This window comes from Neolamprologus brichardi, chromosome 23 (genome assembly GCF_056152115.1).
Source record: "Neolamprologus brichardi isolate AB-2024 chromosome 23, ASM5615211v1, whole genome shotgun sequence".
Lineage (NCBI taxonomy): Eukaryota > Metazoa > Chordata > Actinopteri > Cichliformes > Cichlidae > Neolamprologus > Neolamprologus brichardi.
In genome coordinates, this window is record NC_142125.1 from 36,339,482 (window position 1) to 36,467,044 (window position 127,563).

A 127,563-nucleotide genomic window follows, 5' to 3' on the forward strand; every position below is an offset into this window, starting at 1 on the left:
TGCGTCCTCTCCTTCGCCTGGCGAAGAGACGCACAGCCCCTATGAACGGGGGAGCAAAACCAGAACCAGAGAGGCTCCATCATCCATTTGCTCTCTCCCTCCCTCTCATCTCCCTCTCCTGTTGTCTCGTCTCCCTCCCTTGCCGCGTTTACGATCACTGCACTTCTGCGTGCGCTGAGATGGGAAGCACACACAGAGGGCTCATTGCAGCCCAACCGATCCAGGTGGAAAGCTGCAGAACGGACTGACTCGTCCTAAAGAGAGCAGGAGAGAGGTGCAGGGTGACCCTTGCTGTCTCTGCAGTCACTTAAGACTCTCTACCCCGGATGGGGCATTCAGCAAGGGTGATACTTGCTGCCGCTTGTTTCCTGTAACTGCGAGGTATTCAACAGACTTTTCCGACTCCAGACATGGATCCAGGTTGACGCTGGATTGTCCTGGTTTTAACTGTGAGGGGAATTGGGTGTGGATTAGAATACTGATGTGGAGCACCTGAGCTTTGGGACGTAAACCTTCTGGGACATGTTTGGTTTCTCCAAGATGCCAAAGCTGTCTGGGTGAGTGCGTGTTTGGAGTTTTACACCTGGAATTTACACGTTTGCTTTCACATGGTTGCAGGTTATCATACAAATAGCCTTTTTTCAAATTTTGTGAAAGATGGACTTCTTCAAAAAAGCATGTCTCCGTTCTTATTCAAGTTTGCACCTAAAAAAAATCAGCCTTGCATTCAATTTTTTGTTTGTTTTAAAAAAAACTTTCTGGACCTTTACAGTGAAGTACAGCTTGGTATCAAAGCTAAAAACAAGAGGGGATAACTAATGGAGGTTGCTGTGTATTTGAGAGAGGTCTTTTTTTTCTCCTTCTTCTGTTCTTCTATAATTTGAGTTTGAGTGACTAAGCAATCCTTATTTGGGACTCTCCTAGGTAGCCTCTGACTCGTTTTAATATTCAGTGATAAAATAAAAAAAGGTTTGGGGAAATGTGGAAAATGAGAGCAGGAATAGGATCCCAGACTACAGTACAAGGAGTCACCGGATGTTTGAAAGGATTAGGGAAGAGATATGCAAGAGAGGACAGACACTTACTAAAAAGGAAGGGTGATGAGCCAGGTGTGTGAGGCAAAGAAAGAGCTGAAACAAGACTGGCAAGTACTTAAAAAAGAAGCACGGGTTTTGAATCCCCTTAAATGTGCATACTTGCTGCAGGTATTTGGGAGTTCACAGGTAGAAGAGTCAGACCTCATATGGGAAATCTGTTTGGAAAAAGGTCTCATGCAGCCTCACATTTTGAACTTACAAACAGGAGGATGAATTTGCAGTGTCTGCAAATGCAATGACTTTTATCTATAAAAAAAAAAAAAGAAAGAAAAAGAAAAAAAGCATTAAGTTTTAAAAGTTCCACCTTAAGGCAAATATGTCTTTGGTCTTTGATGTCAGTGATATTTGAACTGAGTATCTGCAGGTATCAAGCTGTTTGAATTGAGCTAGTGTATGAGGAAACATTAGAAAGCCAACTCCTTGCTTAATGTGACTCACTGTGTGTCCGTTGCTCACACTCACTGATACACATGATCCTTGATTCATGTGTCGTCACATCACTAAGTCCACCAAATGTGGCTTATGACCAGTCTTTTCAACTAATATGCAAAGACACGCTAAGTTTTCTGTGTTTAGCATCAGAAGTGCATGAATGATGGAAAAGATCTTACATCTAGAGAAGCTGGAGTATAAATTTAAGGTTAAGTTGTTTTTTTTTAAAAAATAAATATGCTGCTAAGTTATTTGGTAAACAAACACTTGTTAAGATACTTGCTAAGTCTACTTTAGCAAGTGTCTGAAAGGAAATACTACACACTGTTAGCAACGGTTCTAAAGCATTGCAAGGTAACATTAAATCTTTGACACTTTGTACAAGAAATATACCAAAGGTTTAAAATCTAAGGCTTCAGTCACACAGGTGTAGAGACTGGTCAGCAACCCTGTGGCAACCTCTGGTCACAATTGCTTCAGTAGATGTGGTTGCCTGTAGTGTTTTGACATCTTGTACAAATGTTTTAACATATTTTAAAACGTACAGCTTTTCCTTTTGACACTGAACGGCTGCCGTTCCCTGTTTACATCGGTAACTGGTGTTTTAATTGCATGATTCATAAAATGCTGTAGAAAAATGTTTAATACGTTTACCGTTACCTCGTCCCTTCTGCAGCTGGTCCATCATGTTATTGTTTCTCCAAAAACACTTCCGTCATCTTTTACGTCTTTTTTTCATGAGCTACTGCGGCATTTTAAAAAACATTTCCACTGCTGTGTTTTGTGTGCTTTTGCAGCCTTTTTCTTAAGTTGCAGTGCGTTTGACCTCTCAGGGCCACTGCAACTCACTTGTTACACTATATAGTTGGCAAGTGTTTGCAGACAAATCTGTGTCTTCCATACAAACTATGGGAGACAGCGGCAATTTACTAGCAACCAATTCAATCTTTGGGACCCCAAAAGGTTGATTCTGTTCATCTGGACGTAGCGTTTTCGGTGGGATAAATGTTTCATCACTCATCCAAGTGACTCCTTCAGTCTCAGCTGACTGCAGGTTTCCCCAATCTTATAGACAGTACATTTGCACAATAACTGAAACTAGCACACTTAATGAGCAATGGGCTGTGAGGTCAGTTCCCTGATCCTTTATATGCAAATTGAACACTGATCAATGGCCATGAGTACCATTCACAGAGAGTTGGGGAATGGCTGCAATCACAGCATTGTAAGATGATGTACCCTTTAAGTGAAGGCTCCGTGCTCCTGCAGACTTTTCCAAAACACAGTGTTAAACTATCCTTATAAATCCTGAGAGCTCAACACATTCAAAATGTGCTTTTTATAAATAAAATGAAAAACATATATTTGGCGCATTTATATGGATGGATGCAATGCAGAAGCAACTGTCTACAGAGTGCATGTTTTGCACGCGATTGCATTTTCATCCTAATATGGTGTCTAATTTAAATAAATAGCTTCAATTTCCCCTCCCTGTGTTTTGTCAGCCAGTTGCAATGCACGGCACGCCTATTTTTACACATTGGGCTCATATATTGTAGACAGAAGGTAAAATAGCAAGAAATTAATAAAAGCATAACACTAACAGGCATCAAGAGAGTGCTGCACTTTGCGTATACCCAGATGGCTGGTGTGTATCCATGAGCTGCCACAATACAGTGTCAGAGCGTTCTGTTTGCAGATGGCGCACAAGCTAAATTTGCTCCATAAACTTTAATGAGTCGTGGATCTTTCATCACCTTTGAATGCTTGTTATAAATCATTCATTGTAAGACAGGCAGTAAAACAGCTGCAGCAGGTGAGGGGATCGGAGATCTTTCTGTTTCTGTTTGTTGTCTTTATTCTAATTGGGAACTAATGAGAGTTTTGTCGTCACACATCTGGCTCTATCTCAGGAACATTAACCCAGTCTGTCTTATCTAATCCAATGCATGCATTGTGAAGACAAACACAGGACCTTTATCAGTGTTTATAGGGTGGGAAAATCTTGGCTTTAGTGTGTTGGAATTTGGCAGTGAAACTAGCCAGCAGTGCTTGTTTGTGCTCTGAATATCAGATTACAGTTATCGGTGCCAAATTGCCGTCTGCTTTATGCCAGTACATGCTGCTTCTTCAGAGGGCATAGTTCCATTGTACAGAGAGCCATCTGACAAGTCATGGCACCCTAATAGTTTATTCATTTTTCAGTAATTCAAGGGCTTCATTACATAAAATGACCCATAATCCTTTAACTATTAACAATCTCGATTGCATCTTTGGAATTTCTGTTCATAATTCCACTCATTCACCCACACATAGTTGTCTGCATATGAAATATTGTCTTATTTAGTATCAGCCTTATCCCTTTCGTATGCTACTGAGCCATGCCTCATCTCTTTATGTTTAGCTTCCAAGAGGCCAGACTTTTTCTTGCTGAAAAGTACAATTCGATTTTGATCCACTATGTAATAACAAATGGAAAGTGTCTGGCTTGGGCGGAGATCGATGGTTTTCAGTATGACAACAATTCCAAAACACTGCCTATGAGGTAAAAGTATAACTGGATAGAAAAACACACAGTGGGGCACTATTAGTCATGGATTGGCCTCCCCAGAGCCTGACTGTCAGCATTACTGAAGCAGTGTGTTTCAGACTCCAAGCACATATAAATTGGAAAAAAAATTGAAATGTTTATTATATGTATAACATATATGTAACATTTCTTTTCTGAGAGATATTGTGGCAAAAAATAAACTAAAATCATGAAAATATAGCTTAGTTTAGCATAAAGACTAGAAACTGGTAGCACGACTTAGTTCATGACGGTGTGGGCTGACATATTTTCAAACATCCACTATATTGCCAAAATTATTTGCTTGTCTACCTAAGCTCACATATGAACTTAACCACTTCAACTCTTCTGGTAAAGCTTGTTTTGTGGACTGGAGAGCAGTCATGCTGGAGCTATAAAAAGCCGATGCACACCAGCCCTGAACTGTTTTTGTTGACCAGAAGGTCAGCTTGGTTGCAAAAAGACTTATGGCTATATATTAATCATAAAATAATGATAATAATAAAGTTTATTTGTGCAGCACTTAAAAAGCTAATCCATAGAGAGAAAAAAGATCAAATATCATGGAGTAAGAGATTATTGATTTGGATTTTATGTCATTGTCCTTAAAAAGAAGTATAGAAAGTGAAGGCATTTCCCACTTGCTGCCATAATCTGATTTTAACATACAGGATTTAGAAGAAAATCCACTGTGAGCTTGTGGCTGTGCTTATCAGAATGAATTCAAGTTGAGAAAATTAGTTGGTCCTTTCCTCTTTAACCTGTTCATTGAAAGCATTACCGCTTTCAGTTTTGAATCATTTGTTTTCTTCCACCTCCTTCCTGCCCTCCAGCATTGTCTTATTAATTCGAGGTAACGGCTGAGTACCATGTCTAGTCCTTGGCTTAAAAGGTGCAGATGAATCTAAAGTGGATTTACAAAGCAGGTTAAAATACTCATCAGTTTTTCTGTGTCTGAGTTCCAGCCGAAGATTGTTATGCCGTCTTAATCGCAGAATGCAAAAAACTGCGGTCACTGAGCAATGACAGATTTCTCCTAGTCACGAGGAGGCTGTTGTCTTATTTTTACTTCTGTGTGATTGAGGCACAAAGCTTACAGTGTTTGCTTCCTAAAATTCAGAGGTGTTTGTTGGATGGCACAGAGCACATGCTGTACAGTACCTCACACTAAAAAATCAAATACAGGAGAAGGAAAAATAACATCAAACTACAGGGCAACCACCCCCACTCAATTTCTCCCTTTCTCACTCTCCGCCTATAACCCTTAAAGTTGCACGTTTTTCTTGATTTGAGTCTGGATAATCCTCCTAAGGGATTTGGTCGGTGATCACTGCGTGGGGTGGGGGTGGGGTGGTGAGGGGCTGTGCCACATATCTCTCTCTTTCTCTTACCTCTCTGTCTGCTTCATATCGCAGCCCATCCATCCACTTATCCGTGTACTTTACCAGCTTGTAATTTAAACCAGGCACAGGTCCGCTTCGCAGGTGAGCTGCACCTTTCAAATTGAAAGTGAGGTTGTTTCTGAGTTTATCAGCGTGTTGACATCTACTTTAAGATGTCTTTTGTTTATCTTAACATGTGATGTTGTGTTTTTCTTTTTTTTCCCCTATTTCAGACGTTTAATTTCATCCCGGTCTATTACACATTAGTTATCTGTCGGTGCTTATTTGATAAAAGATACAAGCTCTGAAATGAAATGCTTTAATCAGTCCTGCATTCCGAACAGTGTCTTCTGCAGGGATTCATTTCCTGGTGAACACTAATGTTCTCTTATGCCGTGATTACCACATTTTCTCTCCCATAATTCCATTCATTTCTCACAGCAGATAATACTGAATGGCTGTAGTGATGCGCGTCAGCTTCCGCCCCTCTTTGACGTGAGCCCCCAAATTCGATCTGTTATGCAAATGAAGTATAACTCTCTCTTTTTTTTTCAGATTGTAATTTCCCCCGTCTCTGCCTCACAAAAACAAATGGTTTTCAGAGCAAGCAGTTACACTTTTATTTTCAAGTCACATTGACACTGAAAAATAACATGCAGCGCGCATCAGTGACGCAAAAAGTTTCATTGAGTTTTGCCCAGAGATGTGCGTCATGCATTTTGCAGATGTGATGCAGAAGCATCTGTTTCTCTTTTAGCTCTTTCATGTGTTATGTGTTCTGCATGGAAGCCTTGATAAGGATGCTTGGTGTGTTATTTAATGACACATGGGCACATACGTCTCTGCTGTATCAGTGGATAACGGCCTTTTTGCCAGCCTATTTGCTGAGACCACCTTCTCATTTCCCTAACGCCAGTTTGCAATACTCAGGTGATAGGTGAGGTGTGTTAGGTGAATAATAAACTCTTAACTATAGTTAAACATTAGTTAGAAATATGCAAAGATTGGTCATCACAGTTGAAACAGAAATGTGCCCAATGATTACACATCTTGGCATTATTTTAAGTGTAGCTATGAAAAAAATTAGCATAAAACCACTCCACATTATCTTAAAATCAGCCTATATGCCAATGATACCTTGTTATATATAGCAAGTGAACCATTTGTATACTTCATTACCTAATCATAACAATAACCATACAACCCAATCCATTTATTTATCTCAGAATCTATATTTTAACGTGACCAAAAGTAAAAATTTTAACTCAGTTTAACTCCGTTTACTTTACCGTCACTCCCTTTAAACTGACTCCACCTTTTGTTAATCCACCAGAACATAAACTGCATTGAAAAGACAAACAATCTACGATTAAAATAACTACACTCTAAAACAGTATGGCACTGAATTTTTACTACTTTCCTGTCCACCAACTTAACTACATTTCCCACTGGACAAACATCTCTATTACTCCTTGGATTGACATTGAACACACCGTCTGCAAGTGTCTCCCCATTCAGCATAATGCATTTCTGTATTAATCAATTAACTCCCACAGCTGTTTCAGATTTACACGATGAACACACCCTTCACTGCCTGCTGGAAGGAAATTGCATACTTAACCTGAAAGTATGGCCTTCTACTTATACTCTGTGTTTAAAATCAATAAAGAGCTCATTAACGTCACTGCATGGAAATGGAGGGTGACCATGATAGGCCCCCTTTCCAGTGCTAGCTCTGTCGTGACCTTGACCTTACTTAAGCATGCATACAGCATAGCCCAATATTGTCACTTTTAGATCTACTATTTTAAGAAGAAAATGTGTCTTTTAAATACACTTCTCAGCAAGTCATTTTAACCCTTATAATAAATGTGTGAATAGTTCTCAATCTTCAAGCTGATTGGTTTTACTCAGTGGCCATACTGGTTCTTTGTTTCTTCTTCTTCTTCTTTTTTTCTCAGCAGCTTCCTTTCATGGTCACCTGAATCATCTGCCTCCATCTCACCCCATCTCTTGAATCCCTCAGCCATGTGCACCTTCACTACATCCATGAATCTTCTCTGTGGTCTTGCTCTTTTCCTTCTTCCTGGGAGCTCCTTTGTCCAATGTAGCCTTCGTTTGCACATCTGTAAACCACTGGAAACTAAACCATCCTCTTTAGCTTTGTCTCCAAAACAACTCAACCCGAGCTGTCTCTCTGATGTACTGGTTTCTAATCTTGTCCATCCTGCTCACTCCCAATGAAAATCTTAGCGTCTTCAACTCTGCCACCTCCAGCTCAGCTTCCTGTCTTTTTGTCAGTGTAAATCCAACCTGTCCACCATAGTGGGTCTCACTACGATCTTTTAAACATCCCTGCTGCTATCCTTCTGTCACAAATTACTCCCAAAACTCATCCACCCGACTTCCTTATACAGCACCGCAGTTCATCTCCTGGCACCCCATCATATGCGTTCTCTAGATCCACAAAGACACAGAGCAGCTCCTTCTGACCTTTACCAAACACAAATGAACTCACTTGTACACCTCAGAATTGCTTCTGAGCTTCTGAGCATTTACTCTATTGTTAAGCCTGTGGCCTTTGAGCCTACACACACAAAAAAACAGTGTATGCACATCGTGTGTGTGTCCTTGCATGTCCATGAGAGCAACAGGAATGACTGCTTGCATCACGTAAATACAGATATTATTCCTCTATAAAAATCTATTTTAAGCTATATAAAACAAAACTTTGACTAGTATATTTTTGCTTCACTCCTCTCTGACAACCAGAAACTAAAGCAGTCATGAGTCATGTTGTGAGTTGTAAGCTTCTGAGCATCATAGACCACAGCACTTGTACAGAATGTTCCACTGCGGTGGACTACTGCTCCTACTGCTTCCATGCATTCTGGCTCTGCACATGCTTAGTATTCCCCTCTCACCTTCAGTCTTCCTTTCAGTCAATATTTCCTCATTTACAATCCCACAGCATCTACAAATCTTCAACTTCAGCTTCAGCAGTGGCCGAGGGAAAAAAAACAAACAAACCCCAAAACATATTACTCAACTGGAAAGACAGAACAAAGTTATCTATAAGCTACCGCCCTGATATGTTTACAGGCCGTACACATAGCTCTCGTCAGCTCTAAAGGACAATCTCCCACCTGATCTCCGTCCTGGCAGCTGATTTCTCTCCACGCCGCTTCGCTCAGGCAGATACGTCAACTCAAAACAACAAATAATCCCACCTCAGACACACAGATATACACCAGCACACCACACAGTTTTCACAATCTTAATAACTTATCTTTCTGTTCTTTTTCCATAAATTCTCTTTTTGCAAATACATTTTTAAAAAGTAGAACAACACATCCTTTTTTTCCGAGCGGACGGTTAATAATTCATCACTTTGGCTTGGTTTTACTCCGTGCACTGAGCGATTCTGAGGCCCTAGCAGGAAAAGGAAAGTGCAAAACATCTTGTATGTTGCATGTTTTCAAATTCCTGTCTCAGTCAAGCACCGGGAAACAAATAAATCAAACATGACAGCAAAATGTGCACTTGACGAGCGCTTGTCGTTTATCTTTAACGTCAAATGTACAAGTGAGGAAATGTTTTTATGAAGTTACATAAACTTGTTATGCACTTGCATTGAGCGTGTCGTTTCCTATTATGATGAGGGGTTTCCTACGTCAGTGTCACATACTGTAATTTGACTCAATCTGTTCATCTGCTAATTCATTTAGCCAAAGAATCCGATTTAGTGAAAGTTAAATGGAATTTTAAAAAAATCCCGTTACAGTCAGTGAGTAAAACAGAAGCTAAAGATAAACCAAACCCTGAGTTCAGCCAGTTGTTTGTTTGCTAATACGTGTGTTTTCAAAAAAGAGGCTAGTGGAAGAATTAGTTCTGCTCCAAATACTGACACATAATACATAAGTGCCAATGTGTACTCTCAGAGCAGCATGGTCACACACACACACACACACACACACACACACACACACACACACACACACACACACACACACACACACACACACTAAATGTACTGTAAGCCTGCCATACAGTTCCCTCACATCACACAGCCTCGTGTGATGGTATAAACACACAGTCCTTTCCCTACTGACTGAGCACCGCTATTATTTCCCCTAATTAGCTTTAAATGAATTGACTAATTGAATTTCAGGTAAATTGAAAAACCGAACCAAACATTTTAATCGTGTCAGTGCGAGGCTGGTTGAAAATGTATCAAAGTTACTGTGGAATTTAATTTTTTCACATGTCCCTGCAACAAACTGGAAGACGAGGAAAACTCCATAATGTTGGGTTCAGAACAGCTGACACGTGAAACCCGAAACCAACCGCAAAGCAAACTCCTAGCAAGGCACTCAATCAAAATCTGTGGTGTTATAAGGTATTACAGACCCTCTTTTACCCCTTTTTATGGGTCAACTACCACAAATGGCAACTGTTATGAAAAATGATTCCACATAAGACCAGACTGGTGCTTCAATTCAGTTTTATTTATATAGAAACCAAATCACAACAACAGTTGCCTCGAGGCGCAAACTGATATTACTGAGATTATTGTATTTTTTGTTGCTTACACTTCTATGACTTCTGCATATACATTATAAAATACGCACACAGTTTCTGTAGTCATCAGAAATAGTTGTCCAGGCTTCTTGAAGGACATTTAAAGCTCTTTTTTAGATGTTGGCTGGCATTCTCTCTCAAGATGATTCCACACCACTTCAACAATGTTGACGCCCAAGCTCATGGGGGCCCAATCCATGACTGATAGTGTTTTTTTTCTATCCAGGTATGCTTTAATACATTTTAAGATTATTTTCAGACAGAAAAATTGCTGGATGCTGGATCAATATCTGATGGTACTTTTCTGTGTTCATTATTCCATCCATTTTCATAAGATCCCAAGCACCACTGGCTGAAATGCAGCCCCAAAATGTGTTTCCTTCCTTAAGAATGGCTTCATGACAGCCACCCTTCCACTGAGACATTACTGATGAAGTATAAACAGTAGATGAATCAACTGAAAGGTCACATGTGACACAGATCCTGTGTCAAATCTTTGCTGGATTATTTCCCATTTCTTAAGGACAGGACTTTCAGGTACTGCTCATCTGCTGTAGATAGCTTTTAGGCCTGTCACTTCTTCTTTTGTCTCTCATTTGTTCAGTGCCCTCAAATTTATTTAAGGGCACACTGCACACAGTGCCGAGATATGCCAAGTTTTCAGCTAGTAGCTCTCTGGGACTCACCTGTCAAACTAGGCTGTCTTTGGCATCAACTAGAAATGGGGAAACATCTGTTCTGTGACAGGCTGATAGTAACAAAGTGCCTAAAGATACAATTTAAGTCACCTGCTGTGTGTAACCACAACACTGGTTCATCCCTTTAGTTGGGTGGCTTTTTATGCTTGAGTGATTTGTAGGTCAGACATAACTAAGAAAAAACAGTCCTCTGAAAATAGGCAGGTACACGCAGGAGACTGGAAATGAGTTAAACAGAGATTGAGTAGCTTTATCGTCATTTGTGACTTGACATGTCGTCATGTGTGAAATATATAAGTTGCCGTTTCATCGGACAGTCATGTTCTCCAGGTCCTTTTTTCCACAGATTTACCTGGCACAATAATAAGCGCATGGTTTTCTGGGCATTGTGTTCCCAGTTGACAAGAAAAGCATGTAACACTCCAACAGCATCTGGATTGAACAGAAGAATGAAAGCTCACAGCACCTCATTACACAGCAGATTCTCAATATGTGGAGTTAGAATTCTTTCAACATAGTTTATAGTATATAGGGGAGCAACTCTTTTGTCTGTATAAACTTTTTGAATTTTTGCCATTTTTGTTAAGAAAAGATTTTTGATGGGACCACTTGTGGCTTCATCACTGTGATGGGATTCATCCGTTACGTTATTATCAATGGGATAACCTACTTGATTGCAGTTTTTATTCTCTGTCTCTGTCGGTTTTTTGTGCCTTTTTTTTTTTGTGTAAACACAATCCGAGAGTGGAGAGAGATTTTCTTTCGGAAATTATGATTCAAGAAGCGAGACATGAACATAAGTGTTCCTCATTCATCCTAATGATCCCCATTCTCCCGAGTAATCTTATTTAGGGAGCGTTCGAGGGTATTTTTAGCCTGTGGAATTATGCTTCATTGTTGGGTGCAGATGTTCTAGTCAGATATAATGTTTTGCAGCCCGCGTGTGTTTTGACGTGGACTGAATGCACCCGGTGACGAACGGCTTTGCTCGATCGTATTTAGCGCCGTACATTCGCACATTCTGCAGCTATGGATTCTTTTCACACACGCTCCCTCGCTCGCTCTCCCTCTAACCTTTCCAATTGACTGTAACCAAACAGACGGAGAGTAGTGGAGGCTTTGCATCACGCGAGTGCCGCCAACCAACCAGAGACATAGTGATAGTGAAACTCCCCACAGGCATGGCCTCAGTTAAGAGCTCTGACACAGGGCGGAATGGATTTTAAGAAGATCTAGAACAAATACAAATGATTAAAACCAATTTTAGGAAATGCATACTTACAGAAATAATGCAGTTATTACAATTACAGAAACGTACATAATTATTTCATACCTGTGGTTTTCTCAGAATCTAAGAGCAAACCAGCTTCACTTGACTTTTAATTTCCAGAATATTCAATTGTTTTAAATGTGGAGTATTTCTTGAACCTTCTGACATAGTAAAAAGAAACATTAAACATTTATTTATATATATGAGTTTTAAATTGTACCATATTTACTCATTTTTTGCTTAAAAATGTATTGACCAATCTGGGAGGAATCAGACTGGCGATCTAGAAGTCTCAAAAACCGAATAACTAATAATGATATACTAAGGCTTATAAAACATTTCAAGGGCTTTGGTCGTCACAAAGTGTGAAAATAAGCTGCCTGGTAAGTATAATTACCTCTGGGGCACTCAGTGTTTAAGCATCTTCTTACTCTTGGTTCGGTTAATGGACAGCCATAAGGGTGCAAACTGCCATCAAAATGCTGAATCTCATTACAGGTTTTGGTTTTCTCTTCTAGCTCAACACATACAGTAAAGTTAAAGCAATTAAAGTTAAATTAAGGCTTTGGCAATTATTCTAACTTCAGACAACACCGGCGCTTTGTGATGTGGAATAAAATCTCTGTAATCATCCTAGTTTTGCCCTCGGTGAGTTCAAGTGATACTCCAGAGGATGTTTTTGGCCAAATGCAGAAATCATCGATCCACCAACGGCAGAAATATCATGTTAAAAACTATCATTTCTAACTTGCTCTGCTACCCTTTTGTATTTTCTGCCCCTTGATTCCACTGAGCTCTACGTGACATTTACAGAGAATCAATGAGGTGTTGTGTTGTGGACTCTGTTGTCCAACAGAGACGCACCGCTGTGCCGCAAAGGTTGAAAAGCGACGCTGTAAAGTGTTTTGGGTCTGCTGCTGATACAGAGGAAGCTATCTACGTGCCACGCTTTGGCACAGTGTAGACACAAGAACAAGCATCACTGTTATCTTGTCCTGATACAACTTAAGGCATTATTCTTATTCTCTGTTGTCCTTGTAGTTGCTCTGTTTTTGTTCTTCAGACTTATTACTGAAGAACAGTAACAAGTCTTTGCTAATCACAGTTTTACTTATTGACTACTGACTTTATTTGGTCCAGAATGAGTGGTTAATGAATAAAGGGGAACCATCTATATCGGAACGTTTGAGGTATCATCTAAAGCTATACTTGTTGCTAAACAGGCATGACCTCCTGTTGAGCTGTAGGAGTCATGCCGCCTATTGATCTTTGTTTTAGCTCCCATTTTCAACACACTAAGATGACCCTGTTAGCTAATCAAGCTTTGGCTTACACAGAGCCCATAGTGCAGCTGCCCTTTTAAATTTAAATTACATCGCAAGAATTCAAAATGTATATTTACACAGGTATGGGGTTGGCATGTTAAAACCAAGCAAAGTTCATGTTTTATTTACAGCACTTCCTGTGTAAGTGTTGTACATGGAGTAGAAGCATTAAAGTCCAATAAAAGAATCATTAACACAACGCAAAAATATATAAATTCTCATGGGACCCTGAGGGGGAACATTATAGGGCATGTTTTGTTAAAACGTAAAGAAAAGCCCAGGTGAGCTTTCAGCCCCTTTTTAGAAACTTTACATGGATTCTAAAGCTTCACGTCCTGTCTTATCTTACTTCTGTTTAATAAGACAGCAACTGATTTGTGATTCTCAAGTATTCATTATAGCTCATTGCTGTATTATCACAGATTGCCAACTGACAGCAGACTGATGGCTCTGAGTTGTTCTCATTTTATCACTACAGTTGGCACACCGACTGCCATCTTCAACCAACAGTTGAAGATGGCAACTGATTGTGAGTGGTTGCAGACTTGGTCCCCATTTTTCAAAGCAATCATCTCACTGGCAACAATGTTTCAATTTCAATAATTACTGTGATCATGCTGTGGTCTTCAACCACTGTTGTCCTGAGTGTGACTCTGTCATCAGAGAACTGTTAGGGCAGGATGACAAACCCATTTTACAGCATGGGCCACATACAGCTCACTTTGATCTTAAGTGGGCTGAACGACCAGCAGAACTCCGCCTTCCTTGTTTATTCATCATCAACTACTTTGGTATAGTATTAATGACAATGAGAGAGGTCTTTATCAGCAGGAAAAGCTGCAAAACTTGTGAAAATATAGTTAAAAGTCTAAAAAATCTATGCCCTCCTTCACATTTTCGAAAACTGTCCAGTGGGCCAGACTTTGCCAGGTCGTTTAAAGACCTTGGGGCTCATGTTTGATACTCATATCTAGGAGGACGCTAGTAAGGCGTCCTCCTAGATATGGGTAACTAAAAAGTGCACATGGGTGTTCACCCACCATATGCTTTCCATCTTAACTCCCTCACTGGGATCTTGAGCTTTCATCAGTGATCTCCTCGTGTCTTATAACTGGACACTCCCTTGTAGAAATGTGACATTTCCACAAACTGACGCTTGCCAAATGCTGTAAAATGACATTTGGTAGTGCAGTTAAAAGCAGTCCCCGAGCAGAGATCTGTGTATAAATGCGTGTTTTTTATTGCAGTTAATCTTTACACAGGGAGAGGACGGGGCGTCCTCGCTTTGACTAAAGCTGCAAAGACACAGAAAACATAAAGAATGAGCAAACAAATAACCGTGAAGCCCTTATAAAGAGTTTACCCAATGTGGCATTTGTTGAGGCTGCTGTCACGCTGTCTGAGGTGATACCCGTGGCCTGCTTTCCAGCACAAGCTTCATTGTTAAATGAGGCTGCAGTGCCCTGAGGTTTCACCGGGCCGGACAGCTGTGATTGATGCAGCTGACTGTGTACATATTGACATAACCCTGACATCTCTGTCTGCTTATACAACGCGTATGTGCATCGACTTGAACGGCGAGCATTCACATTCTGTAGGCGCCGCGGAATAAGACAGGAGCTGTCCCTGGTCCTGAAGTTGTCTGAGTGGCAAGCCTGAATAGGAGCAGCTCCCCCGCCTGCCTGATTTGATGTCTTTGTAAGGAGTAGCATTTTTATGGCGAGCTATTAATTGATTCCATCATCACAGGCTGTTGGCATGTTTACACATCAGTGAGACTAATGAGGGTTTGTAACGAGCCCGGTTTCATCTCCGAAGGACAGAACGATGCGAATCAAACTGATAACTGCAAGTAAAGTTCAGCATTTATTATGATCGGCGGGGACAATTCCTTTGCAGAGGGATGGCTTTATTGTGCACCACTGCGGCACGGCATGACGCCCGAAATGCAATGGTCACCCGCAACCATAAAACAGCAGAAGAGCAGTGACTCACTGCTTCGGCAGTTAGTGCCGCTAGGCTACAGACCGAGCTGCTTGGTTGGCTGACGGGGAAATACAAATGATTGTATCTGGTCGTTTAGAGTCATGGCAGCCTGAGAGGACATGGTCAAAACGAAATAAATCACCTTATTGTTAGAGAAAAAAAAAACATTTTGATAAATGGCTTCAACACCAGCCTCTTCCAGTCCACTGAAAATTGCTGCAGATTATTTTTCGGTGATTTATGTAGCTCTGGTGTTGTTGCTCACAAACAGCGAAACAGTCATATTATAGCTTATTTGTTTGTGTAACTGCAAATTGTGACAGCAGCTTCCTGTTCCAGACACTGGTATGAAAGGTAGTAGCAACCAACATATAAAGGTGACAGGTCTAGGCCAGGTTGGGCTGTTTTAAGCGGGATGCACAAAAACATGGTCAGGCTACAGTTTATCTGGGGATAGATGATAGGCCTGATTGGGAGGTTGTGATGTTGGATGGTTGTAAAGTTGCTGGTTGTTGGTTGGAAGGTAAGCAGGGATCTTCTGGATGTATTAATTCATTAACCGTGGAGTTGATGTGTCAATAAAATACTTCTTCCTGCATTCACTGAATTTGCATATGTGTAACTTCTATGAGTTTCCAAAGCCTTTGCTGCAAATTAGCAACTTTGTGAAACTCTTGCAGTGTTTTGTGTGTCTGTGTGCTTTGTATATATATTTTTTTTTAAATTCTGTTATGCTTGTTTAAGCAAATTCTGAAAGATACTGGGGGAGCTTTCTGAATGGAGATTTAATATTCAACGGCTCACACAAAAAGAAGGCGTTTGTGTGCGCACGTGTGTGGAAAATGCGCTGAGAGCCGAAGCATGTCGTGTTCAGATAGTAAAGCTGTATAAAGTAAGAGCACTTCTAGGGCAACTTTTAACAGCGTTCATCAATGTTTCATTTATGAACAGCGGGAAGACCGAATAAGTAGGAGAGATGGTGGGGGGGGGAGGCAGCAAATGGAATGAGAGAGGAGAGGGGGGTGAGGACGGCGCGGGAGGACATTCAGGAGCTGGAGTTATCTGGTTAGGACCCGAGACTGTGCAAACTCAGAGTTTTAATGAGTACAATCAGGAAGAGGGAGAAGCCATATTAGCAAGCCAATTAAGAAATTTCAAGTGACAGATCGATGCCAGATCAATGGACGCTCCTGTTTTACTGACAGTAGTGCAAATCCAGTTAATTTAGATGAAATGTTAACTTGACTGCAGTGTGCAAAGCATGACTGCAGCTAATGATTATTTTGATAGTCGTCTAATCTGCTTAATTTTTCTTCGATTAGTCGATTGGTCAACTATTATTTCAATAACTCTCAACCTCGCTTCCTGTGGATAAGCTTCCTGTTCTAGGCTCCAGCCTGCCCACCTGTGAATATCACCCTGTTATCTCATCCCACAGCAAATGAAAATAATAACCCAAGAATTTGAAAATAATCAAATGCATTTTTAACTTTATTCAATGGGACTGTCAGGATAAAAATGAAACAAGTCAAAATATTAGGTAATACGGTTCAGTTCATGAATCCAAGAATCCAGTGGACATGCTCTGGAGTGAGGCTTGCTCTTATTTTTTGGATGATGTTCCCAGCAGCTGGTAGCCATGGTAAATATGCTCTCTGTCATGACTTCAGCCATTTGAGAGGTTTATGAGCAGGTCAAACTCATCTATACGCCCATTGTTAACACTAGTAAAACAGAACAAAACAAAATTAGAAAAGACTGTTACTAATCAACTACCTAATGTTAAGTGGCAGAGGATTACTATTCAGATTAAACACTAATATTAATGTGAAGAAAAAAACACCTAGGAAGCAGTGTAGCTACTCCTCTTTAATGTTTGTAATGAACATCACAGCTCCAGGGTGCCGGCATTTAAATACTCATGCACTGCAGTAGTGCTGTCGTGGACGGAAGGCTTCGCCTTACAGTCTGCTTTTAACTTTGTTTGTTTTGTGAGAAATGCTTTTAACAGTTTTTCAAATCTTCATTTCCATATTTTTCCATTCTGTTTTTGCCCCCATAACTCCCTGTAGTGTATTGCAGTTACAAAAGCACATTTACGTGACGTGCCGACAATAAAATTCCACATCGACAAATGCGGAATTTTATGAGATGATGTGTTTGCAGCCCTCGTGCAAACACATCATCTTTGATGAGACTGGCAGCTCTCACCAGACTTACACTGTATATTGTGCAATAGCATCTTAGATCAGAAGTCAATTTTTCTGCTTTGCACTAAAGGTAGATATGACCTAATGCAACGGACGAGGGTACAGCTATCGGGGATAAAATGTTACCTGTGGTTCCTCAAATGACCACTTGAGGCTGCCTTCAAAAGCCACTCAATCCTCATATGCTCCTATGTTGAAATACACACTTTCTAAATTCAAGTTACATGGTTACTGCCTGATTGCCATCTCTGTAGCTATTTCATCTGTTTAGAACAAAAGTATGGGGGGTGAATTTCATGAGAACTACCTCATTTAAATGGTTTAAGGCTTAAAAGTAGGTCTAACTAATGGAACAACAAGTGGGAGCAGAAACAGGGAGTTACTCACAGCTAATTCAAATCACTGACCTAGTGATACAAACAGATCATCCAAGAAGTGAGAGAAATTCTACCATTTTATTGGTATAGTATGTTGCTTAGTACTAATTAGCAGGTATCTATGTCTCTGAGATGTAATCATACACTCTATTGATTCACCGTACTAACCTAGCTTGCTAACATTAACTGATAACTTGGCACGCCACCGTCTTATCCAAATATGGTCACTTCTGGCTGTGTGCTCTTCTGCTGCTGTAAGCCCATCTGCTTCAATGCTTGACATGTTATACATTTAGAGATGCTCTTCTGCATACACTGGTTGTGATGAGTGTTTGTTTGAGTTGCTGTTCATTAACAGTTGAACAGTTTGATTAATGCTGATTGACATTAAAAACAGACAGATCAACCAAAATGAGCACCGATACACAGCTTATACAGTGGCTTGCAAAACTATTCGTCCCCCTTGAACTTTCCACATTTTGTCACATTACAGCCACAAACATGAATCAGTTTTATTGGAATTCCACATGAGGGACCAATACAAAGTGGTGTACACGTGAGAAGTGGAACGAAAATCATACATGATTCCAAACATTTTTTACAAATAACTGCAAAGTGGGGTGTGCGTAATTATTCAGCCCCATGAGTCAATACTTTGTAGAACCACCTTTTGCTGCAATTACAGCTGCCAGTCTTTAAGGTTATGTCTCTACCAGCTTTGCACATCTACAGACTGAAATTCTTGCCCATTCTTCTTTTGCAAAACAGCTCCAGCTCAGTCAGATTAGATGGACAGCGTTTGTGAACAGCAGTTTTCAGATCTTACCACAGATTCTCGATTGGATTTAGATCTGGACTTTGTCTGGGCCGTTCTAACACATGGATATGTTTTGTTTTAAACCATTCCATTGTTGCCCTGGCTTTATGTTTAGGGTCGTTGTCCTGCTGGAAGGTGAACCTCCGCCCCAGTCTCAAGTCTTTTGCAAACTCCAAGAGGTTTTCTTCCAAGATTGCCCTGTATTTGGCTCCATCCATCTTCCCATCAACTCTGACCAGCTTCCCTGTCCCTGCTGAAGAGAAGCACCCCCAGAGCATGATGCTGCCACCACCATATTTGACAGTGGGGATGGTGTGTTCAGAGTGATGTGCAGTGTTAGTTTTCCGCCACACATAGTGTTTGCATTTTGGTCTCATCTGACCAGAGCACCTTCTTCCACATGTTTGCTGTGTCCCCCACATGGCTTGTGGCAAACTACAAACGGGACTTCTTATGGTTTTCTGTTAACAATGGCTTTCTTCTTGCCACTCTTCCATAAAGGCCAACTTTGTGCAGTGCACGACTAATAGTTGTCCTATGGACAGATTCCCCCACCTGAGCTGTAGATCACTGCAGCTCGTCCAGAGTCACCATGGGCCTCTTGGCTGCATTTCTGATCAGCGCTATCCTTGATCGGCCTGTGAGTTTAGGTGGACGGCCTTGTCTTGGTAGGTTTACAGTTGTGCCATACTCCTTCCATTTCTGAATGATCGCTTGAACAGTGCTCCGTGGGATGTTCAAGGCTTGGGAAATCTTTTTGTAGCCTAAGCCTGCTTTAAATTTCTCAATAACTTTATCCCTGACCTGTCTGGTGTGTTCTTTGGCCACAACCATCTCCCAGGAGATGGGAGATGGTTGTTGCTCCCAATATTCTCTTAGACAACCTCTGAGGCCGTCACAGAGCAGCTGTATTTGTACTGACATTAGATTACACACATGTGTACTCTATTTTGTCATTAGCACTCATCAGGCAATGTCTATGGGCAACTGACTGCACTCAGACCAAAGTGGGTTGAATAATTACGCACACCCCACTTTGCAGTTATTTATTTGTAAAAAAATGTTTGGAATCATGTATGATTTTCGTTCCACTTCTCACGTGTATACTTTTGCAAGCCACTGTATGTGAATACATATAGTAATGTAGCTGCGATGGTTAAAAGTTGCCTTTTGATAGACTTTACTGAGCCAAAGGATGATTTAAGATGATGATATTATGATATGTCTCTGTTTGCAATTTTTCTAAGTGATGCTGTCAAGCTCCGATTTCCCAGGCATCCATCACACAATCTGACACGCTCCAAAATTTATAGCACAACACGGCACAGATTGTGACCAAGATTTTATTACACGGTGCTCGCTTGCACAGTGTAAAATGCAACGAACCCACAAGCTGTTATCACAGCCTGTATGGGATTTAAGTCTGCTTCCCGCACTCCTCTTTATTTCTGAAACTTTAAACCAGAAGAAAGACAGCCAGCCTTCATCCCGTGCTTTTCTGCGGGACCTCTAAACCAGAGCCAGGGTGTTGTTAATGGAGCCTCCTGCTGAGTTAAAAGAAGGTGTTCTCGAAACATGCACACCGTTACTTCAGGCTAATTGTGAAGTTTTTGCAAAGGAGCCTTTGCGTGTTTGGTAGTGCGAAATCACAGCAAGTAAAAATACATTCTCTTTGCATACCATCTCAAGTCCATTCAGGTGAAATACCTACGATCAGATTTTTTTCTAAATCACTTTAATAACTCTCTGTCTATGAAAGATAGATTGTGATGAACAATTTTTATTGAAGACTTGACTGGCATGTTATAACGTGAGGGAACTGAAGATGAAGGGAACTCACAAAGCTCCTCCCAACCACTTCACCTACACATCCTTGTATTCTGAGATGCATCCTGCTCAGCTTGTAAAAGAAAGAAAATAAGTCTCCCACAGAAGTGTGCTTGATCTGAAATTACCCTAGTTGTTCTGTAGAGTGTAAAGTGGTGGGAATTGGCAAGGCCACTCAAGATGGGGGAGGTGGATTTTACCCTACTGACTGCAGTAAGTATTGTTATAATGTAGGCTAAAGCATCTTGGGAGAGCTTTGCCTTTGTGCAGTTTCATTCAGTCTGCCTAAAGATCTTGAGGGGATTTGAAAATGTAATATCTCCCCTTGTGGTTGTGCGTATTGTGTATCTATAGTCTATTCAAAAAAGGGAGGTCAAACAAAATTATTTTCACTCCATGCAGTAATAAGTAGACAGGCCACTGGCAGAGACGGTCCTTCAAATAGCCTCATTCTTTAGGCTGGATCATTGAAATGTTACAGCATCTTGTTTGAATCATAATTCTGCTGATTCGAAGTCAGTAAAGGCCAATGCAGTCCAGCATTCTTTAGGCTGGATCATTGAAATGTTACAGCATCTTGTTTGAATCATAATTCTGCTGATTCGAATTCTGCTGATTCGAAGTCAGTAAAGGCCAATGCAGAAATGGCTCAGTGACTCACACCCTTCTTTGTACTCCATTTTCCTTCAAAGAGTGTCACATAGAGACCGATAATGTCAGGCTTTAGTGGTCCAAAGCAGACATAAAAGGTAAGCGCTCACATATAAGGTAAGAGCGAATAGCAGAGAACCCGCTTAGACACGGCACATAAGCGTAACGTAATTGAGAATCAAAGAGAACAAAAAAGAAAAGAAAATCACAGTATGGCTGATCTCTGATCTTAAAGTAATGCCTTTAAATGTCTTACGATTCTGTGGATTTAGCTGGTCTTAGCTGTTTCTCTTCATATAATCCCAGACTGCCTTCAGGATGTTAAGATCAGAGCTGTGTGGGGGCCATACCATCTGTTGTGGAATTTCTTGTTCTTTTTGTCGCTGAAATGTTTTTTTATGACTGATTGTTTGGGGTTGCTGTCATGATGCTGGATGAATTTGATGCTAACCAGAGAGCTCTGTCATAGCATTGCTCGATGGATAAGAATCAAAACCTTTGAAGTGCCTAAAACTTTGACACAATATTGAATGTCATAAATTTCTTAGACTAGCCCAACTCTAACCCCAAGCCTAAGCCTTCAGTTTTAGGTTACCACTATCACAGATTTCAATAATCAATAATCATTCAAGCTATTTTCTAGTGATTTTTGATTTGCACGATATTATACGAACTCTTCAACAATCGTACTGGAGAAAAAAAAGAAGCATTTTAATCCAATCTGATAGACTACTGTATATAAGGCATACGTGCTGCCTGACCCTTAAGGATTATTTTACTGGACAGTAACAGCCCAAATCATCGTGGCAGGACATAAGAAATGAAACATTTGTTGAGCACAGTGTTTGGGGCTGTGCGTTATTGCTGACTGGAGCATGTGGCTGAGGAGCAAAGTCCGTGCCAGCTGGCTCGACCGTTTTCCGTGGGGGTTTGACATATGATACAGCAAAAAGCAATCTGACCAACCGCAGTCTTTGTTACTTTGCAAGCACAGACATTTATTCACCATGTGTGCAAATATATACAGGTGTAATAAGGTCCCACAAACTGATACTGCGACTTTGTATATGTACGAGGATATAGACTGAGTCTAATAAACCACTGTTTGTTCTTAGTGTTTAAAACAGGCTAATGTAAAGACTGAGAGGATCGATATCTTTAATGAGAGTCAATGAAAGACCGGCCATAACAAATCACTGGCAGCAGAGATTAACTACAGGAAGAAAGCAAGGGGATTCTAATGCACTCAAAAATACCACCATAATCATGTGTCGATTACTTAATGCCAAATTACAAACAACTAATTAAGAAATATTCTATGTAAAGTCCTTTTAAGTACAGAAGAGTGGGGGCACTTTTAATATTTTTTTTATTTTTTTGTAGCTCACAGATGACTTGAACTATATTAGTCATCTTTTGATAAAAGTAACATATATATTTACTAACAGCATAAGTTATTAGAACAAAAATACAATGTTCATTTTAGCAAGGGTGTTAAAATTGAAACTGAATGATATATTAATATATATCAATATGTAGGCTGATGTTTTTAATACATAAAAAACAGTTTTATTTTCATTTTCAGTGTTATTTTAAATGTAAATGTATTCTCTTTTTTTTCTAATAGTAAAATATGTTATCAGTAGAGTAAAAGGTAGCTGCAAATCTATACAGTAGAACTCCTGCTAAATATGGCATTCATGTTATCTAGCTAGCAACATTTCATGTGTTATCATGGGTTGTTCATGTTAGTTTTTTAACAGATTACCTTGAGATAAAACTGATGTAAGTTAAAACTCACAGTCATCTAAACGTTAGGCAGCAGATGAAAAATATTGTTTGCCTCTGTTAAAATCTGTAGGTTTTGTCTTTCTAGTGTGATTTTGTTTAACAGGCAACTAACTTTATAATTTGCCTTAAACTTTACTGATGTTATAAAATTCAGGAGCTTAATATGTAAAAAAAAAGAATAAAAGTTGTTATTTTTAGCATCAAAAGTGGGTTAACCTTTTTGGTAAAATATTTATTTAAGATAAATTGGTTAAATTTGTCACCAAATGTGATATTCATAATCTCCCACATGATGGATTTCAAAAACCTTTGTAGGTAACATTTTTCATTGGGTGTTGAAAAAGTCAAAACTTAAAAAATAAATACATAAAAAAAGCCCATGGTTATCAGAAAAGCTAAATGCATTCAGACAGCTAATATTTTTTTCCATTTTGATGTAAATACAAAATTAAGAAAGTGATACATTTCTGAAGAGATTCTCAAATGGAATATCTAGAAAACATGCTAATTGTAGCATTTAGCTCTAGTCTAGCATAAAGGTGGTCCATTTATAAACATTTTACTCAACCTAAAATGATTTAATCAATAAAATATTGTTACAGTTTAATACAATTTTAATCCATGCTTAATGGTCTTATCATGATAAAGTCTGAAAGTTATCTTTTCACTCAGTTGTGGCTAACGCTCTTTCACTAAATACAGTTTTTGCCTGTACACATTTTTGAAAGACTGAGAAAGACTTTGATGGAGTTTGTAAAATGACTTTGAGGAGTGGTGTGAATGACTGAGAGAAATCAATCCCTTGGATAAAGTTTTGGAGAGAAACACGAGTTGATCAATTTAAAAAAAAAAAAGGCACCTTTTTGAAGTCAATACACTGTCCTTTTCAGCAAAGGCAAACCTATGAACAAAGGACCCTGCTGTCTCTTTTGAATGCATATTGGATTGACCGCAGGTTGACGTAAAACTCTTCAAAGGAGGAAACAGGGATGAGGGGGGGCTTGTGTACACAAACTAAGCTTTACCACTTCAGTTAGACAGAGGTACGTTGTGGTTTCAGGGTTCATTTTTATGTAAGTTTGTAAGTTTCTCCACAGACGTTATTTAGTAAGAAATACCTTCCATTTTGGAAATATTAGGAATTATTGAGAGAAGCAATAAAGAAGCCTGAATCATCTGTAGGGATAGAAAACATTTCAGTGTGGCTAGAGGTTAATAATAAAAATGTTATCTTAAACATGCTGCTGTAAAACTTGTGATGCCGAACAAAGTTACGAATGGTAATTTATTGATTGAACATAGAATTAAAGGGTTATAATTTTCCATTTTGAAAAATTATTTTGACAGATTTTGATACAGAGCAGTAATGGTCCAGGTGTTTACCCAGGCTGGACTGAATAAGATTGCTGGCTTTATTTTCCATGTTAGAGTTTGGTTATAAACCTAAATGTCTACAAAACTGTCTGATATACAGTAACTATGAAGTTTTTTATATTATACAGATATATGGTCCTTAATTTCAGTAACTCTGGCTTTACCTTTCCCAGCAAGTTGACATTTTTCATCTTTGAAGGATCTGAAAGACTCATTTAGCAGCAGTTGACAGTACGTATAATCCCACTCGGTCACCTCCTTAGTGATTGTTCTATTTTAATTTTTACCCCAGGTTAATTGTAGGTGCTAAGAACTGCTTGGTTAGCTATACAACGGTTCATTTGGGTTAGAGTTTCCCTTTCATGGCATTAAGAATACGTGTTAAAAAATACCCAAGGGTCATTTATAACTGTCCATGTTGTCCATACGTACAAAGTTAGTTGTAAAGTAACAGTGTAAAATGTAAGTTACTGTAACAGTGACTGAAAAGGTGTCACTAGTGTTGACAAAATTTCAATATTAGAAGGAGTAGAAGGGACAAACGCTGTCCAAACCCACCTAACCCTGTATGATAAAGCAATTGTCCCCTTTGTGATTAATCAATTTTTTTGGGAAGCAAAGTTCAATTTCACCAGCTACACTCAGGCCCTGTTGAATGAAAGAGAAATAAGCTAAAGGATCTCAAAAAGCAACACATCAAGCGACTATCTAAAGAAACAGCTGAGAAACAAAGTCACTGACATCGATCAGTCTGGAAAGGTTTATGAAAAGTAAACAAACAATAAAATAAAGGTTTTGGAGTGGACTATCAAATTACAGACTTAAATCTGAATGAGACGCTTTAGCATGACTTCAAACATGCTGTTCGTGATTTAAAAAAAAAAAAAAAAGCTCCAGTGTGGCTGAATTAAAACAATACTTCAAAGAAAAGGGAGCCAAAATTCCTCTATGGTGATGTAAAAGACTCATTGCCAGTTATAGCAAACACCTGATTGCAGTTCCTCCTGCCAAGTGCAGCAGAACCAGTTATTACGTTTAGAGAGCAATTACTTTTTCACACAGGCCCAGGTAGGCTTGGATTAAATGAATGAAATCAGCATTAAGAAACTGCATACTCAGGTTATCTTTGACAAATATTAAAAATACGTTTGATATGACATATCAAAACTACAAGGAATAAGAAATGGGGCAAGTACTCATTCACAGTATGTATGTTTGACATGTTTAATACAACAGGACAGATAATACAGAAATGATAGTAGTGTTTTTTTTGTTTTGTTTTTACACATTTCACTTTTAGTAAAGCTAATGCTGCTTTCGAGCCATTAAAACTCCTCATGCACCCCCTTAAGCCTTGGCTTTACTTTGGCCACTGTGTATTACCAGAGGTTTGACACTAAGTAATCAAATTACAATTGCTAAATCATTATCTTTTGAGGGGTTGCATGCTAGCATTGTCATTGTAAGCACATTTAACTTCTTATGCTAACACTAGCATTTATTTTATAACTCGCTCATCTTTTTAGACATTCCTGTCTACTTAGGGTAAGATCTTGTTTTTTTTCCCCTTTTCTGCAAAAAGACCAAAAGTGACAAGTAAAGCAGCAATGGCGTCCAGGTGAACTTTCAGTTTCCTCTTCCTGCTTCCTGCCGTGTGACTCCAGCTCTCAGCTGGAGCGGCGTTTCCATACACGCGGTGCTGGTCTCCCAAAATCCTCTTACTCCCCCCCTCCACACACACACACACATCCTCACATAGTTATACACAGCTGAACACGCTCACACACAGAAACACTCATGCTCACACTCACAGACACACACAGCGTGGATTTGTTTTCTCTGTGATGAGAGGGATTATGGGATAAAGGAGACGAGGCCACAGCAGTTTAGTTCAGGTTGGACCAAAGCTGCTCTCAGCAGCAGCAGCACCAGCAGCAGCACAATGACAAATAGATGAATGTCTGGCTGCACACTGGAGATCTGCACAGCCGTTAACGCCACGGCCAGTGTGTCTTCTGGGTGCAAGAGCTTCTGATTGGGATTCTAAAGTGGAGAGTGGATATGTTTTTCTTCCAGATGACTGAAGATCAGCAGAAACAGAAGCATCTAAGCGTAATCCATGGAAGGAAACTGAATAGAGAGGAGTGGAACTCAAAAGCCGGAAAATGTTGAAATGGATCTGTTGCTTCTAAGGATAACTCCAAAATCAGCTGTTCATCTTTTTAAGCTCTGCAAAATGCAAAATATTTGTCTGGAGACAGCTGAAACATCCCTTTTAGACTTTATTTAAGGCCATCATACACTTTGAGTCAAAGGACAGTTTTCTGTTTCGTATACAGCACGCTATGATATGACTGACTGATGTATTCAACATATCAAGAGCACAATATGGGAATGGATTGGCTGGATTCGTACGGCGATGACGTCCTCATCTAGTATGCAATTTCACCTGCTTTAAAAATGTGTGTCAGATGGTGACTGAACAGCTTGCCTCAGTCACTTTTGAGAAAAGCAAGAACGGGAATATTAAATGTGCAGAAAGCACTGGAGAATCAGCTGTTCGATCAAATACGACTGTGCATTTTGCCACTGAAATGCCGCTAAGACTCTAATTCTTACCGTAGCTATGCATTGACTTGCTCCGGCAGGCATAAACTTCTACTGGTTTGTGGCAGAGGGAGTAGTCTAAACAAAATAAATCAAACAGTAAAGATGAGCACATGCAGATGCTGCACATTATTTCCGTGGAGAGTTAGGGGATGGGTGCTTAATGATCTGTACGCGATTAGTCACTGTAGCATGTGAGACTTACTGTAAATTTTTATGAGTCACTAGGATGATACATCCAGTTCTCATCATTTTCTTTTCTGGTATAATTCCCACTGAGGTGCCACAGTGGCTCTTCTCCCATCTCTTCCCCTTTGACTCCGAGGACTCCCACCCTCCTGAAATCCATAATGACATTGTTAGCTTAATCTGCAATAAGAGAATCAGCTGTCACATCGGTGTGTTCCCTCACCGCGTGCGTACCGTTCTGCTGAGCGACCACCGCGGAGCCGCTCGTGCGTGCAGTCATCGATTGCCTATCTGCGGAGTCGATGAGCTGTTATTTGACTGCGGTCGATTGCACTAAGCAGTGCGATCTCACACCGGGAGACAAGAAGTCTTACTAATTGGAATGAGCAAAAATCAAACTAGAGGTGCACAAAGTGTCTCTGAGAGTTTATTTTGAATATACTAGTTTTATTTAAATGCTGTATGATGATTGCATTTTCCAAATGGAGTAAAATCTGGGTAAAACTGTTACACTGTAGTCTTGAAATCCAGTAATGCTATCGATCTTACCAGGTTTTCACTGTCTCGATTAAAGATGACGGTCGCTGTTTGTCTTTATTACCCAAAACAATCGATACTTAATCGAACAGTTGTTTTTAGTCTGGAATACATTATTTGCTTTAATTGTCTCTTAAAATGTGCTTGCTTTTCCTTTGCTCCATTTCTTTAGCCATAAGAACAAAACATCAGGCTGGCCGCCTCCTGGCCCAGGCTCCTGGGGAGGACTGCAGGGGCCCCCATACAGTTGGGACAGCATGAACAGCGCCAGGGAGGGACGGGAATGCCTCACCAAGTATGTATGATGATAAGCACTGGCATGCATGTGTTTAAATGTGTGGTGTCATTCTGTTTATGCACAGTTATGCACTCATGCAATAATTGTGCATAAATTATTGCATGAGTGCATCACATGTGGATGCATCATGGAAAAACTACAGTATATGAACCATAAGTGTGAAAAAAGTCATGTTTTAGAGTAGTTTGCCAAGAGTTGTGAACAGAATCATTAATATAAAAAAACATCCCAATTGCGAGAAAAAAAGACTAGTATGTGGAATTTATACAGGGTGGGCCATTTATATGGATACACCGTTATAAAATGGGAATGGTTGGTGATATTAAAGTCCTGTTTGTGGTACATTAGTATATGTGAGGGGGCAAACTCCTCAAGATGGGTGGTGACCATGATGGCCATTTAGAAGTCGGCCATCTTGGATACAACTTTTGTTTTTTCAATAGGAAGAGGGCCATGTGACACATCAAACTTATTGGTAATGTCACAAGAAAAACAATGATGTGCTTGGTTTCAACGTAACTTTATTCTTTTATGAGTTATTTACAAGTTACTGACCACTTATAAAATGTGTTCAATGTGCTGCCCATTGTGTTGGAATATCAATGCAATCCTCTTCTCCCACTCTTCACACATTAATAGCAACATCGCAGGAGAAATGCCAGCACAGGCATCCAGTGTCCGTAGTTTCAGGTGCTGCACATCTCGTATCTTCTCACCATAGACAATTGCCTTCCGATGACCCCAATGATAAAAGTCTAAGGGGGTCAGATCGGGAGACCTTGGGGGCCATTCAACTGGCCCATGACGACCAATCCACTTTCCAGGAAACTGTTCATCTAGGAATGCTCGGACCTGGCACCCATAATGTGGTGGTGCACCATCTTGCTGGAAAAACTCAGGGAACGTGTCAGCTTCAGTGCATAAAGAGGGAAACACATCATCATATAGCAATTTCAAATATCCAGTGGCCTTGAGGTTTCCATTTATGAAGAATGGACCCACTATCGTTGTACCCCATATACCACACCAAACCATCACTTTTGTTGTTCCAACAGTCTTGGAGGGATCCATCCAATGTGGGTTAGTGTCAGACCAATAGCAGTGGTTTTGTTTGTTAACTTCACCATTCACATAAAAGTTTGCCTCATCACTGAACAAAATCTTCTGCGTGAACTGAGGGTCCTGTTCCAATTTTTGTTTTGCCCATTCTGCAAATTCTCTGTGCCCATCTGGGTCATCCTCGTTGAGATGCTGCAGTAGCTGGAGTTTGTAAGGGTGCCATTTGTGAGTAGCTAATATCCGCCAAAGGGATGTTCGATTAATGCCACTCTCCAGTGACATGCGGCGGGTGCTATGCTGTGGGCTCTTGCTGAATGAAGCTTGGACAGCCACTGATGTTTCTTCATTAGTGACAGTTTTCTTGCGTCCACATTTTGGCAAATCCAACACTGAACCAGTTTCACAAAACTTAGCAAGCAGTTTGCTAACTGTAGCATGGGAGATGGGTGGTCTCGTAGGGTGTCTTGCATTGAAATCTGCTGCAATGACCCGGTTACTGCGTTCACCAAATATCAACACAATTTCGATCCACTCCTCACATGTTAACCTCTTCGACATGTCAATGGCTGTGAACAAAGAGAAACTTGCAAATACCTCATGAAAGAATAAAGTTACGTTGAAACCAAGCACACCATTGTTTTTCTTGTGACATTACCAATAAGTTTGATGTGTCACATGACCCTCTTCATATTGAAAAAACAAAAGTTGTATCCAAGATGGCCGACAAACAGGACTTTAATATCACCAACCATTCCCATTTTATTATGGTGTATCCATATAAATGGCCCATCCTGTATATATAAACCATTAGCGTTAACTCGTTAATGGAAATTTGCCGCGTTAATGCGGTTATGGCGTTAACGTCATTTTAACGAGATTAACACAGTGAACAGTTATATATTTAAATAGCTGTCAAAAAGGAATATAAACAACAGTGGAAATGCAGTATGCATGAAGCAGTGTAACAGTCCCAAAGCAGTGGGGTGGGCATTGTTTCAGCGGCCTACAAAAGTAGCCATTGTTTGAGGTAATTTGCATTCCATCAGTGCATATGCAGGCTGTTGTCTCTGCAAATTTGTCATGCAGGAAGACACCTCCTGCCATAAGGACATGCTCAACTCACTGGCAGCGAGGTGCTGGCATAAAGAACACTATGCACATGCTCAGCTGCGTGTAGAGTCTGTGGGATTCTGTGAAGATTTCTGATTTCTCTATTAACATGAGACGAGTCCCTTAGGTCTCACAGACCTAGAGACCGGTCTCTGTAACCATCTTTTAACATCCATTCACTAGGGAAGAATGTATATTTTCCCAACTGGCTAGGGACTGGTTACTGGAGGTTGGTGCCTGTCGCTGGCTGAAATCGGTGGTGAAAAGGTGCTTGTGTAGAAGATGTTGTCTGCAAATATTTGTCAACTATTCAGTGAATGATAGTTAAAAAAAATTAAAAGTGTGAAGCAAAGCAGAAACAGAAAACACAAGTCTTTCTTCACAGTGAAACTGTGCCTTATTACTGCTGCCAACACATTTCAAAAGGCCCAGCTTTTACTTTGAAGGTGAACAGTCTCTGTTTGTCGTTTGCATCATACCCTTCACAAATTTACCACCGGTAAGCTAGCAGTTGGCAAGTGTTTGCAGATAACTTGACGACTTCACAGGCAACCGTGGCAATACATTTTTCCCTAGCAACCTGTAGTTCTAGTTTAATAATCAATTTAATCATTGGTTATTATGAATCTTTGGCTCTCTTCTGCAGTGTGTCTTATATACTGTCATCTTCCCATCACCCCAGACAGCAGACCTGAGCCTGGTTCTCTCTGAAGTTCCTTCCTGTTAAAAGGGAGTTCTTCCTTCCCACTGTCACCAAGTTATTGATCAAAGGGGGGTTGTTTGATTTTTGGGGTTTTCTCTTTATTATTTTTGGGTCTTTACTTTCCAGCATAAAGTGCCTCGAGATGACTGCTGTTGACTGCTGTGATTTGACACTATATAAATAAAAATGAATTGATTTGAATTGATAGTTGCCGTGGGATCACTGACTGGTCTCCAGGCCTGTGTTACGAGGGCTTTAGTTTTCAGGATTTTGAAAACTTAGATTATTACAGTTGTTGCCCAAGAACCATTAAATACTATAATATATAAATAGCAAGCTAAACTATTTCTTAATTACATTTCAGTTATTATACTGTTTTTAATCAAATCTTGCCCATCACACTGGCCTTTTGCCCTTTCCTTGATTCATTTATAGTATGAGGCATTGGAAGTAAATTGGAAGTAAGTCAAAAGCTCGCCACAAACTTTGCTTTCATGAAGCACAGCCTGTCAAGAGAAGAGCCATGGCTTGCTCTGAGATGAGCTGCCAAGTTGCAGATATACCCATCACTCACCCATCCCTGCTGTCGTTTCCTTTGCGCTTCCCCAAAACAATTATAAATAATGTCAAAAATCCAAATAACAAATGAGTTTGTCTCTATTAGCCAGTATATACTTGCCATATTTTTTGAAGTGGTTTTGCGATAGTGTGTATTTTACAAACCATAGCATTTTCTATTAACTTCCACTATTAATCTGCTTTCTTTGGACAAGAGGTTTCTTGTTTTTTAGTAATCAATAAGTCATATGTCCAATGACTCGAGCCCAATCATTTAAACAGAACAGAAAAACTGAATCAATAATTTCACGTCTTTATAGCAGCATACACCTTTAAACTGTGTGGTACCTGATAGTCAATACTAGGTTAGCTGGGTCTGTTAAGCCTGTTATATAACTCTAATATGCTCTTCTTTGTTCTTGACTGTATTACATTTTTTTGCCCAGTTGTTGGGTATCTATTGAAATTATCTGATGAAAGATGACTCTATTGTTTAAATGCACTCACTTAAATCTGCGCTTGAAAGGAAGAGAGCCAGCCATTACTTCCAGGAATCGTGTTTTGTTTTTTAATAAACTTCGTAATTTTTTATTTTTTTTTTTTGCTCAGTCGTTCAGTTATTTCTCTTGCATCTATTACCATGTGTCACACTCGGCTGAGGCCTAGTGGTAGAAACCTCAGTAATGGCTACCGCTCCAGTAAGGCAAGAACCTGGAATTTCAGAAACATTACCAGGATCTGACCTTTTGTTTCCAGCTTTCCCTTGACTCCGTGATGACCTCGTCTTTCCTTCTGCGGGATTAAATCCCACCGATCCTGACGGGGAATATGAACCGGCATTGCAGATTGGAACATGCTCTGTCACGGACAGATTTACTCTGAGATTTCTGTGCCGAATGTACAATAAAGATCAATGTGATAATGGGCTAGGGAATGAGAATGTGGAATAAATGGCATAAAAGAAGTGGGGCAGAGATTCAGATTGATTGGTCAGAGATGAAGGTATACTGTGGATGCTTGGAACGTGTTTCATCATCTGAGCAGATTTAGGCAAAGCTGTAGATATACTATAATAAATAGATATATTTCACTGGTTCCTAAATAAAAGTCTCAAACCACCTGAGACAGTAAAAGAAATTATTTTTGTGAGTATTCATATAGTTGCACATAAATGTCAGTATGCACGAGGCAGAAATTTCATATGATCTACTGTATGGATTGTAGGCACTGAACAATGGGATGGATGCTGGCCAGGCAACAATAGACACCCTGTACTGGACTTTATGTGCAGACAGGAAGCAGCAGCTGCCAAGGGAGCTTTTTAAGCTGCAAAATAGAAAGGGAGCTAGGATAGAGACAGAAAGAATGAGTTAACCCCACTGAAAGTGTATATCAGCTCTTAATTAACAGGCAGTCTGCATTCTCAGTGTCTCAGCTGAGACAGACGTCTGAGGTTCTGCGGGCAAGAAGTAATTTATTACAGTACATTTACATTTTAGTGGTGCTTTCACCCCGAGTGCAATGACTTGCAATAAGACAAAGAAAATGGCGATGTGAAAAATTTAATATTAACCTATATTTAATAGAGGTGACCGCATATAGCCGCCAACAGCAGAGAACTATTGATTCACAGCAAGAAGATCTGGCTGATGCAGGGTGTTTCTATTTGCATGTTCTCGTGCTTCCACTGGATTCCTCTCCAAGCGCCAAAACATGCACTAAAGCCCTCCTTAGAAGTAGTGTTGGTCCTGGGGGGCACATGGCTGCTGACTGCTGCTCCTAATTAACTCATTGAACTGGACCGCTCCATTGAGATTGTATTGTTGGCATGTTTTAAGAGCATTTTTAATAGAATTATCCAATAAAAAAATATGCTTTATATGTGGAGCAGACAGTCTAAAAACTTTGTATGCTAGTTTTGGTGAGTAAAAGCTAGTATTTTATTATCTTCCTAGCAAATGTTTTGATGTTAAATACCCATTGGCCCGCTGCCTTTACTAGATGTCTTGGCACGGTTGAAAGATCCCAAAATAAAAGCTGAACTGACATCGGTTCAAGTTGCTCCTTTAATATCTCCTGGATGTCATTGTTAGCAATAGAAAGCTAACATGCACTGTGTTAAAGAACTGTTTTATGCTATCTCATTACTGATTGGAATAAAGTCAAATAAAACATTTCCTGATTAAAAAGAATGAGAAGAAATGAAAATCTGAGTCAAAACTTCAAACTTTTGGGTCCACCACTTATCTTCCTGAGCTAATGACTTTTATCTTTAAACAAAAGCATTTTGAGTTTGTGATGCTAGCATCGCTTACAGATGCTATAATTATAAAAGTTACGCACAGATGAAATTTACATTTACAAAAAATATAAATAGCTTAAAAGTGTGTTTTTGTAATGCTAGTCTGTGTATGTGTGGTCACAACCATCTACTAACCACATTAGTAATTGTTGCTTCAAAATAAAACAAAGAAATATACATTTGATCCCTTCTTTGCAACACTTATATTTCCTTACTTTGTCCATGTTCCAAACAGTTTGCCACCTCAGTTATCTCTTGAGCTGTATCCGTGTGTCTCTGTTGCTTATGTTAGTTTGGAACTGGTGTTTCCCGCTCCTCAGAAGGATTCAGGAAGGCTTAGGTCATCTATGAAAGAGATCTGCCAACTGTTCTTATCCTGAACAGCCTGCAGACTTTTATGCAGCTTCAAAAGACAAATTGCTTCCAGACTGCAAATCTGAGCGATTAAGTGAACAGAAGACCTGTACTCTCTTCTATAAGTGGCTTTTAAGCATAAAATGTTTGAAACCTGAGCCAGAGCACTGATTTATGACCAGCTGACTGCACAGCTCATATCATTCAAGTTTAAGGATCTCTGTCTCAGCTAAAATGATTTCTTCTGTACAACTGAAATTTAGTGATTGAATTCTAATGTGCATTCAGTCATGTTCTCCAAGAAAACCTTCTTTATCCTGCGGGACAGATTTGATCCCTGTAATAGTCATTGTGCCCATTATGTCATCGAGAAGAGAAACTATTTGGCAACTTATTTTATGTCACTCTTCGTAAGTAGGTCAGCAAATTTTCTGAACTGAAAGTGAATTAAAGCCAAAGTTAAAGGAAAGGCGTCCTTTATTTTTTATTTTTTTGCCTTTTTAAATAATGTAATCAAATTTAAGATATTGAAAATTATATTATACAAAATGATATTTCTAAGCTTGTTTTTTGTGGGGTAGATTTACATAATCCCATCCAATCTTTTTACACCCAAACAACAAACAGTAACCTTCCTTTATTTACTCAATATAATTGCAAAGCAGGCAGCTTCGTGGGTAGCAGAACAATTTCCCCATTGCTTTTTTTTCACATGAATTAACTGGAGTCTCTTGAATAAATGCTCTATTCTGTTATCTCATGCAATGACCAGGGGCAGCTCTAGAATTTTTCCATAGGGTGCCTGGATGGAGGCCACTAAAAATATTGGGGTGGCACACCAAAAACAGAATTTCCAGTTGTATTATGCTGTTGTCAAATATAGGTTACTTGAAAAATATGTCAAGAAAGAGAGAAAGAAAAAATATATGCCTAGTTGATTTCCTGCTTTTAATATAAATTTATATCACTGAGAAAAGTACATATGAAAACCAAATAAGATTTTGAAACCCATAATAATCTATTTTGATTGATTAATTGATTGATTGAGTGATTTAAGGTCCCAACCATGCTTTAATAATTTTCAGCAGAGCTGACCAGAAGAAGCCAAAGATTCAGTCTCTGAGAATGGAGTAAATGTTAAGAACAAACAAGCTTTTCTGCAACCTGACACGGATCAAATAACTATAAATAACATGGCAAACGCATGCTATCAATCACTTAGATCAGTAGTGCTTTCAGTGGAAATAAGACTTTTGAAACTTCAAACAGCACACAGAGACCTTCGTCTGTTTCAAAACCAACTATTTACTGGTTTTGGTATAGTCTTGCCGGGGGGGGCAAATTTTGGGGGATGGCCAGTGCCCCCCCGGCCCCACCTTGGTGGTGCCCCTGGCACTGACCATGGCTTCTAACTGTTAGAAAATTTAGAAGTAATGTTTATTATGTCATAATAGCACTTAGTACTAAAATACAGTACCCATGAGCCTTGACTGAATTGAATTTTTTGCTTCTCAGCCTTTAAATCCAGCTGAAAACCAGCCAGCAGCTGTATGTCTGCTATAATTCAGTTCAGTTCACTTTTATTTACTGTATATAGCACCAAATCACAACAACTGTCACCTCAAGGTGCTTTAAATGGTAAGGTAAGAGAGAGAAAACTCCAACAATCAGACCATAGCATCTTCCTTTAAGAAAAAATTTCAGTTTTTAGGGCGCTTTTTAACTTTTGCACCATGCAGACATATACCAAGTTTCAGTAAATAGCTCTTTGAAAATACTTTTGTAGATATAAAAATAGTATTTTATGTCTGTCAAACTGTGTGGTTTTTGACATGTTTATGGAAATGGGAATAGTGAGTTGGAAAGTCCAAAGAAAAACTCTGAAAGACCTTCAGAAAGCCTGGAGAACTATTGCTCAAGTTCACTTGCACAGTACTATACATCAATCAGAAAACTGTTTATTAGTGTTGGAATTTTACTTGAATTTCCTTCCGTTCTGTATTTTCTAGCCAAGTATCGCAGAGCAGCTCCCTGGAGGAGGTCCACCTAGATGGGGTCCCTCCTGCCCCTCGTCTGGTGGAGATGAGACGGGACCCAGTCCTGGGTTTCGGCTTTGTGGCAGGCAGTGAGAAACCGGTGGTAGTCCGCTCTGTTACACCAGGTGGGTGTCAAGATTGGCTTAAACTAACAATCTTTAAAATGAATACTTTTATTTATTCATTGGGGCAACTGTTATAATTTTATTTAGTTGCAAACTAACTGTACACTTGCCTACCCCTAACACAGTAGTCAGTGATACACCTCTACTATACAAGTACAGCTTTATTCCGTGTGGGAGTTTTGGCTCTGTCTCACTTTTTCGGCATGCCTGTGGGACAACCGCCTTGCTGTCCGTCACATGTCAAATAATCAGAGACAATACAATATGTTCATCCATTTGTGCTTTTTTCCTTAGGCTTAGCCAAACAGACCTCACGTTCTGTGAACTATTAAGTGTAACATTGTATTTTTATTTTGGAATATTTAAATCAGTTTTGATTGGATTTTACCACTTGTCTCAGCTTAAAGTGGTCTAAATAATTGATTTAATATTATAATAAATAAGAATATAAAAATAAAATCACAATAAAGCATTTAGAGCAACAAAAACTTCATTCCCAGTGTAAAGTCAGAAGTCCAGTGATGGAAAGCCAGGAGAATAGTCCTCAGAGTCACTACTTACTGAAAGCAAATCTGCCTCTGCTAAGATTTGATAAGAAAGCCAATAATATAACTTAGAAACAAAGTAGGAAAATGAGCCCTCCAGCTAAGCTAGTGTAGTCGTCTGTGTGCAGATTGACTTATTTTGTTAGTTCTTTCTCCCCATCTGATTGGTTCTGATCAGCACATCAAATAGTTGCTGCTGAAGGAAACCGTGCGCTCTGTTGGGCTGTGTTTGCCTCAAGTAAGCAGCCACAGGCAAGAAAAAGCATGAACACAAATTCATGTTTGGAAGTCTATTTTCCTCTCAAACTTTGGCTTGACTGGCAGGTTGCCACATTGCTGCCAAACAAACAGTTCACAAACCCTTATTAAGTGTCAGCTCCATTGGCTGCACGGACGCAGACAGTGATTAGGCATCTCAATAATCAATCAGTGCTGAATCCTAAGCAGACAATTGAACTGATGAATATTCTATTTACAATGGTTGGCCAAGTAAAGAAATGCATGTGCTTGCAGAGAGTAGATTAATGCTTACACCTATTACACGTGTCTAGACGAGCACAAACAACAAAGTATTTGCAAATTAGCTGCACATTTCGCATCTGCAAAAATCACACACACACTCATTCGCCTTGTCAATTTAGCTGTAATTACTCTTGATTTTATTTGCAGGTAATCTTTGGCTGGCTAGACTACATCTGTCTGCCTGCTGCTTTCATGGAGCGCTTTGATCAGCTGTTGCTTGTTTGCATGTGTTTGTATGTTGGTAGGTGGTCCATCAGAGGGGAAGCTGCTGCCGGGTGATGAGATCATCATGATAAACGACGAACCCGTCAGTTCGGCTCCTAGAGAACGAGTCATCGATCTCGTCAGGTAGATACAAAATCCAGATTGGTGAAAAATAACATTTAAAGAACACTTTCCCCCCTGACACTTTATCCACTGCTGCTTTCCCTTGCCTTTCCCTTTGTTGGGAACTTTCTTCTGATTGGCCGCCCCTCTTAAATGACAAGTCTGAACAGCCAGTGGGTGGGGCTGTTGAGCCCAAAGCTAGAGCGCTTTTCATTGGATGACTTCTTTATGATATTACCTCTATTTTACATCACACAGATACACAAGTAGAAAATACTGTCTGAAACCAGTGTTTAGAGTAGACTGGGATGACTTGTTGCGATGTGGGCCTTGCTGTTTGAAAAATTGCTCATGTTTTTTGAATAATTTATATGAGCATCAACCAGGGTAACAGTGTATATAGTCTCACCAGCCACTTTGTACAGAAAATAGCTCCAAAAAAAGATTAAATATCCAGTGAGCCACAGTTCTGTAGCTCACTAGATATGGCCAGGCTGCTTTGAGCTGACAGGAAGGCAACAGTAACTCCAGCTCTAACTAAGAAGAGCATCTCTGAACAAAAACATGTTGAACCTTGAAGTAGATGGGCTACAGCAGCAGAAGACCACATCAGCTAAGAATAGGAAACTGAAATCTGTACAAGATCACCAAAATTGGAAAATAAATCTCAATTTCTGTGACATTCAGGTTGTAGTGTCAGAATTCTGCATTAACAACATGAACGCATGGATCCATGAGGGTTTTTGTTAAATATTCAGGCTGCCGCTGGTAGTTTAATGGTGTGGGGTTATTTTCTCTGCAAACTTTGGGTATCTTAGTACCATTTGAGGACCACAAATTTCCTGTTGCTCACCATGTCCATCGTGTTATGACCACCCATCTGCTTCCAGCTGGATAACGCACCATGTCACAAAAGTCAGATCATCTCAAACTGGTATCTGATAACAAGTTAATTAAACTCAAACGGCCTCCACAGTCACCAGATCTCAATCCAGTGTATAGATGGAGGTATGGATGTGCAGTCAACAAATGCGCAGTTTTATGTCAATATGCACCAAAGCTGTTTCCAGCATCTCGTTAAATCTATGACACAAAAAAATAAGGCAGTTCTGGAGGTTATTAAGTACAACCTATGCTAGCAAGTGAGAGTATATGACAGAATATGAATGTTATAATCAGAAGACTTTGGAAAACTGCTGAGCCTTCCAATGCAAACAGCAAAGTGAGTGTGTCTGAAGCAGCATACATAGACAGATAGATCACATTGTTGGATAAAGTGAGTACAGTATGGGAGAATTTATACTGCAGACATGTGACAGAGTCACACAGAGTAGCGTAACATAATGTCACATTAAGCAACAATTTCTGCACTAGGTTGCCCAAAAAAAGTAATTGAAACAAAAAGATAACTAAGCTCCAGGTAAAGCGTTTAGGGTCCCTTTAAATGGCAGGTTGAAAAAACTGAAAAGTTAATTACAAAAACACAACAACATTGGTGAAACGAAAGTCATTATCATTCATTTGCTTTTAAAATTATGAAGTTTCTTTCCAAGTGTTAGCGATGCTTTCCACTCGCCTGCTCAGTAGTTAGTTAACTCAGTTCTGCTTGTCACCCCAACATATTCTGAATAAATAACAAGAAAAATGAGACTCTTTTTGCTCTTTCAATGAAAACAGTGCGCGACGAAACAAATTGTGTTTCACTTCACAGGAAGTACAACCCCTTTTTTTGTAATTAAATGGGGAAAGTAATGAGTGTCTGTGTGCTTTTGGTTTTAACTGTGTCTGTTGTAAGCAGTGTTTGCCTGAGGCGTTCAATTCCATTTCACTCAGGCTAATCAAGATCCTGTTGTTTATTTGCCGTTGTTGTTGAGTGGAATCATTGGGTTTTTGTTGTTGTTTTTTTCTTTTTTCATGATTTTGATGACTTTACGGTTTTCTGTCTTCTTGTTCCAGGAGCTGCAAAGAATCCATCATGTTGACTGTTGTCCAACCTTATCCCGTGAGTAGATCTCGCAATATATACAGATACATTTGTCAAAATGTGCTGGGATGATTTATAAATCTAGATAAATGTTCTTTTTTTTGGTGACACATACACAAACCACTTTTTCCATCCATTCGTATTTTAAAAATGTGTTACTTTATCATGTGTTAAATTTATTGATGTTTTCATGTAATTATAAGATGTTCAACCAAATAAAAAAATCTTTTAAAATCACACAAGACATCCTTCTGAAGGCTTCTAACACTCACCTGCGTTTAAACAATAAGACAATAGTGATATACAATATTTTTATTTCTAACAACAAATTACATAAAGAGACCAAAATCAACAGTGAAAAGACAACACAGTGAAACCAGCTCCTGTATATAATTATAAACACCCATTACAGTATGATTATGAGTAATTTAAGTGCTACTTTAGTGTGTTCCTGATTCAGATGTGTTGTTGCTATGCAAAACAACGCAATGTTGGATGGTACCGGGAGAGAAGATTGGCTGTTATTGGCTCTTTTCCCCATGAAGGTCTTTCTGCTGCCCACTGTGTGTGTGCAGAGCCAAATTAAGAGAGCCATTCTATTTCTTGTTCATCCAATTTTACCAAAATTGGCTACAATTCAGCCAAGGGCATAGAAGAGAGTGCTCAGAAGATAGTCTTCAATTAATAGGAATGAATGCAGCAAAATGCCTAAAATGGGCAATACTGTGCAAAAGTCTTGAGCCACCCGTCATTTCTTTTGATGCAGGGTCATTCAGTCTCAAATCAACCAAACCTTCTGTCTCTAATGTGCATACAAATTTCATGGTAGAAAATCTTTATACTTTTTAAGATATTTTTGAAGAATGGTCCGGTAACACACTTTCAGGACTTTTTCTTCTTTTTTGCACATTGAAATCAGAGGCACTGCTTAAATATGAATATAAGCAGTGAATATAAAACATAAAAGCCGGAAAATTATTTCTTTCTTACCAACAAAATGAGTCAGAAAATGTAAATTGAAACAGATAGATAAAAATGTTTACGCATCAGCAGGTTAAAATATAAAAGAAAAAAATCCGTCGTTCAACTTTCATGCTTGGAGTTCATGAATTGAGCAAATATAACAAGTTGTATTACAGAAACAAAAGATTCTACCAGCACAGATTCTGACCATTTTTTCCAAAAAAAATATATCATGGAAACTATCTGATATATGAAGCTAAAAGTTCACAGCATGCATTATATATAATCAAACTTTGTACCATAAATTTTTTATGCAAATTGGATTCGAGCAGGAAAGGATCTAAAAATTGGCTGATTTGAGACTGAATGATCCTGCACCAGTTTATTCAAACGTGTGCTGTCATGAATGCAAGTATAGTTTTTTTCTTACGAGTTATAAAGTCACTATTTGGTATGAGCAACTTTCTTCTTTAACACACCCAGAATTCTTTTAGGACACCCAGACATGCTGTTTCTGGCAAGTTGTCTGTTACATGTAGACACAGCATTGCTTCATACTTTGAGTTAAGTGTTTCTTCAGTGATTCATAGGTCAGTGTTACGTAGCCTAAAAGCAAATCAAGAAAAACATTCCTCTGAAAATGTCCAAAGACAAACTTTGATAGACTTTGAGAAAGCCTGGAGAACTATTGACCACTTTAGTCTGACTCGTTTGGAAGCAAACTATAAAGAAATTAGCATGGTTCAAGTACTGACTACCACCTTCTAGACTTTTTCCAGAAGGGCTTTGTTCCCTTTAAAGCAATTTATTTTAATTGTCATTGGTAGAAACAGCATCACTGACTCAAACAGGAATGACAAGCAAACTAGCCTGATTTGCTTTTTTCTTCTGGCCCCAGGTCAGTCAAACCTTGTCTTTAACAGTAGAGGTTTCCAGTGTATTACCTCAGCATAATCAGAAAATGGAGTCATCCCATTTGTCTGTGATTGCTTAGGGCCACATTTACAAATGTCTTGCACCAGCACAAACCGGGCTTTGGCATTAAAAATGTTGCTGGTATTTACAAAGAGAGCACAGTAACAAAGTTGTGTGTAAAAGGTGGGAGATTTTTGCGACTCACCCTGTTGCGCATGTATTTCTAGGAGTTTTAATTGAAAAAAGTAAGTAAAATGTTATTTATATAGCACCTTTCTAGATAAAAAGATCACAAAGTGCTTCACACACGGATGACAGAGTATAGAACAAAAACAGACAAAAGTTAACAAAATGCAATTCTAAAAAGATGTGTTTTTAGTTGTCTAAAGTGTCACTAGCATTGACAAAATGGTAGTATTTTATAACCAAGTAGAGAAGAGGAGTCGCTCTGCTAGCTAACAGCTTACAAGCTAGCAGTTAAGTAGGCCTATAAAGTTCAGGATACAGAAGAGTCATCCAAGGGGAAATAAAAGTGAGACTTGTGGAAGAAAATCATATTTTTGTGAGAGATTTTTGCAACTTACCTTGTTCTATGTGTATTTCTGGGAGTTTCTTTCTCAAGATCTAAATAATTTAGAGAATAATTTACTGCTATTTAACGTGAGGGGAAAAGGCTTGTCTTTTTTTTGTGTGTGTGTGCTGGGACTGCACCTGGGTTTAGAAAATAGTGCAACTTTTTTAAAACAGTAAATCTGGCCTATAGTTTTTTAATTCCACTAACTAATGGCAAGAATAAACTTCAGCTTTCAGCCACTATAGAGAAGAAGTCCTGTAAATCTTTAACTCTGGTTAACAAGGGCATTTGAATAACAACACCATCAGCTATTAGTTCTCTGTTTTTTCCAAGGTTAATAACAAAGCCTCTGTAAAGACTGTTTTATCTTGAGTCACTCCACAAATTCAGTGTTCTGTGTATCAATCCCCCCCTGAAAATAGCTCCTAACAGCTGCACCATTTCTTTCTCTTTAAAGAAAACATGTCCTCCTCCTTCCACTTGAGGAAATGTGCTCTAAGTGGAATGCAACAGAAAGGTTATGATGTCAGTGTTTTCATGGCATTTGTTACCGTCACGAACAAAGGAGTTTAAGTTTAATCGTTTAAAGGAGTGGAAGTGATGATCCTGTATTTCCTACCACTTCAGAATTTCCTCCTGGGTTGCATTTCTGCTAAATAAAGTATGAAGAGTCTGCTGTAAAAGTGCTGTTTTTGATTGATTTTGGGGGGAAAAAAGAGTGAAACATAGCTCTTATAGTCCATAAACTGGGACTGAAAACTGTTTTTTTTTTTTTGTTTGAACATTCGATTTTCCTGTTTATCTCTTTCTCTCCATCTGTTTGTCTCTTTCTTCCCTTCCTCTCCTCTCTTGCTTGCTTTCTCTCTATCACTCTTTGGATGCCTGCCTCCTAGTCCCCTAAATCAGCGTTCATCAGTGCAGCCAAAAAAGCCATGCTCAAGTCCAATCCGGTCAAAGTACGCTTTGCTGAGGAGGTCATTATAAACGGCCAGGTTCCGGTCAGTTCTACCACACAAACACACGCACTCGCGCATACACACAAGCTTGTATGACCTATATAGGCAATGCCAGCTGGTTTCCACTTTAAACAGCAATTTCAATGGATGTAAGACAGTCACATAAATGAGTTATGACATGGCACTTTTATGAATTCCTTCCATGTATTGAACCCACGGCACGTGCACAGAATGAAAAGACTAATCCTGTGCCTCCTTTGCAGAACCCGATGAAGGACAACTCTCTTCTGTTCATGCCAAATGTCCTAAAGGTCTACCTGGAGAACGGGCAGACAAAGTCCTTTCGCTTTGACAGTAGTACCTCCATCAAGGTATGCGTGTGCAACAACTTAAGCCTTACGTCATGAAATAAGCAGCTTCTGCTGCATTTGTAATTACAGTAGGGGGATGTTATCAAGAGTCCAAATTAGTGAGTCTTAACACACGCGCGGACCGTGAAATTCACTTCCATTTGTTTGAGCTCTTTAGTTATTCAGTCAAGGTGACAAAGAGCGTATTCTCATTTTTTGACTTGTTAATTCTTATTCAGCTATGATCCTCTGAAGCTCCCAGAGCGAATTCAGAAAGCAAGAGGCATAATGACTTTCTTTTTTCTCAACCTCACAGCAAAGAATGTCATCCTAACCTGGACAGAAATTGCCTTTTATCTTTCTTACTCACCGCTCTCCAGTGGGTGGGACAGAAATGACCAGTAGAATAAAGCTGCCAGGTGATGCCAAATGGTCAAGTTGAGGTATACAGTGAATAGGAGACAGCATTTACTGACTAAAGACAAGATCAGATCAGAATGAGGTGCTGCACCTGGTCAAAGTGGACGATTCTTTGATGAACTCAGTCCCGGCTGCTACATTTGTTTTCAACCTGAGCTCACCTATTTGATCGCTGCACACTGCTACTGTTTGAACTGCTGCTGTTGAGGTACACCTCATGCAAATGTGTTACTACCAAAGCTCCAAAAGCAAGCAGCAATCAGATGAGTGACAGGCCTGCTGGAAGCAAGACACCTTACTTACTAAAACATGCTTTGACCTTTTTATATAAAGTTACCACCTGAATAAGTTATCCTGCACTCCACACAACTTTGTTGCTTCTGTCATTTAGTTTGTGTTACAAACACTGGAAAAATAACAGTTTTGCATAAAATTCAGGGGTAATACCATCATATCTTCCCCGCATGGAACTGTAGTCATGACCTACTTAAACACTTACATATGCTTATACTGTAATCCAGTGCAGAATATGTTAAGGAATTAAGAGGGTAATTAGCAGCCAAGTGTTGCTGATCAGATGCTAATCATCACCAAGTATGAGCACTTCTATATATTCACTCCAGAGTCAGGCCTTGCAATGATTCACCATGCACAAGACTTCGACAGCAATTTCCTTCGGACAGATGAGACCAAAATGGAGATGTTTGCCATAATGCACAGCATCATGTCTGGTGAAAATCAAACATAATACATCAGCACAAACACCTCATTTCAGCTATCAAGCACGGTGGCGGAGTGGTGATGATATGGGCTTGTTTTGGAACTACAGGACCTGGGTATCTTGCAGTCACTGAGTCAGCCATGAACGTCTCTGTATACCAAAGTATTTTAGAGTTAAATATAAATGTATAAATGTATCTGTTCAAAAGCTAAAGCTTGGCCAAATTGGGTCATGCAACAGGACAATAAACCCAGGCAAGGCAATAAATCTACAACACTGAAGGTTGAAGAGTTTTCTACAGACTTTTCTTTTCCTTTCTCAGTTTAAGACTGTTTTTCTTCTTTTGGCTATGTATGATGTCATAGAAAGCAGATATTCCAATATGGCAATCTCAATATGACATAGTTTTGGGTGTGAGTGGAACCTTCACCCACTTGTGCTTTAAATTGTCTGATTGACTGACTCTCACAAACAGGCAGGAAATCGGAAGATAGTTGTCCTAAAGGGAAGGATGATTAAAAAAAAAGACATATTTCAGACTCGCCAAATTAGTGAAACCCCTCTTTCTGTCAGTGTGAAGAAGTTTAACAACACATTTAAATTCTGAAATACAATATAAGAAAAAGAAGTGCAAATTCAATAGCATGTGTAAAACATATGAAAACACAATTAAAAGTCCAACATTTATGAACACCATTGATCACCTTTGTCATATTTTGTAATACAATCCAGTGGGTTGGACTGCTGTCTTTGTCTGGCCGATTATGGCCCTCGTGCCTTATGTTTGACTGTTGTGGGTGAAGCCCATGAGAGTCCCAGTATAAGATCAGTAGCTATTTTTTATAGTCAATGAAGAATAAAAAGCTTCAGTAGAACCCTAGACTTAAAATATTAAGTTGGAAATAACCATAATAGGTCCCTTTTAAGTGTACTTAAAAGTCTTTTTTATTTTAAAGGTATCCTGAGGAAGGTTTTCAAGAACAGTTAAATTCCGTTATTGTGAGTTTTTCTATTATTCTTTCAGGAAGTTATCCTGACCCTGCAAGAGAAGCTGTCAATCAAATGCATCGAGCACTTCTCCCTGGTGTTGGAACAGAGGACCGAAGGCTCTGAGAGTAAACTGCTCCTCCTGCACGAACAGGAGATGCTTACTCAGGTCGGAGATGTTGCCTTGTTCTTTTCACTTTCTTTGCCTTCTTTTCTGTCTTTCACACACAACAACTAGCACACACACACACACATGCAGGCACATTCCTGCTCAGTATTCAAGCAGCATTTAGACCCCAGTGTCATTTATCAGCACTTGCACAGCAGTGGCAACAGCTCACATTACACCTACACAACCACACACACACACACACACACACACAGTGCCCAGTATATTCTAATTGGGTTCATCACAGGAGGACAATATTAATATTCATGCCACACAGTTCAGATGTGAAGAGCTCTGCACGTGGCACACACAATGGCTGAAGACTCTTTGAGAGTCTGAAAACCATTCTCTATACTGTAATACACCCGAGTGTCAATACTGAGGACAGGTGTGTTTGAGAGAGCTGGTAACTCTTGAAGTGTATAAATTTAAAAAAAAGAAAACAAGAAAAACCTCTTGCCCTTTCTACACGACGCAATATTAAATAATTTACAAAATATGATCAATATTTAAAAGACGATGCCAGTCTTGTGGTTTTGTCTTGAATAGAGGATGGAAGCAAATGCATGAACAACCACAGCAAGCAAAGTGAGGTTTTTCTAGGTTACTGCTGCTGGATTGCACAAGCATGTCTTTAGGTTGCAAAGTGGTCTAAATACAACTAATATGGCTATGAATATAAAAAACAAAACAGTGCTGCTGCTGCTGTCGTTGCTTTTGTACCATTACTAATGTTTCTGCAGCCAATGCTATATATGTTCACCACTGGTCATAAATTTATTCATAAATTTAAGACTTTTACTTGAAGATTCACATTTTTTGGCAGTTTGATCTTGCACTGGTTTGACACCCATAATAAGTTTATTTAGTTTAATTAGTTTTTAAAATACGACAATGATGATGGTAAGCCTGGTAAAAACCAGTTAACTACCCTATAGGTGGTTACAAAATGAACCTGAGCTTTTAAGCTGACATGCAGTCATTATTAATTACTAACTTATTTTCTCATATAACTATTTATTAACTTAATTTCTTTGAACTTAGTTTGAGTTAGTTTTTTATATAGACACAAAACCAGAAATAAAAAATTGAAATAATGCCATTTTTTTTACGTTCTGTATTTAGTAGTGACTCGAAAATTTAATCGCAAATACAAATTTTAGTAAATGTGAAGTTTTGAACGGGTGACATAAGTAGGACATTTGAATCATATGGAAAGTAACATAACATTCGCTCGGTTATGATGATGAAATAAACTAAATATGCAGGAAAATCAAAAGGACTGAAATTTATGATAACTCTTTTTTAAGAACATAGAGATGTTAATAGTGTATGTGTGGCGATGTCTGTGAAAGGCTTGCCTCAGATTGGCCCACCCATACCTACATACATATACAAACACAGGCTAAGATAACACGACGTCCGTGCCTTCCCGAAATCCGGGAAGTAGATTTAATTGGAGTGTCATCCTACTTTTTCACTACTTCTTTTTGGAATTGAAGGAATATATGAGCACCTTAGGCGCCAGTCACACAGGCCTAGAAACCAGTGACTGATCCCTTGAATCTCCTTTTAAAAATGACCCTTCTTCTCACTTGAATGAATACAACAATAAAACTTTTCTTCTTGGGTTTATGATCTTATTTAATAAGACGTGAAGCCAGTCTTATTAAATCAAACTAGCTTCAAGTCATTTTTTTAAATTAAAAGATGATGTTCATCTTTGTCCCATGTAAAAGAAAAAAAAGGCCATAAAACGGGACATGATTTAGGGTGTTGCGCTTACTGAAAAACCCCACATTACCTCTGATGGTGATTGGTACGATGACTCTCAACGCTCGTAATGATCCAACATGAACTTTTGAACAACTTGAGTTTCTGCATATACTTACACATAGCTTGTTTACTGTGTTTTCACATGTTCACGCTTCTCTTTGTCTGTGCTTTTCAACCCCAGGTGACTCAGAGACCCGGCTGTGACAAGATGAAGTGTTTCTTTAGGATCAGCTTTGTTCCCAGGGACCCAGTGGAGCTGCTGCGGAGAGACGCTGTTGCGTTTGAATACCTCTATGTTCAGGTGAGCGATGGCAACAGTAGCAGCATGAGCACGAGGTGAGACTTGTCGACTGTTAAATATAAATACATCCAAATCCTCTGCTGCCAGATGGTTTGGAAATTATTTTTCATGATCTACAGACTTACTTAGTTTTGTGGGGAATTAATCCGTTCAAGACAAAAACCCTCATTTGCAAATAAAGTCTTTATATCAACTGTTGTATGAAATACTTCCCTCTGAAATAATAAATTGCTTCCTGAGGATTCCTTTGATAATTAGTCAAGTGAAATAGCCTGAGAGAAGGCAAGTTAATCATCTTTTTTTTCTTTCTGCCAGAGTTCACTATTTTGTGTTTCCGAGTCCTTCATCTGGGACTGGAAGCTACAGCGCATCCCTTTGAAGGGATCTCTAGCCACTGAGGTTGTGAACAACTTATTACAGCTCAGTGGGGATGCGCTGGTGCTCGAATAGCTCTTTGTAGAGATGAAATGCGCTTCACAAGCCCCGAAAAACTTAAGGACTCTTACGTAACTTTCTCCTTTGCTGCAGAGTTGTAACGATGTGGTCTTAGAGCGGTTTGGCCAGGAGCTCAAGTATGATGCTGCGCTGCGATTGGCTGCATTGCAGATGTACATCCTCACCATGACAACCAGACAGAGTCAGAAGGTCTCCCTCAAATACATCCAGTAAGTGTGCATGTAAATGCAGCTGTGGGTTCGAGTGTGTTTTTGACACTCTTAACATGTCTGTAAATGTAAAACTCTTGTACAGGCTGCAGCTCATCATTAATAATAAATAACAGAGTTTTTTTTCTAAAAGTTTTCTGATGGTTTTGCAAAAGTTTATCTGGCATAATAGAATTCGTTGCCCTTGTTCCCTTCTTGGATGAACGCATCTTTCTGGCTAAACAAAAAAAATCACATAACAGAAAGAGATGTTTCTTTGAATAGTTTGCTCACACTGTCAGACTGTTGTTAATGGCAACTTGAGAAAATTTATGGCATTCTCAGATGTGCTTACATCAAAACTCATGGCTGATTATTAGTTTGAATATGATACGAGTAAAATAAAACTCCAAATAATACAAAAATATTTTCGAATAACCTTTGTACATGAATATATGACTAGCAGTGAGCACACTGTGTAGGGTTAGAAAATGTTCGCCTATACTGAAGAGACTTGAATTTAAAAGGTAATATTTTCTAGTTTCTTAAATTGTGTTTTTTTCAGTATTCTGCAGTTCAGTGTTGAGATATTAACCCACCTCTAAATCGTCATCAGCGATTAAGTGATCAGCATTAATAATCACCATTGATGCAAGTTTTGCTCTAAAAAAGTTCTCTTGTAAAAACTTGATACAGTTACAGTTGAGAATTGTAATCGAAGTCTATTCAATTACCAACAATTTGAACCCATTAGAAATACAATAGGAAGATGTAACTTAATAGTAGTAATTGTCAGCTATTTATGTTGATTGTTATAGATATCTTTTCTGTTGCATGATCTACCCATAAAACCTTAAGAGCTTAATTACTACTAAATTACCGCTAAATGCATGCCTGAAAATGGCTTAGATTCTTGAACCTGCCTTAATCATGCAACTTCTATATCCAAATACAGATAAACAGAAACAGTTACTTTTTATGTGAAATAAATACTTTAATCAATCACCATGTTGATGTTATGGGGCGATCGTGGCTCAAGAGTTGGGAGTTTGCCTTGTAATCGGAAGGTTGCTGGTTCGAGCCCCGGCTTGGACAGTCTCGGTCGTTGTGTCCTTGGGCAAGACACGTCACCCGTTGCCTACTGGTGGTGGTCAGAGGGCCCGGTGGCACCAGTGTCCGGCAGCCTCGCCTCTGTCAGTGCGCCCCTGGGTGGCTGTGGCTACAATGTAGCTTGCCATCACCAGTGTGTGAATGGGTGGATGTGTAAAGTGCTTTGGGGTCCTTAGGGACTAGTAAAGCGCTATACAAATAAGGCCATTTACCATTTATGAATCTTGGTACCCAAAGTAGTTTTTAGGCCAAGTTTAATCAAGATTGAGCGAGTTCTGGGAGGTCTGGGAACGAGTATACATACATACATTGTTATAGTAGGATGATGATGCACCCAGAGGAACAGGTAAGGAGTGCCAAAGGAACCACGATAGAATAAAGTTTAGTCACCCGACACAAGCAAAGGTAAAAGAAATCAGTGCTCAGTACTCGAAGAGGCGGGATTACATCGAGTAACTAACTACTACCCACGTAGACAAATTTGAACACTAAAGACACCTTTTTAAATGGTAAATTTCCTGTTTTTTGACAACAGTTAAACAGTTATTTTCAGTGGTGGATGCTCATATTAAAGATGGCCAAAGGATTAAATAATAACATCATCATATTGCCCAAATGGGCTGAAGTCAGGTTGCGGCTGGATTTTATATGCCCTTTCACTCTGTGACACTCAATGTCGATATCCCTAATATGAATGTTTTAAGGAAGCCCCACCCATCAATTAGGAAGCCAATTAAGAGAAACCTGGGTTAGAGGCAGGGTGGCCTTAAAGGGAGTGGAGCTAAAACAGGAGACAGTGGCTCAGTATGAGAATTATGAAATATGCAAAGCTACCCTTCTAGAGTCTAAGTACAAAAAAATAGAGTTGTAAATGAGCATGACCGGTCTCCTTTAGAAGAAGCACAACTTTAGCAAACAGTCCAGATGTTTGTTTGTTTTTTAATCAATTGAGAGTTACAAGAAAATGCTGTTATTGTACTTTTATATGGCAATATAATGTTGACACATCTGTTCCTGTGCAGTCCCAGTGTAAGTAAGGGAACCCGCCTGGCTGCCCTTATTTAACTTGTCCTCCAGCACTGAGTGAAACACTGTAAATATTAGGGTCTCAGCGCACATAGCTCTCTCACATCTTTAAGGTCCTGTTGAGGAAACACTTTCCCCTTTGACAAAGCTGTCCACCTGAAAGTCAATTCATCGTTTTGTTCTGTTACTAACAGCTTGTCTCCCAATTTGTAGCTGTTTTTTAACCACTGTGGAAGGATTTTTTTTTCTAAGGGCTGCTTTATGCTGAAATCAATCTTCTCTCAACAGAAAAGAGTGGGGTTTGTCACTGTTTCTGCCTCCTGCTGTGCTGTCCAGCATGAAGGAGAAAAACATCAAGAAGGCTCTGACACACATCCTCAAAACCAACCAGAACCTCGTGCCTCCAGGGAAAAAAGTAACCAGCTCTCTTTGTCTTTCCTTGCCCTTGTTAATAAGCTGACACACTCTGACACACACACATGCACGCAAACACACTGCCTCTCTGTTTTCTGACGCAATATCCTAAAATAGCATCGCTGCCATACACCACCTTGTAAAGGTTCTCACCCTTGTCAACCTAAGACCCTTTGTCAAGCTAGACCTTGAATGCTAATGTGAATAACAATGGATTGTCAAACTTTATGCATAATAAGATATTTAAATTTAAAAGCGCACACATGTTCCAGTCAGTGGCAGCTAATCTAACTTGGGCTGAACTTTTTAGCTTTTTTTTTTTTAAAAAAAACTGTTTTAATGATGCAAGCAGCTGCCAGTCTTCTCATTCTCCAGCACCCATATTAACTTTGACAAGTACAAATCAGCAGCCGACCCTTGCAAGAGTTTCAGCGGCACCCAGTGATTTACAATCAGCTGTCATGCAAATTCTGTTAGTGAATCAGAGTTAGATAGAGTGTATTCATGTTAAGCCATCGGCACTTGTTTGTGAGTTCTTGCAGACTTTAATGTCCCATAGAGTCATGTGATAGGCCATGGGCTCACATTTCTGAGCCTCGCTATGTAAATCAACTCTGGACATGTTGTATTTGATGCATGATGTAGGAAGTAGATATTATTTCTTAAATTCTAAAAAAGCTCCAAAACAATGCTGTGAAACAGCAAATTGAGCATGGCATTAGTTCAGACAGACCACCAGCTCAAGTTCAGCCACAATCCCAGCAGATCAGCTGATTTTGATACTAACCCACATCAGGTTATGGCTTCTCTTCTACACATAGAATGAACAAATCTCACATAGTGTGCAGCATTTAATTTACACTGAAATAGGCCATGCTGTAGCTCATTTCTATAAATAACAAAAGCTACATTTATTCATTTAAAAACACATGGATGAACCACAGCATTGCACTGATGGAAATTTTCAATTATTGCGATGAACATATATCCCTAATGCTCACAGCTGATCTCACATGCATAGTCGAGTCTCCACAAATGCTCACTGGAGCACCAAACATGTATTCATTCCGACTGAATATTATGTATGCGCAAGTTTCTCCTCGAGGATACACATATTTCATACCATTTTACGACCCCACAAAACAAGTCTCAAATTGCAGCCGAGCTCTTGATCATTCGTTTCTGTTATTTGCTATGAAATATGATGCATATTTAGAGTCAGATTCTCAGTTTTCTAAACTAATAAATGAAACCATTTGCATCTGACAGACAAATCAAAGCAAGACCTGAACCTTTGACTCCTATAGGAAGGGGATTTAATGGCTGTCTTGTGCTATGGGATCATTTTGTGCTAACGTTTTAGGCCCAACTGTCATTATCTAAACACAAAGTGAGGCAATACCTAGAAGAATAGTGTGTCATCTGTCTAGCCTTGGATCTGTCGTTTAATCCAGGAATGTCAAACTCATTTTACATGATGGGCTGTATGGAGCCCAATGTGATCTTAAGTGGGTGACACCACTGAAACTCCCATTTTCCAGAAGTTTAACTAAAAAAGTTCAATTTTAACAGCATGTCTCAGTTTTTCTACATGATAAAGAAATGCTGTAGTAAATGAAAGCACTCTGACAGCTTTGGGCTTAAAGTGCAAGAACTAAATGTGTAAAATTGTAGAAAAGGTCCTGGTACTTTGTTGTAATATGAATGGTGATGTGGGCCACCTTTATCAGCAGGAAATGCTTTAAAACTTCAGTTAAGCAAATACAAAAAAATTTCCTAAAGCTATGCAGTGGCCTGGATTGGAGTCTTTGCTGGGCTGATTTTAGCCCCTGGGTCATATGTTTACCACCCTTGATCTAATCCATCAAGAACCATCAGTAAGGTGCAAAGGCTATGTCCACCATGATTTTCTTTTTCAAATGACCCCCATTTTCCACTCCAGAACACATCATAAGCTCATGTACAACTTCCCAAGCATGTTGAAACATGGGCTGGGTCTCAAAAAGCACCAAGCCGGGCACAGTGCCTGTGCTTCTTTGATTTGCTACACGTCTGTACATCATAATATACAAAGAGCCGCTCTAAAGCAGAAGTGGGCAAAGAACCTGAATGCTGGCGACATCAATTATCAGCAGGCAAACTGATATTACTCCAGTTTAATTGTCCAGTTTAATCAAAGTAATGCAGCTTTATGTTGTAGGTGATGAATGTATATCAGTTGAAACACACCTAAGCTTCAGCCCATGTGCAAATACACATATTCCAAGCAAGGCCAAGCGGCTCGATTGGCACTAGCTAATCAAATGTATTCACAGAGATCAGACGTTCACATTAGCATTTTCTATGTGAGGCTGACTGCACAGTAAAATATTGCTGGACTACACTTTAGAATTAAGAGTGAAGGGATAAAACTTCAGGTCATGAATGAATGAACGTTGGAGTAAAATGAAAGCAGCTGTAATTTTTGGCATCTCGAGTTTAAATCACACTCACCCTCAGCTGCAGGAGAGGCACAACTCCAAAAAAGCAGGGTGTAAAGAGTGGCACTGCTGTGGAGCAGCTCTTTGGAACCTTATCAGATATAAATGACATGATGGGATATAATGGAAAATCAGCGGGCCAGATCAAAATAGTTTTGAGAGTGCTTTACATCCTGACATTAGAAGACAAATTGCATTTGCTTGTGGTGAAAGCTATTTCCTTTTCAGATTCTTACTAATGTCCTTGCTCCTCTCTGCACAGTTGACCGCTTTGCAGGCCAAGGTGCATTACCTGAGGTACCTCAGTGAACTCAGACTCTTTGGAGGGAGGGAGTTCAAATCAATACTGTTGGTAAGCCCATTTGATCCAGGAAGCCATGTGAAACGTTTGAGAGTAAATGTGAGTTCTTCTTGAGCTTTTCGCTGATTTTAATTTGTTTGTTTGTTTTGAAATCCGCAGCAAGGTGAAAAACAGACAGAGGTGACGCTGTTAGTGGGCCCACGTTACGGCATCAGCCACGTCATCAATGCCCGCACAAACCTGGTGGCCCTATTGGCTGACTTCAGCCATGTGAATCGCATTGAGATCCTCACTGAGGATGAGACCAATGTCCGACTGGAGCTGCATGTTCTGGACGTCAGGGTGAGAGCAGAGCATAGTTGTCTTTGAAAACAAGTCCGTCCCCCCCCCAAAAAAATGCCTTGCATTAATTTTAGCATCTGTTGTTTTCCTTAACTATTTTTTTCTGCACATCCTCCCTTTTTTGTTTTCACAGCCCATCACACTGATCATGGAGTCAAGTGATGCAATGAACCTGGCTTGTCTAACAGCAGGATACTATCGCCTCCTAGTGGACTCGAGAAGATCTATTTTCAGCATGGCCCACTGCAATAGCACAGGAGTGGATGACCTTAGTAAGTATGATCCATGTCTGTGTGTAGGGCAGGGCAATATGGCCAAAAATATTTATCATGATATATATTTGAAAATTTGCAATAACGTTATAACTGATGATATAATTGACACTAGACACAATACTTTGCAACTCCGCAACTTTATTAGTGCAAAACAAAAAAACAACAGCAAAAAAACAAGCAGCTGTTTTTTTATGTGCATTAAAGCTACATAAAAATTTAACAGTGAAAATGCAAATTCCTTGCTGGCAGTTTAACCAAAATGCATTTCCAGTGGAAATGGGCCGACATATCCTCAGCATAACCATGTATAATATCCACAAAACTTAAAAAGAGGTTATACACACACGATACGGTAATATTATGTTGAAGCACAGTACATATCACTCCGCAAGGTTCCCGACTACGATAGCCGTAATGCTCCGACAATCCATCAAGCGGTGCGGCTTTGTAGCTTAGCAAAGTCGTACTAAAACATTTTTTTACAGATTTTTGAGCGCCGTGTACCACAAATCGGTTCAAGGTCAGTAAGCACAACCAGAATTCATACATAAGAATTATAAGGGGCACTGTCGATTTTTTCAGAAAATCAAAGGATTTTAAGAACAACTTATTTTCCGAAAAATACGGTAATAACAATGGCCTGCTTGCATGCTCTACCAAAAATTGTGCTTTGGTGTGTATCTGACGGACGAAAGCCAAACCAGTTCCACACCACTGAAGTTGCATCATTTTAACAAACCAATATGGTTCATCTGTTTCATTCAACGAACCGCTTCCGTCCTTCCCATTCTCCGTCGCCGCCATGCTTTTTCTGCCATGTACGTATGAAAACAAAAGCACTGCACATGCGCGTTTTACCCATATTCCATTGCGATATTTCATTTTCTTATCGCCTAACATTATATCGGTATTACCGTGAATATGATATGGTATGGTATGATATGGCCCAGCCCTGTCCTATGTATGTGACATAATATGGATTACAAGCCATCTGTTTAGGACAAATTGGTGGATATCTAAAGTTTCACTTGAGTAGTAGATGTTGATGCTTTGGAAAAGTACTCCACATGAAACTATGAAAACTTGTTGCGAGGTCACACATTTAAAAATTGACGTTTTACAGTGCTGCATAAACCCTGCTTTGAAATAGAGTGCTTAACTGAAACAGGTCTTTAAAGTTGAATCAAAATCAAATGCAAAACAGGTAAAGTGATAAAATCTTGTGTTCCTTGCAGGTCAGGAACGTGTCCTGGAGTGGCCTTACAGCACATCTTTTGGGGACAATGAGGAGCCTAGTCAAGTAGAGATCTACAGCAGAGACTCTGAGTACTCAGACAATGGGCAAAGGGAAAACAGCATTTCTCCTTACTTCCACGAACCACCAAACCCTGACAGAGACCTTGAGAACCGAAGGAGTCCGTTGCCCCCTCCTCTGCCTCCGGCTACCAGACACAAAACTCAAGACTCACCTCGGAGCGCCAAAGTGTCATTTATTTTTGAGGGGAACCCACCCCTCAATAAATTTAAGAACTTACGCTATGAAAGACTGTTAGAGAGCCCAGAGGTACCCAACTACGGACCGCCCTACTTGCACAACAACACATACTTTCAGCAACAGGACAGAGAGCCATTTCAGCACGTCTATAGTAACATCATAAGCGAGGAAAGTAGTGATGAGCTAAGGGAACTAGTTTATCGTGGCAATACAAGCGATCCAGACGAGGATTCTTGTGAAGAAGATTCCACTGGGGGGACGCCAGTGGGTGATGAGACACATGATGGTATCCAAGGGGAGGGCCTACCCACAGCAGCCGGCAAAGCTACCTTTCTCACCCTTTCCGGTTCTACGGACGACATTATCGACCTGACGTCGCTGCCTCCTCCCGAGGGCGATGATGGTGTTGACGATGATGAAGACGACACCCTGCTGCAGACGCTCAACCTTGCGATCGCAGCACCACCACCAGGCTTTCGCGACGGTTTGGATGAGGACGTTGCACCCGAGGGAAGGCCTCTAAGCACACGTGAAAATGATGATATTCCGGTTTCACTAATCGATGCCATTCCAACGCATGGGGAAGGGAGCAGGGGAGGGGAGAGAGGACTGGAAAATGCGGTTATGAATACACTGCAAGCGCTGCAAGCTCTCTCGGTCTCTGAACAGAAGCCTCCACCGCCGCCACCACCCAGTGGTAACAATCCAGGTCTGTTGAATACTAATGCAGCACAGTAATGTTTATGACTTTATTTAGCACTGATTTAACAGCACTTTTACTTAGACTGAGCCAGTGGTTACCAACTTTTCATCGTCTTAAATTCTCCCTCCCTAGCTCTGTCAAATGGACTTTAAACTCATTTCCTCATTTCCTTTCAGCTTACAATTTAGTCTTAACAATTACATATTTAGCAGTTATGGTCTATAAACTGCCTCAATCATTATCCATAACTACTAGCTTGGTCAACATTGAGTAGCAACTAGTGGAGTAATTCAAACATTAATCCACTAGTTTTAGTTACAGTTCCACCCTAACCTTCAACATCCATTTAAGCTGTTAATTATGTTTACTGATACTTTCAAAAGTGTAACTATTACTTGTTGCTAAAAGTTTCATATGTTCATCTTCCGTTTTAGCTCACTTTCAACTGCTGGCTACACATTTAGCTAATTTAGGTTTTGCGGACAAGTAACCACGTGACATTAACTTGCCCACCATTTTGGATGTATGACAACCATGATGACACTGTGGGATCAAGCATGTAAGACCCCAGTCGCAAAGGTCTAAAGACTGGTCCAACCCTCTGAAAACCACCGATTATGAGGAAAAAATTTATATTCTCAACTGGTCACAAGGAGCTGCTGGAAGTTAATGGCAGTCTCTGAGAAAATTATTGCTAAAGTCCTAGTCACGCAAGCCTAAAGACTGATCAATGACCTCTTGGCATCCACCTGTCACTAAGGAAAAATGCATATTCCCTAACCAGTTGGCAAAAACAAATATCTAGTTATGTCTGTCTAGGTTCCCAGTCATCTAGGGCATAGTAGTCTTGAGAGCTTGAAAAAGAAGACAACTGGACAGTTTCATTAGTTCTTAAAAATGATGGAGTGTCAACCTTCAGCGACCCCAATATGTTGCCTCAGTGACCTCCATAGGCCACATGATGGATTGGGGCAAGGTCTTGCAGTGGTTTCACCCATAACCCCATGTGATGATACTCGTGCCCTTTTTCATACCTCAGCTCATGTGATGACCTATGATCTACAGTGCTCAGGACTACTTCCAAAGGGGACAACTCCCACTAGGGGTTAAATACCTGAGACTCTACACCATTTTATAGAACTCAGAAAGGTTCTTGGATGAGAGATGAAACATCTTGTAGAAGTACAGTTGCCTTCTTTTTCAAGCTCTCAAGACATTTAGCTAGGTGTTTCGACAGTTAGCCATACCTTTGCTTAAAAATTAAAAATCAATCATATTCCTATTTTCAGACATCTATGTCAATTTCTAGTATATTTAGCTTGCATTTTATTTTTTTAACCATACTTTTAGCTACTACATCGAACTACTTCAACCATTTTCCTTACTTTTTGACCACTATGTATCTATTTACATCATATATCAGTGCAAACTAGCTTGCTTTTTTTTCTTTCATATTTAGATTTACGACAATTAATTGCTAACTTTTAATGCTACCTACCAGTCAGGGCCTCTGTTTAAGGGTCTATGGAGCAGAGTTAGCTGTTAGCCATATCTGGTACATGTGTTGTGCATTGTGCCTGCTAAATAGAATTAACAATATGTTTAGCTTGGTTCTCTATCACTACTGTCTAAGATTTCATATTAACTGCTACTTCTGCACAAAATTGTTTTGGTGTAGATTCACAAGTTAATATGGGATTCACTATAAGCTATGAAAAAAAAACATGTTCAGAGCTCTAACAGTCAAAGCAGCAGTTAAATTGAGATTGAATGATCTACATTTAACTTTGTATCTCTTATCATCTAGGTGTTTATATATCTCATGGCTTTAGTCCAGAGTCATCCTCAGACTCTGGTAATGAGACCAACTCCTCAGAGATGACTGAGATCTCTGAACTAGCTGCTACTCACCGACTGAGCGAGAGCCACATGCGTCTTCTGGTGGCCACAAGGGAAGGATACCAACCTTTACTTGAAGAAAAAACTGAATTTCCTGTCTCCCCCAGTACCGGAGGAACAATACAAAAGAAACCTCGCAGTCCAACACGACACCTTCATCCTCCAGCAGTTCCTCCAAGACGGAGCCCTCAGTTAAGCACCACATCAGCACGGCCGGACAGCTCAGAAGTAAGGCCCCAGACTAATCTCTCAGCCACTCTTCAGCGCCCAAGCTCCACCACACCAGGAGGCAAGCACCATAAAAAATCAGCAGACTCCAGCGGAAAGTATAACACCTTCAGCACAAGGGAAGGATATCGAGGAGAGAGCATTGGGAGCCGCAGCCATCTTGACTTGGACCAGCGTACCTCATTCTGCGAACGAGAAGACAGCCAAAGAAGGCAGGATTCTTTTTTAGCAGAAAACTCTGTAGCCGAGAGCCATGGAGTCAACAGCCTCCCTCGTGATCATCATAGAAGTCCCCGCCCTTCCTCCGTTATCACTGACCGCTTCTCAGATGTTGTCAACTTGGGGGGCTGTGATGCAGATAATGGAGCTTCAGCTGCTGAGCAAGATGAACATCTAGTTGTAGCATCGTTGCTATCCCCAACCAAAAAATCTAGATCAGGGGGATCAGACCAGGGCTCAGACATACAGAGTGACCATCAGACCATTTCGAGACAACAGAGTGTAGCCCGGCTGTGTGAATACCATCTAGCAAAAAGGATTTCAAATCTGCAAGGAGAAGCACACAGTTCACTGCAGGGCTCTCTGTGCTCATCACTGGATGCTGGTGGCAGCACGAACAGTAGCGTTTGTGCTACCCCAAATGATTCACCCCTTGGCCCTGGTGCCATTGAATCAAAACACCACCATCTGCAAAGGCACCCGCTTTCTAGTTCCTCCTCCTCGTTACTCAGGGTGTTAAACTACGAAGATAACAAACCCGGAACCCCCTTTGCCAACCCTGCCCAGAGTACTCAGGGAAAAGACCTCCACCCTCATGCAGATCCTGCCCTCCTTCGGAAAATGCTGCCCAATATTCACCAACCTTCCCCTGGGTCAGAACCGGGCCGGCCATCCTCAGCCACACCATCTAAGCATAAAGACCCTTTAGGAAACAAGCGACTCCAGAATGATCAGCATGCTAAACAACAGGCCTGTCTGAAAGGGCTGAACCAGAAGGAAGGCAGCGAGGCCTACAGGCAATTGATTAACTATCTAACAGTCAGCCAGATGCATCAGGGAGGGAAGTTGCAGAGTGCGGGCATGGGAGGAGGAGTTAAAAAGGACACAAGGCGTTTCATTACTAGCAACCCCCAGCTTGTTGAAATGGTTAAAAATAGGGGGAACACCATCGCTCGCTGCCCGTGTATGCCTTCATCCATATCATCTCCATTCCTCAGCCCAAATTTAGTTAACCCTAATGCTGCTGCCATGCAGGCAGCAAACAAAAATGCACGGTCATACTATTCTGCAACACTTCCTACCAAACTCAAGAGAAGTCCTGATATGCATGCTCAGAGAAGGAATGAGACTTTAGATTTCAGGAAAGCTACTTCTGAGAGGAGGAGCTCCTTTTCTGGCCTAGAAAGTGAACTAGAGAGGAGTGGTCTGGACCCAGAGCACTTTCTGTCCCTCTATAAGAGAGAGGGATGTAACAGCCGCGACGGAGGACTTGCTACAGGCGGAAACCGTGAGGGGGGAGGTACCACTAGCCGTCATCCACCTCGATCAAGAAGCCAAGCTAGCAGCACAGAGGAATGGTTCAGATCAGACCTGAAGTCAAAGCATGCAGTTCGTCAGTCCCGCCCCAACGATTCTCTTTGTTTCTCTGCTGCCCCCGGTGGTCAAAGAGCAGACCTCAACACTATCTCACTAGGAAGGGGAGACCACCCTTCAGCTTTTGTCAGGCAGGCATCAGCTGGTCCAAGAGCTTGCATTACATCTCCAATACCCAATCCTCAGAATCCACCTCCCCCACCACCTCCCCCACCACCTCCTTCTTTTTCCCAGCCTGTTCAAGTCAACACTAGTTCCAGCAACTCAGGATGCACACAGGACCCCAATCATTCTGTCCAGTCCCGGCAGAGTCAGAACCACATTCAGGCTGTCACCCCGACGCTACCACACACAGATCCCTTCAGTAGCCTGCAACGGGGCCGGGAGCTTAAACGGAGCTCTAGCAATGTAACTGCAAGTTCTGGTAGTGTTGAAGCTCTATTTGAGAAGCCCACCCGAAGCCGGAGCCAGCAGCCCCTGTCACTGTCTCTGCCCCCGCAAGGTGACACCAAAGTCCAGCGGAGGCCAAATAGGAAGAGGCTCTCCAAGAGCTACTCTCAAGGCTCTGTGTCCTCCCACACCACGTGCTGGTCCACAGGCAGTAGGGTAGACAGTAGAAGGGCATCTGTGGCTTTTCCATTGCAGAAAGATGCAAAACAAATGAAGGGCTCTCAAAAACTGGACACAAGTCCCTGGAGATGTAATGGGCCCTTCAGCTACTGTTTCTTTAAACGTAAGAGTGAGGGCGAAGAGGATGAGATCGAATGGGAGAGGCCCAGACGAAGTCGCAGTGGACCTGATTTCAAGGATGACGGTGCTGCTTCAGCCATATTCCCCTGCGGTTCCGCACTGGACGCTGCTGGCGAGCAGCTGTATGGCGAGGTCCTTAATAACATGAGCTTCAGTGACCGACTGGCACGAATCAACGCCCTCAAAGACCACATGTACGGTTTCCCTTCCGGCTTCACTGATGCCCGCCGTGATGCCAGCGAGCTCATCGCATTAGTGAGATCCAGCATAGGTCGCTGTGAGCGCGGCATCCAGATGCCTAACCAGGATGTATCACAGTATAAACAGCTCCTCTCCGTTGAGTCAAAAGAATTAGGCCGGGCGTGCCGGAGGATGGCACAGGCCCACAGCAGTCCAGAGGAAATGCTGCTAGCCGTGACTTGTAGCTTTCAGGTGCTTTGTTGTCTCTGCGAAGCTTGCATGTGTCTGGTTAGGGGACTCGGAGCCTCAGCCTCACACCAACAGAGAGAAGTCGTGGCAAAGGTTGACGAGGTTGTTATGAACTATATCTGTTTGCTCAAAGCAGCTGAGGCTGCCACTGTTGGAGCGCCAGGGGAGCACAGCATGAAAGCCCTGGTCCGCCACTCTAGTACCATGTCAGCCATTGCTAACGCACTCACCCGCTCCCTTAAAACGCTGCTTAGCAAGTAGAGGCTACTCCTTATAATTTATAGCGTGGCCTCTGCTGTCAGCGGGAGTATGTCTTTAAGCGTCTTGTCGTCTTTGAGTCAGCTGTAAGAGTCATGTATTTTTCATAAAGGTTTAGAGCTGTCTCCATATCAAAGTTTAAAAAGCAAAAGGCAGGAGTTAGACTAAACATTAAAGTTACATAACATTTACAATGAATAGATGTATAAGATGCTTAAAGAGTCCTCTGACTGCACTTGCTTTTTTTCTGATGACAATATTGTAATGCATATTTACAAAGCCATACTGTCACAGACCTTTGTAATATGATATGTACCTAATAGAAATTATACCCTTTTAAGTGTGCATTATGTAAGTTATTTAGAAAATGTGTATATAATGTACATAATTAATTATCAAATTTACTGTAGCAGTTTCAAGAAGCCATCGAGTATTCAGTTTAACCCTCTCAGGCTCAGATTAAACTTTTTGTCGCTAATGCACAACCAAGTCTGAGTAAAAAAACTCATAAAATGTGTATGTGGGGTAATCAGGTTGTTAGTTTTTAACTGTTGCAAATCAGCAACGCCTGCCTGGAGAGGGTTAATTTGCTTTGATACTGTGCAGGGCTAGGGGTGACAGTTCACGAGTGGCAGTTTTACAATAACTGTATTTATTTTAAAAGAAAATGTACCTCTAGACATGTAATTTAAAAAACAAGTTTCATTGTCAGTCCAGTGAGGAAGTGATATAGTTATATTTAAATGCTCTAAAATGACTGTGTAACAGTGAGCTGATTTTAACTGATTACATTACGATGCTTGTTTTTCTTTCTTTGGTTTTTGTTTATTTTACAAGATGACTGGAAAATTCAGTAAAAGTGTTTAACATACAGGTTACACTAAACATTGCACTTCATTCACACAACCGCTTTGTATTCTACCACTTAGATTACTTTGTTATATATATATTTAAAAAAAGAAATATATAATTTCCCCCAACATCAAATGTCATCAAATAAACATTGCTAAGTTATATATAAAGTTTAAAGGCATATTTCAGATTGAGCATTGTGGATTATATCCGATTACTTTTTTAGTTTGTTTTTTTATTACCATCGCTTTTGGAATGAGTTTTGTGCGTGAATGATTTACTAAACCACGCTGTGTATCAAGATGTGGTTATGTCTCTCAACAAAGAAGAAATCACTGCTTTTTTTCAGCAACCCACCAACCTATTAAAAGATATTTTTCAGAAAAACTTGTCTTATTCCATGCATCTTTGGTTTGAATGAGTTACTACACCATGCAATCATGCTGTGATTTGTTTTGTAAAGTTTGCCATCCTAAAATCAACAGCCATTTATTTTAATGTCTGTTTCATAAAAGGTACTGTCTGTCAGTTTACAGGTGATTTATTGGGGGATATATTAAAATACCCCCCTTTTTAAACTGACATCAAAATGTGGATCTATTTAAACTAATGTCTAGTGTAAAACTACTCGTGTTCCTGATATTTCTGTCACACAGTGGAAATTTTAAGTTGTCTTTTCACAGTAATATTTCAGTCTTTATATCAGTTGAAGAGCTATGGATTTGGTGTTAAAGCGCATTGCTATTTAATACAGGTAATTTGACATACATGCATCAATAGGGTGAATGGATGCAGATGGTTTGCTGTGTTTACCCTTAAGGGGAGGAGCCAAAAGAAGAAGAAGAGGAGTGATATCTTGATGCATGCTCAATCATCCAGGTAAGTAAATCTCCAAAAGTTGATTCTGTTCCAGGGAGGAACGCTGGTTTGAGCAGGGAGTCAAGAAGGCCATTTACGTGAAAAGGGAAAGACCATCTCTGAATCGAGGAGGGGGCCTAAGGGTACATCTTTTGCCATCTTACAATGCTGTGATTGCAGCCATTCCCCAACTCTCTGTGAATGGTATTCATGGCCATTGATCAGTGGGCTTTGATCAGTGGTTGTTGATCAATGGTCATGAGAATTTGCATAATTATGATGAAGGAACTGACCTCCCAGCCCATTGTTCCTTCAGTGGTGCTAGTTTCAGTCATTATGCAAATGTACTGTTTATAAGATTGGGGAAACCTGAAGTCAGCTGAGACTGAAGAAGTCACTTGGATGAGTGACGAAACGTTTCTCCCACTGAAAACACTACATCCAGATGAACAGAATCAACTTTTGGAGAAGAGGAGAGATAGTTTCATCCTGCTGAGACAGACGGACCTTTCAGCTGAGAACCCAGGTTAATGTGCCTGCAGTATCCTTCTAGTCCACTTTGACTTTGGTCAAAAGCAGCCTAGTAACATTAAAATGAAAAGATATCCAAGTATAGTTTAGCTAGTTTTAAAACTACAAATCTGGCGATTTGTAACTGTAACTGTAAGGTAATAAATTAAGTATCTAACTACTTCTGACAATCATACACAATCCTAAATGAAGAGATCTCTGCTAACCAAGTGTCTCTATTAGAACCCCATAGCAGCAGCTGGTGTTATCGGTACTGACCCATAAATGGAAATTAAAAAGTAAAGAAGAGACAGGAGAAACACTCTTCAAACATATGGTGAGCGTTGACCCCAATTGTTGCATAATTTGTCCACCAGAGGTCACTCTGCAACTTCATAGTTGGTAATACAAGTTTGTAATACTACAAAAACAACAACCAGGCGATCAGTATGTAAATAACTACAGTTAAAGAACAGTCGGGAAATCTACTTGTGTTTTGTGTATTGGAAAGAAAAAGAAAATCAGCCAATATATGGGAGTATTCAATTTTTAAATCACCAAATATCGGCATTGATGTTAGCCTTAAAAACCCTATTTTGTTTGGACTATAGTCTCTGTAACCCTATGTCTGTGTGTAAGAGAAGAAATGTGACATTTAAAAATACCAATAATAATAACAACCAAATGGAAGTTCGGGGTCGCCATGCAAAACTATCCCGATATCAAATGTTCAAATCTGCAAGCTTCTTACAGGCCTACAAGTAAGCATTGCCTCACATATACTATATGTACTGCACTTCCTGTCTCCGTCCATGGCAGAGATGTATCATGCACGCGGGTCTCGAGCCATGCAGTTTACTACCTAAAGGGCTCTGGGTTCAGCCACAGCTGGCTGTTCGTTCACGTGATGTTTTCCCCAAGAACCAAAGAGAAGTAGAGAAGAGTACGTGCATGACGGGGGAGTATGTTTTATTTGCATACTGGGCGCCTGTTCTGAGCATGTCGTGACGTCTAACCAATCAGGTCAGCGAATCCCACAAACCACGCCCGCGCGGTAACTCGTGTCGCGCGCTTCACAATCAGCATTGTACTAGTGTGCAAGTGAAAGAACCAAAAGTTACAAGCGTCTTTTTGGCACCGTTTCAGCAGGTTTACCTGACAGGAGGACTTTTTGTGTAGCAAGTTAAACTCAGGCAGAGCTCAAAGAACTGCGAGGACGTCTTCGGAACAAGCTCGTGGCTGCCGAGTTTAAACTGCTACCAGCGTGGAGAAGTTATTGTTCGCCACTCCGTGGGGTTTAAATTTCGGCTAACAGAAGCGCCCCAGGCCGAAGCAGGTTGTAAGCCCCGAGTGTTATAAACCTTAAGTTAAGTCGCAATGGCAGCTGTGTGCCAGCCACGACGGGCCTTGGTGGAAATACCTGCTCCACAGCCCAAAATTGCCGGTGAGTTTTTAGCTTTTCATTTAACATGTGTAACTTGTTGTTTGGAGAGAGGCGCCAACCTGCTCGAGCTATCGAGGCGCTCGCGCCCACTACGTGTCGATAACAGCGCCAAATTTGAAAAAAACAATGTATTTCTGGTAGTTTCGTATCATGTTGTGAGTGTAAAATTATGTTAAATATTTTAACCATGCAACTTTTAAAAATATTAAATTCTTTACAGCTCGAATGAGGAGGTCCTACTTGGAAATATTAAGTTCACGTATGGTCCCGACCCCGTCCCCACTTCCAAGAGGAAGAAACACAGCCGCAAACACAAAGCGTACGCAGTCATGTAAGTTACGCTGTTAACCTTAAATTAATTGTAGCTATACTTGCTGAGCTGATATGCGGTTGATTTTGTGATCTGACCTTATAGGAAGCTACATGGCAAAAAACAAAACGCGCTTGATAATGAAAAGGGAGTTAAGGGCTAACTTGGCTTGGTGTTCCCTGGTTTTGCAGTGGACTTGGCAGTTGGTGGGGCGTGGAGAGGAAGGCTAGAGGAGCAGTGTGAGAAGATGGATGAGCACCACACACCGCTCTCCAAACAGCAGCTTGTGCAGCTCATTAGATCCCTCATCTTGGTCGAACAGGTATTCATCAGTGGACAATTGAACTTATAGTAAAGCTAATGCGGCAGTGTTTTTGAAGAAACGCTGCGATTGACATAACTTAACAAGGCGTTATGTTGTACCCTAGAGCCAAGAGCCCAGGGTCATGGCATCAGACCTGAAGTATCTACAGGAAGACCTGCAGCTAAAGAAGGCCAATGTTTACAGGTCCATACCTTACTCACGGTTTGGATCCAACAGGGACGCTCACTGCTACAGAAAGGCATACCCTCACCTGGTGGCATTCAAAGTGAGTCTTTGTCGTGCACAGTTGTGTTTTTTAGGCTTTTAAAAGTAGGTTCTTTAAGGCTGCTGTTTGTGTCCAGTGGAGATCTCCTTTTGCTATTCTTAAGTACATTTATGTCACATTAAACACCTCCTCGTCTTCCACCTCAGGTTTCGTGTCAGGAGTGGGGCCAAGTTCTGCTGAGGAACAAAGATTGGGACGCCGTGTTGGAGCACTCACTGATGGCGTGGCGTTACACCAGTGAGCTGCCGCAGTGGGACACTGCGAGCCACAACGCCCTTCGAGAGCAGTGTTACAGCATCCTTGCGGCTCACAGCCTCACCGCTCTCCAGCACTATTCCCCCGAACCCAACAGAGGACGCGAGCTGCTCAGAAGGTAACACTCATTTTGCTCTGATGCGGGATGCCACGGCACCCACCCGCCTCCTTCCTTGTAGTGAGGTTTAGGCAGCGCTACACCAGAGGATTGCACTATAAACACCTCAGTTTGGTTAGTACATAATACTTGTACATGCATGTGGGTGGTGTTTATATACACCAACGGCTTTCCGCAACCTCTCTGCTGATGGGCTGGCAACAAACTATTGACTTAAATATCAAGTTTAAGCAAAGCATCATGGACATCCTACTGAAGTCTGCCACCTGTTGAGTGCAAGTTTACACACCTTTCAACACCAATTCACAGATCAGGAATGTGTTTGCCTCTCCACTTTCTTCCATACGCCTGTCAGTCATTTTAGCTGCTAAAGTGAGTTGAGCTTCACTTTGTGTTCTGAGGTTGTTGCTAACATTTGCTAATGTTCTGTTGGCACTGTGTAGACTCTAAATAAACTTGGCAGCCAAGAAGCTTTTATTTATAGATTTAAGATTATTTTTAGAGCAAAAAATAATATATAACAGGGAGTTATAAGTGCAAGTGTGACTAGATGTTTTTCGATCAACCCTAACTAACAGATGGCTCTAATCTTTTTGTCTCTAGACTGAAGATGGCTCAGCTGTATAGCCAGTCAATTGTTCCCTGCATACAGGAGTTGCAGAGGATAATAGAATGTCTCGATGACTCGTCCATGGATACAAAATGAAAGGAGAAACCGGCAAAAGAGTGCGAACTGTGGATGACCAAAAAAAAAAGTGCTTTATGTGTGGTGATGGGCCAGAAACATTGAACACATTAGTGTTTGTGTAAAACCACTACAATATTCTTCCAAAGGACACGGTGGCAAGTGCAAAATGAATAATGCAGGTTTCAAAGGGTAATAAATAACACTTCCTAAATGGCTGAAAATGGCATTTTAACAGCATGTGCAAAGTGTTATTTTAAGAGTTGTTGCACTGCACAATGGCAGAGTATTAATTAATGTAACATTTTGTTCATACATTACCAGCCTATATGAAAATGGAGAAGGAGCATTTACATTCTGAAAAGCATTCACTTGGTGCTTACTGTTAAAATGTTTGTATACTTTTAGACGTCATATAGTTTCATCTGTGTCGACGGCTGAAATATAAAAAGTATGAAATTTCCCCCGCTTGTTGTTTTTGCAGGGTTGTGTATATATGTTCTTGTTACTGTTTACTTGAAGCTGTGGCCTTTGTCTTAGACTATAGTAATCTGTCTTGTGTGTACAGATACTCATCTGTCAATGATTGCACTGTTGTTTGTCCTGAAAACTTGAACAATTTTGATAAGACTCCTAATTTAATTAAAGACGTTCTTTAAACTGCACTCATGTGTCTTTGTTTTGTGCGAGTGCTTTGCATGCATGCCAAGCACTGTGAACCTAGACGATCTGAGGACAGTGCTGTTTTCATGTAGTAACTCTGAAGTTTCTAAGTGTGGTGTGTTTTTTTTTTTTTTTGTTTTGTTTTGTTTTGTTTTGTTTTTTTTGTTTTACTTTTAGGAAAACTGTCAATAGACTAATGGTATTTCCATCCTCTCTGTTTCTATGCCCACAGTTTTATCTGAAATAGATCATAGGCTGTGGCTTGTAGGCTCCGAGAGTTGATTTGTATTGTTCAGTTTGTAAAGTTACTTGATTGGAAACAGTTTCTCAAAGATGGGGCATTACAGTAGATTATAGGATTAATTGACCAATAAGTTGATCGTAAGTCTATCTTGGCAGTGTTGTCGTGCTCTTTGAGTTCCCATTTTGTACCACTAGGTGGAGCCCATGTAGCACGATTCTCCACAGGTGTTTGTGTTTCCAGAGTCAGGCTTGTGACTTCAGAGGAGAGGCAATATTAATGCCACTGGAGAAACAGCTGTTGCCATGGCACTCTGTAAAGTGAATATTAAATAATTTTAAATGCTATTTAGGGTTTGAGATAATGAATGGGCGGATGATAGGGTGAGAGGCTGCTGGATGACAAGCAGACTTCCTGCTACAGCAACGTTATTTCTGTTTGGAGAGTTGGATCTCCTGTTATATCTTCAGCTTTTGTAAGAGGATATCACAAAATCCAAGATTAATACAATTATTTGTCTCCATGGTGTTGCAGAGTGGAACCTATTAATATTACTGCCTATGGCAACTCATGCAAATGTGGCTAACCCACTCATGTAACTTTGGTGTTAATTTATTATCCGTAGGCTGGAAGTGAAACGGCTAGGCTTGCGATAGTCCTGGTTCTGTTAACATAGCCCACATACAGACCTCCAACCTACAGAACAAATAATACCAAAGAAGAGAACAATGCCATCCCAACAATTTAGCTTCCAGAGACTGCACTGGTAGAAAAAAGAAAAACTTAGCAGCAATACAGAAATTTCATGTTGTGATTGTTTGTTCAATCTGTAAGCATTGACCTTTTTCACAAATACCCTAAAGGCATGATGGGGTTCTCACCTTTCACTAGCACTACAAGCAAATGGTTCTCAAAGGATCACTGTAGAAGCCACCATGAAATCCTTAGCGAGATCAGAAACTTGGAATCAAATGCACAATGTTGAATGTGTGTAATATTCTGTGATCTTGTAGAGGAAATATTGTTTAAAGAAGTCCACACCGATGCAGTGCACACACACACAAAAACAACTATCAGTGCATTACAGCTCCCCTGTGCCTTGGATGTGTTTTTGAGGTTGTCTTCACTACAGTGCCAGCATCACAGAGGTTTGAGCTACAAAGAAAGACCTCCCTGTTTGCTTGCCTCTCTGCATAGCAGTAAATTCTGTATTTTATCTCCACACTATAAACACCCCAAACAGTGCCCGCTTATATCCCCAATAGATTCTGTCACTCGAGGTTAGTCCGAGAGGGAATGAAAGAATATTTCACATTTTCAATCATTGCCTTCGAATTAGGGCGGAGCTGCATTACTCTACGGAGCTAAGATTTTTATGTTATAATTTATTGAACTGTTTCCAGTGTGTCTCTTATATCAAATTGGAAATGCAGAGTATTTGTTTTCCACAGCAAAGGAAATATCCACCCTGAAACACTATCTGTACCTAATCTTCATGGTTCTGGTGTCTTATCTTACAAAAGATAATAAAGCTAAAACAAAACAGTGAAATATTGAAATATCTGTCTTAAAAGAAGCACAAATTGGTGTATAAATTTATTTCTACACATGCATGGGTGTCTTTTAAACAGGAAGTTTTCCTTTAAAAAAAACCCATCTTCATCCATAATGATGTCAAGAACTTGACAAAGAAAAGTCTTTTATCCCTAACTGTACATAAATGTTTCCATGTGGGTTAAAGGTGTAAAACACACAGAAAAGCTAAGCTAACAAAAATATCCATGTATGTGTGTACAGGCCATCAGGTAACAGGAGTTAAGATGTGCAGTTATATTTTACAATAAAAAAACGTTTATGGAGGCTACAGTAGCAACACTAAAGTAGGAGTAGCACCGCTAACAAACAGCTAACAGTATTGTACAACAATGTACTGTAACTGTTTTAACAGTAAAAAGATGTAATGTTGTAATTTAACAGAGAAAATCCTTACAGTACCTGCTCAAACATAATAGAGCCATAATAAACAGTGTGTCTGCTTATGAAATGGAAGAAGCAGTTCCTCCAGTATTGCTGCTACTTTTGTTCTTTCCACCTGCACATTCAAACCAAAGCTGTGAGGCTCCAGGTCTCCGAGTGGCATAAACGTGTTATCCTGGATGGCAGGTACTAGCACAATTTGTTATTTAAATTGGAAGGCTTGTTGTTTATACTAGCACATACTTGTAGCCAATCTGGAAATAAGATACTCATATGCTATTTAAATTTTTAGATAGCAACATTTACCTGAACTGACCTTTAAATGCAGACCATTCATTAGCTTAAGGAATAACACCTTTTTGTTATATGTAGCGCCTGAATTGGAAAAACAAGAAGCAAATTTGTAAACCATAAAAAGAAATGCAGCATAAAATAAATACGCAGGATAAAGAAAACTGAATGTACTAAAAGAAAAAAAAGCTACAACACTTCATCCTAAAATAGCTCCTGCAATGCCCTGGACATCACAGATGGATTGTGCACCCAAGGAATGACTAATTCCCGCTGCTAGAATGTCAGGTTTGCATTGGTGGGTTTTATCTTCTTGCAGAGCTTCTTTTCATTCCTCTCTAGCCGTCTAATATGGGACTGATTTACACCTGGGATGCCAGGTGAGTGTAATTAACAGTAATTAACTAGCTGTGAGGATGGAAAACCAACACCCGTGAGTCCCAAGGAGTTACAGAAGGGGCTCAGAATGAGCGAACACAGTGACAGAGTGTTTGCACATGACTTCAATAGTCCTAACATAGCTAAATTCCTCTCATAGACATCTGCACTCGCATTCAAACATCTGTCACTTCAGCTTGGGCAAATAGAGCTGAAAGGGGGGGAGAAAGAGCACTTTGGATTTATCATTATAATTCCAGCTACATGGCTTCAAAGACCTGAGCAGGTACCAAGGACGGTGATAAGAAAAGCAAGGACAAAACCTGCTGCCTCAGTCCTAGAGATGCCCTTTATAGTCTTACACCGTTCAACTTTAATAATGCTGTGTAAGTGTACTCTCCTTCAAAACAATAAACATTGTCTTTTTTTTCCTCTTTGTGCTAGCAGAGCTATGAGCTAGTTTTTCCTGTTGCTAGTAATCTCTGAAAGGGATAAAAGTTAATAACTCAATGGGTAAAAAAGAAAAAAAGGAAGGAACACCATGTACAATTTTGAGAACCCTATGAGAGTCGAGCTTTTAGATATGTTTTCAGACCCTAAATAGCCTGTTAGGGCTATGGCTTGTTAACAATCATTATAAGGAAAGGCCAAGCTATGAAAATTTCAAAGCAAATGGTGCCGAATGTCACGAAAAGATTATCTTTCCCAGGTTTAAGCATGGGGTTGAATCAGTCGGGCTGTTGGCTTGAGTTGCAGCCTGTGGCAATGGTAGAGAGAAGGATAGATTCAGTTAAATACCAGCAAAATTCTGGAAGGATCACATTGTGATAATGATCCAAAACAGAGCCAGGAATCTTCCATGGGCTACCTTAAAACATGCAAGATCAAGGTTTTATCATGGCCGGCAGGAGCAGTCAATACTTTCTCTTAGTTTTTTTGAAACTATGAGTTGTTGCTTTAACTATTTAAAAAGTCATCTGACATTGTATAATACAGATCGCCGCTAATTACTGTTTGCAGGGGAATTTTAATGAAATTCTTGCTGAATGTTGATTTGGATTTGAAGCTAATCATTTCTGTCTGATAAGATTTAAAGCGCTGAGGCTGCAGCACTCACAGGTGCTGTGTGTTTGAAATAGAACAAAAACAAGCGAAACCGTTTTCTATAAATGGCGTGAACTCTGAATCCTGACACCTGAAACATTTATTTTTTCATCTTTGGTCTAAATTATCCGGTAAACCTTTCTCCCAGCAAATATTTTGACATGTCACAGCAGGAGAACGTGCAGGTAACAACAACAGGGTTTCATTCCATTGAAGTTAACCAGGAAGCTAATTGTGCTTTCCCAGCAATGTTAAGTCTTTTTTAAGACAATGCCTGCTGTGTTGCTCTGATTTCATATGACATATTGTTGTGTTGCATAACACATAATACTAAATGGGGTTCTGACATATATTAAAAATATCTGTAGTCTTTAACCTTGGCTCCTCCACAAGAGCCCCGTGGAGGGTCCTATGAAGTATCTTAGCTGTTTCTAGGACTGAGCTCTTCTGGACAGAGATCTTGGATGTTGTTCCTGGAATCTGCTGGAGCCACTCGCCCAGAGTACTCTAATTACCATTGTTGCCTCCAGCCTATACATCTTCTCTAGCTCCTCTCTCAACCCTTGGTATCTCTAAAGCTTCTCATGTTCCTACTTCCTAATGTATCTGGTTGGTTAGCCATCACCAGTTTGTCCGTCTGTATCTCGAAGTCCCACAGGATCTTAACTTCCAGGCCATACTCGGTACAGATGTTCCTGTACACTATGCCAGCTACTTGGTTATGGCGTTCCCTGCCTGCTAGCATCTTGCACCCTGTTGTTATGTCCGGACTGTCTCAGAGGGATCTTTGCACAGCCTGCACCTGAGATCTAGACCCCGTGTCTATCGAACCTGTGTTTGGACCTTGTTCCTTTGCTGCCACGTTTGGGGCCTTTGTTCTGGCTTTCAGTCCAGCTTTGCCAAGCCACTAGTAGGATTTTTCAACATCACCCACTTCTTTTATCTGCCAGTGGTACATGATGTCTGTGTGTGCACACAAAATAAAAAAAAATGAAATTCTGTATGAGAATTAGTGAGCTTGTTACAGTTGCCAGTAGGTTTTGCTACCTTTGGAGTCAAGCTTGTATTGATTTTCTTACCTTGTCAGTTTGTGTGTGTCTGCTTTGGTGGTAAGTAGCTTAGAATTAAACTACATACAAGTGCATCAAAAACTAACCTGATAATAAAAACATGCGCTTTCTGGTCTAAGAGAAACATCAAGTCTGACAGGTGAAGAATTTGCTTGCAGACTTAAGCAGTTTCATGCACTGCTGTGTGTGTGTGCGTGTATATGTGTGAGCATAGCAAAAACTGAGCACACCTACTGTAGGGGAACTACATCAAAGGTGGTTGTTGGTGGAGTTCTTCGACCTTACCCTCAGCTTTATCTCAGTTTTCATAAAAAGCATAATAATATGATCAATAATCGTTTGAGAAAACAACATCCTTGATTGTTGGCCTATTGCCATTGCTGTCAACAGCAACCTTTTTTGATGCTAGACAGAGCATTGCTGTCGCAAAGCTTTCTACTAGGTGTAACTTCTGTCTGAGAGTATAGCAACGGTTAAGGATACAGTCATGAAACTTTACGGGTAGCTGAGATCAGACTTAATGAGTCACTTCTTTACAACATACCGGATCAATTTCCCACTATAACACCCCTTCGGATTCCATTATCCCGCACCATGCTCAACCCTGGGGCATAAATGAGCACCACATAGTCAAACCACTTGACAAGGCACATTTACATATAGCATGTCCTTTAGCGTGTGTGCCGTCATGCCCTGGATTATGATATAAAGCTGAATTTATCATTACGAGATGTGTCTAAGTAGAGCCTACACACAAGTGGCTGACACTGTTGCCAGCATTCACACGATGTGCGCCTCTGTTGTTCATTAATTTTGTTGCCAAAACACTAGTTGTTGGTAGATTTTCTCTGTTTGAGTTAATTCTCTTCCAGTCAATTAGAAACATGGAGTCAGAAGAATCAGTCAGCTTGGTGTGAGCTGTGTTGATGCAATGTGTAGTTACAGCAGGTAAAAAAACGTATTGAACACGTCAGCAAATTTCTAAGTAAATATATATTTTAAAGGCAACGTTGGTAACAGCCCATCCAATCCACACATGCAAAAAAAAAAAAAAAAAATCTAACCATAAATGTCTATAAGGGAAATAGTATAGAACACGCTTACTGAGATTCATTTATTACTTAGTACAAAAGCCTTTGGTGATGACAGCTTTGAGAAGCCTCCTGTATGGAGAAACCTGCTGAATGCATTGCTCAGGTGTTCTTCCACACAAACAGTCTTTCATTGGTCCCTTCTATGAACTCTGAGCCTTTGTTCCTTCTGTAGCTCGTCAGCTGGATTTTGGTCAGATGATTGGCCCGGCCAGCTTTATGTTTTATCTGAAACTAGTTGAGTTTCCTTGGCTGTGTTCGGGATCATCTTCTCGTTGAAACGTCCACTCTCATTTCATCTTCATCATCCTAGTTGATGGAAGCAGCTTTTATCAAGAATGTCTTTGTACATTTGTCCATTCATCCTTGCTCTAATTATATGAAGGAAGTGCCATATGTTGAAATACAGCTCCACACCATGATCTCCCCACCTTCAAACCTCATTGTTGGTGTGGTGCTTTTGGAGTGACAGGCAGTGCCTTTTGACCTCCAAACACGGTGTGTATTATGGCATCAAAGAGGTCGATTTTCAGAGTTTCTAGTACTCTTGCCAGGTCTGACTTCCTTGCCCCCCAGGTTGCAGTCATATCAGATCAGTTAGCATCTGCAAACAATGACTTTCAAACTGTGATTAAATTAATCAAGCTCACGTAAACTAGGGAAACACTAAATGCGTTAAGGTCGCTACACAAGACAGCCGCTTTATTTACACTTCCTTGCTAAGATAAGCTAACCAGCTTTGTGTCTGGCTAAACACACACATAATAGTGGAATCAGTCTCCTCGTTTAACTCATGACAGGAGAGTGAACAAGCATTGTCTTTAAAATGAATGAAACCCCCTCTTTAATCAAGTCAGAATTACCATAGAATGACAATATCATGACTTCACGTTTAAAAAAAAAGATATCATCATTTTTTTTAATCTTTTCCAATGGTACTGCAGTTTGGTGTCCAAACATTGAGATTAACATGCAAATGTAATCAGCAGCCTCTCTGTCAACTGCACTTCGAAGCACAATGGAGCACTTGAATCACTCTTTTTTTTAATCAATACGCCAATTTTGATTTTATTGTTATTGAAGTGTTTGGTGTCAAATTTTTTGTTCTTTTTTCTTCTTCTTACATGTACAAAACATTCAATTTATTTTATTTCCAGATAGTAAACCCAGTATTTATGTGATTTGATTTTTTTAGAGAAGAGTTTTTTTGTGGCAAAAGGTCAAGAGAAATGAGTCTACTTGGAATAAAAGAATGTGCAATAATATGTAGCTTCACAAAGAGATCTGCTGCTGTGTTTTACATTGTTTTTCTGACATTTCTTCTTTTAAAGAGTCTGCACAGCAGAGAGAAGCAGACCAAAAAAAAGGAGGATGAAGAATGTAACAAAGGTCAAAAGTCTTGTTTGTAGTAAAGCTCAGGCTCAGGCTTACTTGGCTTATATGTAAGACTCGGATGGTTACGTGACTCGAACACTAAGCATATTAAAATGTCTTTGACTACTGACAAAGAGTGAGCATCATTTGGCAGGATGTGTTTCAGAGAGAATAAATGACCACGTAATGGCACTGTCAAAACGAATCATGTCAAGCTGTTTTAGATCTCTAAAATGTTTGGCTCCCGCATCTAGTCTCTCGACTGCAAATGTTTAAAATGCAGGTTGATTCAGCGCAGCCCTCAGGTCAAAGGAAGCAGGTGCTCATGAATAAAGAGGATGTTAAATATGCGTGAAGTTATTAATTACAAGCCTGATATTTTTACAAGGCGTCTCTGTATTTTCACCAGGGCCAGTCGGGCACGGTTGTCAATACAGTTCTTCTTCTCGTGCCTTTTGTGTGGCTTGTCTTCCTCCCTCACCTTTTCTTTTTGAAGCTGGTTACAGCCTGCTGTCAGGCCTACAAAGATGCAAAGTCCCAGTGCTAAAGTGGCACTCAGACTTTTACTTTGGCACAAACTGTGATTATTTTTCTAAAATCAGTTTTAGCTTATTCCTGTTTTATGCAGCGCCGGCCAGTGAGGAGCATTTGTTTAGTGCCTGAAGCTAAAATGATAAGATGAGGATGCAAATGCACCACGACACATTCAAAACAGCTGCACCAAGGATTGTCAGGTTTTTTTTACTGACCTTTGTTTAAGATATTGAACAAAGTTTCTCGCATTTCCTCTGTTTAGCCAACATTTATATCCATAATTTACTGGATGAGTGAGTATATTTTGCTGCATGTCTCAGTCACAATTATCAATACTGACCTAAAGAGTCAATGCTCGCTTTCAATGAAGGATGACTATAATGCTAATCACTGGTGTAGTGTTGCTGTAGCGCACTACAAAAATGCTCCACCATTTTTTTCTCAAGAAATGGAATATTCACTCAATAAAAGCTTAATGTGGTTTAAATTCATTCAGCACCACAGCAACTAAATGGAATGATCAAAGCTGATGATTTTTAAGGTGTTTTGATTGATTAACAACCCCAACTCCTGCACTGAGTAAAACAAAAGAAGACATTCCACCTTATGTGGAACAGTGTTTCGCCTATATGTTAATTTTTAAAGATAAAAAGGCGTCAAAAGAGGGGGGAGAACATGTAACTATCCCAGTGGAACAGAAGAAGGCAGGACACTGGGATTTGAAGGTGGTGTGACAGCAGAGATAGAGAAGACAAAGAACTTTCTGAACTATTCGAAGTCTGTCTAACATTTGATCATGTGGTCAGCTATAGTTGACTAATGAATGTGAGGCTGGGTTGCCGTCCTAAGTTGCGTTAGATGTGGCTGTAATGATAATACTGAATAATTGTAACGACCGAGCTTGTATGTGTGTGCAGATGAAGAATTAATGTAAGACACAACACACCATGATGCTGATTTCATTTCCATAGAAAATATCCTGATAATAGCATTTAGATTGATGTTGTTGCTTTTGGAATATTTTAAATCAGAGGTGTCGAACATAAGGCCTGGAGGCCAGAACTGGCGCACCGAAGGAAAATTCAGTTAAATTAAGTTTTACTTATATAGCACCAAATCACAATAACAGTCACCTCGTGGTACTTTCAATTATAAGGCAAAGACCCAACAATCAGACACTCCCATGAGCAATGTTCCCTCTAATTTTTCATGTGTCTGAGCAAACACACAAACTCCCTGAGCGATCTCGTGGACCACTGTGAGCGACATCAGACGTGTGCACTGTGGTCACTGTAACTCTCTGTCTGCAAAATATAATATTATAATTATATTATAATATAATGACCAATGTTGGGCAATTAATCATATAGTTACTTCTTCAAAAAAGTTACTGAGTTTTGCAAACAACAAAGTTTTTTGCAGCTGTTCACCTAAAAATGCAACAAAGGTGGTTTTTTTAAACAAACATTTCAAACTATTTACAGAACAATCAGGTGTTCTGCATCAAATCTGATGCCACACAAATTATTTGTGGCTCTCCAAAAAAATAATTTCTGTCCACTATAAGATAAAAGAGAACAACAGCCTGATAGCTGCAGGCCTGACAACAGGAGATGTATCACTGCTGTAACACCTGTAACACTAAGCAGTCGCCTCATTGTTCTGACACACACAACACAACTATTGACTACACTACACACTAATAACACAAGATTTGCGCTAAACGTTGCAAATCTCTCACATCTCAAAACACCGACGTCACTCCTAAAACTTCCTCCCGTTTATTAACAACTTAATGCCATGTTTTGATTGGTCGACATGGTACATTTTTTCGACCAATGGGAAAGTGTGGTGGGGTTTTTTTTGTTTTCGTCTTTGCTCACAGGCGGAGAGAGCTTTCGAGTGTTTTCCTTATAAAACGCAGTTTTTACCGTTTCTTCCCGCAGGAAATATAAACAACGATAGTATTCAGGAAGAAAACCAAACATTGCAAATATTTTTATCATAGCTTTGGTTTTACGTGGCCTATCAACACAATTTAAAAAATGGTATAAAGTCCACACTTTTTCCGTCATTTGCTCCGTCTGTCCTGCTCACATCTCCAATGGTTGTACACGTTGTCATTAACGTGGCTTCACTCCACATGAGCCACCCCGCTTTGCTAGCTAAAACACTGGTGTCAGCACATATTTACTTTAATTTCAATTCAGGTTAGATTTTTTTTTGTGTGCGCCAGGCAGATTTTCTGTGCGCAGAGACCGTGCTAACAGTGCGCGTGCGCAGCTTAGAGGGAACATTGCCCATGAGCACATGGCAGCAGTGGAAAAGAAAAACTCCCTTTTAACAGGAAGAAACCTCCACCACAATCAAGCTCAGCGACGGGAAGCCATCTACTGGACTGATTAGGGGCAACAGGAGGGAGACAGCTGTGGATGAATAATAACTAATGATTAAATGGGTACATTAAATGGCTCATTGGATACATGCACTTCTTTCTTCTTTTTCAGTCTTTTTAATGTAAAAAAAAACATGACCACATCTGTTACAGTCACATATCATGTGGTGCTTGATTCAGCACGGTCAGACCTTTCCAGCAAATCTAGGTTGGTGCTTCTGGGAAAATCTCAGCAAAAACTGTCAAAAGTATATGAATCGATTCATCACTTATTCACATAGTATTTGAAATGTTAGCCTATTGTACATGTGTGTTTGTAGAGCTGTATTTCCTCAATACATCAAGTTAGTGACATTCTGGTTTTTCAGACATGTAGAGGAGTCCACTGTCCTCTGTCTCACCTGGTTTGGAATGAATCAGAGCTTCCATTATTAAATTACACGAATTCAGGTGTAGCATCTCCCATTGGGTTTGTCTTTATTTTGTGTGTTTTGTTTTTTTTATTGGCTGAAAACTATTCAGCCTTACCTTTTCTCAGTGGCTCCTGACTTTCCATGTTTGTCTCCCTAATAATAATTTCCTGTTTCACTTTGTTTTTCCGATATCTTTGTCTGTTGATTGCATATAAAAGATGGACGGATAACCTCCAGGTCTGAATAGTGAAGCCAGTTTGTTGTGTTGAAGTTCAAGCGCTTGTCACTTATGACCTTTGTAGGTGATGGTCTCAGCCATTAGTTTTAAACCACATTAAATATAACGAGATGGTTATTTTGTAAATAAGAGTGAAAAATGAGCATAAATGTATGTTATGCCTTATATGCAGACTATATGTTTCCACTGTTTGGGATTACAGGACCCAGTCTCATGATTTCAGCTCTGTTGCTTGTGTATTTCTAGTCTGTCGGTTTACTCATCCATTCTCCTCGTGTTCCTCATGCCTAAACTTGCCTTGTGTTTCAAATTTTAATCAGCGTTATATTAAAGCTGAACCCAACTCCTACTTTGTGTCCTGCATCTGGGTCCCCATTTTGAACACGCATAACACGGAGGTTGTTAAAATTCAGCTGCAGCGGTTACCGTCTAATTGCCCTTTTAAATGAAGTCAAATCAAATTTTTGGTGTGCGATAAATGAGAAAAGTTTGAACTCCGCCTACTTTTCAGAGAAACCGTAGGCATGATTAAAGAGCGAAATCAGAAAACCCATCAAAAATCCTAAAAACTCTGACAACACATTATCCAGAGCAGTGCTCTAATAGCGGCAGCTAGACAGGTGAGCACCTGGGTTCACCGAGGTAATGCTGTGTGTGTGACAGAGTGAGGGAGAGGCAACTGCGATGGAAAGTATAATGGTGGGTGGTGGGGTCTTAAAATGGCAGAGTCGAGCTGCTGATCAACCCCGAGGGGTCCCATCCTGGGGTCATGTGTCATTAGCTCAGTCTGAATTGGTGGCAGACTACGGGACAGCCAAGCAGCGGGGACGGCGATGCTGTTTTCATGGCTGAGTGGAAAGCGCTCGCGGCCATCGCCTGTCCTCACTTTGCCTCTTTCCAAGGGAATAAGCTCCACGCAGGCAGTGTCAGGCGAGCAGAAGATTCCTCCCACTCCCTCAGCTGCACTGCCAGATCCATATTACGAGTGCATTTACCTTATTTTGACAATTTCATGTTGTTGTGTGGAAAACTGGCAGCGGTAATTTAATTTTCAGGCATAAAAACAATCAGTGTTTACATTAATCTGCTCCTATTAGAGTTCGTTCAACATATCTAAGCAAATTGTGCACTGGTAGCCTAGAGCTACTGTACATCAGCAGCACAAATACTGAAGACGGCTGAACCGATTTGTAAATAAAGAGCACAATCGGAGATGGAGTTTACATCTGCTGTCCGTCTTTTCTCAGTCGTAGCGACGATACTATTTAAATTTAGATCATGAGTCACGCTGATAGGCGGGGAAGATCTGGAGTGAAAGCTAAATTACTGCCACAGAACCTGAACACAGAAGTGTTGATGGTGCTGAAAGTGGAACACAAAAGTAGAGAGCTGTCAAGCTATAAAATTACACAGCGAGCTGGGTGAAAAGATGATTACGGGCAATTATGCAGCCGCAAATGCCCTCCAAGGGGAGACCTTCCGCATTTCAAAGGTTGGATGGGATGGACATACAAACAGCAATACAGCTGAGCATCTGCTGTGTTTGTTCATGACAACTGTGCGGTCTCATGTGTGAATGCAATTGCATGTCAGTTGCTCACTGAGGGCATTAAGCTTAAAATGGACTAATTAAATATTTTCATTTGGGTGCTAGCAGAGTGGTTATATATGAATGCATCATGTTGATCACTTTATTATATCAGGAAAAATTATGAACAAGGATTAATCTGTAGGTAGTTATTTATTTACTCGTTTACCCGACTTCACTTGGATGTATGTGCTATCCTGGTATCCTTCTTTAAAATCCTACCTCATATCATTGTACAAAAATAGCTTTTATGTTAGTAATCAACTGGAAAAATTTCATAGATATATAAAGAAAAAAGGCCAAAATTGAACAAATGAAATCAGTAAACAATAAAAAGGGATGAAGGACAGGGTTATATCCTGGAGAGCTGTTATATCTTTGTTTGTTGCTAGTTTTGTTAGCTGTATAATCATATACAGTTTCATGAAAATGTGTTCAGGAAAGTTCCTTTCCTGATTTCTTTGTTATATTTGGATATTTGTCACACTTACATGTTTTAAATCATCAAAGAAATTTTATTTTTAGTCAAAGATAACCTGAGTAAATATAAAATGCAGTTTTGTGTTTATACAAACCTTCCTGGTCATCAAAGGAGCTTGCATAGAAAAGCGTCTGGACTTCTTTAAGTTGCTTGAAGATGTTTCACCTCTCATCCGAGAAGCTTCTTCAGTTCTGAAGAAGGCGTTTTAATAGAGGCGTTTTAATTCAGCCACACTGGAGGGCTTTCAAGCATGAACAGGCTGTTTAAGGTCATGCCATCAGATTTAAGTCTGGACTTTGCCAAGGCCACTCCAAAACCTTTGTTTTTTTTTTCTAATAAGCTAGTCCACCTTCTAATCAGAGGTGGACTAGCTGCTGTGTTTTGGATCTGTTTCATCATAATTAAAAGCGCTCTTGAGCTTCACGACATGAACTGATGGTCGTACATTCTCCTTCAGGACTTTGCAGTAGAGAGCAGAATTCATGGTTCCATCAATCACAGCAACAACACAACCCGAGAGCATCACACTACCACCACCATGTTTGCCTGTTGCTATGATGATCGTTTTATAAAATGTTGTTAGTTTTACGTCAGATGTAACAGGACTCAAACCTTCCAAAAAGTTAAACTTTTATCTTGTCATTCCACAGGATATATTCCCAATCGTCTTGGGGATCATCAAGATGTTTTTTACCCAAGTGCGACGAGCCTTTGTGTTCTCCTAGAGTGCTCTCACTGTGGTTCACTGGAGTCTTAAATTCTTAAAAATGGCTTTGTGAGTCTTTCCAGACTGATAAGTGTCAGTGACTTTCTTTAGATCATCGCGTGATGCTTTTCGAGATTTTCTTTTTTAATCTTACTGCACTTTATCAAAATGTGCTTGATCACAGTTAATTCATGATTTAACAAGGGGGCAGTTGCTTTTTGATAAAGGGCCAAGTAGGTTTACATGGTGTTTTTGCCTCTTAATAAATGAAATCATCATTTGAAAACTGCATTTTGTATTCTTATGGGTTATCTTTGTGTAATGTTAAAGTTTGGTCTGTGATCAGAAACATTTAAGTGTGACAAATATACAAAAAACGAAGAAATCTGGAAAATAAATTCTCTATATAGCTTCAACATGAGCAGTGGTACGCTCATTTAATTGTAGGCGGTGTACAATTTTTATTACATATTATATACTTGGATGAGAAATGTGTATAATATTTTGATCAAGATGTACTTGGCAAACACAGACTAATCATAATTAAAATGTGCTATAATTGTGGGGGGTTTCAGCATTGCTATGCTTGCATATTTTATATTAGCAGCAGCCAGCATTTAGCTACAGAATTACTTTAACATTGTTTGTCCATTCGGAGTATAATGTGAAACATTTTGGCTGTATTGTCCCGGCGATAACGGATTCCTTTTATCAGCATCCTCCCCTTTTTAAACTTTCAGCAGCTCACTCTGACAAATCTGTCCATTTTTACTTCAAAGAGCCACAGTGACGGGACTTTTACCACCTAAAAAAGCATGAACATTCACTGTTTTGCCACTTCCAACCACACCTTTCATGTTTTCAAACGGACTGTGTTTTTCAGCCCTCCCTACACGCCAGTCTTCCTTCCCAGACAGGAAGTCATTACAGGGGCTCTCACCCCGTCACAGATGGCCATTTAACACTTCGCTGGCAACTGCAAATGAACCAGGAGTAGCAGCCGCTTGACTAGACCCGGCCGACTTTGCACAAATGTTTCTCTCTCACTCACCTGCTGTGCGGGGATTGGTGGTGCACTTCAACCTTGGCTCGAGTTTTACTTTATTTATATAGTTCTGTTTGCTCGTCACAGGGAGCTCTCACTTTTAAATTTGCTTTGTAGCATCTTGGGAACGCTCGATGATTTTTTTTATTTTACACACTTTTCTGAGACACACTATGAAACATTATGAAACATTGCAGACAGCAACCTGTCCTTTGTTTAGTGTGTGTTTTGAATTTTACTGTATTTCTTTGAAAGAACTGTTGTTTGGTGCCCCCCCCCCCCCCCCCCTTCCTCCGTCCCATTGAAATTTGTAATAGCCATATTTGCTCTGTCGAGCTGCCTTAGCCTTTTGGTGCATTTGGAGTTCCACTGGCGATAAAACAGATAAAGCCTTCCTGACAAGTTAAAAATGAGAAAGCAATTGTGGCTGACACCCTGGAGACAGCCATCCTCTCTCTCCCTCTCTCTGTCTCTTCCTCGCTCGCTCTCTCTCCCTCTCTCGACATGTCCTGTTTGCTCGTGCTCTCTGGAAGTGCCTTGCTTGTTATTTACTATCTCTACTGAGTAAAATATTAACGAAGATACCTCTTGAGGATGTTTGCAAGTGCTGAGCGGTACAACTGTTGCTAGGCTATTAAGGGAGTGAGAGCCTGAGCTTGGAGGGATGTAAACACAGGGCCTATTCATTAGGCCCTTTCTATCATTCCTCCACTTTGAATTTAATACGGTATATCCGTGTGTCCTCTCTGTGAAAAGATGTTGTAGACGTACATGCTGTAACCACCTATCTGTGTACAGGTATGGAAACACAGGAATGGCTGCTAATTGTCTGTTTTCGCGCATTTGGTAAACTTTGTGCAAGTCTGGCAATGGAGGATTGTAAAGACAGAGTGCCTTGCGTGTGAAAAATTCACATGAGAGAGCGGGAGGTGGGGGTTGGGTTGATAGAGCAGTGCTGGCAAGGCTGAGTGTCTAAATCACGGTTTGGAATGGACCCTCGGTGTGGCGATTGGCTGTCACAGCCACAGATGGAGGACGGCGCCCACAGGAAAAGGATAAACTGTCTGATAAGCGCACGGTGAGGTACAGGGCTTCTGCTGGCAGGCGGGCTCTTGAGAGAGAGGGGGGGGGGGGGGAGAGACTGGGGGCTGGGGAGAAGATGGGAACAGAAAAGGAAAACGAGTCAAGAGGGAACAGGCAACAGATGAATCTCCATCTGTGTTCAGAAGCAAACAGGAATGGCAGTGAAAAAACAAGCCAAATGACCACTGAGGTGCAGCTTTGGTCTCATACCTCTTGTGGGTTCCTCTCTGAAGGAACGCCGACGAGCAGTTTGATATTTACCCCTTCAGCAGAGGACGGAGAGCATACTCCTGTAATAATGAGCTGGGATGAGTGCACTCGCTCAGCTGTTGAGAACTCGAGACCAATGACAGCAACTGAGGTCGTAGAGCCGGTTTGGAAAGTGTATATTTAATCAATAAAATAAATAAAAAATCAGTCATTGACTCATTGAAAAGCCAGTAAAACTGCAGCTGCTACTAGATAATCATATATATTACTGAAGACAGACATTGCCCAGAAAATAGCCTCATGAGCTTTTATTGTTACAGCCAGATATCAAAATGACTGAACCTCTAACAACTGTGTGAATAAGTTCAAATCTTGAAATTTACCATGGCGTTGTTACCTTAAGAACTTGCTGGTGCCCAGTGTACAGCTGGTTTAATTCATTTTTCATAAAAAAAATAGGAAAATAATGATGCTGGTGCCAAGAACGACTTCCAATATGCAATTATACCAACTTACTGATCCTAAGAATTAGACCACTTATGTTAGTGTTTATGGATGGAGCTGCCTTCCAAAAGTTATGGATAATTTATAGCTGCAGCTTTGAGAGCAAATGGCCCCAACCTTTGCTAACTCTGTAACTCTAAATATGCATATCTATATCTGTCTACATATGGATGTAACTTTGAGTTCTCAAATTTGCCTGAATGTAGGCTGGTTCTCAAAAGACTTCCAGGGAAAAGCACTTCAGAATTGGGCACTAGTAGTGGAACAACATCATTGCAAAAGACATATGTGAGAATTGAATGGTCTGACATGTGTTCAACATTGTAAAAGTGTATTTAAACCTGAAAACTGACTTTGAGTATAATGGTGGAAGAACAGAATATATCCTCATGTCATCTTGGAAACCCCTGCCAAAGATCAGTTGGTGTATATCATCCCTGGCACCAGAAAGTATACGTTCCACTTATATGTAGTGCCATGTAATTTGTTTTACAAAGTCCGAGTGGGCAAACCCTCAAGAATCCACCTACTATTGTAAAAATCTCAATTCTGCAGTTGGGAATGGCAGGTTTTCTCTGCATCTATCTCTGACACAGTGTTACAAATTTGTACATATTTCCATTATCTGGCGTAACTATAGCAATTGCTCTTGTGCTTTCAAGATCCAGTAGCTTCACCTCAGCCTGTGTACATGCTGCATTAGGGAATCTCAAGCTTCTGATGTCTGAAGACACTTCTGCTGAAACTCCCGACCGTCCTTTTAATCTTCTAAAACACTTTGGTCTAATGCAAGTTCGACTGACAGAGTGCCCCACACTCCATCTTGCGGTGTGTATCAAGAGATAGGTAGTGCAGTAAAACTGGTCTTTAAGCAAACGTAATAAAATCCCTCCAGTAATACAAAGGGATCCGTGAATGAATCCAAATACAAATACCTCCCAGATTGACAGAGCCCTATCTGTTATTCCCACAGCCTGTTTTGGGTTAAGTGGCTTTTCTGCCTAAGACCAAGCTGGAGATGGAGTTGGCTCATGAAAAATGGTGCTTATCCAGTGATGTGGGTGTTTGTTTGTAATATAATATGAATTATAGAACCGCCTATTATTACTGTATTGGACCTGGAGTGTTATTGCCTCCCCAAAGCAAAAACAAAAAAGAAATAATAAAATATATAGCGCGAGCTGCTACCTACTCTAAAATTACAAGTCAATATTTATGCTTTATTCTTGGCCTTTTAGACAGTATTTACCAGGCTTTTATATGGGTTGCTTCATATGAAATGGAGCAATATAATTTTTTTTTTAAAAGCGAGTTTTAGTGCAAAATGTAATATACCTTAACCTGAAACAATTGTTTTATGACATCTGAGGCAAAATAACAAAGGCCCAGACTTTTTTCTGTTTCTTATGCTCTACATATGACTTCCCATTGCTGTTAATATTAAATCAACATGAAGACTGAACCAAGACTTAGCTGTGCATAATGTGATTTATACTTTATTGCATTCACATCACAGAAAAGACCATGTAAAAGAATATTGTAACTGACTGAATTCATTATAACTTAAGAGTGCAACTAGAAAGTAAAAAAGTAACCAGCTAAAAATAAAAAGAAGTCCTGTCGACACTGGTGAGCAGAGATTTTTGCAAATATATACATTGCAATATGGTAAGAGAAGTCATCATCAAACGGAAAGGTTTGAGGGTGGGGGACATTTCCTACAAGACTAGAGCAGCACAGGCAGTAGCTAATAGTCTAAGGCAACATCTGAGACTTTATTCTATTAAGATGAAGGCCATCCTATTTTAATCAGCATGACCTAGCCCAGAAAAAAGTCAAAGTTATTTAAAGCGTGATCCTAATATCTGCACAGCAGCAAGTCCGAGGCAGAGATGTAGAATTAACAAACTCTCCACCGTCTCTCTGCTCCTGTACAAGTGGAAAAAAGTCAGAATATGGGTTTCTGAACGTGGTGAAAAGAAGGAGTGTGTCGGGGTTTTTGTAAATTTAGCAATTTTTGTCAAAAGTTTCATTTGGTAGGATTGTTTGCTTCGTGTCTCCTGTGTTTCCTCGTTTGTTTCTCCCTCTGTATATCTAGCTATGCTTTTTGTGTTTTATTTTGGTAATTGTTTTCATTGTACTGTTTTTGTTGTTTCTTTACTTCCTGTCTTTGTCTTTTTCCTGTCCGTTTCCACCTATGTCCTGTTATTCATTTAGTTTTCAGTGTGTTTTTAGTCCAGTCTTTTATTTTCTTGTCAGGTTACATTCTGTTCATAAGTCCAGTTTTATTTTCTCAGTTTTAGTTTCTCCTGTCGGATTTTTATGGGACCTATCCTGTCTTAGTGTATGGTGGCCCTGATAGGTCAAACATGTTGTGACTTAAGAAAACACCAACAAATAGAAAAACGCTGAAAAAGCACAGAAAATGCAATAGATGTTAAATAAAACCAACAAAAGAAAAAATAAAACAAAATTTCACAAAACACAACTTAAATTTTTTTGGAGAGAAGATAATGTACGGAAACAAGTAACAGAAACCAAAACCGTGCTAAGGATTTCACTGAGACACGCTCAGAAGAAGCGTAGGATCCATCTGTGTTATGATGGAGAAAACGATGTAAGGTAACGAGTGTTTTAATCGCATGTTTCATGTTATAAAAGCTAAAAATAGCCTTTTACTGTTAGTTTGTCACAGCTAGCTAGTCTGTCACGTTATTGTCTTCCATAAAACACTTTTTTTTGTGATTTTTACGGTTTTGTTTGGAGTTATTTTGCTGTCTAAGGAGCTTGGAAAGAAAAGCATCAAGACTTCTTTAGATTTGTTGATGTTTCACCTCTCATCCAAAAAGCTTCTTCAGTTCTAAGAGCAATTGGTGGAGAGTCACAGATTTTTAAGCCCTATTGGGAGTGTCACTAAGAGGATTGTGGTCCCCCTATTGTTCCTCTGCCTAATTACACGAGTCAAGGTGTGAAAAGGAGTTATTTTGTGAGCTGATCTGATATTGTTTCTATTTTTATTGTGTTTCATTCAACTTTCATTTGCTTGCTTTACTGGTGGTTAGCTTTGTGTACTTTTGGAGCATTTTCCTGTTTGCTTGTGTTTCTTAAGTTGCAGTGTATTTGACCTCTCAGGGCTACCACAGTAATGCCTGATTTTTTTGTACTTGCAGTTTGGAGATATTGTGAATTCATGCCAGATACAATATGTCCCAAAAACATACCTATTTGAAAATCTGGTAAATAAACATTTTTTTAAATTATTTTAATATATATGAGCGCTTGTGTATAAATACACAAACAATACACATATGCTTTCAATTGTGTAATTTAAGTGATCTAGGTAGCTCTGTTTTGGAAGTTCAGTTAACGCTAGAAATTTGTTTTGGAGTTTGTACGTGCTTTGTCTCTAGGGGCCACCGTATATATTTATATATAAACATATATAAATAAAACCACGTTTTTTTTACATTAGTAATTCCTTTTGTGCATAATTTTATATTGTTGTTAATAATAAATTAATTAAAGCAACAAAACAACCTGAAGAGCCGGTTGGGAGCCAAAAGAGCCGGAAATCCCATCACTAGAATGTGGTAGTTTCAGTCTTGGAAGCAGTTTGTGCCCTAACATTGTGCTTTTGTCCTTTTGTGCATTTTTTTAAAGTATGTTGATGTTCATAAAAAGCTGTAGACCAGTACAACATTTTCCTCCTCTTGCACATAAACTGAAATTAGCAGACTGCAGCGCAAGTGTACAGGAAGGCAAAAAGTGTGATTGTTTGATGACTAAATTTAGTACCGTAATGTGTTACACCCAACTCTGTTTAAAACTAGATAATTTATAAAGAAAGAATCTGAAATCAGGCATCCAGGCTTCCAGTTTATTCCTTGAATTGAGTAGAGATAGCAGAGAACAGTGGAATCATGGGTAATTAGGCTTTTGGACCCAGTTGCTGTGCCAAATCAGGGATTTTCCAGATTCAGTATGGAAACTCAGGGGATGACTATGTACTTTACATGCCTTGTACAATAAAGTCAAAAACTAGGTGTTTGGCAAAAATCTATGTATTGTTTTTCCTTTAAGTTCTTAAACAAATGTCTGTTATTCTTAAATAAATGAAACCTGCATTAAAACAACTGAAAATAACATCACAGTTCTTTAGCTTTCTACTATTCCTTTACATGCTCTGTAAAATTGAGATTTTAAGCTAGCATTTCTGTAAGATATGTATTGGTAACTTTAATATACTTTTAAAATAAGCTCCTCCCTTCAAGTGGGACGCTATGAATCCCATTCCTCTTTTCTTTCTTCCTTTTTTAGATGAGCTGATACTCTAATGATATGGCCACTCTTTGATGCTGGAGAACAAGTTGGAAATAAAAGAAGTAAAACTAGCTAGCAGTCATTCCTATATCCCTATGCATAGCTGATTTTATGAACATGAAAAAATGCTGGCAGCTTCTTCTGGGTTGCAATCTTTCATTTTTACAAAATACCAGCACGGCATCCATCCCCTGCTTTATTGTCGAGGGATGAAGGGTTTTCTTCTGCCTTTTTTAACGCCAGCTGTACATATTGATAGCAGACAGTTAGATGCTGCTCACAGTGCCACAGTCTGGACACTTATTCCTGCATCCCTTGGCTATATTGTACGTCAGAAGATAGGATGTGCAATATTCTCAGACCAAGAAATGAATCCACCGAGATTTTCTTTGTGGCTTGTCCAGATAATCCTTTTGGTCAAAGAAAAAGAAACCTTCTGCTTTTTGCTCGAGGCGTGTGGGTAGAGGGGGATTCACGAAGGAGGCGGTTTTCATTTCAATTGTGGCCTATACTCGTGGCATCTGTTTACCGCGCTGCGATCCAGTTTACAGATATGCGATGAACGGCTGGGGAGCTCAAGTAGAGAAGGCACTCCAGGTAAATCTGCGGAAATGATATTCAAGGATGAACTTTCTTCTCTTTTAATTAGTTTAATTGATGAACGGAAAAGGAAAGCAACCCTGTGTCAAACATTCCCTCTGCAATTTACTGTCCAGGGATGAGTAAATATCTCTCTTTCATCATTCCAGTTCCCTCAGGCTATCAGCATCCAAATCACTAAGATTTAAACTAAAAAGAAAAGATGTCTGATGTGCTCTGAATGCAGACTAAAACTGCAACAATATCAGAGATGTTTGCATGTTGAGCTAGTCCATGTGTGTTTGTGCTTATGGGCACGCACACAGGCGCGTTTGTGTGTGACACGGCACTGAGTTGCTCCCATTCCTCGAAGCTCCCCCAGGCGCCAGGGAGCATCTGCAGCCCTCTCTTTTCCATATGCCCCGCGCCTCTCAGTCTCTCTCAATCATTAATTCAGGGTGATTATGAATTAACAAGCCACCATCACTCTTTTGCTTGTCAAATCAGCCTGATTTTTTCCCCATCTCTTTTTATGATTTCATCACTCAAAGTAAGCGTCTAATTTTGCAGGCCAAGCGGCCTCAGGTGGATCATTTGGGCGTGACGATGCTGGTGCAGTTTCACGTGATGATAGCAGAAAGAAAATTGGGGCTAATTAGTCACCAAATGTCACACAATAAAAGTCTATTTGTTGATGACGTTTTTAGCATATGGTACAACCCTCTGACTAGTCTGCATATATTGAGATTTTCCTGCATGGTGTTTACAGAAAATGCTGCACATAATCTACATTCAAGCTCATTTCCTCAAAGTTAGCGAGACTCTGATGGAAATTCTCCCCAAGTGGTAACGACAACAGACCTCTCCTTAAAGCTTGCTGGGGAGGGGGGGTGTTCGCCGTGTCGTTCAGACACACGCGCGAGCACAAAAGTGGGACAGATGCTTGCCAACATGAGGGCCTGAGCACAGCATCCACCACTTCTTAATCACCATGACGCCCCGCTGCTCTATTGTTTTGGCAAAACAATGCAGAGACAAACAGACAGAGCAAACTTGATTAGATATGTTCTGTTGGGAGCTAGATATACCAGCTTCACGCTGCTTTTTCGGGGTGTCTGATTATGACACTAGATCACTGAGAATTGCATAACAGTAAAGATCCTCTCCAAATTAGGCTGCTTTTTGAGCACACGCCACATTTAATGATTACTCTGACATCTGCCTTCGTCGAATGCAGTGGAATCTGCTGCGGCATAAAACAGAGAAACTGATAAAATTAGTACTCAAAGTGAACGATTTTTCCCCCAGGTGTTTTTATTATTACAGTTATTATAGCAGAAAGGTACAAGCTGGACTACTCTACTACTATTATTAAACCCAAAAGAGTTTATTTATGTGTACCATGAATTTTAGAAGATCTGAATTTACTATGGGTAGGCCTATAGACCTATAATGTGCAGGAAAAATACATTTGTTAATGAAACTTTCCACACAGTAGTTTACGTTGCCATGTTTAGGCCTGTGACACATGCTTGATGAGACATTTACACATATATAGTCTATATATATTCAAGAGTTGTTTCACAATAGTTGTTGTCAACTGTACATTGTTGTTTTCTGTTGCCAGTTTCAGCCTTCAGAAAAACTGTAATCAGACTAGATTGGATTCTTCTCTAAATGTTATTAAAGCTAGCTGTAGACCAGTTTGGGATGAAATGAGGGACCTCATTTTAAAATTTGCATAAAGCCCAACAAGGGGGTTGGTTTTTCATAATTGTGAAAGTGTTTGTTATAGTTATAATCTACATGTAAGTTTTCAGTTTTTGGACTGCAGCTATAAGCTCGTACACGCTGAAGAGCTAAAAAGCAAAGCCACCTGGCTGTGAAAGGGAGCCAGTCCCTACAGATTCCAACATTAAAATGCACAACGTTAGAGTTGAAATAAAGTAATCTGAAGACTGGCACTGAAAACTATTTCAGTCTCTAATTTGTGTGGACAATGGTTTAAGTTTTATATAATTTAAGAATTAACTTTATAAATGATTATGGATGTGGCCGCCTTAAGTGATAGGTCTGTGCCGATGAACGAGGCCAAGGCTGCTATAGGCTACGTTTATGTTTACTTTTCGGTAAAAATTCATTATTTGCTGTAGAGTTAATTTTAGTAATGAACCAAAGTCACTGCCCCAGTTCATTTGGCAAGTGAAATTACAGAATTTTATTTTCATTTTAGCCTTAATATAAACAGGTATCTGTGTCCATCTCTAACATAGATACACAATGTTAGCTTAGAACATATAGCTGGAGGACAGAGTTACTTCCACTAAAGTAACTGAAATAAAAAAAATTAAGGTACATAAAAATAAATCAGGAATATGTTTATTGGATGTAATTTCCAAAGGGCTCATACTTTCTTTGAATGTACAAGTAAGAAGAAAAAAACATTTTGTACTGTTTATTTTGTATATATTTAATGTTATAACTCTAAAAGGAGCATTAGCAGGCTAATGTGTCACGACATTTTCCATCAGTTTAGAAGGAAACGACATACTGTGATGGAAATGACAATGCCAGTGTTGTAAATGCTTTTCACTCATATGACTGAAAATATTGTATAATAAATTAACTGTTTATGATCGACGGGAGCGCCCACACTTCCATTTACACATCTATTTTTAAATGGCGGTAGAATTCCAACCAAGCAAAGATAGAGCAATAACTCTTTTTGTATAGAAAATCGGAGGAGTTATACTTACTTATCATGCAATCCACATGTCCCAGAACATGCTATCCGATCGGATCAGCCTGATTACATACATATTAATAAAATTTGGGCTATAAAGATTGTATTAATGCACAGGAAGTTAAAATACTCCAAAAAGTTGCAATACAGCATGTAAAACTGAAAAATTTCCAATTTTCTTGTGGCCTTTTTCTGCGTCTGGTAAAAAAAAAAAAAAGGGGGGGGGGGTTAAAACTTAACAAAACACTTTGTCACCTAACTTATATCATATTTAATTTATATCCAGTGAACTCAGAATGTGCAATCACAAGAGTTAAGAGTTACACCCTCTCTACTATTATAAGTAGCACTCAAGACAATAAAATTTAATTGAAATGTTAGATTTCAGTGTGTTTGTTATTAATTTCAAGCTGTATAAATATATAGTTGCCTTAAATCCCGAGTTAAACTGCTGTGCTCTGATTGCTTGTTAAATAGCACATTCAACGATACCAGGAACATGCTAAACACTATTTTCGATACCACAAGGGAAAAAAAAACAAAAAATAAAGAGAAATTATGTTTTTTATGTACAGATTAGTTATACACAACCATAAACGTCAATGGCAACACTGTTTTATACATCAGAAGTAGTGTAAAAAACCCAACTATATGACAAATGTTTTAAAAACTTTTTGGATATGGCAAAAAAATAAAAAAGACAACAGATTTTTTTAGGTTGCCTGAGGTGGTGCTGTGCTTCTTGTGCTTCTTCATAATTTCTTTACTGATCAGATTGAGTTGGTAATGTACGCTGTTACTGTTTCTATCTAGTTGTTGGTAGACTTCTCTCCAGTGTTTAATAAAAAAAATCACCACTTTGTGGTGTGATTGAAATGATTATCCTCTGAATGTTAGAATAAAATGTCAATAATTGTATATTATTTCATTCATTTCATGAAAGACGCAATTGGGGAGCGCTACACAAGATGTGTACACAAGATGGAGAAATAAAACAATTATTTCTATCAATATCTCTAATTGTGTGTTAGATGATCTTCTAAATGCTGGATTGTATGACTCATAGCTGAAGAATTGCTCAGATAATGACTAAATCCTTGGCCCTGAGAAAGAGTGGAGCTATTTATGAAAAGGCCCTGCACGCAAGCAGGGGTTTTGACATATTCCAGTTTAATAGACTGCTGGAAAACAACTTGTTCCAGACAATTTTGTGACGAGCTTAAGTTGCCGATCCTGGCAGGTTTGCCAAAGACGAATGCACATTGATGTCGTCCGGAGAAGTGTTTCCAGCAGGTGAAACAAATGAATATCGGGGGGTCCACATCTTTAATTTCAGTAAATATTATGTCACCTGTCCACTGTGTGCCCTCATTGACTTTATATTTGCACATCATGAATGACACCTGCCTCCACAGCTGTTCCTCATTTGCTCTTTAGCTTCACTAGTAGATGGAGAGCTCTACAGAACTCTTATCAGACAGCTGAACCACCTCTTTTACCTTGAAGGGCTGTTTACCAGCTTATTTCCGATGGTGCATCTGCCTTCTCGTTTGTCTGACAACTGCCTGTCTGATCCCGTGCTCATGTTGCCAGCTGTAAGCTTACCTAATGATCAGGTAAGCAGTCTTTTAACGTTTTATTCTGTCTCTCAAGCTGTTATAAATACTTGCAAACATCAACTGTAAGTCTAAAATAAATGTTAAAAGTGTACTTTGTGAATACTATGAGCTGTGTTTGTCGGCGAGGCATTTACAAATGGCATTTAAATGCTTTTGCGGATCACATTACACAGATTTTTACCAACATCTGTTGCTGGTCTGATGGAGGGGAAAAGCCAGCCTGCCATGTGCAGACCTCTATTAATGGGTTAGGCTATAATAATCAGAATATGGATTGTGCAGATGGTTACATTTTTGGCTGTTCAAGCAGTCCGGTATCTAAAAGGCAAGATTTTTAAATGGAAGCATGAACTACAATATATATCCTGTGGTACCTTTAATGGAGCTGTTCAGAAAATATGAAGAAAAGGCATTAAGACAAGCATAGCATTAATTATACTCTTCTTGTCCATCTCAGGAAATAGAAATGATGATGGTGCAGGCAAGGAAAGAAGACTCTCTCCACCTCTGCTGTTTCAGCATTTCACCTGAGGGAACGATGCAGCCAGTGAGTCCCAAACTCACTTGAAGCTCCCATGGGGCTATATTAGTCAGATGGGTATATAGAGGTAATCCAATGAAATGGATGTAGAACGTGGGAGATGGGGTATGAGTGATCAAACTCCCAAAGGACCCAAAAGAAAGGCATGTTCAGTTCTCTGGATCTCTGTATTGACTCAAGTGTATTTTCAGGTGACATTTTTTTTAAACAATGAGTTACAGCAGTCTGAGTCAGTGGACAAACTACAGTGGTCTGGTGTGCCATAATGAGCTGCGGGGTTTGACTTGACTTGCTGAGCTTGCAGCGGTTGTCTAACTCAAATGACAAACCGCTGGGCTCTGGCAGAGGTGGCCTTCGAATACATTGTCTTCTTCTACCAATTCTTCCCACTCGTCAGGTTAAATCTCCCTTGATGTCATTGCTCTGTGGCATCCACTCTCATCTTTGGCATCAGATGGCTCATACAATGTCATCCTGAAAAAATGCAAAAACTGTAAAAGCTGATGTTTGAAACAGAGAGGAAGAGCTATATTGAAGTTTAACTTTAATAAAGTGGCGCCAATGAAGTGTGGGCTATATCCAGGCTCCATCAGCAGGGCAAAATGTAAATGTCAGGCACATTGTTATCACACAATAGGAAAAAGGACAGAAGCATGAATGACGATAGAACCAGAGGCAGCCAGAAAGCAACACCAAGGCCACACAAGGTTATATACATATAAAAATCTCTCATATCGCCCAATTTAAAATGAGCCCACACATTTAAACTGATCCTTCCTTTATACAGCTCAAGCCCTGCTTGAAAATAAGTTGTGAGGTCAGTGTCCCAGACAGTCTGCCGCCTGATCTTGGGTCATATATTGAAGAGCTTAGTAGTTCTCAGGAAAGTGACTTCTAATGTTAGCAATAAATGCATACTTTAGAGTCATGGTAAAAAATAAAGTGCACCCCTTTATGTATTGGTTCATAATAAAAATATTCTGGTCCTTAGCGGTTCTTAAAATCACGTAAACACAACCTCAGATAAACAATAACCGTGACATATCACCACTGTTTAATTATTTATTTAACAAAAACTGAGCCAAAATGAACAATCAGTGTGAGGAAAACTAAGGATATCTTTACTGCTTCCATATGAATTAACAGGGTAAGTAGCAACAATCTGCTGCAAATCAAATAGTGATGAGTCAAAGGTTGATTGAGCCTAAAGTCTAAATTGTTTGGAAAAGGTCTTACAATCTCCAAACTGCCAAAAGTTAGAAATATTATTCGGAAGTGGAAAACATTCAAGACAGTTGCCAGTCTTCCCGGGAGTGGACATTCCCAGTAAATTCACCCCAAGATTAGATTGAGCAATGCTAAGAGAAACTGTAAAATAAACCCCCCAGGAGCTACAGCCTCAGTCAGCATGTTAAATGTTTAAATTCATGACAGTACAATTAGAATAAGACAATCAAATGTGGCCTGTCAGGACAAAGCCTTTTCGCTCTAAAAGTTACACAGCAGCATAGCTTCAGTTTGCAAGTCAGATCTGAACAATGTCCTTCCAATAATGAAAATGGAAATGTTTGACCATAATTCACGGTGCCATGCTGGTGAAAAGCAAACACGGCCTCATACCACCTGTTAAGAGCTGTGTTGTAGAGATGACGACTTGGTTCTTGTTTTGGAGCCTCAGAATCTGCCCACCTCACAGTCACTGAGTCAACCAAAGTATGCTAGGGTAAAATGTGAGTCCTTGTTTTTGACAGCTGAAGCCTGGATAGAATTAGGTCACGCACAAGAACAAAGACCCAAAGCACCGCAGCCAGTCTTTACCAGAATGGCTGAAAAAAAGAAAAGAATCGAGGTTTTGTAATGGCCTAGACCACAGGTGTCGAACTCCAGGCCTTGAGGGCCGGTGTCCTGCAGGTTTTAGATGTGTCCTTGATCCAACACAGTAGATTTAAATGGCTAAATGACCTCCTCAACATGTCTTGCAGTTCTCCAGAGGCCTGGTAATAAACTAATCATTTGATTCAGGTGTGTTGACCCAGGGTGATATCAAAAACCTGCAGGACACCAGCCCTCGAGGCCTGGAGTTTGACACCCCTGGCCTAGACAAAGTCCAGACCTCAACCAAATTGAAATGTGCATAAACTGATACCCACAAATCTGCAAAAAATGGACCAACATTCCACTGCAATGAAGTGACAAATTGATAAAGTCATACAGAAAACAATTATTTCAAGTTATTGCTGATAACTATGCTGATGTGTATGACAGTGTGTACTTAAACACACTGCTTCTCTATTTTGCCTTAGGTTTTCTTGAATAATGACACACTTAGGGCTGCCACGATTAATCGACTAGTCACAATTACGTCGACGATCAAAATCGTCGACGACTGATTTAATAGTCGACGCGTCGTTTGAAGCTTTGGAAGATCACAAAAGATTCAGGAATAAGTAGTAGGATTTAAGAGTGTAATAACGGATTGAAGAAGAAGATGGCAGCACTGCATGTACAAGGATGCCAGCTGCCATTAAACCCAGAAGAAGAAGAAGTAGCTCTGTCCCAGAATTCATAGCGCAGCCCAGCTCAGTTTCCAACAATGGCAGCAGCTAGTTAGTTTTAATATTACTCTTATTATTCTTTCTGTGTCACAAAATAAACATTTAACATATGTTCAGGCGAGAATGTAGCTATGTAAACTGTGCTCGAGAATATACTCCGGTGTCCCGTTATATTTTAGATAGCAAGGAGTTTATTAAACTTCACCGAAACATTCTGCAAATTTCATTAAAATTTAATAAACTACCATCTTGTCTTTATTTTTAGTTAGCACATACCTTAAACACTTAGAGCTGTAAGCTAATGATAGTTATAGATGCTGCTGGTGCAATAAACTGTACGTTTTACGTCCAAAGGATGCATGATCTGATTAGTCGACTAATCGCAAAATTAATCAGTGACTAGTCGACTATCAAAATAATCGTTTGTGGCAGCCCTAGACACACTGCATTATTTATTTTCTTATAGTACATCTGAGGTTGTATTTTCCTAATTTCTAGAGCTACTAAGGACCAAATGACTTTTATTAAGTCCTAGGAAGCTTGGAACTGAAAGAGGGGGCACTTTCTTTTTACCATGACTGTATATTTTTCTAAAACATTCTGAGTTAAATCTCTGGCTTTAGTGACTTGAGTATATTTACACTAAATTCCAAATGAAAACAACTAAACATTGGACTCTTTAAATTAGAATGTTAGCTGATGTTAAAAATGAGTGTTAGCACTTCAAACTCGAGGCATTAGGTAACAGTTTAAGGTCAGAAATTCTTGAGGGGTCACAATATAAAACCTGACAGCCTTCCTGCCCTTGCTCAGCACTACAACATGATAAGAGGTCATTACAAGTCTTAGCTTAATTCTAATACAAGCTAAACCAATGAGAACTGTTGGGATCTGGATTGAGCAGATAACCTGACCACTCTACAGTAAGTAACCTTCCCCAGTATACAGAGCAGAGCAGGCATCAGTGAAAGTAGCATGTAGATGTGGGTTGCAAAGCAGCTTTAAGAAGCATCCTTAAATGTAGGCAGGTTAAAGCAGCTTAAAAAGTGCATCCTATATACAAACTGGGAAGGTCAGCTGATTTGGGCTGGTATAGATATCAGCCGTGTTTAGCTGATGTGATGGGAGTGCAGGCTGATCATGAGTTTGTGGCCTGCCTGAACTAATACTTTTGTATCCTCTTGAGGGACCATCTTAGTGTTTCCTCAAATTTAGCGAAGTTTCTCGCCAAACCAGTAGCTTGTGAAACTGAATTCAGCTTTTTCTTCTTCATGCACTTGTCTGTTAATGCAAAACTCAAGTGGAAAACCAGCGTTCTGCCAACTCCTAATAGAGCATAACAATACTTTATGCTTAAGAGAGTCTGCTGCAGGTGGATTTTTGTGCCTTTGTGTGTGTGTGTGTGCCATAAAAGGCTTGTTTAAAGCAGGTTTAAAAAATGGAATTCACATTAATTGATAACAAAAGCATATTTCCATATGGTTTGTGGGGATGTTGTTATGCAACTCCCAACTGCTGAAATTCACTTTTGGCTGCCCAGAAAACCAGCATTAGTTGGTGTTGGTCATCCTACTCTCTAAAGGCCCTCTGGCTGTTAATATGTTGAATCAATGTGTTTTAGTCACTATCTGGCTTCAGCCTCATCTGTGCCTGTATTAGATAAGAATAACTGAATTTTAATTTATGCACTATTAAGGTTTAAGTGATGTAATTTTCACTAAATAGTCGGGATTATTTGTGCCCACGACACATGGACGTATAACACACTTGTTTTTTTTCTTATAAAGTGCCTGTTATGGTGACGTGTTTCTGTATCCCCCTATTTATGTGTTTGATTTATGCAGTTTGAAAGGACATGAAGGTGAAGCATCAGCTGTAGTGAAATTATGAAGTTGCATAATAGTACTGGTGTTACAACCATCTAAGCACATGATGTCCTTGCGATGGAAAAAAAGCACTGCTCAGTGAGCGCTGCTGACCTTGGATTTGATGGACTGTCATTCATTTCAGAGAGCTTATAATAATTAATGCCCCTGCCCATGGTTTGTGAATGGGGCCATGTATCTTGGACTTTTTTTCCCCCTCCCCTTCTTCAGTTCCCTCCCACAATTCCTCAATGGGAGTTAAAATCGCTCTTGCTCAGAGCACGTCTGCACATAGTTGGATTCAGACAAGGGGAAAGCATTAGGAGCACTGTAATGCAGTTTTTGGCAAGATGGAGACCCGTGCATTCATTATATTGGTCCCTCTTTATTTAGGAGCAACTTCATCAGCATAGCCTTGTCATTTAAGGGCACAAAAGCATTTTTTTGCCCTCTTAAATTGTATTTGCTTTTTAAAGACTAGTTGCCAGCAGGAGATAAACTGAGCAACATCTGAAGTCTGCCGTCTTCGTCACTGTGGTTTCAGTCATGATATATTAAGACGCAGTCCACAAATTGCCTTTTTTTTCCCCCTTCTTCTTTTGGCTTGTGTCCCCTTTTGTAAAATGAATTGGGCAGCCTGTTCAGCCCTGAATTATGCATTTAATTTTTCGCTCAATAGAATTACAGTCATAAAACACGGTGCTGAAGTGAAGATTTTTAACATGCCAAATGCAGCCCAGCTGCAAGAAAATTGATTGCCAAAACCAAATACAGGAAAGCAAAAATTCATCTGCGTTATCGCCACTTATCTGTGAATATGTGAGCGCCTTTACAACTTCAGATTTAAAGGAGTAGCCTTTATTTTTAGCCTTCGGAAGAGCGCCGTTAGCTGCGAACTAAAGTGTCTGACAGCGCTGATACACACTATTCTTCTGTTGACATGAAAATAAACTCTTCGCAGCAAATGAGTATCCGTATTCCTCTCCCCACACTCTCCACTCACTCTGAGTGCTTTCTTGTGAAATTGCTGCTCGCTCGTAGCAGCTTCTCTTATGACGTGATCTGGTAATCCATCTTCAAAGCTTCTCCCCCCTCCTCTCTCGCTCTCCTGGGTTATCGTGGGTGGATGCGCTGTAGCCCGAATATCATATGCATGAAAAATTTGCCATCCCTGCACTTTTTTGCCTCGTATGTTGCGGCACAGCAGTTGATGGATAGAATGTGTCACCTAGTGCATTGCTCAGGGCAAGAGGCAAGCTTTTGAAGGTGGAGGGGGGCAGAGTTTGTCCCTGAGAGTCAGGAGACCGGAAAGCAAAGGCCAAAGACCTGGCCACTTTGTTCGCGTTAACTACCATGACTTGACAGGGGCACACAACTCGCACAACTGAATCTGCACATGTTTGTAGATTATCTCGAACAAGGTCCCAGTGGAAAATGCAAGGACCAGAGATGAGGCCTTCGCTTTGTGGCTGATTGATGGTAAAGTGTTTATGCTAAGCTTCAGCAGTTCAGTTGTAAAATTAAAAATCTTTATTTTTTTGGTCTGCACAGGTGCTGTTTTTATGAGGTTTATTTGAGAGATTTAAGGGGCCGTATTAAACCATTAGCATATTACATTCACTACAATGGCGTGTTTGATGGTGTGTGACCAGCTTAGCTTTTTTTTCTTTTAATGTTTCTGCACAAATATGACCAAAAATATCAGGTTTTCACAGAAATCTGCCAAAAGGTACACAAGGATAACCCATGTTTAATTATCCAGTAGGAAAATGACCCATTATTGCATACGTGTAGGTCAGCCACGTCTCACGACAGTTCATGAAATACGAAAAATTTGTCACTTAGCCATTGTAAGGAATGCAGTTAAACAGGAAACATCTTGTGTCAGACGTACAAACAAAAGTTGTAAAAGATGTGACAATTGCTGTATCTTAAAATCCTATATTTTATAAAGCTGAGCCAGTCATTTTTAATACCTGAAGAAGAGGTGGGGTGGAAGTAATAATATTGTATTGATACTAGAACAGTAGGGTGAATACTTTTCTAAGAATGGTTTAAAAATGCATGAAACACTTAAAGGTGTTTTTGTTGTATTAACTAATTATAATAAATAAATCACGAGTAAAAATCGGTGATTTAGTAGTTGTTACAATAAAAGTGCTCAGAATTTGCAAATTGGTGATTATTCATCTCATCGTATTGGTATTGACAGTAATGGTCCTGTATTTACTTGCTATAGGATCGATGCATTTGACTCGAAGTGTGTCTCTGAGATGAAAGTCAAGACGAGTTGCTCCTCCACGATCTCTTCATCCTACAAGTGCAACCTTTTTTGCTTTTAATGAGTAGACTACGTGTAACACTTCTGGAGTCGTTACAGTATACTAGGACCAGTTAGGTTCGACTACTAGAGTAGTAATGAGTGTAGCATGTGATAAAGACCACAGACCAGAAAATAAGTTTAAATTGCCGGCTTATTATTTTGTGAAGACAGAGAATAGACAGTTATAGACACATTACATAAAACATTCAACATCACACATTTAAGGAAAACAAGATATGTTCTTTCCCCTTTTTTGTTCAGTATGTTCTATTAGTTTATCCTATTTATCTCAAAACCTTTTATTTGGCTTTAGAAGGATGTTATTTTCAACCTAGGTTATTGTTTTATTTATTTCAAGTTCTAAGTTCAAGTTTATCCTTTGATCTGAGTTAACACTGTGTTATTTTTAAATCAAGTTCAGTTCTCTTAAGCCCAAGATTTAATTTAATCTTGGTCTAGGTTCACCTTTCAATTTCAACCAGTTCTTATTTTGTTTTAACCCAACAAAATTATTTACATTTCCATTAACACCATTACAGCATTAAAATGTAAGGTTGACCAAAATAATTTACAAAAACATGTAAAAACTGAAAACAATTCAGCAAAAGGCTGAATGAATCCCTTAGGACAGGTCGGAAAACCAAAAATATATTCTCCAGAGTACAAAAATGGCTTTATGTAGACTTCTGGCTTGTTTTTACTATTTTTTCACTCATTTAGGCAGCAGCTCTGCAAGGACTGTCTGCATTACTCCCTCTCCAGCATCAAAAAGACGGAACAACCCGATTGGGTGTGGCTATCACAGGAGTCACGCCCTTTCACAATAAGAGTCTCAACACATATTTTAGCCATTTTACCTGAATTAACATAAAACACCATGAATTAGCAAGTTTTGTACCCTTTTAACATGTTTTTAAACACAAATGAAATCCTATAACATGAATTATATCATTGCTGATGTTTTTAATGAATTTTCTAACCATTATGATCTATTTATTGACTATTTATCACCTATAATATATTTCTTATGACTGTTTTTACTAACAGGCTTTTATTTATTGGCAGTTATGTTAACCAGGGTTACATACGCATGAGAGCAGCAGAGGTAAAAGTACTAATCCAAGTTCTTTACTCAAGTAAGAGTGGAAAAAGTACAGGCACTTCTCAGAGTATAAAGTTAAAATGTAGCTCTTTGGAAGACATTTGTACCTGCTATTTTTATGCAAAGGAAACTGATCCCCATGCAATGTTAACAATGTAATAATAAAATAGCATTATTACAAGGGAATACATGTTTAAATTTAGTTTAAATTCTCATTCTAATGAATGTGTTCAGCCTAAATATCTGTTATTGGTGAATTCAAGCTGTCTGCTATCCTTGACTTAACCTAGCATTGAACTATGAGCACCACAGCCAGTCTGCACTAGTCCAACACAGTGCATCACTGTAAACGTCATCACAGTACTGCAGACTAACCAATGTCGCACTAAACTACACGGTATTACGATATTAACAATTTCTCCTTCATTTCCTGTCCTTTCCTAGATTTTTCCTCCATCTCTTTTTTTCGTGTAGGGGAACATAAAGAAATAGGAATTTCGTGATCAGTAACACAATTTAATAGACTAAAGGTCGTGACTATACCACTATACCACAAGCTGCTCTGACACTGGGTAGTTTAGATAAGGAAAAAATATGTACATGAGTGGTGAGTGATACCCCTCTTTTCACTTCACATTTGACGAAGCGAATCAGTGCGTGAAAAAAGGGACACTTGAGGTCCTGAGACAAGAGTTGTTGATGTTCATCAAGCTGGAAAAGATTACATAACCATCTCTAAAGATTAAACCAATCCACAGTCAAATAAACTGTGCACAAATGGAAGGAATCCAGAAAGTATGTTTACCCTCTACCTTACCTGATAAACCAACAAAGATGACTCCAGGAGTTAGAGGTGAGAAAGAAGCCCTGACGACATGGGATTTAAATCTATGCTATAGGTGTGTTGCAAATCCTCCTGAAAGCCTACCCATGTGGAAAAGATGTATATAAATCTTATAAAGTTTGTATCTGTCTTGTGTGAAACTTGTATGAAAAGCATACAAGAGTGAAAACAGATATAAGATTCCTGGAAAAATTATATAAATGAAACTTGTATGTTTTGGATACTTACTAAAACAATATATGAAAGTGGCCACTTTCATGAGTAAATCATATAAGCCTTATATGATTCACTATATGAAGTAGGCCACATCTGATGCAAGTCTTTTATAAGTTTTTTCTATTTCTTTTCCATATGGGTATGCTTTGTACCTAATGTACACCTCCCAAGAGGTAAATGTCTAAATGCAATTACATAATTGGCCTCTTCAGAAGAGTAAAGTCCTCCTGTGCATTTCCAGCTACTTTTTCATATCAGTTTTTAAATGAATCAGTAAGAGAATAACAACGTTAGCCTCAATTTAAGGACTCACAGATGTTAGCAATAGTCCTGGAGGGAGATTGCTGAAACTATTAGAATGGATTTGTGGTAATAAAATGAGAACGTGGAGGGGAAAAAAAGCTCGTCATTTTATCTGTTTCTATCAAAGCTGGCACAGACGACAACGTGGTAATTAACACATACTGTAAGGCACTGCATATAAGCAGGAATGCTGGCATGATAAGCTTTACAGACATTCACTGTAGAAGTCTAAATCATCTGTAAAGAACTAAACCACACTGTAAAAAAAAAAAAAAAAAAAAAAAAAAGTTGTAGAATTTACGGTGAATTACTGGCAGCTGTGGTTGCCGTGAAAAATAAGCTGTAAATGGAGATCACAAAACGGTATACTATTTTGGTAACCATAAATTTCACAGTAAATAATATTTTTTTTTTTTTACAGTAAATGACTATGAATTTAAAAATAAATTGTAAAATTGTTTATGGGTAATTCATGTGAAAACAACAGACATTCCATTAACCTGATTACAGTCTTACTTTGTTAAATATAGTGAAACTGTATAAAATAATACGGTATCATAGTAAAAAGTTGAATATTACGGTAAATTACTGGCAGCTGTGGGTGCCAGAATTTCACCGTGGAAAATATAGTGATAATGCAGAAAACATAACGGTATACTTTGTTGAGAAATGTAAAATTCACAGTAAACTTTGGTTTTTGCACAATAGTTACATTTGTTAGGATGCCTGGGTCGTTGACCCAGGGTTTTTGAGTTTATTATATTATTTATAATTTCTAGTCTTTGGGTTTTCGTTAAAGTCATGTCTTATGGTTTGTCTCTGTGTAATCCTTAGTTGCTGTCTCCCCTGTCTGCTATATCCCCGTGTCCAGTCAGTGTCTGCATGTGAGTCTGTGTCTTTTGTTCAGTCTGTGTTATGTGTTTCCTGTTTTACTTTGTAGGTCTCTGTCTTATCTCAGTGTGTTCAATTTACGCTTCCTTGTCAGTTCTGATTTGCCCCAGCTGTGTTTCCCTCCTGTTGTCCATTCCCTGATTGCTCCCTCTATGTATTTAAGCCCTGTGTTTCAGTTTGTCATTGTCATGATCTACCGTTTATCTAGCTCTGTGTTCTGTCAGTCTGTTCGTGTAAGTTTATTTTTGGATACTCAGTTTTGTTGTTTTCTTGAGTTTAACATTAAAGCTGTATTTAAGTTCACCTTTGATTTCCGTGAGTCTGCATTTTGGGTCCTTCATGTCACCACCCCTGCGTGCACGCAGCCTTTACATAACAGAAGATCGCAACCAGAACATGGACCCCGCAGACTCTTTTTCCTCGGAGTTCAACGGCGAGATGATGCGGATGGTGAGTCTGCTCGACCGCATTGCCCAGTCACAGGATTTACGGACTATGGCAGTTGGGCTAAGTGCAGTAGATGCCATCATTCGTCATAACCCTCAGCTCTCTCGGTTTGCTAAGGACACTAAGTTGGATGGCACCATTACTGCTTGGAGAGAGCAAGTCAAGGCTGGTGAGCTTGCTCTCTCACTCACTACATCTTCCCCACCGCTGCCCCAGGACAACACACACTCTCCACCTGTCTCAACACTGCCACGGACTTCCTCTCCTTCCCCACACCAGCCGGGTCCTCGTTCGCCTGCCTTTTTCCTGGCGGCTATGTGGTCGGAGGATGAGGAGGAGGTCTCCTTTTCTCCACCGGTTCCTGTTTCCTCATCCCGAAGGAAACGGCGTTCAGGCCGCCGCCACTCCAGGACTGTTGAGCAAACTCCTCTCGGGGGAGAAGGTGACTGTTTATTGCATGCTCCATTTGAGCATTCTGACTCTGGACATTCTGACATCACACCCACTTCATCTGTTCTGCAACCTGGTCCGGCTGGAGGGTCCGAGGGGCCCATCCGGCCTTCATCTGTTGGTCCCGCTGGGGGTTGTGGAGAACCGCTCCAGCTGTCTTCAGTCTCCACTGGAGGAGCTGAGTGGCCCGTTCAGCTTTCTGTCTCGGCTAAAGGGTCCAAGGGACCGCTTCAGCTGCCTGTTCCCGCTGGAGGCTCCGAGGGACCCGTCCAGCCGCCTGTTCCCGCTGGAGGCTCCGAGGGGCCCGTCCAGCCTCCTGCCTCCGCTGGAGGCTCCGAGGGGCCCGTCCAGCCTCCTGCCTCCGCTGGAGGCTCCGAGGGGCCCGTCCAGCCTCCTGCCTCCGCTGGAGGCTCCGAGGGGCCCGTCCAGCCTCCTGCCTCCGCTGGAGGCTCCGAGGGGCCCGTCCAGCCTCCTGCCTCCGCTGGAGGCTCCGAGGGGCCCGTCCAGCCTCCTGCCTCCGCTGGAGGCTCCGAGGGGCCCGTCCAGCGACCTGCGTCGCCTGCAGCGCCACCACCTGCGGCTCCCATGCCGTCCCGTGCAGCGCCGCCCTTGTCAGGTCCAGCCTCCGAGTCTTCAGCTTCGCCTGGTCCAGCCTCCGAGCCTTCAGCGTCGGCGTCGCCTGGTCCAGCCTCCGAGTCTTGGCCTTCGGCATCGCCTGGTCCTGCCTCGCTCCGTCTAGCTTCGTCTGCGCCTGAGGTCCCCATGTCGTCTGGTCCTGCTCGTCCTGCTCGGCCTGCACGTCCTGCTCGGCCTGTCCGTCCTGCTCGTCCTGCATGTCCTGTCCGGCCTGTTCGGCCGCTTTCCGGGCCGATGACTGGACATCATTGCCATCATGGACGGCCCCCTGACCTGCTCAGTCGCCGCCGGTGCCTCCCGCCTGCCTGGCCCCCTGAACTGTCCTCTTGGCTCTTGGGCCGCCTGCCTCCGGGCCGCCCCCCTGAACTGCCCGGGTTTGGACTGTTGTGCCGTCAGCCTCCGGGCTGGCCTCCTGAACCTTTTTCGAGACTGTTACCTGGGCCTCTGCGCCTTTTCATGGGCTTTTTGTCTGTTTTCTTTTGGACTGTTGCTGGGCCGCAGTGCTGTTGTTTTGGGCTTTTGCTCCCTGTATTTTTTGTCTCTGGCTCCGTGTGTTTGTTTCATTTCGGTGACTGTGACTGTCTCGCAGCGATGGCACGCTGTGAGAGACCGTGCGTATGCAGTTCAACAAGTCGACCACGTTCAAAAAGGAATGTTTTTTTTTTTTACTTTTGCCATCAGAACATCATGACAGTGTGACTACCTGACAGAAAATAACAATGAATCCACATTTTTGCACAGATTAGGCCTTTTAAAGGCATGTGGTCCTAAACTTTTGATCAGCTGTAAAACAGCCTGTTTCAGTTTAATCTTTCTTTTTAATAAATTACATGTTCAAAAAAATGTTTTGCCTCACTCCCATTTCTTCTTGTCGCCTCTTGTAGCTCTACTTGGAACCTTGTTAAGATCCAACCATGCAAAATATGATTTTTGGTTTTTTTTTTGCCATTTTTCAAATAGTCTGAAACTTTTGATCAGGACTGTAAAACCTAAAAATAACAGCAATTTGTTTTCTTCAGCCACATACATCACAGTGGATCAACAAGTGCAGCCTGTGTTCAGACAAGTAGGGCTGGGTACCAAAACACGATACCTTTTTAGTACTGACTGAAAACATTCAGTAGGTATCGATACAGAAAAAAAATAATATTTTTTGGAGCAAAATTTCTGTACTTTTCTGATTAAATCTCTGTTATTGAGCCTCACGGGTCCTTTTCTTCTGCTGCTGCGCATCACATGCCAGCAGTGGTTTCGCACATGCGCGATTCACTTGCAGTCTGGAGTGGGGTAAAAATCATCTGCTCCCTCTTTGAGAGGCAATTATGAGAGGCAACAGCCTTACCAACTTCCAGTTTTGTATTAACTGTCCTGAGAGTTTGTTTGAGGACTGACCTCACACGGCTTTGAAGAGGTATCAGAGTCAGAGTAACTAAACTGTTTAATGCTCCGATTCAGAATGGAGTAGTTGAACCATTCTTTTTTTTTTTTTTTTTTTTTCATAAAAAATTTAAGAAACAGCACAACATCATATGACAAAATGCCCTAAAAATGTTGTGTCCTAATCAAAATGGCAAACCTGGCTGACAGATGTGAAAATATTTTAAACAGTTGAAAACTGACTCAAACTTTACTCTATATCTAGTGTACCTTCAGTCTTGAGGTGTTCAACAGGAGAGTTGTACATCTCTATGGTGCATTCTGCTCCCCACTGATTTGGATCACCACCCTGAAAAACAGATTGTGTCATTAAACAGTATCTACAGAAATGATGTGTATGACTAAAGCAGAGGCCACCAGTGCAATGTGAGCCCAAATTATCTCCAGCATGCAAAACAAGGTTCCTTTAACTACAGTTAAATACTATTTATTTCCATAACCTAAAGGATTAACAACTTCAAAGGCATCTTGGTATAGCAGTAGTTTGAAACATAATGGATTTTGATTTAAAAAAAAAAAAGTACTACTTTTGAATATCTTACCATCACGAATGTCACAGTACATCTGATGAAGACTCAGCCGATTGCTCACCTGTTACACATCTCTGCCACAAATCAGAGTCTAACAAATATTTCAAAGTCTCTCTTAGAGGTACATAGTATGCAAACTGATCTGTTCTATTCTTACTTTGTCCTAAAAACATTTTCTTGGGCTCCACATAGTTCAACATGTGTATGAAGAACTGTGTTCTGGAGTATGTTGTCCTCAGAGTATATGACTGACCCAACTCATGTATTTTTTTTAAATTTCCTCTACCATGGTCAGGATGGCAGAAGCAGGTCGCAATGAAATAATAACCCTAAATAAATCAAAAAGGAACATTGTCTTTAACAGAACGGTATGTTTTGAGTAATTAATATACAGTTGTAAATTGTAAATTCAAATGAAAAAAGCAGGAAAGATTGTCATTCATACAGAATTATTATGTACATTTTAGAGTGATTAATTGTAGATAATGTTACAGATTTTTCCTGTTGTTTTCAACGACAATGTGCCATATTACTGTAAATTAATATATTTTCAACATATTAGCAGTGTAAAAATAAAAGCAAATCACTGTTTGTCAATATACAGAAATTTAATATAGATATTACAATCAGTTACTCTTTTTGATTTAATGGTAATTTACCGTTGCCATTTTACAGTTATTTAGGGTATTTTTTACGTACATTTCTTACAGTGCAGTCTCAAGAGGACACCAACAGTGTGCATTTCAAAGTTGTGTTGTTAGTGATTTAAATTACAAGAGTAGGGCTTTAGGGCTAGTGTATGAATGATGTGATGTAGGTTATATTAATGCTGAAATTTAGAAAATAAAGGTTACCTATTTATATTAATTCATATGTGTTGTAAAGCTAAAAACCTTTCCAAGAAAATCAGGGTTCAGTTTAAAGACATTTGGTTCTGTTTCTCATAAACTGCTTATCTTCTCACACAAGAAGCTGAAACTGTCATTTCTGTTTGAATAAAAGTAAACAATCAAATTCATTTCACGTTCTGTGGACCAAGCTACAAATGGCGCATTGATCAGTGTAAATCTGTAGTGTAAAGTCACATTGATGTTAACCGCTTTTTCACAATGTGAAGTTCACATGGTAAAATGTAGGCGGTAGTGGTGTGCAATACTGCAAATTTCCATTGATCCCATACCAAACGTATAATATAGCCAGCATCACCGATATGAAAACCAGTGCTGATACTCATAACTCATAAGGCAGGTTATATAGGGGAGAGATTTATGAGATGAATCTTTGTCAGTTTGCAAATTCTCAACACATTTTAATAACTACTAAATCACTGAATTTTATTGTGATTGATTTGTACTTTCAATAATAATTAGTTAACACAAGAAAACGCAGGTTTCAGCTTTTCATATACCGTATTTTTTGGATTATAAGGCACATAAAGCCAAACAAAACAGATAAGTCAAACTTTATTCAACTCATTCACAATAACTCCGCAGGTCATCTTCTTGCTTCCTCCACTTCCGTACCATTGATTCACTAATGTTGAATTCTCTCGCAGCTGCTCTATTGCCATGTTCTACTGATAGCCTTGAGTTTGAAATCCGCTTCGTAAGCATGTCTCTGAACAGGTGCCATTTTTGGGGTCCTTATACACACCCATAATATTATGTTGAAGCACAGTACGTATTACTCCACAATGCTCCTGACTACGGTAGCCATAATGCTCCGACAATCCGGCTTTGTAGCTTACTAAAACATTTTGACAGATTTTTGAGCGCCGTGTACCAAATAAAATTGGTTGGAGGCCAGTAAGCACAACCAGAATTAATAAATAGGGCGCACTGGATTATAAGGTGCACTGTCGATTTTTGAGAAAATTAAAGGAGAAAATTATAGTGCAGAAAATGCTGTATTTGAAACAGATTTTCTTTCTTTTTTTCTTTTTTTTTAGAGACCTGGAGCGTTAATGTGTTAATGTGTTTGTCTCTAAAGCACTTTGGGTCATTAAATAAACCTGACAGTCAACACAAAGCATTTTTCATCATTCATGTTTCTGGTATATTTTTTTCATGTTACTAACAATAATTCAGTGTTCCTAATATTTTTATTTTAATATCTATATATAAACTATAATATATACTGAATAGAGTACATATTCAGTCTGTCAGTCATAGATCAATAACACTTTTACAGGAGCAACGTACTGAACTTGGAGGATAGAAATAACTAAGATGTTGATCCTATCGAGCTACTATTACAACACCAGTGTCGGTATCAGTACTGTCAATTGGATCGATCTGCCCACCTCTATCTGTGTTCAGACAGCAGTACCTTGTGAAGGCTTTATGCCACCATGATACATTGAATATCCCCTTAAAGCTTGTCTTCTCTTCTCCTCGAAACCATTAGAATTTCGTCTCTAGCACAAATGGTAACACAGTTAAAAGGCACTTGTAAAAAAAAAAAAAACAGAGTTAAGTTTTGCCGTGCATGTCTCAAATAGTTTTGCCATATTCTCATGAGTGGATTCAGTCTTAGAGCTGACAGGACAGATTCATAGTGTGCCTATGGCTTGCTATTCTGAGCAGGCAATGGGCAAGGCGGCCTTCAGCACTTACAGGTCCTGATGACATTATTTCAACAGGCCCTCAATGGCGTGGAGAGTCATTGCAGTGGTCGAGAGCTAATGGGCCAGATGTAAGAGCCACCTGGCCTGCGCCAGGTCTCCGTATGCTGCCGTTGACAGAGCCAGTCATGCAGAGCAGAGGCTCGGCTGTCTGCCGCTCGCTGTTTCTCAGACACGAGGCTTAGTGCAGCTCATTTGTGAGAGCAACTGTGCTCATCGCAGTGACATTCTTTAGCAACTTTTTCTGTGCACTCAAGTGTGGAATCTGTGCTGGCATTTAAAGGTAATCCTTTTGGTAATTATAACTTAAAGCTGGTATTAATAATTTTTCTTATTATCATGACATTACCACAGCTTGACCTTTAAAAATAGAGGTCACAGTGCGCAGCTGTGAGACCAAAATCCATCACCTGGAACCCGCCGCAGGCAAAAGCGCCCTCCGAATTTCTTTCTATACATACCCAAGACCCAGACATGCTGCTATATCTGGTATGTGAAATGAGCAGCACTTTTGGCAGCCTGCCCATTTAATTCATTTAACATTGAAGAAAACAGAGCACCCCTGGCAAACAGGGCAGCGGAAAATAGAGCCGTGAATCTTGATTGTGGAGGTAAATGAACAGATAGGTCTGGAGGTGTGTCATCTGTCTGCGAGCAGAGATGCATTAGTGTGGATACACCCCGTCACTTCTGTGTCCCCAGTAACCTCACAGAGAAAATGGCATTAAGTGCACATGCAGGTGTGTCTTTTGGTTATGCTCTATATTGTCAGTACACGGGCGGCAAAAATGTGCCTAGAGAAAATATAAATAAAAGTTGTCCAGCGTTGCACGTCTTTAGACAAAAAGGCATAATTCAAATACAACTGCAGGCAAGCAATGATATTGCAGACAAATGTATAGCAGTGTGGTATGTACACTTGTTTAAATATTCATGGAGAGAGGGCAGGAGTGGTGTGTTTGTGTGTGTGTGTGGCGAGAGCGTGATTTACACTAGCAATAAGTTTGTGTCAGCGCAGAGGTCGACAATACCCCCGAGCAAACTTACAGAGCTGTGAATAGGAGATGAGAGCCACCCACCAGCGATGACCTCTTAAACTGTGCAGCGATTCAGAATTCTGTAACCAGAAAGTCAAAGCTTTAACCAAAATCACACAAGTTTATTAATATTCATGTGGGTAGAATATTCTACTCGTCTGGATCGATATCTATAGTCTGCAAAGCCAAGGGGGAATGGATGAACTTTTATGTGACAGGATCCTTTCTGCTTCTAGGGTCAAGAGGAAAATGCTACGTTCACAAATATCCGCTGTAATTTTTTTATCAGATTAAGTTTGCTGGATTGTAAACTCTGCAGTTCTTGTTTTATTCACAACATTGTGGTCATTGATCACTCCTGCACTTAAATTTTATGTTTCCAAGGATAGTGACCTGTTGTGGTTGCTTGAATAATGACTGTTCTCTCCGAGGCCACAAGCCCAATCATCTGTATTGGCCAAGCCCCTGCAATGTCTACCTGATAGGTTGTGGACTCTGATTTATCAGTTTGACTGTTGCTGTTCTGTTTGTTTTATAGCCGGGAGTTATATATTTGGATAAGTGCGGCGTGCAAAGTTATGAGCCATCACTAGGAGGCTTAGTTAGCGAGACGTAGCCATAGACTGTGAGGGAGAATCTTACAATCATACTTGCTAATCAGTGCTAAGTAGCTTATAAATACAGTACATCTGTTTTATTTATCAGATAATTCCATTCAAATACTCTAGAAAGCACAGAGATTAAACACTTCACAGGTCCAGCTCAGTGACTTGATTTAGCAGAGGTGAGACCTAGCAGGCAGCCTTTGCAATAGCCTTAATACAATTTAAAGCGATCAATTGTAAAACTGTACCTCCTATAAATGATCATAAAACAGGATATTGGGTTTCAAGACTAAAACTGTTTTATTTGAGAGATACCAAGTCGGACATATTTATTTCAGCTCTAAAGGTGGGAATTTTAACATAGCAGTCTAAATGCAGACTCACTTTTAGAGTACAACTCTAGTTTAAGGAACTTGGTTTTTTGGCTATGCTTCCAGCCCTGGAGGTTAGAGTATTTGGTCTCTATGCAGCGATCAACACTAGTGATGCACTGAGTGCAATTTTCTTGGCGCTTGGCTCACACTTAAACAACTTTTAAAAAAGTGCTTTGCTACTTAACATCATTGTTTGTACTTTATAGATACTTTAAAGATACTTTGTATAAATATATATGTACTTAATATAATTTTCCAGTATGTTCATAAATTGACCAGATAACAATACATCCTAACGTCTCCATAGTGTTTCTCATACCTACTTTGATCCTTTGCTCATACTGAGGCTTTCGGTTTTTTATTTTCGTTAGAAAGTTCAGCTGGGTGGAGGTGTTTTGGTTTTCAGATTAGGTTTTTTGTATGAACGTTTCTGCTGTGGTCCCACTGCAGTTTACTTTGGTGAACTTGGTAACTTTGCTTATGAATGAAGACAAAGTCACCAAGGATGCTGGAAGTCGTCCAATTCTGGCGATCGGTGCATTTCTAATCGACACTTTTTCTGATGCCTACGCTTTCTTGAACTCTTAGAAGCAGTTTAGTTACTCTGGGCCAGATTCGCTAAACAGGGCAAAATGGCACAACAACTCCAAAGGGTTAGTTTTACAAAGTTTTGTTTTTTTTTTTTTGTTTTTTTTTTTTTAAAACACAGACAGGTTTTTTTTCAATATCAAGCACAAAAATATAAAGTATACAGTTTTTTGCCATTAAATATGAATCCAATTAGCAAATGTTCGTAAATGACTTCGGAAAGGGACTCCCATAAATAAACAGCAGGGTCACCTCTTACACACAATTTGTCATTATTATCTCATGTGAACACTGACAGTACTTTAAAAAATTAAAAATGAAATTAGTTGACATAAATCAGTTTGCACTGGTAGAACTTGTTAGTAAATCTGGCCTTAAAATTTAACATTGGTGTGATCGGTCTGAAAACAGTTTTAATGTTGTAAGGTAAAGACTACCCAACTGAACTGGTAACCCCACAATCTGACTAGATTGTATGACTAACACTAAAATAAAAAAACAGAGCGAAAGTGTGTCATTGTTGAAGGTAATGGCAACTTATTGATTAGATCAAAGCACTCATTACATAATCATTATTTCCGGATTTGTGGACTGTAAAGAAAAAAGTCATAGTCCATCAGTGAAGGTGACACTAAAAGGAAATACTAGTAACATACTGACATTTTTAAAGTGTACATAAGTGTGAAATACCACACTTTTTTATACTAATTTTATGAATTTATGAATAAATAAGCTGCTTTGCATTAGCAGAACAAAGGCAGCTCTTTCAAAACTTAGACAGGGTATTTAAGGTTTTAGATTCTCCGAGAGGAGACTTGAGGTCCAGCCTGAGAAGAGGTGCAGGGTAGATTCTGTTTATCTAACTCAGCAGGTGAAGATAGGTGCCCTCGTTAAATAATCATGACCTTTAGGACATGATTTAATATTAATTGCATGAAAAATGAATAGGCTTTGCCTGAAATCTTAAAATGTCTGCACTTTACAATCCATCTCTGAATGAGGGGAGAAAAGGCTTTAAAGAAAGTCTGAAAGCACCAATGCCCTTCTCACCCCAGGCCCTTAAAAGTGCCTCAGTCAAGAGAACAAACTGCTCTTCTGAGACGTAAACACCAAGGTACATCAGCCCTGTTTGCATCTGCGGCACTCCATCACCCATCACTGTCTGGGCCTTCCCTTCAGTCTTTAAATCTGGAGCGACAGGGTGTCACAGGAAAAACCCATTGAGCACGCTGCGGGATGATGGCTTCATGCCCTTCTCCATCACACCTTTGTTCCATCCTCTTCTTCGAGCCATGACAAGGTAGGGGACGAGTTATCACACCCGTCAGCTTTATGAGTCCCTGTCTGCCAGTGCCGCGGTAATAAAGTCAGTGTGCTGCTTCTTCAAAATGGGGTGAGTCAGAGCAAGTGATGGGAAATTGGTCAGCGGAGTGTCGTTGAGGGGCAAAAAAAAAAAAAAAGTACATTCTGTGCCATTGGCTTCTTTGGATGCATTGTTGGTTTGATTAATAATATGAGGGAAAAAACCATCATTCCTTCAGAGTATTTTCTACCTGAGAACCCAGCCATAAAAGGCCCAAAATAGCCCCGAACCCTCCAAAGCTCAATGAGAAGAGAATTTATACTTATTAAAGCAAAAACTGCTGCAGAAATCTAGTGTTTGCTCTTGGATAATAACACATCAACAAACTCTACGTTTTACACTGACTCTAAAATAGATCCACAAGCACGTACCTGTCAGTCATAGACCAAAATCTCCATGCTGGCTCGTCTAGGATCAAAGTTCACGGACGTTATTTTTCATTTTGACAGCTTAAAATGGCCCCAAAGAGAATCCCTTCATTTCAGCAGCACTTTTTTTTGCCTTCTTTTTTTGAGAGACATGTTAGACTCTGAACACACCCGCTGTGCACCGCGAGGAGTAGTAATTGCGTGAGCAGTAATTGCGCTCTCTGCATCTGTTAGGGAGAATAAGGGCCATCCCTGGGTCGGATGCATTTAGCCAGGGAGAGCACACGTGAAGACCAGGTTCAATGGATGTATACAACATATAGAGGGTATGAGAAACACAAAGCAGACTAAATCTTTCATACTGATATTAAGTCAGTAATTATCGGTGATAACTGGGGTTTTTTACGGCTCTGTAAGTTGCTTCTGACAGTGCTCCCAATGTATTGAATGGCCAATTTGGGTTTTTTGGGGGTTTTTTGCCTTTTAGCCCACCTCTGCCAGGAGTTCATTGAGAGGGTAGTTTGTCAAAAGCATTGCATTAATTGTTAAACTTGCAGGGGGGTTGTGCACCTGGAAATGAGGTCATTTATATTACCCGTCATTCTGCTTTTTGAAGAAAAAAAAGGAAAGATAAAGCTGGCTCTGAAATTACTGCAGTGCAGTGATATTACATCACATAGCAACAAGAGCTATTCCAGGTTTCATTTACTCTTCGAATTTTTCTTTTCACTTCAGTTTGGTTTTAGTTTCCAGACAGGGTTTGCTTATTTTTAATTTAGTTTGTGTGGATTAAAAATGCTAACTTTTAATTACTTTTGCTGCTTTGATAGCTAATAATATGGGTGATATTTTGAAGAGTAAGATTTAAGATGTTCAGAACAAATAATAAAATACAAACACTTACTTTGCACTCATAAAAACATCCCAGTGTCAGACCAATATGTATGCACCAATGCCATTTCATGCTTGTTTCTCACAGATCATAGGAGATAAAGTCAAAACATTAACCCAGTTTTTCTATTATCTTCCACTTCCATCGGAGACACTGGACAGGATGTTGTCTATCACAAGTCTGACACAGATATGTCTTTGGACTGTGGGAGGAAGTCAGAGTACCTGGCGATAACTCAGGTAGACATGAGGAGAATACAAAAAGGTTGGTGGATTCAAATCCAGGACCGTTTTAAGCTAACCACTGGACCACTGTGCTGCCATGAGAACGCTATTTATTCAAGTCACTGAAGTGGATCTCTCTACCTTATTTGTGGGTGGGTGCCTTTCTTGTGTGATTATTGTATAGCAGCCTACCAATAACCTGTAGTTCCTGGCTGCCTGTGAAGTTGGTTGCCAAAGTCCTACTCATGGAAACCTAAAGACCAGTCAGTGATCTGGCTGGCAACCACTGGTCACTTGGGAAAAACAATTGTCCTCCTCTACTATTTGGCAAGCAGGAGGCTGTGGCTTCTGGCAGTTTCTTGGTAAAACCGCTCGTAAAGATGTCCTTGCAGTTACTTTGGTACACTAGCATTTCCATCTTCGCCTATAGTTACTAATTACAGTCTTTTGTGGATGCAGACAGTTTAAGGCATGACAGCTGAGTACTTATTCCTGTTATACTCCTTCGAAGTCAGTTGCCGGTGGTGCGTGTATCAGTCTATTACAATTCTTTGCAGTTACAAGAAACTGGCAGTTTTGCAAGTGTCCACCAACTGCTCATTAAGAGGTAGTGAAAGTGTGATGCAAAAGAAAAGCATTCTCCCACTTGTCTGCAAACACTTGCCAAGTATTTGACAAGTTGGTGTCTCCCATGCAAACTGTAGGCAACCGAGCCAATCTGCTCTGACGAAAGCAATTGCAAGAAGACCTTTGATGCAGCACCCTCACTGTGAAAGCTTCACCTTGTGACAACCAGCACACTCCAAGAACCAATCACTAACTCATTTCTGTCAAGGAGTTGCCAACTGGTTGCTAGATCTTAAACAAAGCTAACTAGAGTTAAAATTACCCAGAGAACAGCTTTGCACTCTACCCTCTTGTGCAAAAATTGTCATTTTTTTGGCTCTTCCACAAACCAACAGATTTTTTGACTGGAAAAAGCAGATCTAAGATGTTACCTATAAATCTTGCTCATGTTTAGATTAAATGTGAGCAATTAATCGACAGATGAATGAATGATAAGAATAATAACCTCTTGCACCCTGAAACCACTAAATAAGAAGCCTTTTCTATCAAACTCTCCAAGCTGAAATAAAAATATGCTCTAAAACGTAATCTTTCTCCAGCTGCAAGACAGTTCAGTGTTTCTGACAGTTGAATCTCTCTCCCCAAAATAGAAGGCTCAAGTCTGTCATGCTGTCAAAAAATCCATCCTGCCAGAGTGTTACTGACAGATTAGGACGCTGCATTTACATAACTGTCACCTTCTGTGTCCAGGAAAGAAGGGGGGAAAAAGCCACAAATTCCTCACTCACTGTCTCTCTATGAGTTTCTAATTTATTTGATCGGGCAATTGCATTTATATCGTTTTTTAAGAAAAACAGAATCATTACGGCAAGCCACAATAATGGCACGCATATTGTCTTTGATATTGTTACAGTATGATTCATCTATTGTGAAAGGTGAATGGATTCCAGATGTCACGGGCAGTGCATGCTACATTTGAGGGAACTGGAACAGCATCTTACACAATGGACCCAGCTGACTGGATCGGTTAGTCCATATCAGTTTTTGATGAAGCGAGACTGAAAAGCCACTGGTGGTCATTTATGTTAGTTTGCTTTTGGAAGGGGAATTTTAGTATTTGGAAGCAATCTTTTTTATTTATTTATTTCATGTGCTGAGTTGAGATTGAAGAGGCCACAGTTGGTTTCGGTACCGACTGCAGAATTTCAGTAGGATGTATATTTCAACCCGATTTGTCAAAGCAAGCGGACAGAGGTGCAGTTTGTACTTAGGTGACTTAAAGTCAGTGCTTTGACATCTCTCCTTACTTTCTTCAAATCCTCTTTGCCTGTTCGAAGAAACTAAGGCTGCATGCTGAGCAGGGACCTGCTGGACTGATGCTCAAACTCTTCCACTATTTCCACTTCACAGTAAGATATCGTACATTAGTGATAACAGCCAACCGGGGCAGCTGTCCCTTCGATAGCGGCACCCCGGGGTAGCTTTGACGAGTGAGGGTGACTACTAAGGTCAATAGAAATGGCACATGTTGCTGGAAATGGTCCATGAAAGCTCTTTCTGACATGACAGGGTAGCCCTCCATTCTTGCCAACAGACGTTTTTTTTTCTTTCATAGCGCTTCCCCGTGGTGCCTGTCACAGACGAGGTCAATACACTCCGCTTTAGTAAAAGCAGAACTCTAAAATGATACGCGATCTGGATAGGTTACAAAAATGCCATCTTCAATTTTGGCTTATCTTTTGACAAATCTAATCTGGAACTGCCTAACGCACAAGTAAAAACTGCTTTATAAAAAAGCAAAAGACACACACGCACAGAGAACCCAAACTGGAGGTTAATCGACTTCATTACAGACAACGTCCATATTTGGTGTTGCATTGGAAACAAGGCTACTGCGATCTGGCACGTCTCCATGCCCCTTCCCTGCACTCCTTCAAGGAGGAGTATAGCACATATGGCCCCCTGGGCGGTATGGATGGGTCGCTGCAATCAGAGTGGGAGGACATGAGCAAAAGAAGTATCCCATCTGTCATGATGTCCTCTCTCTAAAATGGATTAATAATGGTCGAGAGGAGAAAAGCGAGCAGAATAAAAGCATCAAAATTATCTCCCGTGGAGTGTGGGAATTCACAGTGTGCATGATAGTTTCAGATATCCTTTTTTTTTTTTTTTTTTTTTTTTTTTTTCTTTTCATAGTGTGGCAGTCAGTGCTTCGTTTTGTGACCCTTGTTTGTAATCTTTTAAATGCATAACTAGGCATTTGTCAGCCAGGAGGGTCCGACAGGCCGCAGTGGGAAAGGATTGTGAAATACAGTCTCGTACCGACACTGCAACACAGCACGATGATATCATAAAACGGCCTCGTGATGTGTGAAGCACACACCTGAGTCTTGTCCAAGTCATACCAGGATGTTTTAAAGGCAGGAAGCCTTCACTGCAGATTCCCATCACTGTAAGTCCAGCCTTGTACGACAGCAGACATCATATTAGAATCTAATAACAAACTGCAGTATGTATGCATTAGTAAGTTTCCAGGCTAAAGGTAAAGGGGAATTTGAATTCAGTTTTACAGTAGAGCTATAGTGCTCATTTCCACCTTTTTTTCCCCTCTTTGCTTTGAATGATTCACAGTTCATTTAAAGTATAAAGAACTCAGACATTTAATTTTTTAACAGCAGAAACAGTCTGGCTGAATTTCAGTCCTGACTTGAGTGTTTAGGCTAGAAGTGTGTCAAATGCAGCTTTAATATTGTATCATGTGTAGTGAATGTTGGTTTTTTTGTTTTTATCTCATTTTGGCTTTGGGAAAAGTTTGTCGCTTGTCAAAAGATGGTTGCATATCAGACTTTTAGATGAGCTATCTAAAATTTATATGAATGCTGCAATTCAAACCTGCATCTGAGAAAAGATACCAGTGGCTTCAGAGCTGATGATACACAACTTTTTTAGATTTTCGTTTTAAAAACGTGCTATTGAACTCCAGCCCTAGTTTGCATTTAAACAACTTATGCTCATCTCCAACACACCCCTTCTGCAAACATGGAGCTTTCCAACAACTTTGGCCTCTTCCATCCATATTTGTTATGGCCAAAGCAAAGTTTCAACACACTATGACAATGTATGCGTTATATTTTTCAATTTATGTTACATTACAGTATGTCAATCAAATTGTATGTTTGGGTGCTATGTAATCTTGCTGTATTATTAAGAAAAATGCTATTTTATCTTTGGGATTGTTGAATCAACTAAGGAAATGGGAGAAGTCGCTGAACTCAAAATGAGTGAAAAAGCAGCCAATGTCCAAAGAAAAGTTTTGAAAATGTTTCAGAAAGCTTGTAAAACTCAAGAGTGTGGCTCCCTGAAAGCAAAAAATAAAGAAATCAGGGGTGGCTCAAGACTTATGCACACTGTATGAGATTTAAATCATATTAATTTGATTGTTTTCTTAAAGTGAAAAGTAGGTTGGTGGCACAATTAAAGTTAATAAGAATAGAAAGAAGTAGAAATGTATGTTTAAAGCAGTAGTTATGCTGATAAGGACATTTTTTTACAAAGTAATGAAGAAGTGTAGTAAGAGATTGGGGGGAAAAAAACACTTCAGTGGAGTGCTAAAGCACAGCTCTTCAGGGATCTGCTGCTGTTGTTGTTGTTCTTGTTGTCATGTACAAAAAGTATCTCCAACAGTAAAAGCCATACAGAGAAAGTAAACCGGTGTCTCCAAAGTGCATGGAAAAATTAAAAGAGTACAGAAATCTTGTAGTGTGACCTTTTGGAACTTTATAAAAGCTGGCCTGGCAAATAGTGCTGCAGAAGTGTAAAAGAAAAATTTTCCATACCGAGCATTAAAATAAACTTGTGCATGCAACAGTTTCCAAAAAGAAAAAAGAAATGAAAGAGAGGACAAGGGCAACACGAGATTTAAAAGGTAGTGCTCAAAGGAACATCTGGTAGAACAGCTTACAATTAGTTAGATTAGTCAGAAACATGATTGGATATAAAGAAGAGAATCCCAAAGAGTAAAAACATTTGGCACATTGTGAATTAAAAATAAATGCGACAAAGTAAGTTCAAAGCTGTTAAGCAGATGAAATTCTTGCCAAACAAAAATGAGAAAACTTTTTACACTTCAGCAGCGGGTCTCGTCCTCATGCTCAGTGTTGGTAAAAGTGGTGATGCAACATGGCGGTGAACATCAATCCTCCGACTTGTTTGCAACTTGGCTCTGGAATTATTTCAAAGTGAGCTTTTTTTTTCTCTCTGAAAAGACAACAAAGTGTATCAGCTTTAACTTTTAATCAGTTGTTAAACCATATATTTTAAATGTTTTTAAAGGATCTGCAGTCCATAACAATAACCCCAAAATGCCTTTTTGGAATTGCGCTGTTGTGTTCAGGTGACTAATTCTGAGAATCTGAACAGGTGAGTCTGTCAGAGTTTGTCAGTCAAAAAGCAAACCTCAACAACTACAGTTGGGTCGATAAGTGTTTGGATGATTACATCATTTTTGTGGTTTTGCCACAAAAATCTTTTAAACCAAACAATCAAGACTTTCACTTTTAATTCAAGGGGTTTCACAAAAGTATTGCATAAAGTGATAACTGACTGAAATGCCTTAGAGCCAGTTTTATACACAGTTTCCCCATTGCAGTAGCTCAAAAGTAACTGCACAAATTACCATAATTTTTAATATACTTACTACTTTTAACCCTTTGTCACCCAAGTATCATACAGACCACCTGGAGTTATTATGTAATTTTGGCTTTTAACTTACAAATGAAATCTTTTGGGAACCAATTGAATTTTCACTCTTGCCCAGAATAGTTTAGGAGTTACGGTAATGTGAAGGAGACATGGTAACATCTAGCAGAGCTGATTTTACTGTGTTTGGTTTGTGGCACTGTACACCAACTAACCCAGTAAAGCTCTTCTTCTCTTTAAAACCATTTAAAATTTGTCTCTACCACAAACTGTAACTGAGTTCCGGTCATTGAAATGGCACTTGTATAATGGGTCCACCATCCAGGCTGATGGTTAAAAAAGTAAAAGTTTTTTCTTCAGTAACTGAAAAGCATGCTCTGTTGGATAAAGATGACTGACTGGCTTGGCCATTGAAAAGTCTGCCACTTCTTTGCCTTGAGAAACTCTTGGCTCTTTGCAGTATGCTTTGGATGATTATGCATTTGCACTGAATGCATTTGCACTAATGAAGGGCTGTTGGTTCGTCTGATCATGTTTGGGGCATTTGGCTATAACCCTGCATAGTTCAGTATTCATCCTGTTCTTTCTATCAGCAGTCACACCATCAATAAACACTAGTGGCCCAGTTTAACCGGCAGCCATTTATGCCCATCCCCTAACATTGCTTCTGTCATGTTTGAATAATGATTGTGTGCTATGGTTCAGATCCGTTACTATTTCATTTTGGTGTCATCCATTCAGAAAACATTTCTCCAGAACTGTGCAGGCTCTTTTGGATGTTTTCTGGAAAGCTCTGCAAAAGCCTTAAAAGCTTTAAATCCTTTGTAAATACATTCATGCATGATCTTTCTTTAACAATGATTTGCCTAACTCCTCTGGAGTGTTCTTGACTTGGTTAGATAATATGAAGGGATGTGTTAACTAGAAGAAGCCCTCAGTGGGGGTTCAGATTACATTAAGTAAATTTCAGGCAATTTAAAATATATGAACCTTAAAAAGACAGAGCTCTGTTTTCATTAATTAGCCAATAAATGCATTGATCTTCAATAGTTTTTATGGTGAAGTGTATGCACATGTATTTATCTGCAGTGTTGGGGAGTAACGGAATACATGTACCGCCGTTACGTATTTAAAATACAAAATATGAGTAACTGTATTCCGTTACAGTTACCGTTTAAAAAGGTGGTATTTAGAATACAGTTACTTTGTTGAAATAAATGGATTACACGGCGGTACTTCCCTGTTTCATATTGTGGCGTTCAGGACTGTTTGGGTTTTGTTTGACAGCTACGTTCTGTTGTTCCAGGCCGCAGCGTTGCGGTTGCCATGGTTACAGGGTGACGCTCTCTCTCTGCGTGTTTCCTGGGTGAGAGAGGTCGTGCTAAGCTAATAGGCAGAATGCTACAAGCTCTAAAGAATGTAGCATCATGGGCAGTGTAGTCCGTGCTGCAGGGAGAATGGACTGCCATACCCGTTATGTGTCTGTGAGCGAGGGAGGGAGAAAAAGGAAAAGTACGAGCTGTCATCGAGCAAAAACGGGAGCTGGAAGCATGTAAATATAATAATAACCACTGCAGCCAAGAAGAGAGCCTGACGAGCCCAGTTGTAAATAAGCTATTAAAACTCGACTGTACGCTGTGTTCGTGTTTTCCTCTGAAACAATAAGTTCTGTTGGAGCAGCCTTTCAACGCCTCTCTCTGTCTCTCGCAAGCGAAGTTGACGCAGACAACAAAGTAAAGCTAGTTTTCAGCTACGAGCTGACACGGAACCCGACGTATTAGCCAGAGGTCCCTTTACTACGGTTCGGAGCCGCGGACCTTCAGTAACAGTAATAAATCACATTCATGTAGTTGTAAACAGCATGATAATATATTAAGTAATCCAAAGTATTCAGAATACGTTACTCTCATTGAGTAACGTAACGGAATACGTTACAGAATACATTTTGGGGCATGTATTCTGTAATCTGTAATGGAATACATTTTAAAAGTAACCTTCCCAACACTGGTAATGGTCAGCACAGGTGAAAACCTACTGAGAGTGGTCTTAGGGCACACTAACCATAAAACAGGGAGCAGCTTTTACACTTTTGTCTGGGGTAGTAAACATTTTTTTTTGACATCACAAAGATGACACACTGCATTAGATACAGTGTGGGCATAATGTTTTTGCTCAGCAGTATACATGTTTGTCTTTTCAAAACTATGATGCCTCAGTAAAATACATATAATCTCTGTTCCCGCAGGATTTTCTGTCCACTTTAGATGGCTAGATTGTGCCAGAAAACCATTTCACCCTCTACCTTTGATCAAACCCCTATCACTAACATTTTATTGCGTGGCTGTCCTTCCCGAGAGATCCCGCAGTTGTTATTTATGAGGGCTCATAGCTCTTTTTTCCCCTACGCCAATCCATTCAAGAGTGCACTTGCCTGTTGCATCAGCCTGATCAGGATCAGGAGTTTTAATATGCAGCTTCTCCTGGTAGAAGAGGTAAATAATCAAATGAATTTTCCTGCAGCAAAAAAGGAAGTGGCACTGAAAGCCATAGTGCCACCTTTCTACCTTTAATCATGAGATGAATATTTTTAGTAGCCAAGTTGGAGTCACAATAAAAGTATTAGAGCAGAGGGAAAATTCATATTCATTGAAGTCCCTGTTATTAAGCGAAAGCCATGTTAGAGGTGTGCTTGGAGACAGAAATAGCAGTGTTTGAACAATAAAATTAAAACCAAATAGGAGGGTGTTTCATTTTGGAAAAGGTTTTTTTTAATCACTGATAAATGGTGAGTTAAAGTGTTGCATTGAGGTGTTGTAATTACTGCTTATTTAAGGAATAGTTTATATATAATTAAAATGCTGAAATAAGGTTTGCTTTATAAACAATCAACTGAAGCATAATAACCTTCCCTTATCAAGGTGAACACAAACCATGGGAGTCATTTAAATGGCATTTCAACATTTTCTTGACAAATTATTGTAACACTTGAGTAAAACGTGTGCTGCCCACACACCTTTCTGAGTAGTTTACATCAATTGTGCAGAATGTGCTAAAGGCAAAAGCAGACATATCAAATGTATTATAATTTTCAATTCTGAGAAAGCTGAATTTCATATCTTCTCGGCATAGAAAGCTGCCCACGGATAGCGCGCACTCTCTCTCTCTCTGTCACACACACGCACAAACACACACACACACACACACATTGAGATGTGAGCTCTGCACTGCAGCAGTTCAGGCTCACATAGATAGACTTGAATATAGGTGACTGGTAGAAGAACTAGAAAGACTTTTTTTTCCTCCACTCTTCATTACATGAGACTCAGAGCTTCAACCAGCTGAATTGTTATAATCATTAGTTTTACATTTGACTAACTAGGTTTAAGGCTTCAAGCACCTCGCATTCAAAAGGTTGAATTTTAAAACCGTCCTGCCACTGGACATCTGATTAAGTTACTGCTCAGCTCCAAAGTTAAAGTGGACAGTCGCTGCTGATTGCTGGCTTCTTGTCTTCAGGGAATCAATTATTTTCATGGGTGACAAAGTGTAGGAAAACGATGTGCAGGAGCTCTCACAGATGAGCAGATCAAACCAAAAGTTAAGAGCAGGCTAAAAGATCCAATGTGTTGCTAGCGTGATGGATGTGGAATGTGCATCTGCTAAATGAAAATCTTCCAGAGATCAGAGGAAGGGAGAGTCATTTTGGCACTAAAATGGGCCATTCTCAAAGACACCTTTCAGCTAGTTATGCAGGGGTATCGCATTTTGAGATGGATGTGACAAAACCCTGGGGTGACACAGTGGTCTAGTTGGTTAGCACTCAGATTCAGAAGTTTTCATGTTTTTTAAAGATTTGCTTTGGACATGGGCTAGTTTTTCATTCATTTTCAGATAAACTATTTTTTGTTTGTTTAGCCACTGAACGATAACCTATGACTCATTAATGGATAACAAAAAAGGCATTAAACTCAATGAACCAATGCTGTGTCCACACAGAACAGACAACTTAGCAACGAACCAAACTGAAATTAAATCTTTAGTCACTTTTTACTAGCATCCTGTCACAAAGAAATATCATTTGTTCCCATTTCTCTAGTTGCCTGTATGAAAAATACCAAACACAGTTTGGCAGGCATAAAATACCATTTAGCACCAGCAAGGTGATTTTCAAAGAGCTATTAGCTGAAAACGTGACACATCTCAACAGGATGTGTAGTGTGTCCTTAAAAATTTGAGGAAACTGAAAAAGTGAAAAACAAAAGAACATGTGGCATATGGGGATAAAACAAACAAATAAACAAAAACATCAGCAGTTAAACGGTACCTCAAAGTCATGTCCTTAAGAAATTAGAAAAATCCAACAAAGACCTGACCCAGGACCTGAGAGATGCATCTGACATTTCAGTTGCTCCATCTACTGTTCACTGACACCTCATCAGAAATGGTCTCAGTGGAAGGGTGGCTGTCAAGAAGTCATTTTGATGGTAGGGAAAAAGAGAGAACAGGCTGAACTATGCCAAATTATTCAAGGACTGGACTAAATCACTGTCAGTAGGTCTTATGGAGTGAATATGAAAATTATGGCTCAGATCATTGTCAATATTTATGGAGGAGGTCATGAGAGAGGTACAGCAGTGAGAAGAATAGAATAGAGTAGCTACTTTATTGTCATACGGAACATACCCGAGTCATACGGAACATTTTGATGCACTGACCCCCCAATTGGACTAATACAATACAAAAAATATAATAAAGAACTTAAGATAAAATATAAATATAATATACAGTATCTATATACATATAACAATGTATTGCACAGCAAGAGCCAGTATAAATCACCATTTCAGCCCTAAAATAACCATTTAAAACACGAAGAGTTTCAGAGAGTGTTTTGTGCAAATATGGAGGTAGGAGAGGGGAGAGAGGTTGCCGTGAGTTACTGAGTTCGAGAGTCTGTATACAAACATGGGTAAGCCAGCATGGAGGCACTGAGGATAACTCTGATCTTGTGTCAAAGTGTAATGTACTGATGTCCCTGAGTGACAGTCCTGTGGTTCAGAGTGAGGACTCAGATGTTTGTTAACTGTACTTTTTTCCAGCCAGCACTGAGTATGAAGACACTGCTACCACCTGGACTAAATATCTGGCAGATACCAGAGCTAAAATTAATATCACAGCACCATATTATTGTTAGCTAACACACTTACCAATAGCAAAATGCTCATTCATTGATAGATTTCTGGTGTCCAGGTTTATTTATTCCTTAATCACAATGTAATTTACTTAAACGAACGGACAAAACAAGCTTTATTGGTAACATACATAATTATGCAGAGTACAACATACAGTGAAATGTGTCGTGTCCGAGCTGCGGACATAGCCGCGCCATTCCAGGGCTTGGTGTTTTGGCACGAGGGGCCTAGTACTTACTGGATACTGGGAGGGAATCGAACTTGCAACTTCAGCTCTGAGGGTGTGTGGTCTTACTACTACACTTTCCAGCTGCAACAAAAGGAGTCCATGCCCTAACCCTAAAACAAAGCTCTGAAGTAACTTAATGTGGCTTAATGCTCTATTTACTCAGTGGTTGTGAATTCTGCATTGCACACAGAGGACATTTGGTCTTCTGCTTTATCATTGATCAACCTATACGATCGTATAGGTTGATTATCATGTTTTTTGCATGATAATCTAGGTTTCAATGTTTTTCTATTTAGTGACAGTGTCTTTAAGTCCAATGCGTAACCCTGGTGGACACTATGGATTCTCAACTCAGCTGTCGCAAATTCTTGTCTGTGCAGACCTGTCAGGAATGTTGGATTGGGACATAGGAGGGTAACTAGTTCTGCTCTTTATAATTAAAGCAAAAGAGTTGTTTTCACCTCACCAGAAAGAGATAAAATCTGGTATAAAAATGCAATTTGTTGGAGATTTAAGCCTATACATCTATTTGATAGTTTTTCTCCTTGCTAAGAATGTGGTAAATGTTACTGCTTTGGATGGAATTTCAGCATGAAGGAAATCTCATTTACTAAAGATCTCCATGACAATCTTATCACAGAAAACTTTTCTTTTCACTTTTGATCTCTGGCC

At 39.9% G+C, this 127,563-nt stretch overlaps 3 protein-coding genes across 3 annotated transcripts; all 3 read left to right on the forward strand.

Annotated features, from left to right (window-relative positions):
• The first annotated feature begins 281 nt into the window (after window positions 1-281).
• On the forward strand, window positions 282-62,949 carry LOC102779849 (FERM and PDZ domain-containing protein 4-like). The gene is made up of 16 exons (XM_035909867.2): window positions 282-557; window positions 27,893-28,015; window positions 36,114-36,265; window positions 37,578-37,680; window positions 39,616-39,661; window positions 42,989-43,093; window positions 43,315-43,422; window positions 45,567-45,698; window positions 47,656-47,775; window positions 48,304-48,440; window positions 50,844-50,970; window positions 53,712-53,801; window positions 53,910-54,092; window positions 54,226-54,364; window positions 55,603-56,571; window positions 58,373-62,949. Exons 1-16 carry the CDS (start codon window positions 523-525, stop codon window positions 61,723-61,725), a joined length of 5,922 nt encoding a protein of 1,973 aa, XP_035765760.2. The 5' UTR covers window positions 282-522; the 3' UTR covers window positions 61,726-62,949.
• A 2,051-nt stretch (window positions 62,950-65,000) lies between these two features.
• LOC102779564 (uncharacterized) lies at window positions 65,001-68,009 on the forward strand. The gene is made up of 6 exons (XM_006795679.2): window positions 65,001-65,386; window positions 65,607-65,717; window positions 65,888-66,018; window positions 66,125-66,286; window positions 66,433-66,659; window positions 67,263-68,009. The coding sequence occupies exons 1-6, from the start codon at window positions 65,320-65,322 to the stop codon at window positions 67,363-67,365; spliced, it is 801 nt and encodes a 266-aa protein (XP_006795742.2). The 5' UTR covers window positions 65,001-65,319; the 3' UTR covers window positions 67,366-68,009.
• A 37,018-nt stretch (window positions 68,010-105,027) lies between these two features.
• Window positions 105,028-106,769, forward strand: LOC148096289 (uncharacterized). Its single transcript, XM_087836390.1, has 3 exons — window positions 105,028-105,492; window positions 105,625-106,631; window positions 106,754-106,769. The coding sequence occupies exons 1-3, from the start codon at window positions 105,028-105,030 to the stop codon at window positions 106,767-106,769; spliced, it is 1,488 nt and encodes a 495-aa protein (XP_087692516.1).
• Window positions 106,770-127,563: the final 20,794 nt, after the last annotated feature.

Bases quoted from the DNA above. Each gene is read 5' to 3' on its own strand.
- LOC148096289 (XM_087836390.1), top strand. From the start codon at position 105,028: ATGGACCCCGCAGACTCTTTTTCCTCGGAGTTCAACGGCGAGATGATG. The intron at 105,493-105,624 runs GTTGAGCAAACT...GGAGGGTCCGAG, and splicing joins GCCGCCGCCACTCCAGGACT to GGGCCCATCCGGCCTTCATC.
- LOC102779564 (XM_006795679.2), top strand. From the start codon at position 65,320: ATGGCAGCTGTGTGCCAGCCACGACGGGCCTTGGTGGAAATACCTGCT. The intron at 66,287-66,432 runs GTGAGTCTTTGT...CTTCCACCTCAG, and splicing joins CTCACCTGGTGGCATTCAAA to GTTTCGTGTCAGGAGTGGGG. The intron at 66,660-67,262 runs GTAACACTCATT...TTTTGTCTCTAG, and splicing joins GGACGCGAGCTGCTCAGAAG to ACTGAAGATGGCTCAGCTGT.
- LOC102779849 (XM_035909867.2), top strand. From the start codon at position 523: ATGTTTGGTTTCTCCAAGATGCCAAAGCTGTCTGG. The intron at 45,699-47,655 runs GTCGGAGATGTT...TTTCAACCCCAG, and splicing joins AACAGGAGATGCTTACTCAG to GTGACTCAGAGACCCGGCTG. The intron at 50,971-53,711 runs GTAACCAGCTCT...CTCTCTGCACAG, and splicing joins TCGTGCCTCCAGGGAAAAAA to TTGACCGCTTTGCAGGCCAA.